This window comes from Onychomys torridus, chromosome 23 (assembly GCF_903995425.1).
Source record: "Onychomys torridus chromosome 23, mOncTor1.1, whole genome shotgun sequence".
In the NCBI taxonomy this organism is placed as follows: Eukaryota; Metazoa; Chordata; class Mammalia; order Rodentia; family Cricetidae; genus Onychomys; species Onychomys torridus.
In genome coordinates, this window is record NC_050465.1 from 8,541,601 (window position 1) to 8,682,052 (window position 140,452).

Below are 140,452 nucleotides of genomic sequence, written 5' to 3' on the forward strand. Positions count from 1 at the left end.
CTGAGACCCCATGTGAAACCCCAGATGTCATCCTGACCTAACAGTCATGAGACTGCCTTCTCCCAGACACACAGAGAAAAAAAAAAAAAAAAAAAAAACCAGAAACACTGCAGTGCTCTGGGCAGCAAAAGGGAGTGGAGGCAGCTCTCCTGGCTATGCAGAGCCACTCAGAATCCTGCTTCCTTCAGGCAGGGACTCGGATGCCATTTGCCGAAATATCTCTAGGGAGGTGGCTGTCTGGATCCCCTGAGCTGCACCATGCTGCCAGCCACTCCTGGAGGCCACTTTTCTCCCACCAGCATCTCTCTTACAGCATCTGCTTCTTTCCTCGGGGTGCTACCCAGGGTAGAGTCCCTACAGAGATCTGGGCACCCTAGGTTTTCCATATTTCCCAGGCACCACGCCACCTCCTAAGAGGCCAAAGTGCCATCACCTGTCACTTGAGCTTAGTCCCTGCCTCTGACCCCTGCTGCCGGTCGGCACCACTTTGCACCTGTTAACAGATGGTGGCTTTGACGACTGTCTCTTTGGAAGTTGCTTTTGGAGCCCACTGAAAGATGCTCACGAAGCCAAAGAGAACATGAAACATGGTGGTTGCACAGGCTGGGGGAGGTAGGACCCAAATCACGGGAAGGGGGTGGGGCGGGCAGTAGACTTGCTGGGAACCAGCACACCTCCAGCCTGCCCCCATGTCCCTCTGAGCAGCAGGGCTCAACACCCCACCCACCACCCCCAGATCCCTTCAGGACTCTTACAGAAGCTGGGAGCTTGGGACCAAGCACTCTCTCCTCAGCTCCACATTATGTGACAATAGACATATAGGCCCTAGCGTCATCTGGCTTGGAGGAATGCAGTTTCTCTTTCTGATTTGTTTTCTACCCATTCACTTCTACATTCTCTCTCACATCCATACTTTGGGTAGGCAAGGACCCGAAGGCATCCATCCCTGTGTGCTCTACAAACAATGGCCCCAGCACCCATCCGTCCAAAATCTCTCATTGGAACCCCATCCCCAAGCGCCACAGGAGGTAGGCCCAACCAAGTTAAAGCCTGTATTTGGCATCCAATGCCCTAGGGGAACTTGGGCCACGCTATGCCATGGCCTAGCTGAGAGACGGCTAACTTGTTGCCTGTGTTGCCTCGTCTGTGACTCCATCTCCGCAGCCAGGAGCCCAGGGGCAGGTAAGGCAGGGTCTGGTGGGTGTAGCTCTCATCTCAGAAATAATGCAGTTCCGGCAGCCAGGGCTGGGGGATGCAACACCTCTCCCAGAACCACTACTCTAAACTATAACAACTCTTCCTCTTCCTCCTCCTCTCCTCCTCCTCCTCCTCCTCCTCCTCCTCCTCCGTAGGTTGGGGGCAGCATGGGTGAGGACAGCTGAGCAGAGGAGGCACTGAGCAAGGTGGGGTGGAGGGCGGGCAGCATCTTTCTGTTCCTCCCAAGGCCTTGTCCCTTTGACTGCAGCTGGGCAACATCAGCAGAGTCCCCTCTGCCATGAGGTCCCTCAGCTCCTGCTGCCCGGACAACTACTCCCTGCTCAGCCTCCTTGTTCTTTTTCACCAAGGCTCCCGCCTACCTAGAGCTGAGAGGACTAGATTGCCTATGTCCCGCCTTGCCGCTTGGCTTAAAGTCTGTCCTGGACATGGGCTGAGACAGTGGCAGGCCCTCGCAGTATATCCCAGAAAGGACCAAGGTCCACCGTGAACTCTAAAGATGGCACCCGGCGATGGGGCAGCTTGCTTCCTGCACCTTCAGTATATCCCAAATGTCGTGGTAAGAACCCCTTCCACCTCCAGAGGAGAGGGGTGCTATGCTGTGAGCTGGGTCTATTCAAGCAGCTGGTGAGTAGTGGGTCCCAGGTCTGTTTCCTTTTATCCAAGGCTGAGGCAAGCAAGTTAGCTCAGGTGCCCCCTAACTAGGTAGTGGGACTAGAAACTTCACCTTGGTGTAGCAGACCCATCCAAGGGCCCCTCCCTGGGGGCAACAAGGCCACTGCCGTTCCTGGTACCCTACCCTGAAAGGGAGGGGAGGCTGCTGGGGACCTGCCCGCTCTTACATGCTGCCCCCTCGCTCCCTCAGTCAGTTCCACAGCAGGCCCTGAGCTGTTCACATACCAGGTCCCTCAAGGTTACCGAGAATCCAGTGTGGTTGAGGAGCATCCCTCTGAAGGAAGGTCTTGGCTGCCAGTACTGTGACCTAAGGGAAGGTGCTATGCTGTACTTCTGAAGGTAGAGTGACAAGGATGTCCCTAGGAGACAGGGCATCACCTGAGCTAGCACCATAGAAAGGGTCACCATATTCTAGAGATCTGCCATTTGGGACCCAGAAATGGCTCAGACACTAAACCTGCCCTGAGGAACTATCTAGTCACAAAAAGGCATGCAATGGTGATGGTGATGAGTCACACATGGGCCCTCAGCCAGGTTGAACCCTGAGTCAATTCCCAGGCCACCAAGGAGGTTACTCCCTAATCCCCAGGCATATGGTGGGAAGCCAGGCCACATGGAACGCACATAAAGTAAGCAGGAGGCTGGGCCAGGTACAAGTGCCCTATTGAAGGTAGTAGAGGGCCAAAGCTGGCCTGACCAGGAGGAGCAGGCCTCAGCATGCAGTGCACAGGGGTTGGTGAGTCAGGAAAAAGTGTCATGGTGCAGGGGTTTGAGGAGATCTGCTCTCTTGGACTGGGTCTCCATTGCTGCTCTCATGCAATAACTGTATGCACCGGGCAACTTCAATGGGAGTTAGGGCAGGAAAGGCAGCCTCCAGAGAGCAACAGTCCAACCGTATAGGAACCCTCATGGGAGGGGCATCCTGAGGCATGGGTGACTAGTTAGGGGTGTTGTCACAAACCCATAGGTCCTGACCCAGCTGAACCAAGAGCCCTGCACTCCTTTGTCACATTGGGGTTATCTTACTGCTGCCAAGCAAGCGGGCCACTTCCGTTTGCTTTCTTCCCACTTCCAGATTAGGTATCTGGGTCCACAGTCTGACCTCAGCTACGATGACCTCTACCCACAGGGTAGGGAGAAGAGAAGGAGGGCAGTGCCACCAGCAGCAGCCAAGCAAGAAACTCCGAACCCAGCACCACCAGTGCTCAGGTGTGGTGCCAGGCACCCTCCCCTCCTTCCCCCCATCATCCCTGAAGCTCTGCTTGGCAGCTGATGGTCCGCCACAACGTGTCTGGGGTTGAGCTGCCCTGAATAGTCTCCTTACTCATACACTGCTCTTTTCAGAGGTCACCTGCCACCCTGCATCCAAACCCACAGACCTGCCTCTGCCCCATTGCTTTGGTCGCCAGAGCTCCTAAGGAGTCACGAAGAGGGGACCGAAACACCCGCTGACAATCTGCAACAATTAAGTCATCCGAGCTGGTGAAGGCTAGTTTTTTGGCCAGTTTCCCCGCGTTCAGCCCCCTCACCCTCCTCCAAAACACGTCAGATGAGAACTGGAGCCCTGCAGAAGCGGCTAGAAAGGGCGTAGGGAAGTAGGAGCTGTTGTGGGGGTGCAGGTGAGCAGAGAAGCGAGGGACCAAGACAGAGCGGTGGAAGCGCAGAGAGAGAAAGCCGGGTACAGTGAAGGATGGAGAGGAGCAAAGGGGTGCCGAATTCAGCAGGGGGCGGGGAAGTCCATGATTGGCCAGGCGAGGATGTGATGTCACGTCCGGCGAGGGAAGCCCTGCCTCAGCTGCCCCCCCCCCGGCCCGCCCCCGCCCCCACAGGTGGTGCCTCCGCCCTGAGTACTGGGTTTGGGGGCGGGGGGGGGGGGGGGTGCCTTCGGGGACCCTGGACTCAACTTGGCGTTCCAGGCTCCCCCTCCTCCCCTAGCAACTGAGCACATCACGTGGACTGGAAGGGCCTCCCCCCCACACACACTCCCAGGAGTGAAGGAGGGCCCGGTGCGCCCCGATCGTGCCCCCAGCCGCGCCCCGCCCCGCCCCTCCCCGCCCCTCCCCGCCCGGGCGCTCCCCTCTTCCCGCCCGCGCTCCCCGCCCCTCCCTGCCCATCTCCGCGGCCGCCTTGGGGCCGGGCGGGCGGCGGGGGAGGCGCCGAGCCGGGACTGCGCGTTCGCCCGCCGCGCTCTGGGCGGCCCGACTGAGCGGCTGGACCTCGCGCCTCGCGCCTCGCGCCCCGCGCCGCAGTCGCAGCCGGCTTTTGTTGTCTCCGCCTCCTCGGCCGCCGCCGCCGCCGCCGCCGCCTCTGGACCACGAGCCGCGCGCGCCGGGACCTTGGCTCTGCCCTTCGCAGACTAGGCTGAGCGGGCCGGCCGGGAGCGAGGGAGGCGCGCTCGGGCGGCCAGGGAGCCGCGGGGGGCCCCCCGCCATGGAGCTCCGGGCCCAAGGCTGGTGGCTTCTGTGCGCGACCGCGGCGCTGGTCGCCTGCGCCCGCGGGGACCCCGCCAGCAAGAGCCGGAGCTGCAGCGAAGTCCGCCAGATCTACGGGGACAAGGGCTTTAGCCTGAGCGACGTGCCCCAGGCAGAGATATCGGGTGAGTAAGGGTGCAGCGTCCCGGGGTTCCAGACCCCAGCACTTAGGAGGAGGTCTGCTCTGGGCCCCTGACCCGTGCGCCGCAGCTCGCCCCGGGCGCCAGAACCCGCCACCTAGACTTGGAGTGGCCTCCTGCGCCTCAACTGCTCTGTACCCCGCGGCCCTCGCCTCTAAGCTCCGATCCGCTCTGTTGCTTCCTAGTTCCCGGTCACTACGCGCTGGAATCCCTTCCCCATAGCGCTAACTGGCCCCGCTAGGGGACGAGGGGACGCCAGCGCCGTGCACTCCCTTTGGGTCAGGGTTGGAGCTGGGCGTCTTCAGCCCCTGGCTTGGCCCAGAGTGCCGCCAGGGCGACAATCCCAGCTCCGGGGCAGCGTGCCTGCCGCCCTTGTGGTATGGATCAAGCGGTAGCTGTGGGGCGGTCTGTTGGGGCACCGGGCTAGGAACTTCTCTGTGCGGACCTCTCCCAGAGGCGTCAAGGTTCTACTTAGGAGTTCCCGCGGGTCCACGGCAGGAGCAGCCTAAGTGGGATTTATGGGAGGAGATCCTATCCTTCAAGCCTGGATTCCAAAGAAATGTGAGCCTGATGTGGGGCTTCAGGCGACCCCCGGGTTCGCGGGGATTCCTACCCTGGAACTTGTGCCCGCCAGTGCCCCGGTCCTAGCACACTCGTGGTCGGGCCAAGCACTTGGGGCCGCCTGGAGCTCCGAGCCCAGCTGCAGGTGGTCGGCGTCTTGGATCCCGCCCAGGGGCCTTGTCATCTCTTTGTAAGAAGAGCGGCCCTCCTGGCGGCGGCCTCGGCCCTGCAGCTGCTGAGAGCAGCCCTTCCCTTCCCTTCCCTTCCCCTCCCTTCCCTTCCCTGCTGCCTCAGGAGCTCTGGGAACCGAATCTTTATGAGCTTGGAGCGTCCATGCAACGCCCTAAGGACCTCCCCAGCCCCAGGCTTCACCCTTAAATGTGTGCGGAGCTTCCAGGGATAAGTCCAACACCAAGGCCTTGGTGAGCAGGGAATTCCTGAGGGGGCTTGCAGGCTGGAGGCCAAACTCAAGTGGTACACTGTAGGCATTCTGAATGAGGACAACCACAGGGGCCTTATCTTGCTTAGGAGTGGCAATAAATAGCCAGGCCCTAGGGAAAAACAGAACCACAGACACCTTGCTTGGCCTGAATCCCTTGGCTAGCTCCCCCTCAAGTACCCCCAGTACGGGCCTTTCTATGCCTCTCTCTGAAAACAGCCCCGCCATGTCAAGGCCACACCTCCTGCACTTCTCTGGGCACTGTCCACCCGGGTGTGTGGCAGCAGAAGGGACCAGTATAGTTTGGTTGGTGCTCTGCTCCCTTTCTCCCCTCCTCCAAACACACATAAATAGGAACTTATACCGGGCATCCTTGCCTACCTCTGATCCCTGCCAGACTCCAGCTCCCCGCACACACCAGTCTGACACCTTCCAGCCTACAGCTCCCCATGGCATGTCCAGGCCCACCCATCTTAATGCCTTCTTGGGGACTTTCTTAAGCTTGTACCCACCCACAGCTACTGTGCCCATGCAGGCAGGAACTGGCAGTGTGGGCCGTGACAAGGACATGGAGCAGGCAAAATAAAGAGGCAAAGGTGTGGCCCTTCCAGAGAGCCTGGGTCTTACTGCCCTGGGCTTGGGAAATGTGGGAAATTAGGAGCTTAAGACAAGCAGAATGCATTGATGTCTGTGTAGGCTGTGGGTACTGTCCATGCAGCTGGGGTGTGTGGGTACCCTGCAGAATTACAGCAGTCATACCAGTTGGGGCCCAGTGTTTGTTCAGGGTCACCCCACTTACTGACATGCAAGGCTGGGGACTGTGTCCTTCCGCCGTCCCTACTGGTGCTCCTCAGAACTGGTACCACACTTCCCTGGGACCCCTTGGGCTGCGCCTCACAGCCCCCAGAGTGGGAGAGAGAATACCTACAAGCCCCAGGACCCTGAAGAGAGTATTAATTAGCACATGGACTGAGAGAGAAGCAGGGTGGCCCCCAAGATAGCTGGAGCCCAAGGGGCAGCCAAGCTCAGGGTCCTGTCTGGTTCAGTGCCACCGGACCTGGACTCCAAGGACCAGGCGCCCTCTGGTGGCCGCTGGTGGCGCAGTCCTCCCTAGAGCTCCTGTGTGAACTCTTTCCTGCACTCACCAGTCTAGACTTCCAAAGGGCGCTCTCCTCTGAGGACCATGGGAATCCCCCAGGGACTAGATACCTGCTGAGGTTCTACTGGGGTCAGCGGGTGGTTGGGAGAGAGAGGAAGGGTGGCCCATGGGCACAGGGGTGTCCTTTCCTGCCCCTGTCTTGGGGACCAGAAATAGCAGGGAGACTTGCCTCTTATCAAACAGCACTGTCAGAGGGGCTGGTTCCCCACTTAAGGAGCTGTTTAGTTTTCTGGGTGGCCTGGCCAGGTAGCCGTGACAGCAGCCACCCCATGCCATTAAGATGAGACGCAGCCAGGGGAGGCAGCCACTCTGGTGGTGTCCTCCCTCTGTGCCAGGGCCCTGCAGGGGAGCAAGGTCTGGGGAAAGTTGCTAGGAGCCCACTGATGAATCACAGCCCTGGTCAAGCAAGTCTCTCTTGGCTGTCAGGACTATTCTGGGTCATGAGTGTTTCTAAGTTTGCCCATATGGCCAGTACTGTACCAGGGTGTCCGCTTTGGCCTCTAGGGTCAGGAACCACCCCTACCGGGCCTCTGTTGTCACCACAAAGCCTATCCAGTCCACTGGCCCCAAGTAGGTTCTTAGTGAACGGCTGCAGACACTTGTTTCTCCTGCTTCACGGCAGCTGTACTGCAGCATGGGGATAGAGGATGGGTAAGGCCTCAATGGAGTACATGCAGCCCTCCTTAGGGTCTCCAGCCCGGGCAGAATCAAAAGAACTTAGAACTGCCGAGCTCTTCCTGTGCCCCAAAGTCACAGTGTGCCTGCCTGCCTGCCAGCGAGGGTGGGCATCTCACTCTAGATACTCCCAACAAGACTCTTCGTTCTCTCTGTGGGCTGGCCTTCTGTACAGTAGTAGTTGAGACTCTGAAGTCCTTGGGCCTGCGGGCCCCTCCCACCTCTTAGAGTTGTCTGGCTTTCTCCAGAATCTCTCCCTCACTTGAGGCCTGGCTCTCAGAAGTTACTGGCACATTCCCCACTCTGGACCAAAAGTTTCTGTGCGCGCTATTCCGCCCAAGCAGAGACACCCCCTTGGTGGCTCAGCATGAAACCCAAGGTGGTCCAAATCCCCTGATGTGCTTCTAGGAGCTTGACTTTCATCATCCCCAACACAACGCTGGGCTTCTGTGTGCCCAAGGGAGCCATGATCCGGCAGGGCCATGTGCGTGATGCAATGGCCTGGGTCCTTGCTGGAGCCCCAAGGCTCCTGTGCTGGACAGGCCATCCTGCTTCTCCATGGAAACACCCTCTCTCGGTCTCCAGGGGACTTGCGTAGAGTCAGCACACACTTCACAGGTAATGGTGTCCATCAGCTGGGGTGTTCATTGTGAACTGGGCTCCAAAGACACATTTTTCACAACTTCCTGAAAGGGCTGATGTGAACCACTGGACCTCGAGGCCAGAGAGGCCACATACCTTTCTTAGGGCGCTGTCTAGCTGATCCCAAAGCCTGTGCTGGCAGCTGTGCCTCAGTGAAGACCTCCTTTACCCAGGCTCTGTGTTCTGGAAGTCTCATGCTCTCTCAGCTTAGAGACCTGAAGTAGGATTTTGCAGCGCAAGGCTGGTGGGCCTGCCAGCTGCTTTCCTGTACTCTGGTTCTCTGCCTTTAGCTCCTTCTTAGGGTCTAGAAATCCTTTTAACTACACAGACCACAATGGCTTCCCAGGCTCAAGGCATGTGACACAGGTAGCTTTGGAATAAGCATAGAGTTCCCCTGGCTGGGCTTCTTGTCAGCCAAGGACAGACCCCGAGCTTGTCAACCACTGGGAGAGGCAAGCTGGGACTAAGTCCCCAAATATTAGTAAACAGGCAGATGCCCTGTTCACAGGGCAAGCCAAGGAGTATGGGGTAGGTCTGCCAATGATAGTGGTCCCAGACAACTGCTAGGGCAGGCCTGCCCGTGGCCTTGGAAGACCCCCACCCACCCACCCTCGAAGCACTAGGGATATACTGGTATGCATGCCAAGCAGCAGGGCTGAGCTTAGACCCGGGTAGGTTCAGTCAGTGTGGGAACACCCTTTCTCGAATACCGTGGTTCCTGCAACACAGCTATCACCTGTGAAGTAAGAGATGGGGAGGGAAAGGCGGACTCTTCCTTAAGCCAGACTCTCCTTTTCAGGCTGGGTCTAGAGTGATTTGGGGGTCTTTCCTATGTCAGAACCTAAGCTGAGGGGCTCCTGGGTTAGAGTCCAGCCCTGACCTAACCTGGCCATGGTCACGGTCACCTGGTGTGGGATGCTGCTCACCTTCAGTGCCTCCTACTCCAAGCCCAAGCACCTTGCTGATGTCCTGCTGTTAGCCTTTCTTGGTAGTATTTGAGAGAAGGCCTGGGCAGGCACCTATACTGTTTGAAGTCTCCTATGTGGCAGTGTTGGAGCACAGTCCCCTGGGTTGGTGTGGTACTCCCTTGGTCCTCTGGTCCTCAGCTCTACTCATCCCCACCTCACAAAGAGGCTGCTGTTCTGGGTGAGAGCACAGGGCAGCCAGGGGTGAGCTGAGGGTGCCTAGACCTCTTAGTTATTCTCCGTCATCGCCTACATGTCAGGGAAACTCTTGAGTGTGAGAGGAACACAGTGCCACCTCATTGATGACTCCTTAGGGACCAACCAGCCTTACGGCCTCCCCTGCCTATGCCCTCAGCATTATCTCCCACTGGCTGCTCATTCCCCTGGCACATGACTCCTTTGCCCACCTAGGGGCACTTCTGCCGCTGTTGGCTCCCGATTCCCTGACAGGCACGTACACTCCTGATTAGAATCTCACCTGAGCAGGTCTTAGGTCCGTCCATGTGGTGAATACTCCAAATTCTCCCTGTGTGCCAAGCAGAGAACAGGCCCTGGAAACTGTCAGTATTTCCATTTCCCAGAGCCACAGTACCAAACAAATGTAACCGCAGATGTTTTGTTTATTGCCTCATGGTTTGGGATACTGGGAACCCAAGACCCAGGCACCAGGCAGGGTCTTCCCTTTCTGGAGCTGTGGGAAAATATGCATCCAGCCTCTCCCAGCATCCTGACATTTCCTGGTGCCCCTGGCTTATAAACCCACATCTTCATCTTTACATAGCTTTTCCCATATATATCTTATTGGTGAAATTATTAGGGCAAATCCACGTGGTTAAAGGGGAGGTTTATTTCGTGGGGTAACTTACAAGTGAAGGGATAGGTAACAGGGTCTGGGAAAGGTGTAGCGCAGTCTGGCGGTGTTGTTTGGAGAACTCTGCTCAGTCTACCTCCAGCGTCCAGGTCCAGGAACCAAGAGAGCTGGCGCATCCGGATCCCGGGTCTTCAGGGTCCTCTCCCGGCCCCTGCCTTGTAGGTGTGACAGTTACTGAAGCCTCAGTGGGGGTTGGAACTTCCAGATCAAAGCTGGAATGGCTACCCACTACAATATCTATCACCAGGTATTTGTTCTTTTCAAAACACCAGTCATCTTGGGTTAGGGCCTGCTCATATGCTCTTCATAGTTAACATCTGCAGAGACCTCATGCCCAAAATAAAATTACCTTCTTGAGTTTGGGTGGGGGAGTCACACTTCCACATACAGGTTTTGGGGACTCGGTTCAGCAAAGAATGACACCATGATGCCCTATAACTCACTCTCAGCACTTGTTGGACATTTCCATCTGGCTGCAGAGATCCTGGGCTCCCTGTCTTGGAATTGTACCTCTCCCCACCTGCTCCATGCCCTGCCTACCTGAAGCCTTGTCAGCAGAGCTTCCTGTCCCCATGGCTGCCCCTGGCTCCCCAAAGGGCCTTCCTTCCATGTCAGGTGGCAGGCCAGGATTCTCTGATGTTCTAGATCTGACGGTGCTCTCTCAGTGGCCAGGGCTGTGTTAACCCAGTGACACATCTCTGTGGTACGTCACAGAACCTGGGTGGGTGGGTAACGAGGTTGTGGCCTGAAGGCCCCCAGCTGGCTGGCACTCAGTGGTGCTGGTAGCTCGGACAGGCCACCTGTGAGCAGAAGAGTCAAGCCAGATGGGAGGTTCAACTCTTGGGCAGCTTCTCAGAGGACAACAGAGGAGCAAGGGGCGGGACAGACTGGGTTTGGTGGAGAGCCCCACAGCATGCCAAGCAGGCCGCCTCCCCCGGGGCAAGGGCCAGCCAAACAGGCTGCTGCTCATTTGTGCAGAATGCTCCCTAGATTCTGAGGACTTGGCCAGGTGACAGGGCAGCCCCTGGGGGCTCCGTCAATCTTGCTCCCTGGCCATCTGCCCAACCTCCCCCCACCCTGGGAAGCCAGGGCCATGACAGAGAGGAAAACAGAGAGAGCCCAAGGCCTCTGTGAACTGAACCTAGAGACCAGTGCCAAAAGGTCAGCCTGTTGTGTCTTCGTGTAGGCACTGCAGGTGGATGAAGCAAGCTGTTAACCCTGGCCGACGCAATGGCCTGTGACTAGGTTAGCTCAGAAAGGAACCCCTGCCAGATGCCTAGGGGATAGATGCTCCCAAGCTCCTGGTGGACTGAGCACTGCTTAGCATGCACACGGGAAACTGAGTCCCAGAGATGGAGCCCAGGGCAGAGCCTCACCAGAGGTCTCCTGCACTAATCAGCTCCCGTTCTGAGTAAGTCACTGTCCCAGCCCAGACTTGGCAAGTGCCTGTGTGGGTACCAGCTGGTGGTGCTAACCTGGGCACTTACACTGTGAATGAAGCACAGGAAACCTTCAGGTGGGCCCGTCTCAGGTGCTGAGGGCAGTGTCCAAGCTGCAAAGTTGAGATCTGGTTCTCAAGACACAGACTCCCTCAGGTACAAGATGGGACAGAGGACTAAGGCATCAGAAGCCAGCACTGGGAGGATCTAGTTCGGAGGGTATAGATCCTCAGGGGTCATGTGGGGACACATCATCTTGGCGAGCTGGCTGAGAGGACAGAGGCGTAAGCTCGGCCCATCCTCAGCTGGCCACACCCAGGTAAATCTCTTAAGGTCAGAGCTGGCCCTTTCACTGGTCACAGATGCCTGAGCCAAACTGGCCTGCCTCCTCCTGAGGGACAGTGGAAAGCTGGCCAGGCTGGAAGGCGCAAGACTTTTTTTTTTTCCCACTTCAGTCTCTGACTCAACACATTTAAGTTCTAGAGAGAAATTTAGTTGGGGCTTCCAGGACCTTCCAAATTCAGTGATCCCCAGACTACAGCACTGTGGTCCTGAGTTGCAACACTGCCAAATGTGAGACTGGAGGGTACTGGTGAGGCCTTGAGCAGCCGGCCCCCTCCCTATAAGCTGTCCTGGCTCACTGTGGCCTTAGAAACACCTTGAAAGGTGTTCCTGACCACCAGGGACAGCTGTGGATCACATCCCAGGCTGTGATCTGTGAGTGGCCATCATTCCTGCTGTGTCTGGGGCGTCTTCATTGTCTGGGGCTGTCTGTGGCCCTCTGAGTCCATCCGCATGGTAAACGGTGGTGACGTCTGAGTGTTTCCTCAAGCGTCTTGGCCACAAGTGCCCACCAGAGGCTGGAGGGCTGCAGGGACTACATCCCGCCCACCTGTGACCATCTGCCAGTCTCTGGGGAGAAAGCTGATGCCACTTGCTGCCAGGGTTGGCTCAGGCGTTTACACGTCTGCAGTTGTCATGGAGCTCGGGACACACTGGACCACACAGCTCTCTAAAAGGATGAGGCTCTTAGTAACTCACTGTAATTCTTCATAAGTTACCAAAATTCCTAGCAATGCTCCATTTCTAACCTGTGCCTTCTCCTACTCTCATTGGATCAGTACCCAGGACTCTGTACATCCTGGTATCTTAGGACTCCAGGTTGGCACATCTCATCCAATATGTATGCATATAGGGCTCTGGGCCAGTGGCCATAGGTCAGATGCTCTGGGCACACCACTCCATGAGCGAGGTGATATTCCTAACCAGGATCCACTTGTGGAACGTTGGCAGTACACTGTTCTTAGCAGTTAGTGGGTGCTGTTTTTAGCGGGCTTCCCCCAGGAGTTGGTAGCGTCTTCCGCAAACATCATCAGCACCTGGAGAAGCACTTGAGTGGGAGCTGTAGGCCCCCAAATCAGGGGAAGCTTTGGACGGGGACAGGAAATGGAGTTGAATCCAGAAGGGTGACAACTAGGTAGTAAACAGGGTAGTGCAGGCCAGGAGTCCTTACAGGAACACAAATGGAACTCAAGAGTTCAGGAATGTGGCTAAGGAGACTGGCTCCCAACCAGGCCGCAGCATGTCCTTGCTAGGAACAATAGGGTCAGCACTTGGCCAGTGCAGAAACCACCAATAATGGCAGGTCTCTTCACATTTGTAGCAGATAGCTTGGAAGGTGGCACCACAAGTTGAAACTCCGATGGACGTTAAACCTGCTGCCAGGTCTCCCAGCACGGTGTATTCATGGGGAATTCACAGTGCACCACTGTGTTCTGGAATATTCTGATAAATGCTTAACTGAATTTTATAAGAAATAGAGGCTAGCTCCTTGGGGCAAAGAGAAGCCCCAAATGGCCTCCATAGTCCTCTCATTTCATGCTTCAAAACTAAACTCAGTCCTGAGGAGTTGACATCCTCCACCAGATGGCACCAGGGCCCAGAAGAGAGCCCAAGTCCAGCTGTGTGACCAGCCTGGTGGGGCAGGGCCAGTCTGTGACCAGGAGAGCCTGTCACTGCGAAAGCTGGGCTGAGCAGTGAGCATGATGACCAGTCTGGACAGTGATGAGGTGTGGGAGGTTCACAAGGCCCTCTGAAACCTCAGTGCTGCTGCTGGAGCACCTACTGTGTGCTGGGTGCTGTTCTTGGTGCTGACACATGGCAGCAGACAGAGCACCCTCGGGCTGTGTGTCTGATAGGGTCAGCAAAGACAAGCAGGTGTCAATTAAAATGATTAAAAGTACATGGTTGTGGGGTGCCGGGAGACCACCATGATGGCTCGGCAGGAAAAAAGATTTGCTGCACCAGCCTGAAGACCTGGTGGATCCCCAGAAGCGAGAACTGAGTGCACCAAGTTGTCCTCTGACCTCCCCATGGAGCACCATGACACACACCCTACTTGTATATGTTACATGGACACATACACATACACAGTAATAATAACTATGGGGTGGGGTGGGATACAAGCGTGGCTCAGTAGTGGAGCTCTGGCCTAGAACATGCAAGACCCTGGGTTCTGTCCGTAGTATGAGAAAGAAAGAAAAAAAATGCTGGAAAATGAGGTTTCCTCATCAGATTGTCAGCGTTGAGGCTGACAGCCACACACCTACCTGAGTGACCCAACCCTAGGCTGCACAGGATAGGCCCAGGGCTCCCAGACCACTGTCCTGCTGTGCAGCCCCTGGCTTTCTCCTGACATATCATCAAGGTGGCTTAAGAAGTCCTAGCCTTGGGGCTGGAGAGATGGCTCAGTGGTTAAGAGCACTGGCTGCTCTTCCAGAGGTCCTGAGTTCAATTCCCAGCAACCACATGGTGGCTCACAACCATCTGTAATGAAATCTGGTGCCCTCTTCTGGTGGGCAGGCATGCATGCAGACAGAACACTGTATACATAATAAATAAATAAATCTTTAAAAGTGGGGGGGGGGGGCTGGAGAGATGGCTCAGAGGTTAAGAGCACTGACTTCTCTTCCAGAGGTCCTGAGTTCAATTCCCAGCAACCACATGGTGGCTCACAACCATCTGTGATGAGATCTGGTGCCCTCTTCTGGCCTATAGACATATATGCAGACAGAAGAAGTCCTGTCCAGTCAGCGTATGAAGGTCACAGCCTTCTGTGTTAGCTTGTGGAACTCTTGCCTTTGGCTGGGCACTTAGAGCTTTGCGTTGACCTGAGGAGCCAGCCTCTGTTTCCCGCAAGTCACCAGGCTTACTCGGCCTCATTGCTTATAGCTCAGGGTGGCACCACCCACAACGGTCTGGATGCTCCCTCATCAATCACTGATTAAGAAAATGCCCGCCATTCCTATGGAGATATTTTCTCAACTGAGGTTCCCTTTTCCCAAATGACTCTGTCTTGTGTCAAGTTGGCATAAAGCTCTCCAGGACAGGATCCAACCCTTGTGTATGCTAGGCAAGTGTTCTGCCGAGTAATCACATCCCCAGCCCTCTTTTTCCTTTTTCTTCAGGCTAAGACCACAGCCCAAGAGATGGTACTGCCCATATGTCGGATGGGTCTTCCACTTAACCCAGTCTATAAACTTCAAGACATACCCAGAAGTTTATCTTCTAGATGGTTCTAAGTCCTGTCAAATCGATATACTAGCCATCACAAGGGTGGTGGTTACACCCACGGCTGAGAGTGTAGGGCCTGTCTCTAAAGCAGGGCAGGGCTGGAAACCAGCTCTGTGGATCCAGTGTGGGTGCCTTAACCTCTGCCTCCGTCCTGGAGTAGAGCTCCCTGAACTGCCCTGGAAGACAGGGTCCATTCTCAGTGTCAGGATGTACCCATGTTCTGTACCCAGACCCCCAGAGCTTCTGTTTGGCACAGTGGAAAGTCTGGTGGCATTGTGGTGGCATCTGAGCCATGCAGAATGGAGACAGGAAGGCATGCAGATGGATACTCTTAGGCAGTCTGTGCTGTGTGCAATGGTACAGTGACACTCTGAAGGAATGTTGGCTGGGCTGTCGGGGAAAGCCACACCCTTGGTGGAGAACCACCTCTTAAGGACAGTGACCTTTCAGTGGCCATTATCCTAGCACAGAATCCAATCCTGGTCTGTTGGACCTAGCTAGTCTATCTATGCTCAAGAGTAGCTCTATGCTGACTTGGCTATGTGACTTTGGACTGACTGCTATACCTCTGTGTGTGTGTTCTGTGCCCCTCTTGGGGAACAGGGGGGTCCATTCCTCCCCAGTGCTGCTTTCTCCAGGCAGGCTGTAAATGGGGGAACCTCAATAGAGAGAGAAGGCCAGCATCTAGGGAGGCTGAGGAGCCATGGGGGCACGGAGGTCCTGGCTGCAGGGAGAGATCCTAGCCAGCATCCCACAGTGCTCCTTCCTGAAGCCCTGTCAGCCATTCAGCTGCTTCTCACTGGTCCCATCATGGGAAGCCAGGAATCGCAAGGAGAGCAGTGTCCCTGGGATTCAGCAGCAGAGGAGACAGGGCTGTGTGGATGGCAGGCCAGCAATCACTCTCAGGGCCAGTGTTGAAAAGTAGAAGCTGACTTGTAGGAAGGAAGCCGAGGAGGGGCCGCTGGGAACATCAGTCCCAGGAAAGGCAGAAGGGAACAGGAGAGTGTCAAGGGACCAGCCAGCAGGGAGGGCTTCTCTGTACTGGATCCCATGGCTCTGACACAGTCCTGATGCTCCCTCGGGGACCACTGACTCTTTCTTTCAGCTACCTCCAGGGATCCAAGCTCCCTCCCTGAGCTTCACTCCTACAGAGCAGTGCCACTGGATCTCTGTGTCCCTCTGCCTGCCAGTAATCACTGGCAAGAGCCTGAGCATGGGGGGGGGGGGGGGGCTGGGGACAGGACACCACTCAGAAAACAGCTGTGTGAGCATCTCTGAGAATCATTTGAGGAGGCAGAGTGGTCCCAGGATGCCACTTGCTCCTTAGAACCCAGAGGGTGAGTCTGACCTTTGGAGAGTAGGGACTATGCAAATGACCAAGACAAGACTCTGCTGTGTAGGAGTCCCAGGAGTGCTTGGTGGAGCTGGGAGGGGCCTTTCTGGAGTGGGTTGTAAGACTGTCACCAGTAGCAGGATAGGTGGCCCTCCCAACAGGGTCTTGTAGGCACTCGATGGCAGCCTGAGGCCTCATTCTCAGAATGCTTGGTCAGGACCAGACAGGAACTGTGTGGGCCAGTGCACTGGCCACATCTGGCTCCAGGCAAGGCCCTTTGGGCCCTGGTTCATCTGCATCCCTAGGACTGCTGCTGGGCTAAATGAGATCCCCAGAGGTCTCTCATACCAGTCAAAGCCTGGGCGAGGGGAAAGCACAGCATTGGCCCCAGAGTCTGATGTGGGTGAGTCACTTCACAGCTGGGAACCTCGGTCACCCCCTCTGAATTGTGTGCTTGTGGGTGTATATCCACTAGTGACAGTGACTTCAGTTAGGTCACACCTCGTGTCTTAGTCAGGGTTTCTATTGCTGTGATAAAACACCATGACCAAAAAGCAAGTTGGGGAGGACAGGGTTTATTCTGCTTACATTTCTGCATCACTGTTCATCTGAAATCAGGACAGGAACTCAAGCAGGGCAGGAACCTGGTGGCAGGAACTGATACAGAGGCTGTGAAGGGGTGCTTGCTTACTGGTTTGCTCAGCCTGCTTTCTTATAGAACCCAGGACCACCGGCCCAGGGGTGGCTCCACCCACAATGGGCCCTTCCCCATTGATCACTGATTAAGAAAACGCTTTACCGCTGGATCTTATGGAGACACTTTCTCAGTTGAGGCTTCCTCCTCTCTAATGACTAGCTTGTATCAAGTTCACGAAAAACTAACCTGTTGTTGGTTGCTTTACTCTTTGCCCTTTGTGGAGCCCACCACCCAGCTCCCAGATAAATCACACATGGAGGCTTATTCTTTCTTATAATGCCTGGCCTTAGTTTGGCTTGTTTCTAGCCAGCTTTTCTCAAATTATCCCGTCTACCTTTTGCCTCTTCCTCTTACTTCTGTATATCTTACTTTCACCCTTACTCCATGGCTGGCTGCGTGGCTGCGTGGCTGTGTGGCTGGCCCCTAGCATCCTCCTCTTCTTGTTCTTATTTCTTCCCCTTCTTCTTCTCCATCCTCCATCTTCTGACTTCTCCCATTTATTCTCTCTGCCTGCCAGCCCCACCCAGCCTTTCTCTCTGCCCAGTTGTCAGCTGTTCAGCTCTTTGTTAGACCAATCAGGTGTTTTAGACAGGCACAGGATCACAGCTTCACAGAGTTAAACAAATGCAACATAAAAGAATGCAACACTTCTGTACATCACTAAAACTAATGTTTCACAGCCTAAACAAATGTAACACATCTTAATATTCCACAACACTAACCAGTACACCCCACAAAGGACTGCAAGACGCAGGCAGCCATGAAAAGGCAGATCACCCCACTGGGTAGCTAGTGACTGGCTTCCCGGCGTGGTGTGTCATTACCAACTGAACCTCTGTCCCCGTTACACACTAATCCCCTGTTCTGGCTTTATTTCATTGCTATGGTAAAAACACTCTGACCAAAAGTAACTTAGGGAATGAAAGGGGGTTGTTTGACTTACATTTCCAGGATGTAGACCTTGGTTGCAGGGAAATCAGAAGCAAGAACTTGAGACATCTAGACACATCACATCCACAGGAAAGAGCAGAGAGAAGCAAATACATCTTTGCTGTCAGCTAGCTTGCTTTCACTCTTACACAGGTTGGGGCCCAGCTTAGGGGATGGTGCCGCCCACAGTGGACCGGATACCGTAGACATGCCCACAGGAGAACATGATCTAGATAATACCTCACTATGGCTCTCTTCCCAGATGATTCTAGATTGTATTAAGTTGAAAGTCAAAACTCACAAACTCTCTATTCCTCTCCCCTGCTTCTATTGTGCAATTTCACTCTGTCTCTTGTGATTTTGACAGCCCTAGGGACCTCACTTGGCTCTTTTCATTGAGCATGATATCCATCTTATTGTATGTCAGAATTCCCTTCCTGAGACAGAACAACACTCCATTTTATAGTTATAGTTTGTTTATCCATTCAGACGTCTGTTTTTACCTTTTGACTCTGTAACTGCTGTGTCTGTTTGATACACACACACACACACACACACATTCAATTCTTTTGAGCCAATTTCTATATGGAAAATGAATGCATTGTTTACCTGAGACTCACGTGTGACTGGTGGGTGGGTGAGATGGCTCAGAGTAAAGGGTGCTGACCACCAAGCCTGATGACTTGAGCTTGAGCCACAGAACCCACAGAGTGGAAGGAGGGAAGCAACTCCTGCAAGTTGTCCTCCGACCACAAGTGCCCTATGACACATGTGTACACACACAGGCACATACACACTTATAAATGCATGTAAAATATAAATAAAATGTAACTGACATCCTACACACACACACACAGGCACATACACACTTATAAATGCATGTAAAATATAAATAAAATGTAACTGACATCCTACACACACACTCATGCACAGGTACATACACACTTATAAATGCATGTAAAATATAAATAAAATGTAACTGACGTCCTACACACACACTCATGCACAGGTACATACACACTTATAAATGCATGTAAAATATAAATAAAATGTAACTGACATCCTACACATACACACAGACGCACAGGCACATACATACTTATAAATGCATGTAAAAAATAAAGTGTAACTGACATCCTGGTTCCCTTCCACCCTGCTCTGATTGTGCCTGCAGGGCAGGGTGGGGGCACAGCTGGAAGCCACATGCATGCCCTCATTGGGCAAACACAGGTGCCGTCTGGACAGCCCAGCCCAGGGAAGCTGCCTCTCAACAGAGCATGTTGACTCCTGCCACAGTCTTTACCTTCCGCTCAGGAATTCCCCTGGGATGGGAATCTGGGCAGACCAGCCCTGCTCACATGGCCATTCCCAGCCACCGACCTCGGGTGTGTTGATTTGGCTCTCTGTACGCCACCATGTCAGTGGGAGACAAGTTTTGTTGATAAAGTGATTCTAACCCCGAACCCTAGTTTGTGTGACACTGACCAGGTGCTAGGAGGCGCAGCCCTTATGGATGAGAACTCATCTCCCAGGTTCCCTATGGTGGTTGGAAAGAAAATGGCCCCCAAAGGGAGGGGCACAGTTAGGAGGTGTGGCTTTGTTGGAGTAGGTGTGGCCTTGTTGAAGGATATGTGTCACTGTGGAGGCAGGCTTTGAGGTCTCATATGCTCAAGCCACGCCTAGTTTCTCAGACCACTTCCTGTTACCTGCAAGATGTAGGACTCCTTCTCCAGCACCATGTCTGCCTACACACTACTGTGTAGCACCATAATAATGGACCGAACCTCTAAAACTGTCAGTGAACCACCCCAAGTCAGTGTTTTCCATTATAAGAGTTGCTGTGGTCATGGTGTCTTTGCACAGCAACAGAAACCCTAACTAAGACGTTCCCCCCTACACCACAAGCTTCTGGCTGTCCTGCCTCTTGTTCTACTTGGAGGAAGAAGTTCTGAGTTGGTTATAGCAGTAGCCTTATTCCAGAAGTGCCCACACCGGGCAAAGGTGCCCCTACCCATTGTATTTATAGGTGTTTTAACGTGAGAGCTGACATGGCTGCCAGGTAGAGGTGAGAAAATGTAAGTGGAGCTTCCTGGGGAAGGAGAGGTGAGCAGCCTTTGCAGGGAGGTAGGGATATGCCCAGGAAGGTGGCTACCAGGCCAGTAGGAACAGCTGGGGTGGCAGCCAGTGGCTCCTTGCTTTTGCCCTGAGCTCCATCCTGGCTGGGTTGTAATATCTCTTTACCACCTCTGCCAATTTGGTATTTACAGGACTGAGGAGGAGCCTGGATTGCATCCCTTTATCCCATGTAGACACATCTGAGGACTAGTCTGTCCCGGAGACCTCCTCCATTGTCCTGTGGCCCAGAAGTAGACTGGTGGATCAGCTAGATGAGAAAACAGGGCAGAGTCTGGGACAACAGGCATGGACCCTCCCTTTCACATACATCCTGCCTGAGTCCCCACCCTGAACCACTCAGGGATTGACTATGAACAAGAAAGCAAGGCTGAGGTTTGCTGAGTTGGTGGAGCAGCACCTTGAGCTCTGCCCTGCAGCCAAGTCACAAGGACGTGGTCTTGGTAGACATAAACACAGGGTCCTCTTCATTTCCAGCATGTTCCATGGGCATAGCATGAGCCATGGATACTGGGGCAAGACCTTTTGCCTCAGTGGGACCTTTTGCCATGCTGAGGCACCTCTATTGGTGAAATTATTAAGGCCACTCCACATAGTTAAAAGGGAGGTTCATTTTGTGGGGTAACTTACAAGTGAAGGGAAAGGGAGGTTGCAGGGTCTGGGAAAGGTGTGGCGCAGTCCAGCAGTGTTCTCTGGAGAACTCTGCTGGGGGGGGGGGGGTCTACCCCCAGCGTTCTTGGCCCTCTCTCGGCCCCGCCTTATAGGTGTGACAGTTACCGGAGCCTCAATGGGGGTTGGAATTTCCAGATCAAAGCTGGAATGGCTACCCACTACACACCTCCTACCTGGCATTCACTGCTTGGGTGGCCTGAGCTGGGAGTAGGTAGCTTAGGGGGCAGCCTTTAGGGTTTTGGGGTAGAGCCTTTTCTTTGAGGGAATCTTCAGGGTCCAAAGCCCGTTGGTCAAACAGCTGCTCACCCAGCAGATTCCTGTGTCCCCAGCAATGAGACTAGGAAAGTTGAGGGGACCTATACATTTCAGGGAGGAGGTGTGAGTAGGTGGCTTTCCCCAACTGGAATCAAAGATTGGAAAGGGGAAGTGATCAACAGAATGGGAGAGCTGCCATTGTCCCAGGAGGGCCAGGGCCATAGATGGAGAGTGGTCTGGGAGGAGTTTGGTTCCAGGTTGACTGCTAAGGCAGAGAGAAGCATCAGGGAGCTGGAGGTAGGCCCTAATGGGGATGGATCCTCAGGGCAGGGGATATTAGGAAGGACTGGGAGACTATGGTGATCTTTGAGTGCACAGACAGCAGTGGAGATCTGGTGTTCTGCTGGAGAGAGACCCCCCCCCCCCCTCCATGCAGCCAGCTAACACTTTCCAGGGAAGAAATTTGACTATCCATGGACTCCCTTCCTAGCTAGCCCTAATTTCCCGGCTAGTCTGTCCTGCTGAGGCCAAGAAGCCAGAGCACCCGCTGCACCCCACCCCTACCCCTGGCCTAGGGCTGGAGGAAGAGGCCTGATCCACAAGTCCTCAGAAATGCGGGGCATCACCGCGCGGGGGGGGGGGGGGGGGGGGGGGGGGGGCGCTCCGCAAACGCCTACTGTTTCCAGGGAGACGGGGGGCGGCCCTGACGCGCCAGTGAAGGCTGCGGGAGGAGGCGCGTCCCGGGGAGCCGCCTTCAGCTGTGTGCGCCAGTGAAGACTGCCGCTGCCCTGGGCTGCAGAGTCCACCATGCCGCCCGCGCCCCTAGCCTCATCCCGGCCTTTTCCTGCTGAGTCCTGCCGCTGGGCATTTGCGGGGCCCCTGCACTGACACGCGGAATCGTGCTTGCCATCCGGAGTGCGTCCACAGCTGAGGACACGGCTGGAGCGGCTGTCCGGGAAGTGGGGGCGGGGGTCCTAAGGCCAGGAGGGTGCCTGCTAAGCTGGTGCCAGGCTGAGTCTGCTAGCCGCCATCTCCATCACCATGCCTGTCTGCATTTCCCCCTCCCCCACGCTTTCACCTCTCATCTCCAGCTCCACCAGCCTGTGTCTCATCCCCTTCCCATCAAGACCCCTGTCGCCTGCCCTGATTTCCACTCATGTCTCTCCAGCTCCCCGCCTTGTCCCATCCCCATCTCCCTGAAGTTGTCCTGCACCATCCTGGCTACCCCTCCCCTAAGCCATCCCTCCCTCTGCACCCCCACTGGCTGCCGCAGCCCCCTTCCTACAGCAAGCCCCCCTTCCTCTGCTGAGCCCATCCCCACCCCCAGCCTCAGCACACCCCTTTCCTCCTCCCTTGTCTGCCTCGCCCACTGCGGCAAGCCCCTTCCCCGCCAATCACATTGCCCTCCCCACCCCCCCACTCCAAGTGCCCCCTCCGCCTGCCGCAGCGCTCAGCTCTCCCGCGCTAGCCTCACCCACTGCACCAGCGCCCCCTCCTCACTGCACCGCCAGCACGGGGCGCGGCGCCGCGCCGGCATCTGCAGATCCTGCATGCCGGTTCCAGCTGTGCAGAAGCATCCCTGTCGTGGCAGAGGTGGGAGCTGCAGGTGTCGCCTAGGCTTTGTTCGCCTGGGCCTGGCCTGATGCTGGAGAGGCAACTGACCGGAGCCCTTGCCTGCCCGGAGATGACCCCTCCTACGAGCCCACACAAGTGCCAGCAGTCCGATGCTCCCCAGTTAGGGGGTCCCCGTTCGTGATGGAGGCTCTTCTTGGTGATGTTGTCATTTGGGTGAAACTGAGGCAGGGGCTTGGGGGTCATGAAGGCATCCAGGAAGGCGGGGGGGGGGGGGGGGGGGGGGGAGTATTGGAAGTGAAGGGAGAGGATTGTACTTGATGCTTGTCCAACTTCGGAGATGGGGTTGAAATACCCTCCTTCAGGTGTGACCCTCGGGGACTAGGCAGGTCCAGGTTTGTTGGGGAACAGGAGCAGGCAGTCTTCAGACCCCCTGGATCCTGAGAGGCGGGTAGTCCCTCAGAAAGGGGGGCCATTTGCTCCTGGTTCTCTGCTACCACCGGCTGTCACATGCTGGAGACCCTCAGCCTCCGGGGCTGGAAAGAACTGGGGTGGGGAGTGGGGGTGCTGATTTACTTTTCCTGCCCTGTCAGTCAACAGAAAGGCCTGGTCTAGGAGCCTGGGTAGGGGGTATCCTGTGCTCTCCCTTGGCAGTGGCAGCCGTAGGGCTGAGAGCTATCCTCTTGTGTGTTCCTACACTGCCCTAAGCCATGCAGGCTGATTGTCCACGTTGAAATGGGAGTATTTTAGGGGTGTGAGGGAAGCTTCTGGAGGAATGGGCTTGAGGAGGTGGCATGACTCTCCAGTCTCTTGAGGAGGGCGGAGGGTTTCAGGGCATTGGGTCCCTGAGGTGTCAGGAGCGGTCAGGTCAGAGGTCTATGGACAGCATCGGAAACGCCCTCAGGACACTGGGATCGGCTGAAGCCCTGGGGTGACTGCTGATGTCCGAGAGGTGCTGCCTGTCGGGAGGAGCAGGAGCTACAGCTATCAGCAGGTGGCAGGAGGGTGTGACCCTGAAAAGTAGGAAGCCACAGGCTCTTGTCTGCTGTTGAGAACAGTGGGGGTGGAGGGGATAGAGGCTGCCAGAACCTGGGAGGAGGCAAACAGGTTACTACTGCCTGTGGGTTTGCTGCAGTGGGGTGCCATGCTGGGTGTCACAAGGAGCCAGGGGCCTTGGAATTGAAGGGCTTTGGGTTTGGGGGCAAGGGTGAGGAAAACCTGCTATGAACAAATAAAACCTGAGAGCACCAGGGGAGGGGAGTGTCCCAACAACCAAGGAGGGAAAGATCTGGAAGAATGAAATCAACTCTGACTGATAAAGATGGGTGGAATGGGGCAGGGGGGGTGCACAATACTGCAACCCCCCACACACCTTCGGGGCTGGGAAGGAGAAAGCGCTGGTGGGCTTATCCCCTTCGAGTAGAAAATTACCTTTCCCCGGAGATTGGGCAAGCACTTGCCATGTACTGTGGTGCTTTTCTGGAAGCCTGCCTTCGCTGTTCTAATGTGGAGTGCCTGTCACCTGTGGCCCCAGTCTCTAAGGAGCTGGGGCTCAGCAGGCAGTCGGAAAGCCTCCTGTCTTTGACCCTCCCATCCCATCCCCCCCACCCCCCAGCAAGCAGCTCTGCCTTGCATGGGCTTCTGGGCAGCCTGGCCCAGCCTGCCCGGGGCCCCTCAGGCCGCTGCCCGGGCTCTGGCTCCGTGTCTTCACTCCCGTGTTTGTCCGAGGAGGGAGGGAGGGACGGGGGCAGTGCTGGGGCAACTGGAACAACGCAGGTCACCGGGCTGGCTGGGCGCGGTGGCCAGGCAGAGCCAGGGGGCTGCAGGGGAGACCACTGGATGGAAAGTGTCCATAGTGGCTGGCCAAGGGTCTCATGAATCCCAGCCGCCCAGACCCTGCAGTGGAGTGGGGGGTGGGGAGGGGGCAAGTGTGGACCCTTATTTACTTTCTTCCTTTTTCAGCCTGTTCTCCCATCTGCGTGGTGAGGGGTGGTGACTGGGTCCACCAAGATGGTGGAAGATGTCAGGAGAGAGGGAACAGTGGGAGGGGCCAGCAAGGATGTGCCCACCTCTATCCTGCTAATGCCCCCCTGTGCAGCCTGGTCCTCGAAGTTTCCACCTGCACATATGCCTTTGCCTCGGGTGCCCCTGTCACAGCTGAGCCCAAGATGTCCTCTGAACCCCACACTGACACCTGCAGCCTTTATCCCCAGGGCTGGTTCCCCAGCTCACTGCTGGAGTCAGGGATGGATCTTTCTCAGGCATAAGTGACCCCAGCATGTAGCCTTAAAGCTCTCCTCTACCAGAGAGAGAGAGAGAGAGAGAGAGAGAGAGAGAGAGAGAGAGAGAGAGAGAGAGAGAGAGATGGGCTGTACCACGTTAGCACAGCAGGTCATGGCCTGGAGGAGAGCAAGAAGGTCCTGCTCAGTCCTGCCCCTTGTGGGGAGGCAGCCTGCTCACTGGTGGCTAACCTTCTGCCCCACCCTCCCTACTCTAGAAGGAAGGGATTAGAACAGATGTAGGGGGTCCATGGGGAGGGCACCATCTCTGCCAGGCTTGTGGCTCCCCGCTGTCTGGGCCCCACACCAGCCCTTTCTTGAGGTTGGTGCTTGGTAACATTGTTTCCAGGATCTTCAGCCCCTGTACGGGGCAGGTACCCTGGGCAGCCGGAGGGGTGGGGTGGGGGAGCACAGGCAGGGAAGTGGTGAGAGGGCCAGAGGTGTGTGCCTCCCATCCCTGGCTCCCTTTTTTCTTGATCCCCCAAGTACAATTCCGTCTTTTCTTCTACCGGTATCAGCCGCTGCCCTGTCTGTGGGCCTCTGGGGTCCCTGAGTCCAGATGGGATGCCTCACCTTGTGAGGCAGACAGTCCCCACAGGGTTCTGGGATGAGGCAAGGCTCCCATACCTCAGTGAGCAGGAGGAGGGGCCTCTGTGCTCCACCCCCAACACACAGTGATCACCTCCTGAAGTAGCAGATTCCTGCTCACACACACTTCTTGCTGTCCACTTCTCTCTGACTCACCTCAGAGTCCTCCACCCCCTGATGGCATTTAACAACGTCATATCCTAGAGTCCTCAGCACCTTACCTTCCCATTCCTCTCCTACCTTCCCACTAAAGCCTTCACAAGGATATGGCAAGGCAGGCTTTGGCACCCAGGGGCCAGCACCAGCACCAGCTGTACGTTCTGGAAGCTCTGCATCTCACCGGCTTTCTGGTCACAGCCCTACAGCTGTAGCATCATGGTCAGCGGGCCTGGCTGAGGGAAGCTTCTGGGGTCCCTGCTGACCCCTCCCTCTTCCCAGATCCTCCACCTAAGCCAGCCCCTTTGCAGGGTGTAGGGCTTTCTCTAGCTCAAAGACCTATGAGGAAGGAATGGGACAGACTGGCGTCAGGCAGGCCTGGTGGGTCTTGAACAACTCAGACCCCGCAGTGGGACAAAACCTAGTCTCCAAGCCTCAGATTCCCTGTAAAAGGTGTCGCTGCAGCCTTAACATAGGGGTTAACGCATCCCATTGAGGATTTCTTCTGATGCCAGGATACTCTCTTGGGTATGAAGCTACCTAGCATGTGCTGTAAGGGCCTTAGGCCAGGATTGGGTAGCCTCTGGGACCAAGCGCCTGCACAGAGCACAGTCTTCACCCCAGATTGGTACCCAGGGTCTGGCAGGGTGTTGCCACTGGCCCTACAGAACCATCTTCACCAGACATTCTACTGTCTGTCAATCAGATGTGGAGCTAGGTGGCCTCAGACTGGGAAGGGCCAAGAAGAGGCTGGTTTCCTCCTTCCTCCCTTGGACCAAGGCTTCTGCCAGGCTTGAAAGTCTCTGCAAGGTTTCCAATCTTAGTCAGGCAGCCTCTCCCTCTCCATGCAAGGTCCAAGCTGGCTCTTTGCTTGGGAGCCCTGAAAAGGCTCTCCATGTGTGCCTGCGATGCTGAGATATGCCGCACAGTACTCCTAGTCCGAGGCTCAGCCCTCTGATAATTCAAGAACACCTGTGGTACCCTATCCCCGAGTCTTATCTGGGGCCCTGAGAGGTCAGAGCCACAGGAGCCCAGCCTCGCCCTCCTCTGTCCCTGTCTCTGCCTCCACAAAGGACTCCTAACCTGAGCTGAGCCCTGTCTTGGGCAAAATCCTGGGCCACTTCTCCCTGACACGCCATCCTTTCCTATCCCACAGGTGAACATCTGCGGATCTGCCCCCAGGGCTATACCTGCTGCACCAGCGAGATGGAGGAGAACCTAGCCAACCGTAGCCGTATGGAGCTAGAGATGGCGCTCCATGACAGCAGCCGTGCCCTGCAGGCCACACTGGCCACCCAGCTGCATGGCATCGATGGTGAGGAGGGGCTGGAGGGTGGGGACTTCTGGGTGTGGGGCAGAACTCCAAGGCCAGGATTTGGTGGTTAATGTCAGCAGAAGGATTTCACTCTTCTTGCAGAACTTGAATGGAACAATGAACCCAAGTTGTTATCAGGGACCTGGGGAGAATGGGCCTGCCCCTCACATGGGGTACTGCTCTTGGGGTGCCTCTGTGTCCCAAGCAGAGTTCCTTTGAGGACCTACAGAGGGCTGGTCTGCATCTCACCTTTTGGGGTCCTTGTGGTAGGCCACTCTCCCAGCTACCATCCCCTGGTCAGAGAGCTCAGGCTGAGGGCTGAAAGAACCCAGGGCCTGCCCTGAGGTGGCTCCCTCTTAGCCAGGGGCAGAAAGACTCCTGTATGCTTCAAGAGGCCAGGTCAGCTACCTTTTAGCATCATCTGTTTATTAAACCCTCCTGTGACCTCACTGTATATGGGCAGAGAACAGTGGCCCAAACAGTGATGGCATCATCAACAGGGATTATATGGTGCCGTGGGGTCAGAAGAGCCCCCTAGAAAGATAAGCCATGAGGTTCATTTCACTGTCTTCAGAAGGGATACAGGGCCCAGGCAAAGATGGGGTCCCTGCCGTGGGGTAGAGCTGGGAAAATGGGAACTATGAAGCTGTAGAGGAAAAGCATGGATGCCCTGAGTCTACCCACAACTGGGGTGTAGCTTTCAGGGTTTGGAAATTCCAGGAAATATCAGAGAGCCCCCTAACCGTTTGCAGACTCTGACACTTGCTGCTAAATCTTCCTTTGCTGCTTGGTGTGGAGGGGAGGGGCTGAGGAGTCACAGACCTTAAGTCTCCCTTCCGGAGGAGATGCCATCACAGAGATGTGGAGTGCAGTGCCGTCTCTCTGAACCTTAGAATCTGATAAACATATTCACACCTCACCAGAAAGTACCCATCTGAGGCGCTGGTTTGTAGGAAAGTCTGCGAACTGAGGCTCCTGAAACCTGAAGCTTAGGGACGGGGTTTGCTGGAGAGCAAGAGAACTGCTTAGAGCAACTGAGAGCATGGGGGTGGGGGGTGGGGGGAGACAGGGCAGGTGGCAGGTAAGCAAAGGTCACTCTGGATCCCCCCACTCACCCCCACTACAGCCCCTCCCAGAATCACTGAATCTCAGCATCTATTGGTTCCTAAAGCCCAACTCAAAAATGGCCCCTGGAGCCTCAGCTAGAGGCCTAAGACCCTAGAGAGGACAGTCCTGACTTCTGCACCACTAGTGAGGAGAGAAGTCCCCAAGAGCCTGAGGAACCCTCTGCCATGTGGTGCCCAACTTTCATTGACTGTATAAGCAGATTCTATAAAGCAGGGGGTATTCTAGCCCACGGGTGGATTGGCAGAGCCCCCCTCAAGGGCTTATGCCTCTCCTCTGTGCACAGACCATTTCCAGCGTCTGCTGAATGACTCGGAGCGCACACTGCAGGATGCCTTCCCTGGGGCCTTTGGGGACCTGTACACGCAGAACACTCGGGCCTTCCGGGACCTGTATGCCGAGCTGCGCCTCTACTACCGCGGCGCCAACCTGCACCTGGAGGAGACCCTGGCCGAGTTCTGGACCCGGCTGCTGGAACGTCTCTTCAAGCAGCTGCACCCCCAGCTGCTGCTGCCTGATGACTACCTGGACTGCCTGGGCAAGCAGGCAGAGGCCTTATGGCCTTTTGGGGACGCCCCACGGGAATTGCGCCTGAGGGCCACCCGTGCTTTTGTGGGAGCACGCTCCTTTGTGCAGGGCCTGGGTGTGGCCAGTGACGTAGTCCGGAAGGTGGCCCAGGTACACGTACTGCCCAAGGCTCTGAGCAGGCCCTTGGGAGTCCCTCATGCTATGCCTAGGTGCTTGGTATCCCCTACTCTCAGTGCTGTTCCCCTGAGCCTTCCGGCCCTCAGCCTCACACCTGCAGCCCATTATCAGTTGATCCACTCTAAGCCTGTCCATCTGCTGTCCAGTCCTGTGTCCTTAGTCAAATGAAGCTGTGAGCAGAATGGAGAGGGCCATTGGGCTGCTGGGTTCAGGAAACAGGAAACAAAAAAAATGATGGAGTTGGGCCTCAAACAAGTTGAGGCCTTGCAGGCCAGCATGGTAGCTTACAGCATGGGGCAGCACATGACAGACCCCCCCCCCCCCGGGGAAGGAGATGGGGAGGGTACCAGCTTTAAACTGCACTGCCCCATCTCTGCTCGGTCCTTGGTTTCCTTATCTGCAGTGGAGCCTAGTGACAGCAGTGTGCCATGGTGTCCTGGCACTGTGTGGACCTGAGCTAGGTGAAATCCCACGGCCAGTTCGAGCTGCACTCAGATGTTCTAGCTTGAATGTCAAGCCCTTCACATTGGTGCTCCTTCACGGGTAGCTGGTGACCGGGTGCACAAGGGCTACAGGGGGGCTCAGGCTGCCTCTGTTCTCCAGGTACCTCTGGCCCCAGAATGTTCTCGGGCCATCATGAAGTTGGTGTACTGTGCTCACTGCCGGGGAGTTCCTGGTGCCCGGCCCTGCCCTGACTATTGCCGAAATGTGCTTAAAGGCTGCCTTGCCAATCAGGCCGACCTGGATGCTGAGTGGAGGAACCTCCTGGGTGAGCCCCACCCCCAGGCTGCCTGGCCTGCCCTTAGGAGCACCATACAGGGGTCCTGGGAGACAGTAGTCCCTGGTTTGGGCCAAATGAAAGGTTTGAGGGCCTGATATAGGTGGGTGGGTGGAATCAAGGGACAGATTCTTTTATTGGTCCCAAGGGGTGTGGTCAAATAGCTTCTCAACCTCATATACACCAACACATAGGTGATGTGTGACAGTGTGTGTACATACACTGACAATGCAAGCTGGCACATATGTATGCTGCACACAGTAGGCTAGTCTGTGTGGTGTGCACAGGGTCTCCCTGCCAATCACAGGTGTGCCTACATGTTACATGTACTGGCATAAGGCGAGTTGACATAAAACAATACATATGAATCCCTGTGTACATCTGTTGCTATAGGGCAAGTTAGCATGCATACATGTCAGCACTGGTACAAAGTTAGTATGAGCTGGTTAGTATGCTGATCATCATCCATCTGGCAGATGTGTTGGCACCATAGGCCAGTGTGCACATATGATTACATCCATGCTGTATGAAAGCTGGCACATGCAGATACGCAATTCATGTGTACAGGAGCTGGATGGTATGCAGCGCATCTACATGCATACACACCAGCTTATGTGGGCACGTGGTAGGCCAGAAGTTATTCATGCATATTCAACACCTGCATGAGCTAACATGGACATGTATAGACATGAACTAGGCCAGCAAGATTACCGGATGTCCTGTGTGTTCATGGAAACCTATGTTTGTGGGTATCCACTATTTAATGCTCTGAGCTGCACGAGTGTATGCTGGCCCAGTCTGAATGTGAGCTCATGTGACCCTCTGCTGACCAGAACCTCTGACTGGTACTGTCGAGACTGTGTGTTAGTAGTGTGCACATTTGATGTATGTGCGTCCATATGAACACCTCTTCCAGACTCCATGGTGCTCATCACCGACAAGTTCTGGGGCCCGTCGGGTGCGGAGAATGTCATTGGCAGTATACACATGTGGCTGGCGGAGGCCATCAACAACCTGCAGGACAACAAGGACACACTCACAGCCAAGGTGTGTGAGGGCTGGGAGGCACTGTGAGCATGGGAGGGTCTGTCCAGATCTGGGCTGGAGAAACACTGCGACCCCTCCTGACCCATTTGGTATCTCCCCAGGTCATCCAGGGCTGCGGAAACCCGAAGGTCAATCCCCACGGCTCTGGGCCTGAGGAGAAGCGTCGCCGAGGCAAACTAGCGATGCAAGAGAAGGCCCCCACAGGTGCTCTGGAGAAGCTGGTAAGTGCAACCGTCTCAGTGGCTATGGCCCTATATATGTGAGAGGCGACCCAGGCAATCTGTCCCCCGGCTTTTCGCTGGTCTGACTGCCATCCAACAGGTCTCTGAGGCCAAGGCCCAGCTCCGAGACATTCAGGACTTCTGGATCAGCCTCCCAGGAACACTGTGCAGTGAGAAGATGGCCATGAGCCCTGCCAGTGATGACCGCTGCTGGAACGGAATATCCAAGGGCCGGTAGGTGTCCACCACTGGCCACATTCCTCAGAAATGCCCAGAGCATGAGAAGCTGGGCTAGAGGATCACACACCTTCGCCAGCTCCCAGCAGTGAGCACATATCCCCTACCATGGGGCCTGCGTGCGTTGCCGATAGATTGGAAGGGTCACTGGCCCTCGGGGTTGTGGTAAGGGTGTGATACACACCATGGTTTGGCTCCTTTGCAAAAGCGGATGTAATGAGTCATGGCTCCGACCACCCTGCTCTAGGTACCTGCCTGAGGTGATGGGTGATGGACTGGCCAACCAGATCAATAACCCTGAGGTGGAAGTGGACATCACCAAGCCTGACATGACCATCCGGCAGCAGATCATGCAGCTCAAGATCATGACCAACCGTTTACGTGGCGCCTACGGTGGCAATGACGTGGACTTCCAGGATGCTAGTGAGGCCCGCCAGGGGTAGGGTGGGTTGGGGAGGGAATCTTCCCTGCTCATAAGAGGAAAGGTATAAGGCCTCTCCAGACCCCTCAGCCCTTCACCCTCATGGCTGCTGTAAAGGCCCCGTGTCCTTGCAGCACAGTGGAAGCCCAGCCAGGATGTCCGTCTGGCTATCATGGAGCAGGTGGGGACAGCAGGAGGCGGACCTAGGGACTGGGTCCTCGGGTGTGGCAGGGACTCCCAGTGTCACACCGCCCCGGGTCCCTGGTGGAAGAGCTTGCTGCAGCCTCCTGTCCTCCCCCAGGTGATGACGGCAGTGGCTCGGGCAGTGGTGGCGGCTGCCCAGATGATACCTGTGGCCGGAGGGTCGGCAAGAAGAGCTCCAGTTCCAGGACCCCCTTGACCCATGCCCTCCCCGGCCTGTCAGAGCAGGAAGGACAGAAGACCTCAGCCTCCAGCTGCCCAGAGCCCCACGGCTTCTTCCTGCTCTTCCTCGTCACCTTGGTCCTTGCAGCAGCCAGGCCCAGGTGGCGGTAACTGCCCCCGAGCCCCAAGGACTGTCTTGGCCAAAACATGCAACAGACAATATTTAATTCCCTTGGCCTTCGAGGCCCAGGGCAGGATGAGGAGACAGTAGCTCTGAGTACTGGGGCAGGGTGCATGGGGTGCTGGCCTCCTGGGTCTGACCGCGCCTGTCACCCTAGCTTTTAATTTCGTATCAGGTCAGCTGCAAGCCAGTGTCCCCAAAAGCCATGTATTTCAGGGACCTCAGGGGCACCTCTGGCTGCACACTCTCCCTTACCCTCTTGCACCACTCCAGAAGCTCGTGAGGCCAACCAGAAGGGCGGCTGTTAGCTACAGCCCATGGGAGACCTCAAGTGAGCCTGTGCCTTCCTTTCCCGCCTCTTCCCACTGGGGACTCCCCACCAGACCCCAAGGGCCACAGATGTCAGAAACTGAGGCCCATCCCGCAGCTCCCCAGGAAGCCTGCAAGGGCTACCTGTATGTTGCTGTCCAGGCTCTGGCAGGGCCTTCAAGTTTATGCATGATACCTTCAACTCAGAAGAAACTCTGCAGCCAGGATCCCCACTCATACCAGGCCAGGACCCTGTGCCACTGTGGAGCCCAGTGAATGTGGTCCTCCGAGAAGATCCTCTGTGGGGTTCCTTGAGTGTGGTGTAGGTGAGGGGGCAGCTGGGCATGGCTGCACTAGGCTCAGCTCTGCCACACTGCTTGAGGGTGTGTTCTGTCCCCTCACATGGGTTCACAAAGTCTGGCCTTGGAGGGGTCCACACGAGGAACCTCCCCTCCACTTCAGGGGAACAGCCAGCCACATCAGGCCTCAATCCCACTTCTAAAGGTTCCCTGGCCACAGGGATGCTGCGTGGCTGGTGAAACTTCAGCTCAGGGTCAATGGGACCTGGTACAGCAAGTCAGGAGGATGCCTGGGCCCCTTCCTGACCCAGGCAGCTCTGTAGGAGCTAGGGGAGCATCAACAGTGAAGGGCTTTTGCAGACATGCACATTCAGACTCCCAGTGCCCTTGTCCACTGAGCGCTACATCTCAGTCTTCCTGGACAGCACTGGAGAGGCTCAGGGCACCATTTGGAACCTGGTATCCTCCTGTGGCCTTGAGACCCGGGGGGCACCTGGCGTTCTGAGGTCTTGGGGATGCTGAGCTGCTATAGCCAGGAGACAGTAGTCCTGACATGCAGAAGGCCTGGAAAAGGCTGCTTACCAATCTCTTCCCCCCCCCCTTTTTTTTTCTTTTTTTTTTTTTTTTTTTTTTTTTTTTTTTTTTTGGCCACTGGGTTAAGGAGGCTATTGCTAGCACAGTGAACCAAGGTCTGCCTGGTAGTCAGGTCCCCTGGCCCAGGATGGGTATTCTCTGCAGTGGGTCTGTGGATTTGTTGGGTCCTTTCCCTGAGCACACCCATCCTGCCACAGTTCTGCTAGTACCACTCAGGTAGGGGTGGCAGGAGCCAGATCTGGGCTCTGGGATGTGAGTGCCTACATGTCAGGACAGCAGCATCCATGATTTACAGGGCAGCCAGGATAGTGGCCAAGCTACTGTGTCCTTCCTCCATGAGGCTCCCTGACACTCAGTGCCAGTGGGTAACGTGTGTTCTTTGAGTCCTTGAATGAATTAAAGGCTGGAGACCTACAGTGGACGTGACCTCATGTAACTCTGGTGAGACTGCATTTGTGTACATGTGAGCGTGGCATGCACAACAGCAGGGCACAGATCAGGGCTTGTTGGAAGGGGTTTGAGCATGGGTTGCACCTGTAGAAAGGTCCTAGGGTTTCTATGGGGTGGTGACCATTGAACATCTCCAATTCCTGCCTGGGAGGATGCCCGCCTATGCCAACTGAACATGCCAAAGTTCATGGGAGGAAGGAGCCAGAATACCAGGGCAAGGATACCAGCTTGCACTGGCCCCACCTACCTTGCACCTCTCCAACCCCCCTCAATGCACGTCATTGTCTTATCCATAGAAAGGTTCTCATTCCTGCCAGGTACTCTGAGGTCCCCAGGAGAACAGTGTCCGGACCAGGGATGTCCTGCCACTCCAGGCTCTTCTGAGGTATCCCTACAGCTGCAGACAGACCCTAAACACTAAGGCATTTAGGGCTGGCTCATCCTCACTTCAAGGAGCTGACCTGTGCCTTTGTGAGCACACAGTGCCAGCCTCCATGGCTAGGATGCTTGCTCAGTAGCAGGACTCAGAGAAGCCCTGCTCAGCCAGGTGTGGCATGTCTGCTTTATCTGGGAGCTGTGGCTCACATTGCTGCCCGAGTACATTTACAGTGTCACTATTCAAGCACAAGAGAACAGAACAGAGCTCTACCCCACAAATGCTGCTTGGCCACATATCCTAAGGAGACCTCCAAACGCTCCTCCAAAGGGCAAGCTCCTGCTGGGTATTAGATCCTACCCACGGATACCTGCAGAGCCCAGGCCCAGGTTGGCAGCTGCATCCTCACTTTCTGCATCTTTGCAAGTCCTGGGAAGCCCTGGTGCCAGGTGGCCCAGATTCCTCCCTGGGAGAGGGAGGGAGTGCAGTCCTGTCCCCTCATGTGGCCAGGATAGACAGCCTTGGAGTAAGGTAAAGACTCAGTAGAGCCCTGTGGAGAGAATTTGGCAATCAGGTGCTCACTGGTGAGTTCAGATGGAACATTGTGTCAAGCAGTCCAGTAGGTTGTCCGCTTTGTGTACGCCTGGTTCGGCTTCGAGATCTCTCATTGGACACCTTGTTCTGCTTTAGGTTCTTTTTGAACTGGACACTGGTAGATGCCTTGTGTGTCTGCTCTTGGTCCATTATCAGCGGGATGGTCACCCTCCCTGTCAGGAACAGGAAAATACATATGAGACCAGTACCCAACACAGGAGTCAGCAGCCAGGCCCAAGCCAGGACTAGCTCAGTGACTCCCTCGGCCTTGCCCTTTGAGTACCAGACAAATGCCAGGTCAGCACCTTGCATCTAAGTGCTGCCACAGTGCTGCCAACAAGGCTAGCTAAAGAGTAGTCCCTTCTCTGCCATCACTGGGCATCCTGTATGGCTTTGTAACAGAGCAGCCAGCTCCCCCATGAGCATCCCACATGCCTGTAGGCAATCCTGCAGACCAGTGTGGTGCTTTTAGCCCCTACATATGCCCTCACCCATGCTCATCCATACCTTTGCCCATACATTCCAAGCCATTAAAGGAGGAGGTTAGAGAGCCATCAAGGTGACACTGGGTGGGTGGGGGAGAGGGTGGGGCGCTAGGAATCGTAGCAGCCAAGCTTTACAGTTTGCCAGCTGCCTTGCTGAAACACCATGACTGTGTGATAAGGAACAGGGGCAGCCATTGCCCAGCAGGCTTTCCCTATGTGCAAGGAATTCCTCTCAGATGAGGACAACCCCATGTACATACAACTTGGGGACAAATGAGTGGCCCTTAAAAGCAAGACTTCAGTAACTAAACACTTTCCTTTGATACATCCCAAAAGGATGAGAAGGACCACTCGCTTTCAGCACAAACCCACCCACGTCTAAGCTCAATCTGAAATGAGGCAGCCAAAAGTGTTAAGTCCTCAGAATGTGGAAGCACTGGTCCAGGCAAGCAGCCCCACCACCCTGTCATGATGGGGTGTTGTGAAGTATAGATTTGAACAGGTTACAGGAACACAGTAGACTGAAGGAGGAACCCCTTTCCTCACAAACATCAAAATATAGGGGAGGTGTGAATGTTTCACAGTCAACAACCCATATGAGATTTCAGATAAACCCTGGGGTCGGGGGACACTGAGAGTCTACAGTAAACAGGCAGATTAGTGTGTCAGATTCAGACCTAACCCTGTGGTGGAAGCCAGAACTGAGTCCCCAAGAGACAGACCATGGAGCCACAAGGCCCTGCTTCTCAAGAGAGACCAAGAAAGCATATGCTGGTCTTCAGGGCCCACCACAAAGAGTCAGTGGCTGATGAGTGTGTGTATAATGAGCAAACACGGAAAGACTTGGGGTCACCTACAGAGAAGCAGCAAGATGCTCACAGAGAAAGAAAAGTAAAAAACAGGTAAGTTGAGATTTGTAAAATCACAACATAGAAAAAAACAAAAACAAAAACAAAAAAACAGTTTACCACCAGATCCAGCCCCCTGAGAACCACATCATAGGCAAACTGAAATTGTAAGCACTATCAGAGAGAAAGGTGGGAAATGGAAGCTATAAGGTTAGGACAAGCCTTTGTGGGTGCTCACAAAAAAAAGAACTAGAGAAGCCCCGGAAGAAGAGGGAATGAGTCCGAAAGCTTAACGACATAAGAGCTGAGAATTGTGCAAATCTTAGCAGGTTATCTAGAGTTGTGAAGCGGAAAGGATTCCAAGCAAGATCAACCTGAAGATGGATGCCTGAGACATAAGCAAACTAAAAGCCGGAGATGAGGACGTGTCAAGGCAGTGGGAGATCCGTCACATACAAGGAACCCCTTTCTTCTCTCTCTCTCTCTCTCTCTCTCTCTCTCTCTCTCTCTCTCTCTCTCTCTCTCTCTCTCCAGAAGGAAATGAGATGGTGAAACCAACGTTCTGAAAGAATAACTTCTAGCCAAGAACATTCCTAGAAAAGCTGCAACCTAGAAATGAGTGCAAAGTAAAGCTATTCCCAGGTATCATGCCTATACCTACCTAATGAGACATGCCCATGTGAACTCTTCACATTGACATGATACCAACTGGCAACGTGAAAGCACAGAGCTTTGCCGTTCTCCGTTGAAGGAAGTGCACTGAGCTCAAACCATTGACGACGCTGGTGTTTCAAGAGTGAAAACAAACAAATGTCTTATTTTGTGTGTCTGCAAGGGTTTGTTAATGGATATGCAATATAAAAAGACTAGCATAAATGGGGTGGGGAATAACAATATAATTTTTGCAACTAAAAAGTTACTTCCAATTTAAAATAGAATTTAAGGCTCAGGGAACATTGTAGAACAGAGAGCAGAAAGATTTTTAAGAGCCAGAGGGCCCAGACATGTGCTGTAAGAAAGTGCCTTCTAGACACACCAGGGAAGCTACACCCATGAACTCTCAAAATTATAGTCACTGAAGCAAGACCTGCACAATGACAACACCAGTTGACATGCTAACATGGATGGTGGGAATCTTACAAGGCCCCACCCCTAGATTAAAAACTACAGACAATCAATGGCCTCTGAGAAAGGGATAGATTATCTAACCCAATGTGGTCAGCCCAAAATGCATATATGTATGAGCATGCTAAATGGACTCAGTAGGTTATATATACATGTTATATATATATATATATACATGTATATATGTCTGTAGAACAATAATAATTAATAATTAAAGAAGAGGTCATTAAATTGGGAGGGGTGGAAGGATGTGAAAGGTGTTAGAAGAGGGAAAAGGTGGGATGGAAATGATGTAAATGCAGTACTCAGGTATGAACCACAAAATAATTACATAAAAATTTTAACTATACTTGGGACTTGGGAGGCAAAGGCAGGAGGACCAGGAGTTCTGAAGCCAGCATAGGGAACACAGCAAGGTCTATGAGGTTGTTGGGCCAGAGGGATCCAACTATACATTGTATATGAAATTCATTTCACCATTGTAATTGCTTGAAGGAGAATGGCATCTATAGATTCATATGTTGGATGTGTTGGTCCCTAGCTGGTAGAACTGTTTGGGAAGGATTAGGAGGTGTGGCCTTGTTAGCAGAGGCGTGTCACTGGGGCCTTTGAGGTTTGGCTCTTTTCTCTGCCTGATGCTTATAGATCAGATGTAAGCTCTCAGCTACTGCGCTAGCACCATGCCTGCCTGCCTGCAGCCGTGCTCCCCAACATCATGGTCACGGACTCACACTCTGAAACTACAAGCCCCCATAAATTTTTTTTTTCTACAAGTTGCTTTGGTCATGGTGTTTTGTTGTGATATTAAAGAGGTAACTAGGACAACCAATGGGCTAAATGAGAAGGGGTTTAGAAAGATATCCCATGCGAACAGTAACTGAAAGACAACAGAAAGTCTCTGTCAACCAGACAAAACGGATTTCCAGTCCAAAGCACAAGGTCACCATATGCTCATAAAGAAGGCAGTTCATCAAGCAGATAGAACAATTGTAGATAAATGTGTGCTAAATATACAAACCAGACACCGTCAGATTGGAGGGGAATGGAAACAGTAACTTCAGCATCCCACATGTGGTGATGATTTATAATCCAGACAGAAAAACAACAAGGAAACAGCAGACTTGAAAAATTCTAAAGATCAAGTGGCTAACATGCATACAGGTGATTCCATCCACAGCAGAGTGCATGTGTGTCTCAGGAACATGGACATCCCCAGGACAGATCACATGATTAAAATCTTATCATTGTCTTTCTTAACCACAGTATTATGAAACAATATCTACACTCTGAGGAACTTAAAAAAATTCCCACAATTATGTGGGAATAAACATACTCCTCCATAACCAGCAGGTCAAAAAAGAAATTAAAAAGGAAATTAAAAACTATCTTGAGACAAATGGAAAAATTAAAACACACCAAAACTTATGGAGTGCACCAAAAGCAGTTCTAAGAGAAGTATCTACAGTGACAAATGTCTGTAGTAGGAAAAAAGAACCCAGCCATGCTAACATCAATCAAGGAACAAAAAAAGGACAAAGTATAAATAAAACAGAAATAGTGAAGATCAGAGCAGAAATCAATGAAACAGAAACTAGAAAGACAAAAGACTAATGAAACTTGGTTTTCTCAAGTGAGAAAACTGCCAAACCTTTAGTTAGACAAAATGATCTCAAAATTACTCACCAAGAGGAGCCCTTACAACAAATGCTATGTAGGAATAGAAAGGATCATAAAAGATTGCTGTATTAACTTTATACCTACACCTTGGAAAACCTGGAAGAAATGGAGAATGTCCTAGAAATATACAACTTCTGTAGACTAAATCATGAAGAAACAGAGTTTGAACAAATCTCTAACAACTGAAGATACTGAATCAGCAGTGGCAGACAACCCCACGTGAAAGCCTGGGAGGACAAGAAGACTGTGGGTGAATTCTACAAAGCATTTAAAGGAGGATTAAACCCCTCCAAAAGCCACAGAAGGTGGTAGGAAGTCTTACAGACTCATCTTATAAGGCAATCATCTCCCTCATGCCAAATTTAGAAAGGGGTCCATAAGAAAACCACAGGTCCTTGTGAACTCATCACAGTCAGTGTCATTAAAGGAATTATGGAATGCGACCAAGGGACTACCTCCCTGGGCTGCAGAGATGTTCAGCATACACAAATCTATGTGATACATTATACAGTCACAGAATAAAGGATTGAAAAGCACACAGTATTCACAATAGAGGTAAAAAAAGTAACTTCTGACAAAACAAAATATTTTCACAATTAAAGAACAGAATTAGGCTATTAGGAGGGATCGCATTATATATATATACTAAATGTGGATATATCAAAGGCACTTTTCTCTAAAATCAGGAACAAGATGAGGATCCTGTTTCACCACTTCCACTTAACTTATTTCTTGGAACTCCTAGACAGAACCAAAGGCAAAAAAAAAAAAAAAAAAAGAAAAGAAAAGAAATAAAGAAATCCAGTTCTGAAAGGGAAAAGTTGCATTATCCTCCCTCCCTGCAGGCGACATGTGTCTTTCCCTACAGACTTACTCAAAACTCTGAGAGCTAACAAGCAACCCCAGCCGAGCACTAAGAGGCAAAACTGACAAAAGTCAATTGACTTTCTATGTGAAAAAATGAACCATCTGAAAAGAAACTAAAAGGCCAGAGGTGGTAGAGCACACTTTCAATCCCAGCACTCAGGAGCTGAGGCAGGAGGATAACGTTCAAGGCCAGACTAGGCTATATAGCAAGGCTTTGTCTAGGGATAGAGTGTAGAAGTAGAGCGCTGGTCTCACATATGCAAAGCTCTGGGTTTGATTCTCAGAGCCAAGAAGGAAAGCAGGGTGGGTGGGACAAGGGAAAGCAGGGGGGGAGGAGGAGGAGGAGGAGGAGGAGGAGGAGGAGGAGGAGGAGCTAAGGATACAATCACATCTGTAATAACATGAAAATTAAAATACTTAGAAATAAATATAACCAAGGAGGTGAGAAACACTAGAAACTAGAAAACATTGACAAACAAGTTTAAAAAGCCATAAGTAAATAAAGTAAATATATCATGATCTGGATTGGGGAAATTAATACTGCCAAAATGTTGATACCATCCAAAACAATCTACAGATTCAGTGTAATCCCCATCAAAATCCCAATAATATCTTTCATAGGACAATCCTAAAATTCACATGGAAGTACAAAAGACCCTGAGAGCCAAAGCTGTGTCTAAGAACAAAGACTGCTGAGGTGTAGAGGTGTCCCATTTTCTATTTAAAACTATTGCAAACTAGAGCCATGAAGACAGTAGCCATAGCCAGGTAAGAACCGACATGGGTAAGAACACAGGAGAGCCCAGGAATTAGCGAAAGCATACACATCCAGCTACTCAACAAGGCCAGGAGAACACAGTGGGCAAATTATGCCCTCCCATAAGCAGTAGGGCCAGAAATGGTCTCCTGGCTTCACAGTCTTGAGGAGCCAGGACCTGCAGGAAAACAGAGGGAACCGGATGTCCTTCCCAGGCTTCAAAGGGAATGAGCAAGCAAGGGAAGCCACAGCCCTGGCCTCAGCTGCATCGCCTGTAGCACAGACCCTAGCTACCCACTTCACCCTCTCCAGAGAACACAGAGGTCCCCAAACTTCCACAGGGAACCCTGACACCCATGTTTTAGGCTTCCATCTCCATCACGACCCAAGCTACCCTCTCTGTTGCTATCTGAGACCCTCTCAGGTCCATCCACAGCTCTTTTGCCTCTCCTCCCAAACTATGGATGGTCACCTGGCCATGGACTCTGGCATCAGCCCACTCTCCCAAAAGGCCGGATGTAGGAGGGTGCTGAAAAGAGGTACCCATCCTTGCTGGTCTTCAGCTAGACTCTAGCCCCATCTCCCAGACCCTGCCCTCTCTCTCTATTCCCTATTGACTTCCTAGTCTATGTGGAGCCAAAAAAATCCCTTTGTGTCCATAGCCTGCCAGGTCTTGCCTCCTTCAGAGCCCTTCAGACACCACTTGTCTGTATCCCGCTTACTGGCCAGGGCCATTACATACATCACTTCCTGGCTCTTCACCCTAAAACCCTCTGTCCGCATTCCCACACTGAGTCTGTGTGTTCTCTAAAGGCACTGTCTGCTCATTTGCCATACCCCACATCTCACCATCCTGCCTCGTAACCTTAGCCTCATTCTCTGTGGGCCTCTGAGGGCTCAGGTGGGCGGCAAGGCACCTTTACCCAGACACAAAGGATGGCGCAGCTGAGTCTAGCCCAAAAGAGAACCCAAAAATTCCAGGTGAGCACTGAGAAGGGAATTCTAGGGGGACAGGGGTGGAGATACTGGGTCCCACAGACATTGCCACCTCCAGGATGGCCTAAGAACCCCCCTGGGAGGGTGGGCCTCCAGAGAAAGGGCTCCCCCTCTCTCCCAAGGTGCCTCTGCCTCATCAAGTCTATCAGTCTCTCCCCTTTGTCCTCCTCATCTCAGCAGCTGGTCCCCGAATCTTCAGGAACAAGAGCACATGGGCTGCAGCAGAGTGGGGAGCACTGTGTCCTTACACATTCAAGTTCCTAGCAGCAGCTGGAAACCATCGGGACAACTTAGAGCCCAGAGAGTCGGCTCCACTCTGCTCATGAGAATCCTCAGCACCTTCCCTGACTTTGGGGTACCTGATGGAGGCACATGTACTCTATAAGCAAGCTGGGCCCTCAACTGAATCCTGAGCCCATGCTGCCTCAGCCCACTGGGGTCCCCCCAGGAAGTACAGGTCCAGGGGAGCTGTGACTACCCTAGGTCTGCCTGCCTGAATGGGTTACCTTTCTGGGGGCGGGGAGGGGGCCAGCCCTAGAACAAGAGAAGAAACACACCCCCAGCAGGGATGGAATTTAGTCTCAAGGTGAAGGCTTGGCAGCTGAGTAGCCAGGGCACAGGCAGCTAGAGAGCACCAGAGACAGAACAGAGCATCTGTTGGGGTCTGCGGCATCTCTTTCCCCTGCTGTCCTGCCCCTTGGGACAGCACAGACGGCTCATCCAATGGTCTCAGTACTATGCAGGAGGCCCCTAAGGTAGAAAAAGTGCCGGTGGCCGGAGCCACAGGATGGATTCCGAGATGCTGGGACAAGCGCTTGGCCTTCCCTTAGAGAGGGCTGGGCTGGGCTGGGGTTCCAGTAGACGACAGCAGGTATCTGGTAGAGAAGGCCCACCGACTCATCCACGTATGAGCTCCTGTCCTACATGTTCCAAGCGACCCACAGCTCTTACAGACCACCTGCCCCAGAATAACCACTTGGATCACAAACAGCCCAACAGCCCTGGAGCCAGCAGCCCTGCCGAGGGTGAGGAGGAAGGAGGCTCTGCTATAAACACCAGCTTTGGGTGCCACCTCTCACCTCTGCAGGCCGGAGAGGCAGCAGCCTGGGACATGGCCACTTTAGAATGTCCTCCCTTTTTCTCTGTTCCCTGGCGTGGTAGCTCAGGCCTCCAATTGCTCTGGAGTACAAGCTACCTAGTCCCATGAGAAAGTTAACAGTTCTGAAGGGATTGCCAAGGCCCTGAGAGGATAGGGAGGAGCCGCTCCTGGAAAGAGCTTAAGTACAAGACCCTCCTGGGTTTCCAGCCCCATCCCTCGCCTAGTATCTCATCTCTGCTTCCTAGAGACAACTTTCCCAGCTAAGAGGGGCTTTTTTAGAATATATGCCCAAGGCCAGGAGGCCTCTCCTTGCTCTAATGAGCAACCCCATCCATGTATGCACTGCCCCGCCCTACCCCTTTCACCCTCAATCCTTATCTCCACCAACACACAGCAAATGTAACTGGGTGTACTGGAATATGGGTCCCTGAGGCCCAGGGACCAGGCCACCACGGCCTATGACCCAAAGGGTGTGGGCTCACAACAGAGTTGATCCAGAAGAGAACATACATCTCTGAGTCTGTGGCTAGCAGAAAAGGCCACAGACAGGGGACCCAGTGAAAGCCACTCCACGGAGGTGGGCAGTACAAGGAGCCACAAGGGCCAGCATGTCTGGGTGGGCATGTGCTAGAATGGCAGAGAGGCCACAAGGCCCCAGAGCAGTAAGGCCAGGAGGGTTTGTCCAAGGCGTGGACAGAGAAGCCAGGAACATTGGTGTAGGAAGGGAGGAGAGGGACGGGGCTCCACTGGGCTTTGCTTTTGAAGGCAGAGATAAGCCGACTTCCACAGGTAAGATGTGATGTGGAAGCCAGAGAGGAGCATCAGCGAATCCCATGTGCAGAAAATGACAGAAGGGTAGCCTCACATCAAACCTGGGGGGCTCAGAACTTCCAGGTTCCCCCACTGTCTCTCCCCAAACTAGTCAGCTGCAGAGTCCCAACAAGAGACAGAGTCCCAACAGGGAGAGACATGAAAACCAGCCACCACTGACCATCTTAGGGAAGACTCGGGACCTTTCAGTGCTAGGCAGATGCTGAAATCATGAGTCGATCACACAGTGACATACTCAAATAGCTCTAGACAGCTGGGTCAAGTCACCCCTGCTTGCGGTCTCATCAGGAGACCGCTCCCTCGGCCTGTCAGGATCTGACAGAGTAATAGAAGCTTGATGTGGTACAGGTCAGGCTGCAAGAAGCTGCTTTCCAGGTGAGCCAGAAAGAAGAGTCATGGTGCCACAGAATTCTCCGTGTCAGAGGGTGTAAGAAAGGTTAAAGAACACAAACATCACACCAACATGGACAGATGCCACACAAGACCACTCTGTGTCCCCCACCTCTGCTAGACCACCATAACCTCTGAGACCACACTTCGGAACACAGGGAATGCTTCCTGGAAGCCAACGGTAGTGTTAAAAGCCCAGTGAGTGTGTGCATGTGTGTGTGAGACCCTTTGTAGGCTGAAGGACAAAATGGCCTGAGTTACAGTCTGGCACTCCAGCCAACCTCCAAGACTGATTTTGAAATTATGGGACCAGCACATTAGAAAACAAGCTTTAGGTGATGTTTACTGTTGTGTGTATGCATGCATGGTTGTATTCTTTGTGCATCCACAGATTAAATATCTTCTCCAAAATGTTTGGAATGGACACTGAGATTAAGATGGTTGTCACTATTATCTCCTTTTAAACAAAGCATCTGGGGTGACTAGAAAACTGGCTCAGCAGTTAAGAGTCAATTTTCTGCTCTTCCAGAAGACCCAGGTTCAATACCCAGCAGTCACACGGCAGCTCACAACCATCTGCAATTCCAATTCCAGGAGATCAGGTGCCCTCTTCTGGCCTCCACAGTTATCAGCCAAGCATGTGGTGTGTGTGTGTGTGTGTGTGTGTGTGTGTGTGTGTGTGTGTGTGTGTGTGTGTGTATGCATAAATATGTGTTGTGTGTGTGTGTGTGTGTGTGTGTGTGTGTGTAAATTCATGTAGGCAAAACATTCATACAAGATAAAAGAACAATTAGCACATATTTTAGACAGTAAAACATGGTAGGGTTTTCACTTGGAGGAAATGTTGTAGAAAAACACAAACATAGGTGCCTACAGCCTTGTTTGGAACAGCGGAATGCCCTTACTTGTGTATATGCATGTGTGTGCATGTCTGGCTAGTCCCTACATGTCTGGAGAAGTGTGGGCACACAAGGGAGGACCTTGGCCTTTTCTGGTGTCAGGGTAACTGTCACTTGCATTTGCTTTACATAGGAAGTGTAGAAGCTTCTTCCTTGCTAATGGAGTAGAGGTGGGATGTTCTTGCACACCCAGCTGCTGACATGGGCACCAGCACCCCAACCCGTAAGGCCCACCAATATTAGCACTCTGGAACAAGGAGCTAGCTCACCAATGGTGACAACTGACCAGTGCTAGGGGACAAAGCTCCAGACAGGAGCCCCCTCCCGCCCCCCCCCCCAACCCCGTGGAAAGCCACCTGTGGCTGAGTTCCATGAAGGAACAGCTCGTTCCTCTATGGTCATCCTCACCTTCATACATACACCTCTATGAAGCTCCACCTTGGAGTAGAAATCAAAACCCAGGCCGCAGTATTGCTGTGTTGCTGCCAGGAGAAAGGCTGGCCAGCTGTGGTCTTCCCTAATCCTCCTGGGCTCTGCAGCCCCTTCCCCACCTCTTCCCCAGTCCTGCGCTTGCTTAGTCTGCTCTCCGCTCCACTCCCTCCCCCAGACACCCCTAGGCCTGTCTCCCCTCAGGCAAGTGGCCATGCTGCAGCCCTCGCTGCCTGCCTGCCTTCTCCCTGACCCTGGAAGCGGGTCTGATTCTCAGGGGCGGACTTGCCACCCCTGGCCACACCACCTTGCTCTAGTCCCGTCCCTTTACCCCCATCAGTCCCTGTGACTTCCACTGTGGCCCCAGCACAAGCCTAGCACATGGCAGACATGCAACTAATGCACTACAGGAGCACCCTGGACCCCGTAGGGGGTTGGAGTCCATGGAAGGAACCTGGACAGCAGAGAATGGCTCTTCCTTGGGACCAGGAGATACCTACAGCTGGGGCAGTCAGTGCCAGCATGAGCCAGGAGCTGCCACTGTCCTGCAGTCAGCTCTCTAGCAGAGTTCTGACCCTTGACCTGCCTGTCTACTAGCCCTTCTCCTTTCCTGAAATACTGAGCACAGTACAGCACAGGCCTTATGAGAGACCAACAAGGTAGGCATAACCAGCTGAGACTCGACCCAGGACACAGACTTGGAAACACACCAAAGGTCACTTTATTGCCAAGTCAGGAGGACAAGACTGCTGTGACATGCAGCTTGTGACATGCAGTTGCAGTAGCACAGACATTTCTTGCATGAGGCCAGCAGAGGGCACAACCCTAGGCTCCTGCCCAGGCTCAGCACCAAGCACTGCCCCCTCACGGGGAGTCTACCTCCCTCCAACTCTCCTCTTCCAAACGGGGCACTGGATGGATAAAAGGAGGTAGAGAGAGGAGTATGGCAGTCCAACTGTTGGGCCTGAGCAAGAGACTCAAGGGGTAGATGAGCTTGACTGTCCCTAGGAGGCCAGGCCCAGGAGCCGTGACCACTAAGCCTTGCTACCTAGACCACAGTGTCTCTCTCCCTGGGCCTCCCCCGCTCTACAGGGGGTGAGGAGATCCCCCAGCTCACTCAGCTAGGGCCTGCAGTCAACTTCTCTGTGTTTGCCCGGTACTGCCTACAGCAAAAGGAAGTGTCGGCTACAGCCACCCTTCAAAGACAACTCCCTCAAGACCTGCAAGGCAAAGGCTGTCACCAGATTCTGGGTAAACCCCACTGAGGAAACCTGTTGCCGGAAGTCCTGATTTTATAGAGGAGTAGCCCAATCACTTGGCAGGTACCAAGCCCGGACAGTGGACAGTGGCCCTAGAATACCAATGCTGCAATATGGAAAGGCCTGTCACCACTGTAGGAGAGCCAGGGAGAAGGATGGAGGGGATGGGCATAGAGTCTGGGGAGGATCAGGGAGGTCATTTATAGAAGCAGACACCTGTGCAGACCCACATGGCTAGAAGTTCTAAGGGGACTGTAGGTGACACTCCAAAGCAGCCCCTATGTTAAGTTCCATCTTGTCCTACGTGTGACTAGCAGATGCCCCAGTGACAGCAACCCCCGCTGGCACTCATGTCTTAGCTCTGCAAGGAAGTTACATGCCCACTTTCCAGGAAGTGGCCATGTATGGTGATGTCACCACAGATGAAGACTCAGGATGTCTCCGTGCTCTATCCTTCCCATTCTACCCCCTCAAGACACACATGCACACACCCACACCACACACACACACACACACACACACACACACACACACACACACACCACCCCCATACATACACCCACCCACACCACACACACACACACACACACACACACACACACACACACACACACACACACACCACCCCCATATATACACCACACACACATACACACACCACCCCCATATATACACCCCACATACACACACACATACACACACATACACACACCACCCCCATATATACACCACACACACACACACTACCCCCATACATAAACCCACCCACACTACACACACACACACACACACACACACACACACACACCACCCCCATACATACACCCCACATACACACACACACACACACACACACACACACACACCACCCCCATATATACACCACACACACACACACACACACACACACACACTACCCCCATACATAAACCCACCCACACTACACACACACACACACACACACACCACCCCCATACATACACCCACCCACACCACACACACACACACACACACCACCCCCATACATACACCCACCCACACCACACACACACACACACACACACACACACACACACACACACACACTACCCATTTAGTCCCGGCTGTAAATTCTGGGAAAGTATCATGAAACTAAAGAGCTTTCAAGGATGATGGTGATTCTCTCCCCCACCCACTCCCCAGGGCTGCATCTTTGTCCTGGGAATCGGTAGTAGGCCCCCTTGCCAGCCCATCCCAACATGGCACCCAACCTACTCATGATCATGATGTCATTGCAGTCCTTCTTATGGAAGTCAGTCCAGGCCTTGGTCTTGCAGTACTTGCTGCAGGTCAGGATCCCATAGCAGCGGGGACAGGGTGTGAGGCGGACCCCAATGGAACGACCGCACTGGTAGCAAAACTTGTAAAAGGCAAGGCTGTAACGGAATCCCAAGGTCAGGTCTGCGCCCACACCTGAGCTCCTAAGACAGTCATGCCGGCACATCCCACCAGGCAGAGCAGCCACCACTGACGTCCTCACCCAAAATGGTCTCCACATGGCAACTGTGAGCAGTTAATACACACTGCCTTTAGGCCCACCACAGACTCTGTAAAGGCTGCTCAAGCAAATGCTATGCATCCAACATGGCGACCAGGGGTGCTTACAAGCTGGGGGAAATGGGTTGTGAGAGGCACTGCTGTGATGAGTCAACTACTTAAGGGTAGACCTCAGAGCTTGTGTCTGGGATGAAACTCAACACCAGCTTCCTCCATTTCCAGAGGAGATGCTCCCCTGCACCCTCTCTATCCCTGCCCTGTCCCTCGGGATTAACGGTGCAGATGTTCCCACAAATATGCACAGGTCCTTCCCAGAGGGTACACAGGTGACTACAGAGACGCCTCTGCCACAGAAACACCCTGAAAGAGGATGGCAGGGACTTCATGGAAAAACAGTGGTTGAGCTGGGTGGGCTGTGCTCTGCCATGGGAGGTGGCCACCCTCCTGAGGATGTGGAGCTCAAGTGTGCCCCTCCCAGACAACCCAGCTCGCTGAGTCCTGAGACCTCATCTGGGAGCCTTGCTTGGCTGGAGCCTGTGTCTGTGTGCTAGGCTGCCTGGCCAAGGCTCTGCTACTGGGGACAGAGAGAGAAGGTGGCCCTGCAGGGGCAGTAGGGCCAGCCTGTAGCACTCACGGCTGCTTTGCTGTGGCCGAGCTCTTCGGCAGGCTGGAGGTCCTCTTCTTCAGCCTGTGGCTAGGGGACAGCTCTACTGCAAAGAGATCGGAGTTAGCACCTTGTGGTCAGGGGGGTGCTGCAGCTCAGGGAGGTGCCCTCACCTGCGGCGATCACCTGCACCTGCATAGAGCTTACCCACCTGCAGCCCCTGCCTAGACCTCACCTTCACCAGCCACTTCTGCTCAGGACTTGCCTTGCTACACCACTAAAGGCTACCAGGCAGCCTCGCCCAGTTCGCGGACTCTCCCAAGGAGTCGCCCTGGTGACCTCCCATTTGTCTCTGAAGCCCTGATTACTTTTCCCTGCTCTTTTCCAGAGGCCAGTTGTCACTTGCTCAGAAACCTAAATCTGTGACGTCAACAGCGGTGGGGAATCTTGTCAGCTTTGGTGATTTAAAAATCACCTAGGAGACAGACCTCTTCTGAGTATGTCAGTGAGGGCGTTTCCAGACAGGTTTAACCGACATGGCTCGACCAACCCCGAATGTAGGTGGCACCACCCTGTGTGATAGGGGCCCAGACTAAATAAAAAGGAAGACATGAGCTGAGTGTCAGCTTTCGTCTCTCTGCTGCTGGACTGAGGCTCTAAGGCGACCTCAGTGTCTGTCAGCACAACTTCCCTCTTGAACTGTAAACCAAAATAAATGCTTTCTCCTTTAAGTGGCATGTGTCAGGTGTTTTGTCGTCGCAACAAGAAAAGCAGCTAACCCAGAAAACTGGTGCCAAGGGGTGAGGCTGTCGCTGTGATAAATCCGGTCATGTGGAGGAACTGGTATGTGGGAGGAATATGGAAGAGTCTGAAGCGGCAGGATAGACAAGTCCTAAACTGCTGCAAACAGAGCTCAGCGGGCCATTCTGGTGGGAGTCTGGAAAACCAGAATGCCTGAAGAAAGGAACACAGACTGTGGCCACTCAGCTCATGAAGTTTCTGAGAAGATCAGGACTCTCTTGAGACTCTCTTGAGAGTCCATTCAGGGTACGTTCCGGCAAAGAATCCAGCTTCCTTCTGCCCATGTCTTCAGAAAGTGGGGGAGGCTGAATTCCTAATGTAGACATTTCTCTGGCAGAAGACAAGCATGGCACTTGGGCTGTGGCATGGTCCCTGTTCGCTGTTCTTATTCAGATCAACAGGGGGAGAGAGCAGAAAGTTCAGTGAGGAAATCAGAGCTGGCACAAGAGAGACTGTGTGTGCGCAGCAGACCTCGACATGGGGCTAGCCAAAGCTTTCAGAGTCTGTATAATTCTCGAAAATCCCCAGATGTTTAGACGTGGGGCTGTAGGTTTAGTGTTTGTCTTGTTGAGATTTGGTCTGCTTTACACCAACCTCCTCTTGCTGTCTGCCTTCATTGCTTTTCTTTTCTTTCTTTTTTTTTTTTTTTTTAAGATTTATTTATTATGTATACAGTGTTCTGTTTGTGTGTCTGAACACCAGAAGAGGGTACCAGATCTCATTACAGATGGTTGTGAGCCACCATGTGGTTGCTGGGAATTGAACTCAGGACCTCTGGAAGAACAGTCAGTGTTCTTAACCTCTGAGCCATCTCTCCAGCCCCTTTGTTGCTTTTCTACTTGCTGTGATAAGACAACATGACCAAGGCAACCCATAGAAGAGTTCATTTGGGGCTCACAGTTCCAGAGGGTTAGATTCGTGGCCATCATGGCAGAGAGCATGGCATCAGGCAGGCAGGCATGGCTGCTGGAGCAGTAGCTGAGAGTTTACATCTTGGTCCACAAAGCCTGAGACAGCTAACTGGGAATGGCATGGACTTTTGAAAACCTCAAAGCCTGCCCCAGCGTCATACCTTCTCCAACAAGGCAACACCCCTTAACCCTTCCCAAATGGTTCAACCATCTGAAGGCCAAGCATTCAAACACATGAGCCTACGGGGGCCATTGTCATCCAAACCACCACACTCTCTTTGGTCCTCCCTTTTAGAATGGGGATGTTCACCCCATGCACTATGAGAGTGAATCTCTAGTGACAGCAAGAACTGACTTCAACCTCTGGAACCCATATGGTCAAAGGGGAGGACTGATTCTTGATTCTTGCAAGCTGCCTTGACTTCCACATGTGTGACACACTTAAACACACACACACACACACACACACACACACACACACGCACACTACCTAAATATAATAAAAAAAACGAATACAACTAAAATAAAGAGTGATGTGTCTAGAGGTCAAGTTGACAATGGGTAGACTCATGATTGTTAGTCTTGACAAGCAAGCAGCAGAGTTTAGAATCACCAAAGAGACAGACAGGTTTAGCTGACACAGGAAGACCCACCCCCGATGTGGGCGGTACCATCCCCTAAGCTGTGGTCCACCAATGAATAAAGAGGAGAAAACAAGTGGAGCATCAACATTAACCTCTCTCTACTTCCTGACTGCAGATGCCATGTGACCAGCTGCTGCACAGGACTCCTGCCACCATGCCTTGCCATCACAGTGGATTATATTCCCCCTTTAAACTATGAATCAGATTAAATCTCTGCCTCCCTGAAGTTGCTCTCACCAGGATTTTGGTCGCAGTGGAAAAGTAACCGCCGCATCTGCTCTCCCCTGCTCCTAGTACTCTGCTGCTCCGTGCAGCCTCAGGGATTCCGTGGTCGCCACAGGGTGGTGGTGGCTTGAGCAGAGCTCTTTCCTGACCACACCTGGCCGTTCAGTTCTTTGCTGGTTGGTTGCCCCCGGTTTCCAACAGTGCTCCCTCCTGGCAGAACTTACTCGAAAGGCTGACAGTCAGGGCTGCGGCAGGGATAGCCCCAGCCCCGTGTTGGCTGTTTGCTTTTCAGCCACTACTCACTCGCTAGCAGCTGGCCACAGCTGTCTCTCCTGTCCCTCCAACAGGGCTGTCACTCTGTTCACAATAGCCCTCCAAACCTCCAGGAGCACGGAGGACCCCATCAGGCCAGTCTCAGTTGCATCCCTGAGAGAGATTTGGGGCTGGCTCTCTGTTAAACGGCTTTTCCTCCAAGTAATTATGAGCTAAGGTCCTGGAGCTGGTGGAGACGGTGGCACACATCTCCCTAGTGACACCCTCACATTAGGAACTGAGTACCCAGCGCCGAGTAATGAGGTCTTCCCAGCTTGCCTCTCCTGGCATGGAATCTGGCCCTACCAACGGGACGAGGTGGTCAGAGTCCCAGGATGCCCATCAACACTGAAATTGAGGCTGTACCTCTCTGTGCCCCACAAGGGAGGCTAGGTGCAACAGTAGAGTCTATCTTCAGGCACATGGAAAGTGCACTCAGTCTAGAGCCCAGCCTTGGAAGCAGGCAGCTAAAGACAGCATGAAGACTGCTGGCATCTGTGATTTCTGGAAGGAAAGACCTCCTGTTGGGGCTTTCTTGGCTATGCCAGCCTGGAGTGAACTTCCTGCTTCCCTGAGTTGGCAACAGGAAAAGCAGGCCCCAGTTTAACATTCAATACTATGGTCTGTTTGCATGGAACTTACTGGATTTTGTTGACTAATCGTTCCCTTACACCTTGTATAATCAATCTTTGAACCACTTGCAGAAACCTTAAATAGTCGGGTGTTGCATTTTCAGGGTGTGTGTGTGTGTGTGTGTGTGTGTGTGTGTGTGTGTGTGTGTGTTGGGTCTGCAGACGATGCCAGGCTGCCATGGCAAAGGTGGACACTAGATCTGTTATTTTATGCGAGCTACATCAATCAGTAAGAGGAGGAACTGCCCTTGTATAACGGCTGCCTTCCTTCTTTCAGAATGTCTCACACTCTTCATTAAGCAGGTCTGCTAACAACTCTTGGCTTCTGTTATCTGGGAATGTTTTTGTTTGTATTGTTTTTTTTTTTATTTAAAGAAAGTTTTGCTAGCTATAAAAAAAAAATCATCTTAGTTAGGAGTAATTTCTGTGGCTCAGTGGTTAGGAGCACTGGCTGCTCTTCAGAGAGCCTGATTCAGTTGCCAGCACATGGCAGTTCCAGGTCCAACGGAGCCATCACCTTCTTCCGGACTCTCTGAGCACCAGGCACACAAGTGGTGCACATATATATTTGCAGACAAAACAGTCACACACATAAAAAATTAATGACAGTTTTAAAACAGAAGAGTAATGTCTGATGAGAAGCCAACTATTGGTACTCCCTTGTAAGTACTAAGCCATCTTTTGCTTGATGCTCTGATTTTCTCCTGGTCTTCAAGGTTCCTGATATTTCTTTCTTTTTGTTTTGTTTTGTTTTTTTTATTATATATACAGTGTAATGTCTGAATGTATCCTTGCAGGCCAGAAGAGCGTACCAGATCTCATTACAGATGGTTGTGAGCCACCATGTGGTTGCTGGAAATTGAACTCAGGACCTCTGGAAGAACAGCCAGTGTACTTAACCTCTGAGCCATCTCTCCAGCCCCTGATATTTCATTATAAAGTGTCTCTGGATTTCTTTGCACTTAGATTTCCTAGGATTGACCTTCTAGCATGCAGTGATCAGCACCTTCAGTGTCCCTGTGACCCTGCAACCTCACACATCTTTGGCTGCTTCTTGCTCCTTTCTCTTCCTCTTCTGGAATCCCATCATACACATGCTGACGAGCTCACGGTACCACCCATCTGCTGGGCTCCGTTCCTTTACCGTGGTACTTTTCTTCTCTCTTCTTCAGACTGAACTCATCCCTATATTGTCTTTTGGCTTGATGGTTTCTGGTTTCTTTTTTTTCTTTCTTTCTTTTTTTTTTTTTTTTTTTGAGCTGAGGATGGAACCCAGGGCCTTGCACTTGCTAGACAAGCGCTCTACCACTGAGCTTAATCCCCAACCCGGTTTCTTTTTCATTTACAGCCAAGACCCTCCAAGTGAATGTTTAACTTGGGGCTGGACTGAATGTGAACACCAGAATTCCCACCTGGTTCTCTTTAAAATAATTTCTACTCTTCATTGATATTCTCTACTAGGTAAGGTGTTGCCAGGGTCCCTTCCTCTACTTCTTTACCATGTGTTTTAGATCTTGGAACGTGTTTTAAATCTGACGTCTGGGCCCTCCCCAGGAGTGTCTGTGGTTCATCCCAGCACATGGGTCAGACTCGTTTCTTTGCATGCATGTCTTGTGTGGGTCCTGGTGTTGTGTAGGTCCTAATCCCACACCCCAGCCCAGGCTTGCTGCTGCTGGTCACTGGCTTGGTGGCTATCTGGATTGTAAGGTGTCCCCATGCCACAGCAGGAAGCTCCTAACACTGCTCCACATGGTGTGCAGCCTAGGGCGTGACCACAGTCACCCTCTCTGTCTCTGTCTGTGACTGCCTAGCTATCAGCTCCACCAGTGCTGGGCTGGTTGTTCCACTGGTTTCAGAGGTGCTCCTGGGACATAAATTACCCCTCAGAGTGAGTCCATCACTCTGCAGCTATTTGAGGGGAAGTCTCTAAGGCCAGTGCTGGAGGCTTGTTCAAACTCTGGACTGCTCCTCTGCTCTCGTTTCTTCTAGTTCTTTCTGGTAGTAAGCCATGCTGTAGTTGAGCCTGTGGTCCCCATGGATCACCTCCCTCACAGGCACCTCTCACCCCCAGGCCTGAACTGGTTCATGTGCTGTTGAAAATGAGTCTGTGTCTTTGTCAAAGCTCCCTGTGCTTTACAGCATGGTGACAAGGCTCTGGAAACAGTGTGTAATGGCAGGCCTCTCCATGGGTGAGAGCTCCACTTCAGGATCTACTCAGTGATGGAAAGGAGAGGTTGTGTGGCCAGATCTTCTCAGCCAGCTTCCCTCTGCCTATGAGCTGTTGTGAGAGATCAGAGGCCCAGCGTTCTCAATGGTATCATAGCAAAGGCAGAGACTGTGTCCCAGGGTAGAGTATGCGTATGAATAGAGGCATCACCTCCCAGTAACACTAGCCAGCACTCAGCCTCCACACTCTTCATCCGTTTCCAAATGAGACAGCAGTTTGAGTCAGGATAAGTTAGTACGCGTGGGCAGGACAAAGGGACAGAAATAGTGGCTGTGCGTGGAGATGTGTATGTGTATGATAATTAGGTTCTGGGCATAAATGTGGAGTGCTAGTAGGTTAATGGGTGGGAATGTGAGTAGTGTGGGGAGGGACACTGGTTGTGTGTATAAGAGAGGGTGATAGTCCAGTGTGTAAATTTGAGTATGTACTTGGCTGTGTGTAACTGTGGGCATGAAGCTGGGAACTATGTGTGGAGAACAGGGGTAGGTGGATATGGGTATGGGAGTTGGGAGCATAAGTATGTGTAGCGGGTTCAGGATATTGGGGTGTGAGTGTGCAGGTGGGTAGACATGCATGTGTGCAGCAGATGTAGCTGTGGGGTAGGTGTGGGTTACTCTGCAAGGGAAAGAGCTGAGTATATTTAACTGTGGCTGGATTTGTGGCTATAAGGAGGGTGTACAGGTTGGTACAGGGGTGAGTGTGGATAAGTGGATGCTACACGTTTTTTGTGGCAGGTATTGGTTCATATGGATGTAGGTATATGGTGGAGGCAGCAGTTCGTGTGTGAGTTTCATGTGGATGGATGGGTGTACACTAGGGACAATGTGAGTGAAGGCATCTGTGGGCATAAAGATATATGTACATGGTGGGTAATTGAGGTGTTGGGGAAGAGCGGTGGACAGGTGGACATGTGTGAGAAAGTTGTAACAGTGAGGATTACAGTTTGATGTGACTTTGAGAGTGAAACCATCAGGGACATCGGTGGGGGAGGGGATGGAAAGGACATGGGTGAGCAGGTATAGGTCTGAAGAGTGAGGGTGTTGGGGTCAGAAGAGAGCTAGGGCACTCACCATGATGAGCCTCACCTACCTCTCTTGCTCAGGTACAAGGCCTTTACGTCCAGCTGACTCTCTTTGCTAAGGACAGCACGCCGTAATTGCAAACCCATATATTCTAGCAGCCTTTTCCGGGCTAAGAATGTCTCCCGCTCTGAGGGCATCAGAGCATGGAAGGGACAGTGGGCAATCTTCCTGTCCTACGACAGAGCACAGGGTCACTATGAGTCCTTGGGGGCTGCCACTTGCCAGCCAGGCACACTCAAGGGTCACCAAGGACTTCAGGCCACCCCCAGCCCAGACTGCAGAGTAACTGAGTGAGCAGGTCTCCATCCTTGGTGATGACTGTGAGGACACAGAGGACACTTGGTCATAAGTGCCCAAAGCACATGTTTACCATCATGAGGTCTTCTGTCCAAGAAGACCAGCCTTGGCTGCAGACTCCTATGTTTACCCAAGAGAAGCCAAGTCTCAGCGGGACCTTGCTTAGAGAACAAAGCCACACCTGGTAGAATTTGAAGTAACCATAGTCCACGGCCGTTCCCACTGCCGTCCTTTCACCTTGCGTAAGCACCACGGGTTTCAGGACATCAGCCCCGTAGCTAATGAGCCGGTCAATCTGCAGAACACAGAATCTGTTAAGCACACAAGCCATCTGCAGTACTGGACTGTGCAGGGCAGTTCCACACGTGACCATGTCAGGATGTGCATGGCTCTCAGGTCCTGTGAACACACTTGCTGGACAGCTGAAAGGCAGCCAAAGGGCACCGCCCAGCAGGAGAGCGTAGCCGCCCAGAAGGGGCTGTTGCACCTGCCTCTTCTGTGGTGGCCATCCCCCATGTGTGTGAGAAAATCAGAGACCAATACAACAGACAGGACTGACCTTCTGGCCTCATCCTAAGATGCCACTCCCTGGATGGGAGCCCTCCCTGACTCCATTCATGGTCACAGTCACATCGTGAATGGACAAAGGGAATGCGGCATGCGCATACAGTGGAGCATCACTTAGCCTTCAAAAGCTACATCCAGCTTACACAAGTCAGAGGCCCCATCAGCACCAGGAAGCACAAGGGCCTCTGTTTCAGTATAGCCTCCCAGAGCCACTGCTTAGCCTGTACATATCATTATGTGAAGTGCAACGTGTGACCTGAGCGTTGCCAAAGGTCACAATGAAGACTGAAATACAATTAAAGAAACTGTGACAGCTGCAGTTGACCGACAAGTGAAATCAGGAGAGTGTGGTGAGCAGCAGCTTGTGGACTAGATGTGGCTGCTACTCAATAAATTCCGGCTGGGGGTGGTGGTGGACAGCTGTAATTCTAGCACTTAGGAGGCTGAGGCAAAAGATTACAAATTTGAAGCTGGTAAGGTTACAGAACAAGTCTCTCTCTCTCTCTCTCTCTCTCTCTCTCTCTCTCTCTCTCTCTCTCACACACACACACACACACACACACACACACACACACACATACATACACACACACATGAAGCTGACAATACACAAGCAGACCTGCCAGGTCCAGACACTGTCAACAGATTAACACCATCTCATTTCCCAAGCACTGTGGGAGGTGGGTGCTGGGTGCTGGATGCTATGTCCTTTAGTCTATTTTAGTCAAGACATGATATCAGGATGGCCCAGCCTATGCCACCCTGAACACAGCCAGGACTCTCCATCCCCCTACCTCATCCCCAGCATCCTCCCATGTTTCCCTCACCAGGGCAATCTTGTTCTCGGTGCTCCTCTGTTGCTCACAGGTCAGGTCGCACACAACACACAGGGCGGTGCCCAAGCCTTTGGTCAGAGGCAAGTTGGGGTCAGCTCCCTGAGACAGGAGTTCCTTCACAACCTGGACGCACAGACAGGCTCCTGAGCAACCATAACCCTGGGCGCTATGCACAGGTTCCACCCACAGGGAACATGATGGGTGGGAAGGAGCGTGGACAAGCCCTTAGGGAGGAGTTGCAGCTCTACCCAGGGCCTGGTTCTGACCCTGTGTGGGCAGGTAGGTGGCTGGATTGGTTAGTAACTGGGAGACTGGGTAGATGAACCAACCAGTAGACGGAGGAGTGGAAAAAGGGCACAGCAAACCCCAGCAGCTGCTTGGAGGAAGGGAGTCAATGGGGGCAGAAATAGCATAGTTGCCTGGTGCACATCTACACAGGATCTGGGTGCATGAGAGCCAAACACACAAGGGCCAGGTGCCCCAAGACAGGCACTGGGTGTACAGGCGCACAGCACTCAGTTCACGGGTGCAGACAGGCTCACCAGGTCGTTCCCACTGGCGATGGACAGGGAGAGCGGGGAGTGGCCGCTCCACAGCACGTTTGGATTCGCTCTGTGTGAGAGAAGGAGCCGGACGATGTCCCTGGCACACTGTGGGAAGAAAGGCAGAAGCACATGGAAGCAGAGGCACCATTCCCAAGGAGCCCCCCCACACACACACACACACAACTGCCACCTTTAAAATCAAGCCGATCACTCAGCTGCCGGATCCTTGCACCAGCACTGCCTGAGCAAAAATTCCAAACAGGGACATGGACAGGTGATATAGATATAATAGGATAAAAGGGTAGATTAAGGAACTTCTAAAGAGCAACAACTTGCTTAAAATGTTTTACATTGGTATAGACTTTAGTCTATCGGTACAAACTTAAAGTTAATTTTGTTATACTGTGTGCATATTTCTACTCATGTTTAAGGTATTATGTTTGTATAGCTCATTTTAAATTGAAATGGATAATTAAAAAGTAGATTAATAATTAGTCATCTATGATAATCATACTCGTAGCCATGTTAGTTAAGTCTTCTAGATATACATAGAGATATTTCAGATAGATAGGTAATCTTCAAATACTTCAAAGACCTACAGAATATGGCATTTAAAATACTTTTAAAATTTAGACTTTCTGGACAGTGAGACATGTCTGCTCCTGGCAGCACCGATTTGCTTCAGAGAGGAAGATGGACATTGAAGACACTTCATATCTTATCTTCACCTTGGCAAAAATAGCCATTTGGACAAGAAACTGTTCTTGCCTGGACTGCTTGATCGACTGGACATGCAGGACCCATAGAAAGGTGACCATTAAACTTTGCTTGACAAAATGGTCCTTCAGGTTCCTGGTTCGAAGAGGAAACTGCCAGACATTCTACAGGACACTGAGAGAAGTGACCGAGAGACTCTAGCCCTGTGGGCTGAAGACAGATGCCCCAACTTTACAAAGGAACATTAAGTGACTGTCCAGGCTGCCAGCTGTCTCTGTCTACTCTTACAAGACTCCCAAAAAAATGCTTGCATCCTTCTCCCGGTTCTCAGGTAATATTATATCCTTCTGAGGTCTTTGATGTGGTTGAAGGCTAGATAGTTATAATTTCCTCAGTTATGATAAAAGATAAGTTAGGTATAAAACCTTAGACTCACAAATATAAGATAGATAGGATATCTTCTTTAATATTGTAATTGTAATTCTTGCTTGATAATTGTTTTGTTATATGTAATTGTACTATCTAAAAGTTAAAACCTTCCTTAAAAAAAAAAAGAAAAGGGGAAGTGCTGTGGATATCACTCTGTGTAAATAAAGTTCTGATTGGCCAGTGGCCAGGCAGGAAGTATAGGCGGGACAAGAGAGAAGAGAATTCTGGGAAGTAGAAGGCTGGGGAGAGACAACGCCAGCTGCCGCCATGACAAGATGTAAGGTACTGATAAGCCACGAGTCATGTGGCAAAGTATAGACTAACAGAAATGGGTTAATTTAAGATAGAAGAAGTAGATAACAAGAAGCCTGCCACGGCCATACAGTTTCTAAACAATGTAAGTTTCTGTGTGTTTACTTGTTTGGTTCTGAGCATCTATGGGCCTGGCGGGTGAGAGAGATTTGTCCTGACTGGGCCAGGCAGAAAAACTCTAACTACAGACAGGGGAGACAGAGAACCCTCAGACAGACTCCAAACACTCATTTACAGGACGAGAACAGGAAAGGCACTGGCAAATAAATTGGCTAGAAGCACTTTTTCAAGGGCCGAAGACAATGAGGGTAACGTGAGCACACCAAAGGCCCTGACCTTTCACAAGGATAGTGGAGGGGAGTACCTTTACCTGGGCTCATTTGTGAACCTCTCCCCAGTACACTTGACTGTCAGTGGTGGTCAGGGGTGGTCAGGGGTGGTCAGTGGTCCCTCTGTTTCCACCACTGAAGGGGCTGCTCTCTAGCTGCCCCTATACACTCTGCCGACACTATTACCCTCAGGATGTAACAAACCCTAGGACCTGGGGACCAATCTCCTTAGCCAGTCTGTTTCCCTGCAGCCTCAGCAACTGGCCGATGAGATGCCAGAAATCTGCAGGGGGCGCTCTTGGGAAAGCTTCTCCATCTTTAGTGGATAATACAGGTGTGCTAGCTGGACCACTGTGGCCTCTATGCCCTCACCCATGACCTCTGACCTCCATGCCCTCACCACTGATGTTTCCCTGACCTAGCGAGAATGCCGCATTGGTACCTCTTATTTTTCCATAACTTCCAAATCTGAAATACACGTGAGCGGAAAAGTGTTGGTTCAAGCCCAAGCCTCACACTGGCCAGAGCCTTGGTCAGCCTGCCTTCCTGTCACATCCCTGCCACTGTTTCTAGAGCTCCCTGCTGCCCTCTGGGGTTCTGGAGAGAATGGTGAGACCCCAAGTCCAGCTCCTTCTCTTCCCCTTAAGTCCAGCTCTGATCTGATGGGCCAGTGGCTGCCTTTCACCTCTCCATCAACCCTCCACTCTCCCCAGCATTACCTAGGAGCCTGCACTCCTATGCCCTAGAACCCCCTTTCCCCCAGCCTCCCGATTCCCTGACCTGCCCCGACCACTCAGTCTTTTCTGAGACGTCCCCATACCAGCCTTGCCCAGATTGAGTCCTAAGGCAGATGGGAGCCAAGTGCCTACAAGGCTAGGGACTCAGGCAGTGGAGGTAAGAGGATGACTGGGGGGTTGGTAGCCCCTGGATCCCAAGCATGTCTGACCCAAGTGCCAGAGTGACTTCACATGGCATCCAAGGCCAAGCAAGATGTGGGTCCATGCACAGCTAGGGAGTTCTTCAGGGCATGGGTACTCATGGACCCTTTTTCGTGTTTTCCATTCACTTTAACCTACACATTGAACTCCATTTGGAAAACACTGGATTTTGATGGTAGTTTGGAAAACCCACCACAGCAGCTTCAGAAGCACTGGCCCAGCCAGACACAGCAGCCAGGACTCTCACATTGAGAAGCCAGCATGGCAAGGGTGTCCACTCACACCAGAGCTGCCCTCTCCCGCCTGAGCCTATCACAGAGACATACATGTGCCCTAATGTAGCCCACAAGCATGCACACACTAATACCTCTGTAGATACACGGACATACACACCCTTAGAGGTGAAAGCTTATACACACACACACACACACACACACACACACACACACACACACGTCACATTTGAACACAGCTCTTGCCTGGCCTAACATCCCTCTAGCAGCCACCGTCAGGACTTGGGGCTCAGCCCCTCCCTACTCCACCTTCATACTCCTCACTCTGACAACACAGTCAAGCGCGGGTCAGGGCCCCATGGCCATTCACCTTCTTGTTGTCCTCCCGCTCACAGGCGACATGCAGAGCTGTGCGTCCGCCCTCCTCTGGGATGAAGGTGCTCTCCGTGTAGTAGCTGCTAGGTGGGCCTGGCTCGTTGTTGAGCTTCAGGCTTGAAGGCAGGAGGTCAGTCTGCGGCAAACACAAGGCTTGAGACAGGTCCTGCATGTCCCAGAGTACCCGCTGACAGATTCTAGGTGTGGTGCATCTTCCCACAGAGCCCTCCACACTGTTTGGAATCCTCCCAGAGCCACTGTGACCCCCCACAGCACGCAACACCCTCTAGAGGGCTGGACTCAGAGGCGTGCACCACCAAGCCTGCTTTTGTTATGGTTGTGGTAGCGGTGGCGGGGTGTTGGTTATGTGGTACCCAAGAATGCTAGGAAACCACCCATTGAGCCCCAGCTCCAGCCCCTCCCCTTTTTTGAGGCAGGGTCTCCCTGTGGAACTTACTATTTAGACTAGACTGCGCCCACCTCTGCCTCCTGAGTACTGGAAATTAAAGGCATGTGCCATCGTGCCTGGCTACCTCAATTCTTTATACCTGGCGTCTCCCAAGTGTGTCAACCCTGCTTCCTCCCATGGCCACTGTTGGGTCCTGATCCACATGGCCTGCCCACACTAGAAGGGGCCATGACAGCAGCAGAATGATCAGAGCTTGCATGCGACTCTCTTTTTTGTCACCCTTCCCCCCCCCCCCCCCCCCCCCCCGCCCCACCCCCTGGTCAGTAGGCACAGTTGCAGATCCAAAGAAAACCACACCTTGCCGGCTTTGTAGACATAGTCCTTGTCGGCTGCCTTGGCATCCACATCAGTCACCGCGTGGAGCAGCAGCTCCGTGATCTTGACGCCCTCCTCCCCGGGAAGTGAGGCTGCAATGTGGAGCGGAGTCAGAGACTGCATCTGCAGAGGAAGTGTGGCAAGGGTGAGACCCAATCTGCAGCCAGGCAGGTGAGGCCCTGGTCAGGGTTATGTCAGGGTCCTTGCTGCTGCCTGAGCAGATGGGAGAATGCATACCTTACTGCAACCATTTCAGGTTCCCAAAACACCATTGCCTTCTCACCAGGCCAATGGGTGCAGGACAAGGAAGCCCAGGAGGGCAGAGGCAGACAAATGCCCACAATCAATGGATGGACTGAGTGCTCTCAACATGCCACGTAACCCACGGGCATCCAGGGTCACAGCTGTGAATGCATGAAAATCAACTGGCTTGATCCCAGTTGGTTTTAGGCTCTCTGTCTGACACTATCTTCTTCTTCTTCTTCTTCTTCTTCTTCTTCTTCTTCTTCTTCTTCTTCTTCTTCTTCTTCTTCTTCTTCTTCTTCTTCTTCTTCTTCGAGACAGGGTTTCTCTGTGTAGCTTTGCGCCTTTCCCGGGACTCACTTGGTAGACCAGGCTGGTCTACGGCCATACCACCCTGAACGCGCCCGATCTCGTCTGACACTATCTTCTAAGAGTACCACTTCATGTCTCTGCCAGGCTCTGGTTCAGATACCACCATCTAACAGCCATATAGCTCCTAATCACCCTTCTGATTCTCCCTATGGTGTTCTGTCTATCACCTTGAAGCATCACCCCAGAGATGCAGCAGGTAACTGCTCCACCTGCCTATGGACCTTGAGCTACATACCCGTAGGCGTAACCTCTCTTGATCCTTGAAACCTGAGATGCACTTAGGACTCCCTCCCTCTTCACTCCTTGGGGGACTTAGATTCAGAACTGATCCAGGCAGCTGGAACAGTGTTCCAGAACCTGTGTCAATTCTGTTCTGTACAATGAATTTTTCCCCTTAATAAATCCTTTGCCCTTTAAAGAGACTCTGTGGATTTCTCACTCTGCCTCTCCCCATTGTCTGAATTGGTCCCTGATGGACTGTCTCTGAGCTCCAGCATGGTTGTGAGGGCCTGGGAGAACCCTGCTCTCAGAGTGAATACCAGCAATTGAGAGATCCCAGCCAGAGCAGACAGGCTATGGCCAGGAAGACATGCCCTACTTGTCCCCAGCCCAGTTCCCCTCAATATGATCTCACTCAAATAGGAAGGTGTCCCTCAATAAAAGCACCTGGAGAACTCCCTGAAAGCAGGGTGTAGTTAGCCTGGAAAGCAGAAAGAACCCACAGTAGGTGGATGTGATGAGGCAGGGGAATAGTCCAATACTGGGAAGGTAGCATCAGCTCTACATGGCATATGACCTGGGACACACCCCTGCAGCTGCTGACTCAGGCATGGGGTCTTAGCAGCCCAACAGCAGCCATTGCTCTGGAATGTTAGTTGAAGGTATGTTACATTTGTTTATGCTGTGGAACATTTGTTTAATGATGCAAAGATGAGTTGCATTCTTTTACAGTGCATTTGTTTAACTCTGTAAAGCTGTGTTATTTTGCCTGTCTAAAATATCTGATTGGTCTAATAAAGAGGTGAACGGCCAATAGCTAGGCAGGAGAGAGAAATAGGTGGTGCTGGCGGGCAGAGAGAATAAATAGAAGAAATCTAGAGAAGAGGATGAGGATCGAGAAAAGGAGAAGGAGAGGAGGATACCAGGGGCCAGCCACCCAGCCAGCCATGGAATAAGAAAGAAAGAAAGATATCTAGAATAAAGAAAGATAAAAAGCCCAAAGGCAAAATGTAGTTAAAGAGAAATAGGATAACTTAAGTTAGAAAAGCTGGCTAGAAATAAGCCAAGCTAAGGCTGGGCATTCATTAGTAAGAATAAGTCTCCATGTATTTCTTTATTTGGCTGTTGGGTAGTGGGCCCCCAAAGAATTAAAAAAAGAAAAAAAAAACTACAACCAGGCCTTACCCCTACAGCCAGTTCCCACAACCAACAGCCAGCAGCCTCAGCACATTGTCAGTGACCACCAACACATAGGAGGGTAGGTGCCATGACCGGCACACATGAGTGAATACAGCAGACAGCACAGTTTCCTGCTGATGTGGATCCCAGGAGATCACATCGACAGCCAACTGAGGTTCTTCAATGTTTCAGACTTAGACACTGAGGCAAGTGACCAAAGAGACACACACAGGTGGAGGGAAGAACAGGAGAGGAGGAGACTGTGTGGTCATCCCAAATAACAGGGGGGAAAAGAAACCAGGCTGTTCCTCTCTCCCCAGTTAGCAACACATGAGAGCCAGTGGGGAGCCCCAGAACAGCAGAGAGATGAGGGCAGAAAGACACGCTCACAAGATGAGCCAAGAAACATCCAGCACCCCAAACAAGAAGACCAGCTGCAGAAGGAGCCAGGCCCTCTCACAGCAATGCACAGCTGGGCCACCCTTCTCACTAGACGACAGAAGTTCTGTGCTGAGATATGCTGAGATGAGATGCCATGCATGCAATGATGGAGACATGGCTCGTGCGACTCCTGCTAGGGACTAAACTCCCACAGTGGTCTTGCTCGCCCTCTGTCTGCAGCTAGGCCTCAGCAAACCCTAATAGGGGTTCCTTCTAAGTTCTTAGGAACTGGTTGGAGATGTAGCTCAGTTAATAGAATGTTAGTCTAGCATACTCAGAGCCCGGGGTTCCATCCTCAGCACCATATAAACTGGGCACGGTGGTGCATGTGCCTGCAGTCACATGACTGGAGAAATAAAAGCAAAAAGATCAAAAAATCGAATTCAGGACCGGAGAGATGGCTCCATCGTTAAGAGCACTTGCTGCTCTTGTAGAGGACCCAGGTTGGGTTCCCAGCACCCATATAGCTGCTCACAACAGTTTGTAACTCCAGTTCCAGTAAATGCGATGCCTTCTTCTGGCTTCCATGAGCACTGCATGTATGTGGTACATACACATGTGGTACACTCTTTGTGGTACATACATGCGGGGAAGCACTCTTACACATAAAATAAATGTGGTTTTTTTTTTTTTCACTACAAAGTCATCCTCAGCTACATAGGGAGTTCCAGGCCAACCTGGGATATATAAAACCCCATCTCAATAGGAAAAAAAGTCCTCAGATAATTCTGAACCCAGAATGCTGTTCAACAAGAGGATGAAGAAAAAGGATTCCCAGGGATACTGAAATTCCTTCCCGCTACTGATGTTCTCTGCTGGAGAACCAGCCAGGATCTGAAGGAATCCAGGGGGACTTAGAGGTACAAAACCCAATGCAGAGCAAACCCCTAACATGTATTATCAGGTGGGGTCATTCTGGTAGCTGATGCCAGGAATGCACCCGTGTGCAGGGGGGCAGGGGGTGGGCAAAATGCAGGATCTGAGGTTCTCCAGCTAGCCTCGATGGGATTTTCTCATCTGCTGTATTTGCTGTCTGTGTAGTGTTAAGGCATTCCATCTCTGGGGACCAAAACTGTTCTCCACTCCAGGTGTCATCCTTGGGAAAGTGTGGCCCTCAGAGAGACTCAATGCTCAGATTACTGATAGCAGTGTTTACACTCAGCGGTTCTTTGGAAGTCTTGACCGTTTGATGGCTCTGTTGCCACTGATGTCCCCATGCCCAGGTCTCCCAGGAGCCTCAGTTGTGTGCTGTGGGATGAGCAGTCAGTCTCTACACCCCTAACAGCAAAATGGGTAGTGTTTGGACACTCCTCCACCGTATAAGGAGGCACGGGTGGCTTTCAATGCGCGAACGCTGTCTTTGAAAGTGGGAGTGACCCCCAGAGGCTCCAGCGTTAAAGAGACTCGGTCCCCTGGGTAGCATACTGGAAGAGGAACCTCTCAGAAATGGAGCCTGGTGGTGGGTCTCAGGGCACCGAGGACATGCCCTGGAAGAGGACAGCCTCAGCCTACCCTCTCTCCATTTTGCTTCCAGGGTTTTGGTGTAAGCAGTTTGCTTCAATATGTACTCCCACCGTGACACACAGCTCTGGCCACGGGCCCCAAGAGATGAAGCTGCAGAATTCTGTGCAGGATATCTAAACCCATGAACCTTTCTGCTTTAAAAGTTAACTGCGCCGGGCGGTGGTGGCGCACGCCTTTAATCCCAGCACTCGGGAGGCAGAGGCAGGCGGATCTTTGTGAGTTCGAGGACAGCCTGGTCTATAGAGCGAGATCCAGGAAAGGCGCAAAGCTACACAGATAAACCCTGTCTCGGAAAGAAAAAAAACAAAGTTAACTGCACTGGAGACTTCATTCTTATCATTGAAAGTTGCTAATACAATGAGCAAATGTTCAGTCTGACCCAAAACGGAAGAAATGCAAAATTAAATCTCAGAGGTGCCACCTTCCACCCATGGAAGTGCAAGGATTGTGAGCATCCAGGCCATGGGAAACAGTGGGCTCTCACCACATGAGACCTAACTGCAGATACACAGTGAGCAAGATCACCGTGGGGAGCTTCATCTTCTGGCAGTAATTGTATGTGCCATGTCTCCATCAGTGTATTCATGGTCCCTCAACTTAGCACATGTTCACAACGATGCTAATGAAGAGCCAGGCATGACGGCTCACCCCTACAACTCTGAAATCAGGGAGGGGCAGGCTGGAGGACCAGGAGTCCAGAGCCTCCTTGGCTACACAGGAAATCTGAGGCTAGTCTAGACTACACGAGACCCTGTCTCAAAACCAGAACAAGACTTAAAGGTCAAAGTTATTTTTCTTTTGCTTTTCCTCCCCATTATTACTTTCTGATTTATTGCTTTATTTTTGATACTCAAATGAAATAAATGGAATAAAATCTTCAGATTTTCCTGTTTGTTTTCTGATGAAGATGTGGAGACAGAGAATCAAGGAGGATGGAGTGTTTGGTAGTGAGCTCTTCAGCTGATTTCGAAACAGGCTTCTTAACTCCAGGTTGGCAATCTGTTCCATGGAAGTCCTTACCTCTTTAGAAATTAATTAATTAATTAATTTTTCTCAGCCTGATTACATTTCTCTCTCTCTCCCTCCTCTCCTACCATCCACTCCTCTTCCTTTCTCTTCAGAAAAGGGCAGGCCTCCCATGTTTATCAGCCAGCCAAGGCATGTCGAGCTGCAGTGAGACTGGGCACCTCCTCTCCTATTAAGGCTGGAGGAGACCACCCAGTAGGAGGAAAGGATCCCAAAAACAAGTAACAGAGTCAGAGGCAGCCCCTGATCCCACTGTTAGGAGCCCCACAAGAAGACCAAGCTACACAACTGTCCCATATGTGCAGATCAAAACCCACAGAATCAACTAACTTGGGTTCACAGGGGTTCACAGAGACCTAACTGCCAACCAGAGAGCTTGCCTGGGAACTGACCTAGGCTCTCTGAAAAGTTATTTTTCAATACAACCTCCTTAGCTGGATGTGCTGGTACATGACTGTGATCACAGCTACCTGGGAGGCTGAGGCAGGAGGATCACGAGGTTAGGGCCAGTTCCACCACACAATCAGTCTGAGGCCAGCTGGGGCTGCGTGATAACTCTGACTCAAATACTAAAGGCAAAATGATAATAATACAGGAAAGTGTATACAGTGTGAAGCCACCCAGAGGGAGGAGGTGGGAGCCAAAGCCTTGTGTCCACCCAGGCACTGTGCTGTGGGCCAGAGTCTTCAGGTTCTCGAGGCAAGAGCTTTGGTTTTTGTTTCTGTTTCTTGTTTTGTGTTTTTCAAGTTTAGGGCTAACTATTCTAACCACATGAGCTAACCTGAGGCTGCTTTTAATTTTTTTCTTCCTCAACTGTGTATGACTGTTCTGTCCTCGGGCAACCAACCCAGGTTCCTCTCTGACTTGCTGAGGTCTGAACCATAGAATTCAGACAAAAGAACGTAATGCAGCTGATACTCTGGGACTACAGTGACAGTCTTTACCCCATCTCATAGAGCAGCCCAACAAGGGACGCTGGGGTCAGATGGGACTGTGCAGGAAGCCTAGCCTCACTTTGACCTGCTTCCTAGGGCACAAAGCCCGGCTGACTTCCAGGGACATCGGAAGTTGAGGTAGTGCAGGTTGTGCTGAGGAAGGTGCTTCCAGAGTTGTGGCTTGGGGAAGGCTGGAAGGACCAGGTAGGGCTGCATGGCTGCCACTGCTCAGGTGGACTAGATATGAGCAACAAAGGGCCCACCAACAAACTCTGTGGCAGCTCCGAGTTCTCATCCCCGGAGTTCCAGCACTGCCCACAGGTTCATGTTTCAAGAGCAATGTACTTGTCAAACGTGTCCCCCAAGAGGTGAGCCCAGTTCAGAACGGGTAGGAGCTGGCACCTGGCAGTACTGTCCAGACCAAGGGCTTCTAGTGTGGGCAGTGGCAGTGCTCAGCCTGCAGGAGGGGCCAGAATAAGCAAGGCAGAAGGGACACAGGACATGGCTAAAGGGAGACACAGAAACAGGTGTGTGGGCAGGAAACCCAGGTTAGTTTTCTGTTAGCTGGATTTGCTGGCCTAAAGAGCTTCAGAGACAGTTTGCTTCAGTCCCTCCTGTCTCTCCATGAAGCTGATGGCACTGTGAAAGAGGGCAGGTCTGGCCCTTGCTTCCCATTACAACCCTCGTCCTACTTTGTTTCAAACACAGGGAAGGGGATGCATTAGAAAACTACACACATCATGGCGCACTGTGAGAAATAACACCCCTTCATAACCATATCTAACAACACCATGAAACTTCAGCGGTAGGCCACCTTCCTCCTGTGATGTCACCAATGCCTCACGGACCAGGTGTTTACAGACAGGATGGACCAGCTCTATGGCTGGCCCTGAGAAGCTGTGGGCTTTTGTGAAGGAGGACCTGGGAGTCTGTGGGGGTCCCACATCCATCGTGCCGCAGAGGCCCCTCTGGCCACTGACACCTACCTGTGGAGGATACTGAATATCAGTCCGGGCCCCACTCTCCAGCAACAGCCTCACCCCATCCACATCCCCAGCCTTCACGGCAAAAAACAGGGCCTGCATGGGTACTTGACACAGGTTGGGATCAGCTCCTCGACGCAGCAGCAGCTTGATGGTCAGCCAGCGGTTTCTACGTCTGGAGGTACCAGAGGACAGTGTCACAAGATGGAGGCAATGTACAGGGTGGTTGTCATACCTATGATCTGGACAGGATCCTCCACACAAGGGATGAGGGGTGCTGTCAACATAGACTTCCTGTGCCCCAGTATCCAGCCTTTCTTGAAAATACCCCAAGGTCAGCCCTTCCAAGGCCCTGGGAGGCTCAGAAACATAGCTAACATCAGACCTCCCTGTGTGGGCTACCTGAGCCAACTTCAGCTGTGGTCCTCCAGGCTTCAGTCCAGCATGGGTCACTTAACCTCACTGAGATTCGTCATGAGATGGGGAATGGCCCCTACCGGGGTGGGTGCAAGACAGTGAGGTGGATGTACACACACACACATACACACAGACACACACACATACCACACAGTGCCCATGTGCTCAAAATGCAGCCCCATCACAGTGCCCTTGCAAGGATGCTGTCCTAGTTAGGGTTTCTTTCAGTGTGCTAAAACACTATGACAAAAAGCAACTTGGAGAGGAAAGGGTTTATTTTATCTTACACTGCCAGCTAACAGTCTGTCATTGAGGGAAGTAAGGGCAGGAATACAAGGTAGGAACCTAGAGGCAGGAGCTGATACAGAGGCCACGAAGGAGTGCTGCTTACTGGCTTGCTCCTCATGACTTGCTCAGCCTGCTTTCTTATACAACCTAGGACTACCAGCTCAGGGATGGCACAGCCCACACTGATCTGGGCCCTTTCACATTAACCGTCAATCAAGAAAACACATCACAGGTTTGCCCACTGTCCAATCTGGTGGGACATTTTCTTAGTTTGAGGTTCCCTCTTCCCAAATGACTCAGCTTGTGTCAAGCTGATATAAAACTAGTCATCACTAGATTCCCAGACAATAGGGCATAGTCTCTAGAAACAGCTCTTAGTGGTGGTGCAGGGCTGTGATGGGTACCCACTGAACACATGCCTTACCCTGGAAACAATCCTCCACCCCTACCACAGAGTATCAGTGACTCACTCAGCCATGGTCTGTGCCATTTTCCTCACAGTCCCTTTGTCCAAATAGGAGGGGATGTTTAGCAATGAACTGTAAGCCTGGGCACTCTTCTCCAGAATGTCCTTCGAGACGTGGATGGAGTAGTTTCGCATGCACACGTTAGACTCGAAGTTTGTATCAATGCTGTACATGGTGCTGGCATCCACATTTTCTGCCGTGCCCTCTGGCTTTTTCTCTATGTCACTGCTGGGACTCTTCACTGAGGGGGTGTCTCGCTTGTGAGCCACATTGCTCCTCCAGATGAAAGACTCTCGAGATTGTACAGGACCCAGGACCAGGGCATCATCCAGGCTGCTTGAGAGGGGTGATGACTTATAGTCCTCTCCAATGGGGGTGAACATGCCAGTATCATAGAAATAATCTATGTTTTGCTCTCCAAACAAGAATGAGATTTTGTGGGTGATCAAGGATTTGGAAGGTTCCTATGGCAAGGACCAAAAAGGTCTCATTAGAGGAAGGAACTAACATGCTTCTTTCCACAGCAGCCCCAGTAAGAACCGGAGTGGTGGCTTGGGACTTCTTCCACAGTCTACACACCCTTGCAGGGACAGGGACGACTCTGAAGTCACTACCCAGAACTAGAAGTAAGCAGCCGCTGCTCAGGGCTCACAACACTCGCTGTGCCTCCTGAGTTGACGAAACATGGCCTGCCTAGAAGCAAGCATCGCTGTGTAAGCCAAGGATAGCTGCTGGCGACACAGCTTACTCTCATTCTTCATATTGACTTCACACAGGGCAGGGCTGGTGCTAGAACTTGATGCTAAATAAAACTACATCGTTACAGTTATTTTCACTACTTTCTCACCACTCAAAAATTCTCATTGTACACAGTGTGTTGCAGCTTAAATTATTTTTCTGCCCAGTGATGTTGCTCCTCATCTCTCTCCTTAGGCACATGAACCCTCAAAGAAAAGTTCCTAGACTGATGACTACCACAGAAATGCAGATTCTCTGGCCCTTCCCTAGCCATGCTGTTAAGAAGGTTCCCCCTTTCCAGCATGTTGCTGGGGGAGGTCTCAGGACCCCAGGCTGCTGTGCACGTGACTCATGGGGAGTACACACCCCTTAGTACATGTGCCTGACTCAGGGTGCCTTTGGAAGTCCCCAGGCTCTCTCTTCTGACGCCTTCCTCACTAGACTTATCTTTCCATTTACCATACATATCTGGGCCTGGTTCACACATCAGGGAGGTGGCTGTGGACATTTAGGGAAATGGGAGGCGTGGTCGATGACGAGGGTGTGGTGGCCAACAGGGGCTGACCTGGGGCAGGGTCCTCTCAGCAACGTTGGGCTGGAAGAATTTGCTGGGGTAATAGTGGAGGAAGCACATGTTGAGGGGTGAGAGGCCCTCATCTGAGAGCTTGTTCACATCAGCCCCATAATCCAGGAGAAGGTTGACAATGTCACAGTGCGAATTGACCTAGAAAGTAACAAGGTCAGACTTGTGAATACAGGGGCTGGGCATGAGGAGGACCGCCTGGCATCCATGCTGCCCTCATAAGGCTGCACCCTAGCAGGACACACGACACTCACACTTGGCCTTGGTGAAGGGTGATGGTGTGTAATGGAGAAACCAATGGACCACTCCCAGACTGCTTCCATTTGGCCTTGAATCTCACACTTGGAGGAGTGGGGGGTTGTTTTGAGCAGTGAGGATGGGCCAGCTCCTGTCAGGCACTCACCGTTAGAGGGGACCACACAAGGGATCCCACAGGCCAGTGTTCCTTACGGGGAAAGTACTTACTGCTGCAGCAGCAAGCACAGTGTAGCCCTTGGAGTCGGCCACATCAGCACAGGCAAGGTTGTCCCTCAGGACTCCAAAAATCCAGTTATAGTCCCCTTCCTCAGCCTTCAGGATCATCTCCCTGGAAATATCCTCCTTAGGGCCAGTGGGCCCAAAGCAGCTGCGGTTTCCCTCCAGGATGGCAGCTATGTTCCAGCTGGTGTGAGCACTCTTGTTCCTGGCAACACAACAGGCTTCCTTGGCATTAGACTGGAATCTGGATCACCCAATACTTTCCACAAGAAAGAGCCCAAGGGGGGCCGCCTCCCTCTACCCCTCATTCTTCTGATCCCTCAGAATTCCCCTTCCTGCCTGGGTGCTCATTCCCTCAGTATCCATCACTCCTTTATCGCCCTGAGCCCTAATGGCTGTACTGCCTGCCAGTGACAATCAGGATGAAGTACCCAGTGAGAGAGACATGTGATCTAGAGGTAAATTGCCCATGCTAAGTACTGCCCCAGCAAGAACTGCATCCCTGTACATCTGGCTTCTTGGAATTACTACAGCTTTACTGGGAAATATGTTTTCAATGCAGGACCGTGAGTGAGCAGAAAGGTGGCATACACATGGCTCCACTGTCAGAGCCTAGCAAACACATCCCACCTTCTGCTCATTTGCTTTCTGCTAGAGTAGAGAATTTCATTGTCCCATGGCCCAGGTCATCACACAACACTGAATCTTCCTGTGTGCACAGAACACAATTCACAATCAAGAACCCATGGATTTTATTCACTCAGTAATTGTCAATGTTTATCAGTTGATGGTTACACAATGGATGGATGGCAAAGATGGATGGATGGATGGATGGATGGATGGATGGATGGATGGATGGATGGATGCAGGGATGCAGGGATGCATGGATGCATGGATGCATGGATAGATGGGTGGATGGGTGGATAGGTGGATAGATGGGTGAATAGATAGATGCGTGTGTGGAAATGGATGGGTGGGTAGGATGGATGGGTGGTGGGTGAGTGGGTGAATGGAGTAAATAGGTACATGTATGGATGAACATAGTAAGTGGATGGATGGATAAGTTCATTGGTGAATGCATGGATGGAATGGGCAGGAAGATGGATATGGGGAAAAAGATGGAGCGGAAAAACAAGTGGATTGAATCAATAGAAGGGCAGATAGGTGGATAGATGTAAGGGTGGTAAAAGGATGGATAGGTCAATGGAGTAGGTGTGTAGGTGGATGGATGGAAGGAAGAATAGATGGATGGGTAGATGGATGGGAAATAGTCATGTGTGCCCATCAAATGCATTCTAAAATGTTCACTGATATCTGAGGGCAATGTTTAAGGATGTAAGAATAGTAGAGGTACTTGAGTATTTTAACATTTAAGGTAAACAGTTTTTCCTAGATGAGTGCTGACTTTTCCCAGGCTGTGGCTATGGGGGGGGGTATCTTCAGAGATGGCAGAGCAGTGCCAGATTTCATGGCTTTCCTTGCAAAGGCCAGAGGTGTAATCAGTTTGCAGCCTCCATTCCTCCCCTGAATCCCACCCTGAGTTCTCTGCCAGACCCTTCACTAACAAATGATAGTAATGACGATGTCTTCTCTTATGTTGGTGCATAGCAACTTCACTCACAAGGCCGCTAATGGCAGACAGGAATCTGGCCTTAAAGTGCCCAAGCTCTGGCTTACAGAAGAGGGAATGTACACAGGTTCAAAAGCCAAGGTTTGCCCTCAGGGTTCTGCTCAGGAGTTTATCATAAGTCACATCCCCTTCAGGGGTCTGCCCCTGCTCTGGACTGCAGCAGCTGCTCACTGATGAGTTATTCCTGGACTCTTCCCCAGAGTGGGCTAATGGAAGCCAGGAGTCCCTGCTCCCCTACACAGTCACAGACGCCTCACAGCTCTATCTGGCTCCCTACCATCAGGGTACCGGTCTAGACTCCCAGCACAGTGGGGGCTGTTTGAATCACTGAAGCAAATGCTGTGCTCACGTTCATCCAACAAGAAATGCTGAGAGGTGCTCAGGTCCTTAGCCGCAGCCCAGCAAAGGGGAACATCAGAACCCGTCCCAAAGGGGACCCCTATTCAATCCCAAAGATGGAAAGAAAGACCAGATTGATCACCTGAACTTGTAAGTTTGCTTCTGGATTTTGACCAACAAAGGAGTCTCATTTGTTATAAGCCAGGGTTCTTCATCCTCAATGAATGGAGGGATCTCATTCATGAAGATGCGGTCATCCAGCTCTCTGCGCAGGGAGCCTGTCATGGGCAGGTGGCTGTTGTCCGTCGAATAGACATGCACCTCTGGAGGCAGCGTTAGGTCATCATTCAGGAGAAACCGTTTATATTCATAGAAGAAAGGGTCCTGCTCCTCAGGAAGACCCGACTCCACCTTCTCCTCATCTGAGAGACTGATTCTCCCCCTTGAGCTTGTGAGGAAGTCTAAGAATTCTGGATAGTTCAGCAAGGAGAAGCTGTTGGGAACCTCTGTCCCCAGCTTGAGGAGGTGCTCACGGAACCACAGTCCAACATCCTGACTGCCATCTGGGTAGGTCTCAATGCCTGGCCCGAACCGTAGGTCCTCTTTATACAGTCCCTACAGGGGAAGCCCACAGGGCCAAGAGAGACACTCAGTTGAGCTTTCTACTTAGTTGCAGTTTCATGAAATCAGCAAAAGAAAATGTACTCCTAAGAAATGTACTCATCCACTACACACACACACACACACACACACACACACACACTGAGGTATGAGGTGTGCTGGGCACTAGGATAGAGCAAGGTCATCATGTTCAGACAGAAGGTAGGTGCATGGAGAGGGTGCTGTGGCCAAGTGGAAGACAAAGGGCCAGGCTAGGAGTGGCCTCTCTGAGGTAAGGACATGACAAAGGGCTACAAGCTGAAGCTGTGATGGAGACATATGGGTATGTTCACTCCCAAGAGACTCCTGCAGGCCTGAAGTTAGCTTCTAGTCAGGCAATGTTATCTACAAGCTTCTATGCTTATGAGGACAGAGAAACTGCTACTTGTGATGTTGCACTCACTGAACATCAAAGTCTTATTATTTATTTACTTTGGTTAAGGTCCTTCAGAGATGCTTATTAGGAGCCAGCCCCACCCCATCTGTCACTCTCATTCACTCCAGAGTAGAGAAGAGGAGAAGGGAGGAAGAGGACAGGAAGAGGAAGAGGAAGAGGACAGGAAGAGGAAGAGGACAGGAAGAGGAACAGGAAGAGGACAGGAAGAGGAAGAGGACAGGAAGAGGAAGAGGAAGAGGACAGGAAGAGGAAGAGGAGAGGGATTGTTCTTTGCTTTCCATGACCCCAAGGGACAGTGCAATTTCTAGGCTGTTCTAAACACTTCCATCACTACCCACCTCTGGTGTGCAGAGAAGAAAGAATCTCAGACAAGAACACAGTGAGCAGTGGGCTGGTGCAGGGGTCAACATAAAGTTCTACCCTCCTACAAGACGGGCCTCTTCTAAAGTAATGTTAAAAGATGTCTGGAGCTCACAGGGAAGTCAAAGGTCAACCAAAGCCATAGGCCTAAAATATGGAAATAATGGCGCCCATGCCCTCATCCACCATAAGACAATCTCATCTCAGCTTCCTGGCTTCAGCCTGAGGTGGGCATAGGTGATGAGTAGGTCTGTAGCCTGACAGAATGGATTGTGAGAAAGAGGAGCGGAGCACAGTGTCTGAGGTAGCTTCACTCTAAAGGGAGTTGCATGGGGCGGGCGGCAGACACATTTCCAGCAGACCCTGTGAGGGGCTGAGGTGGTGGAGTGGGACATGGTGAGGAGCCTGGTGGGGCCTGATGGGCCCAACAGAAAGACAGCGCCCTTATCTGGAAAGCTCAGCTCAGGTAGCAGCTATAAGAGCAAGTGGGTCAGAAGAGACCCAAGGGAGCCAAGCAAGGTAAGGGCCAGAGGGAAAGGGCACTCCAGGGGAAAGAAGCTGCCACATGTGTGCCTGAAGTCCACAGTGCCTGTGCTCAAGACCCAGCAGCTCTCCTGACAGGAAACAACTCAAAAAGATAGTCCAAACACCAGCAGAGCCACACAGGCTGCATCCTCGGGACAAAATGGACTTGTATTCCCAGCTACTCCAGTGTGAGACAAGGGGACTACAAATCCAAGGCCAAGCTGGATTGCAGAGTGAGTTCAAGGTCAGCCTGGATGACTCAATAAAGACCCTCTCTCCTAACAAAAGCTAAAAGGAGGGCTGGGGTAGCTCTCTGGTACAACACTCGCCTAGTATGCACAAATCCCTGGGTTTAATCTTAATTGCACTAAACTTATTCTCCAGAAGACACCCCAGTGCTGAGGGATATGTTTAAATCATATCACTGATAAATACTCATATGGCAGAATTAGCATAAAGAGCACTCTAACTGTAATAACATAAATAACCATATTAATATCACTAACTAAACATGTACAATTGAACAGACAATTCACCCCAAAAGATATACAGACAACTAACAGGAATCAGGATCGCCTGCCATCAATGCGCTCCCAACCAACCACACCACAAGGAGATGTCACAATGTGCCCACAAGAATACTAATGTCAAAAAGATGTTCTGACAATGTGGAGTCACTGAAGCGTCTATTGATGGCTGAAATGGCCTGGCCACTTTGCAAAGCACTTTGGAGGGTTCTTAGAAAAATGATTGCACACTTCCCATTGTAACTGCCATTCTCAGTCTTTGGTGTTTGTCCAAGTGAGAATAAACAAGTGTGTGTCTACATGAAGACCGAGAGGCAACCGTTCTTAGCAATTGCCTCTCTGTTCAAAGTAACCAAAATGCTGAAGAACTCCAAGGAACATCTATTGGTGAATTCAAAAGAAGCAAGCAAGCAAGCAACAGCAGCAACACCTAAACCAAGAGATATCCACACAGTGAGATACTTACCTACAATAAAACTAAACGAAACACAGAAACGCGCGAGTCTCAAAAGAATCATGCCCTAAACAAAAGAAAGCAGGCAGGAAGCACCACATACAGCATGATTCCATTTATAAAAATGGAAAGAGTGGGGCTGGAGAGGTGGCTCAGAGGTTAAGAGCACTTGACTGCTCTTCCAGAGGTTCAATTCCTAGCACCCACATGGTGGCTCACAACTATCTGTAATGAGATCTGGCGCCCTCTTCTATATATATAATAAATAAATAAATTTTTTAAATTTTGTCTTTTTTAAAAATGTAAAGAGTGATATAAAAAAAAGAACAAAAACTAGTATGTGTGTGTATGCCAGACAGTGGTGGTGGTGCATGCCTTTAATCCCAGCACTGGAGAGGCAGAGGCAGGTGGATGGCTGAGTTCAAGGTCAGCCTGGTCTACAAAGCAAGTTCCAGGACAGCCAGGGCTACACAAAGAAACTCTGTCTTGAAAAACCAAAAAACAAACAAATAAACTATACACCTCCTGACATGCTATCCAAAAAAACAGCTGGAGAATATGTGCTTTTTAAAATATATCTAAAAATAGTATATAACTCAAAACAGGAAAATGGAGTTGAAATAATCTAAGCTCATTCTTGCATTTTTCGAACCAAGAACTTATCCTGCAATGTTGGGGTGGGGGTAGAGTCCTAAAAGGATAAGGAGTATAAAACTTCTAAACCAATAGTCTGAAAATAAGATAATGCTTTTGGTTTTAAAAATCTCCTGTCAATCCAAATGAAGGTCAGAAGAGAGGGGGGGGATGCTGGATGGTGGGGTCAACACACCACACACGAGGCAACAGACTTCATCCTGAATGTACTTCTACTGTTGCCAAATGTGCCTGGTCAAAGGCAGGTAAGAAACCATTGGCTAAACACGAGATTCAAAAATTGCCAACAGCATCACAAAAAGTAAAAATCTGAGTCCAGTTCTATTTTTATTTTATTTTGTCAAGACAGGTTCTCATGTATCCCACACCGGTCTTGTGTTAAGTAGCCAGGGATGAACTTAAATTTCCAACCCTCCTGATTCCACCTCCTGGATTGCAGGCATGCACTCCGACATCTAATCACACTTGGAGCTTTGTGAGTGCTAAGAAAGCACTCTGCCAAGTGGGCTGCATCTCCTGTCCTGGGGTGGAATTCATTTTACTCTAGTATTTACATTTAGTTCAACCTTTCCAAAATATCACTTTTAAATATATCTAATGTTGAAAACTTTTCAGACATTTTACTTTTTTTTTTTTTTTTCTTAATAAGTCTTGGTGATCTGGTCTGTAGGTGCTGAGGGTATAGCTCAGTAGAGCACGTTCTCAGGCATGTGTAAGGCCCTGGGCTCCACCCTAGCACTGCCAAAATAAAGAAGTTGGTATGTGTTCCACATTTACAGAACACCTTAGTTTGGAGAGCTGTACCTCAACCATTCAGTAGACACCATCGTGATGGCTTGTGGCCACTGTATGGGACAAGGCAGATCTAACTGTCCAGTCACCATTATTGAACTAAATTTAGATAAGCACACACACATTTTCAAAAAATAAAGAGAAGAAATATCTATAATTATTTAAAATTATGGTGTGAAAATAATGTCCCAAACTTTATATAACTTTATTAACATTAAATTTAAACTTTGGGTCATGAAAAATTGAAGAGGGCTTTTGTTTGGTTTGGTTTTGGTTTTGGCTTTGGTTTTTTGTCTTTTTCATCTGTTTGTTTTTGAGACAGAGTCTCTCTCTTAAGTCCCGGCTGTCTTGGTGTTTGCTATACAAACAGGCCAGCCTCTGATTCATAGATATCCACCTGCCTCTGCCTCCCAAGTGCTAGGACTAACCCTGGCCTGAAGAGATTATTTTTAAAGAGGACATATCTGTCCATTATAAAAAGGGGAGGCATAAGACAAATACCAGGGGCATACAATAAATCTAAAATTTTACCCATTAAATGAGTAATATGGTCTCAAAGAATATAAAGATGAATGTGGCTCTGTAAGGAGTATTTTAAATTTTTTCAGTTGTGGTGAGACATTCTAACTCACTGTGTTCAACACTGACAGAGTCAGTAAAAACACAAAACCAAAAAAAAAAAAAAAACCACTTTATTTTCAACTTAAAGTAACAAAAACAGTGAAAATATGTGACTCAGGAAACATTGTGGTTAACAACTGCTGAAATGCATTTGAAAGATGGCCTTGGACCAAAGAGAGGTTCATCAGGTAGAGAGACTTACTATGCAAACTGAGTGGCCAGAATTCCATTCCCTGAACCCACGTCAAGGCAGAACCAACTCCACAAAGTTGTCCTCTGACCTTCATGTGAACAAACAGATTTAAAAGACAAAAACAAACACTACAGAGTCAGCCATGCTGGGTAGACTCGGTGAAAAAGGCCTGTGTCCCAGCTGTTTAGGAAGCTGGGCAGGATTACTGCAAATTCAAGACCTGCCTGGGTTACAGAGTGAGTTCAAGGCCAATCTCAAAATAAGTAAAAAGAGAGCTAGGAATGCAGCTCAGCATTAGAGCTTTTGCTTTGCATGCACAAGGCCCTAGGTTTGATCGTTAGCAACACAAAAATAAGAACAACAAAACTGACCATGGTCTAGGTCATCACGCAAGTCACAGCTAATTTAAAGAACGGAAATCATGCAGATTAAGCAAGCACACAGGAAATCAGTAGCAAAATGTCAGCAAAAGCCAAAATCTGAACGTGAAAAACAATCCTCATGACAAGGAACCATGGGTCAAAAAGCAATCAGAGCATAATTTAAAATGCACTTTGAACTGGCTGGGAGTGACAGTATGAGGGAATTGACACTGTGGGACACAGAGCCAATGTGTACATCTGACAAAAGCCGGCAACCGGTAAGTGAGAAAAGCTTAGAAGATCACTGACTGGAGGCAGGGGTGAACAGGGAGGGTGGACAGGGAGAAACGGACAGTAAAACAGAGCCAAATGGACAGATGAGCTAGAGCAGAAGCTGATTCTCTGAGGGAAACAAATAGCAAAACTGTGATAGGCTGTCTGGCTCTCTGTTGGGAAGAAGCTAGCCCCACCCACAATGTGGCACATCGCTATGAGCAAGGATCATTAGCCACACTAAGTGTTCACAGGCATGAAGACTGGCATTCCGCAGCCATTGGGGGGCGGGGGGACATCATAGACAGGGAGCATTCAGACACGTGCCCCCCCCCCCCAGGCTACACTTGAAGTTTTCCCAGGGAAATGAAAACCTGCACTTAATGTTGACATGCACACACAAAAGCAAACTAAACATGTGTGTGCCACAGCTTTATTCACAATTGCCCCAGACAGGAAACCGTCTAAAGGACTTTCAGTTAAGCTGTGGTGGCTTCATACCCATGGAGACTTCGGTAACCAAAGAAACAACAGGAACACTGGGAGCCATGGGGCGGAATCTGCCCTGCGGGGCCAAGAGGAAGACACTGCAGGGCTCCACCATGTGGCCCTCTCTTGCAAAAGCACGGTTACAGGCAGAAGGTTACGCACAGGAGCAGCAATGTGAAGGAAGGAAGCCGTTTTGTACCCCAAGCACACAAATCTACGCTTGTTGAAACTTTCAAAACTTTTCTATTAATAATTAAGGGTTGGAAAGTCACGTGTATTTTTTTCCTTCAGGAGGTGAGGGGGTGGAGGAAAGGCAAGTTTTAAATAATATGAATAAGAAAGACCCATTTTATATATTAAAAATAAACATTTATCTTATTTTTAATTCAAAAGATACATATCTTGATAACATCCTTCTGGCAATAGATAGATGCATTTTTTATTTTTTATTTATATCCTTATTATTGGTAGTATTATAGTCACTAAAATAAGAAAGCTACTTCTATTTAAACTTTTCAAGAACCTAAATATCTTTTTCTCCAGTGTTCTAGGATAATAGCTGTATCCACTACTCATCCAAACACACAAAGGCCCCACCTGACATAAACACTCATGGCACTACCCCTCACATGAACACACAGACGCCCACCCCACATGTGTTTTCACACAAGTAGACTTGCCCCTCATGAGCACACCGCAGCCTCTCTCCTCATGAACACTAGCAGCTTCTCATATAAACACACAGTAAACCTGCCCCTCGCATGAACACACAACAGCCTGACCCCTCATAAACATATAGTGATCCCAACTATCACATGATAACAGGATCTCCTCACCTGGAATAACTTGGTTTTCATGAACATGGTGCCATAGCCTTCTCGTTGGCTGAGGTAAAACATGCCTGTGAAGCTGGAGCCATCCGGCCATCTGTAGGTGCCCACACCATGGCAATGGTCCCTGTAAAACTGCCCTCGGTAGGTCTGTGGAGTAGAGAGGCTAGTGAACCTCCCCATCTGGGAGAAGGCACTTCCCTCTGGAACCCCAACCCTGCAGTAACTGCTAAGTCAGGCTACCATACCTGGTTGGCAGAAAATGAGGACCACGGGACTACAATGGCCTTCTTGGGTACCCAAACACAAGGCTTCTTTCAGTCCAGGTGACCAATGTGATAATTGGGGTTGGTCCCTCAAAATACCCAGAGAGGCCTCCAGGCAGTCATCCTTAGGAGTACACCCTCCCTACCTGCCCTCTGCTCTGGTACAGACTTGGGGGGATGGTGTCGGAATCGCATGGAGCTGCTGCCAGGCCAGCATCCACCCTGGGTTTGGCAGAGTCCTTCCCTCTTAGGAGTCCTGGCCCCACCCTCATGTGCTCTCCATCAGATAACAGAGGCCAGGCTGGCTGGAGGATGCTTGTTGGTGGGGACCCTGGGTCTAGTTGAGAACAAGGTAAGGTTGACTTTTGGCGCCTCAAAACTGGGCCATTGTGAGCCTGTGTCCTTGTCCAGAGCCCTTCAGGTGAGAAGCTCAGATGGGTGTTTCAAAGGGCATGGGAGAAGAAAGGAGGGTGTCACCCATCCCCCAGGCACTGTACTTGACTTGTATGCTGTGAGGTGGCATCTCCCTCCTCAGAAAAGGCTGGGCCAGGAGCTCTTAGCTATGGTCTCTCAAGAAGTCATGAACAGTGGGCAAATGAGAAACCAGATGAAGACCTGAGACACAAACACACAGGTCTAACCATCATCGTGTAGCCCCACACTGGCTCCTGACATCCCTGAGTTCTAGGACTGGGCTAGAGGCTCTGCCCACAGCTGCTCCCGTTCAGGGTCTTAGAGGACTCCTACCTTTCTTCCCATCCCAACACCTTTCCCCCACCATTGCTCTCCTCTGGACAAGTGTACCTCTAGGGATTCATGGCCACCCCTACCCCATGTAACGCCCCTGCTCTGAAATGCTCTCACCAGAAAGAGTAGATGGCCATAGCATGGCCTACCTCTGTCCTACCCAGGCCACAGCTCCCTGGGTCAACACAGCCTCCTGACTGGAGCTGGGCTCATGGGACTTTAGAAACAAGGCTGGGAAAGTAATGCCCCTTCTACTGTTTCTTGAACAAATGAGAGGAACTAGATGTGAGAGGAAGAACCGGACCAGGTAACCCCAGCCTTGGGCACCAAGTTAGAGAAGCCCTTGCCAGAGGTAAAGGCACACTTGGAACAAAGGAGCAGAACAGGAGCCCATGACCTCCCAGAAGTCATGAGCAGCACCAGATTGGAAAGGCCCCAGTACCAGGGTCCTTAGACTGCCTGTGGCAGTTTGAATGTAATTGGCCCCCATAACTTCACAGGAAGTGGCACTGTTAGGTGTGACTTTGTTGGAGTAGGTATGGCCTTGTTAGAGGAAGTGTGTCACTGTGGGGGCAGGCTTTGAGGTCTCTTGCTCAAGCTTTGCTCAGTGTGACCCTCAGACCATTTTCTGCCATGCCTGCAAGATGTAGGACTCTCAGCTACTTCTCTAGCACCACGTCAGCCTGCATGCTGTCATGTCCTGCTATGATGATAATGGACTGAACCTCTGAACTGTAAGCCAGCCCCCTAATTACATGTTTTCCTTTATAAGAGTTGCTATGGTCATGGTGTCTCTTCACAGCAACAGAAACCCTAACTCACTGTCCTAGACTTTGTCGAAGCCCTCTACCTGGACACAGATCATAGGAAGACAGAACCTCCAGAAGTCTTCAATAGTACTGCATGCCTGGTGACCCGGCCAGGCTTCCAGACACAGTGAACCCCCAGGTTTGCTGCACACTGGGCTGTTGTACCCAATCAGTGACCCAGGAAGCACAAACAAATTTGGTCATGGGCCCCAGTTTTGGGTCCCTGCTTCCAAGAAAGCTTTACTTAGGCCCTGGGCACAGCCTGGGGGGGGGGGTGTATTTTCATTTTATAGTTAATCCTTTGCCATCATTTTAATCTTAGACAGCAAGCAATTTCAACAAGGTAAAATATGTGAGTTTCTGCAATAATTTGAAACTTTAAAATATTTGCCCACCTTGGGGGAACCTACTACTGTTGCTTTGCCAAACTGATATGCTGTCAAGCTACCTTCTAAATGTTTATATTTATATCCATTGATTAGTGCTGCCCTCAACCTTGGTCAGAGAAGCTTCTTTTTGCAGTGGGCATCAGTCAGTGCAAAGGTTCATAACTGGTCGAAGTGCTAAGAATAAGTGATTCACAAGTGTTCAGCCCTTAATGGGATGTCTGTAACTATCTCCCACCCTCAAGGCTCAGGGGATGTTGTCGAAGAAGTGGGGAGAGAATTGCTAGGGTGGAGAGCTGTAAAGTATTGGTTTCTGGACATGACATTGCTATGACACTCATGAACTCACAGCATCTCTGGCTACTCACGGGGCCCTACCTTTAGCTGAGGAGCTATTTGTTGGCAGTTAATGGCTGCTGAGGATGAGAAAGTCAGTTTTCTCTGGGGGTGTGGCTGCTGGTAGGTTGCCCGTGTACCAGTGGAGGACCCCACACCCATGCCAATGTGAGAAACACTAATTGAACCCAGTAAACTATTTTAAAAAGAGAGAGAGGACATTAAGATGGGAAGGGGACACTGGGTGGGTTGGAGGGAGTGGAGAGTGGGGTGAATATGCTCCAGATAAATTCTATACACGTATGAAACTGTCAAAGAATAAATAAAATATTTTAGATAATAAAACATTCACTCAGAATAAGAAATTATCTTCTTCAGCCACAGCTTCCCAAACCCCATGCATGACCCCAGGAAACCATGACATGAAGCAGAAATGTGCAGAGAACTCCTCTAGAATTCCCTTGTAGAAAGCCTTAACCCTATGCTGTGGGTCGCTTCAAAGGTTCACAACACCTGCTCTCGGGAGAAGGACCCCTGCTGAAGCCACCTACCTCGCCTGTGGGCCAAGAGAACTCGCCATATCCAAGCTTCATGTTGAGTCCGAACTCCCCTCTGTAGACACAGCCATCCTGCCACTCCTGCACCCCTTGAACGAGCTGGATGTAGGCCTCCTTCAGGTCCTGCTCTCTCAGGGGGCTTTCAGAATCCTCCTCATCCTCCTTGGGGTCCACTGAAGTGTTCCTAGGAAGACAGAGAACTAAAGAAAGAGCAACTAGGAACATTGTAAGAGTGACCGTGTGTGGAGCACCACCCCTTCCATCTCATGGCACTCTCCAGATAACCCCAAGGCTCCAGATTTCCCCCAACTGGGGCATAGAAGATGCAGTGATTGTGGAGTGGCACAGGAAATGGCCTGTGCAGGAACTGACAACAGTAAACGTGTCCACCCCTGAGATTGGACCAGTCAGTCCCTCTAGCTATTTCCAGACAGATTGCCCACAGCACAGTCCTCCCTCTTGAGCTGCATACAATATCAGCCCCAGGATGGGCAAGAAACAGGCACGCAGACACACAATAGACCCAGGAAAGGTATGAGAGCAGTTGGAGGGCCAGCAAACTGATGGACAAATGGACAGATGCAGGATGCATGAACCACAGTAGGGAGAGGTGTGTCCAAGGCAGGTTTGCCCTCCTCTCACCCTTGTGTTCTGAAGGGATGCGTTGGGACTTAGACAAGGATCTCAGCCTAAGTCCATGACACCCCCCCTCTCAGCTCTCTCAGGATGCTGCCTGCTGATGCCTCTGCTCTGGAGACCAATCCCAATGTCTGGCAGGTGGCTAGATTGGCAGCACACAGGGATCCCTCAGACCCTGGGAAGATTAACCTCAGCTGTCAAATTGACTTCATCTGAAATCAACTAAGACCCAAGCAGTTGGGCATGCCTGTGAAGGATTTCTTTGATTGGATTGTTTGAGGAGAGATGGTTCATGCTAAATCTGGGCCACCCTATCTGGTAGCAGCCAGGACATGGGAGGAGGAAGCTTTTGTGTCTGCTTGTTTGCTCTCCCTCGTGCTGGCAAGCTCATCTATCCTGCTTGCTGGGGCATTTCTTTGCTGTTATCAGAACCTATGTCTTTAGTGTTACAACAAATACCAAAGATCAGCTAAAACATCCAGCCTTGTGGCCTTAACAGCTACAAGATTCTTGGCCTTTCTTTGAGAAGACAGAAATTGTTGGACTACTCAGACCACAGCCTGTAAGCCACTTCAATAATCATATGTATGCCGGGAGGTGGTACCAGCACTTGGGAGGCAGATCCAGGCAGATCTCTGTGAGTTTGAGGCCAGTATGGTCTACAGAGTGAGATCCAGGACAGGCACCAAAACTACACAGAGAAACCCTATCTAGAAAAAAAAAATTATATGTATATAGTATATGCATTGTACTATCATATATTGCTATGGGATAATCCCATTGTACGCTGTGAAGATTTGTCATGTGGATTAGTTTAATAAAAAGCTGATTGGTCAGTAGGTAGCCAGGCAGGAATTATAGGCAGGACAACCAAACTAGGAGAAGGATAAGTAGAAGGATAGGGTCAGAAGAGATGCCAGCCAATCGCTGAGGAAGCAGGATGTAGAAATCAGGTAGTGGGGGCTGGAGAGATGGCTCAGTGATTAAGAGCACTGCTTGTTCTTCCAAAGGTCCTGAGTTCAATTCCCAGCAACCGCATAGTGGCTCACAACCATCTGTAATGAAGTCTGGTGCCCTCTTCTGGCCTGCAGGGACATGTACAGACAGGGCACTGTATACATAATAAATAAATAAATAGGTAGATAGATAGATAGATAAATAGATAAATAAATAAATAATTTATTTTAAAAAATCAGGTAGCAAGCCATGAGCCATGTGGCAAAGCATAGATAAGAAATACGAGTTAATTCATACATAAGAGTTAGGTAGTAACAAGCTTGAGCTATCAGCCAAGCATTTATAATTTATATTAAGTCTCCTAGTCAGTTATTTGGAAAGTGGCTGCTGGTTATTTGGGAACAGGCGGTCAGGACGGGAAACATCCACCTACAAATGGTGCCCACCGTCCAGTGTAGATCCACATAAGACATGAAAAAGCTTTTAAAAAAATTCTAAACACACAAAAGTGGAGCCAGACACAGCTTCCGAGTCTCACAGTCTCACACCAGCCACAATGCAGAGACTCATCTCCCGACAGCTGCCTGCAAGATGGAGCTGGCTGCCAACCACCATGAGCCAATCAGCCTTGCTGGTTCCCGAAGGCTCTCTCATGTGCTGCACTACAAAGAAGCTTCTCCCAGCTGCTGCCTCTAGGCTTGAGAGCTCCACCAGCATGCTACATGGCAGGTTTAGGGCTTTTGCTCATGCAGACAGAAAAGGTTACAGATACACAGTAAAGACAGATTCAGATGGGAAAAAACCTATAAACGGGTTACAGTGTGTTTAAAAATATACATAGACTTGGGAGAGAAGAGAAAAGGGGTTGAGAAAGGCCTTAAAAGAGGAATAAAGTAATGTAAAAGAAAAAGGCCATGTAAAGATAGGAAATACACAGAGAGTGGATCCTGTGTGTATACACATACATACACACATATATTCTGTCAGTTGTTTCTTTAGAGAACCCTGACTAAAACAGCCCTAACCCAATCCACCAACCAGCCCTTGAGTGCCTGTTAAGGGCCACTGAGCCTAAGCTCGGCATCTAACCGCTAAAGAAAGTGTCCCACTTCAAGAAGACAGAACCCACATTTGGTAAATCACATAGACAGAAAGCAGTGAAGAAGGACAGACACCCAAACTATCCTGGTGAGGCTGAAGGCACTGTTGTGGGTGCTTTGAATTCTTTCTTTTCTTTCCTTTTTTCTCTCCAACAGGTCTTCCTGTGGCACAGGCTGGCCTCAGACTTAACATACAGCCGATGATGTTCTTGCACTTCCAATCCTCCTGCCTCCACCTCCCAGGTGTGCAACCACAGGTATGCACTGCCATGACAGGTCGTGCAATGTTGGGAATTGAAGCCAGGACTTTGTGCATGAAGGACAAACAACTGAGCCACATCCCCAGCCCTGAGATGTAAATTCTCATGTTAGAGTCCTAAACACCAGTAGCTCGGAAATGTCCTTACAGAGATAACCAAGGTCATCAGGGTGGGCTCTAGACCAGTATGACTAGTATCTTCATAAGAAGGAAACCTTCATTTGGGCATAGAGACATACACAGGGGAGATGACGTGAACAGACACAGGGAAGAGGAGTCCATACAAGCCAGGAGAGAGGAAGGGCATCAAGTCTGAGGCCCTTTGATCGTGCATATCTGCCTCCAGAACAGTGGGAGGATGGAACCTGTATTGCACCATCTGACCTGAACCCTTTGTTACAGAGATCCTAGCAAAGTGAGACCTGGCCTGCAGTTGCTTCCTTCAAACATGGCTCAGGGGCTACTTGGATAACTTTTGGAAAAGGCTATCATCAGTAAGAGGAAAGAAGGGGAAGTTTTCCTGAAAAAAAAAAAAGAAAGAAAGAAAGAAAGGAAGGAAGGAAGAAAGAAAGAAAGAAAGAAAGAAAGAAAGAAAGAAAGAAAAGAAACTTGGAATCAATCAAGAAAATCAAAACACAACTGTGTGAATATAAGCCCATTGGTGGCGTTAGAGGTGGCCAGCTGGCACAGAAACAGTCACCTGGCTCTGCCACAATTGTTTGTCCTAACTGGGCTCTGGGGTCCCTTCATGATTCAGCTTCTTCATTTGCTACTACTTGCCCATCCTTTTTCCTCTTGGATTGGTATAATTGAGAGTTTTCTCTCTCCAGAGACTCTGCTAGGGAGGGCAAAAGAGGCTTTAAAGATGCAAGAGGAGGAGGAGGAGGACAGGGAGGAAGAGAAGAAGGAGGAGGAGGAGGAGGAGGAGGAGGAGGAGGAGGAGGAGGAGGAGGAGAAGTGTAGTAGTAGTTGGAGTGAGTAGTTCTAGCTGGCCTGGATTGACTTATGTAGGCCAGGCTGGCCTTGAACAGACAGTTCTGCATGCCATCGTCTCCCCAATGATAGGATTAAAGTAGGGTACTACCACACCAGGCTCCCTTTCTTTAAGGCCTGCCCAATATTGAATTTCAGCTGATACATGGCCCTGTGGTGCTGATTGCACCTTCCTGCCAGCGGGTCCCCTGCACCTTCTGGAGAAGAAGGTGTAGCTCCTCACGGAGTCCTGGCTCTCAGTGTCAGGAGACTGACCACTTCGCCCCTCCAGACCTCTGGAGCTGATTGTTTTCGAGCCTTGGGAGTCCAAAGTGACAACGGAACGAACGTCGTCCATGTTTCTCCTCTTTAAACCTAGAAGCAAATCTGTGTTCACAAAGCGCCCTCAGGACCGAGGACAGTGGCAGCTAGGGGACCCACCCACAGTCCCACCCGTCTTGGGTGACCCTCTTCGGAGTCTCCAAGTAGACCCCTCTAGTTTCTGAAGGCTCACTGGCCTTCCTGGGGGGTTTCCTGGCCTTCCCAAAGCAGTCGACACCAAGGGCCGACAGGACCACATGGGAATCTAGCCTTGCCCGCTGACCTCCAGTCACCCTCAGCAGACAAACACCTTGGCCTAGACTGAACCAAGCATCTCAGAGCGCACCAAGCGGTGTAGACCCGCTACGGGAGCGCGTCACGTTGCCCTGGAGACGGCCACGCCCACAGTGTGCTCCCAGCCCCAGCCAATCGGAGCCAGGCTGCGCTGACCCTCCCCCCTCCCTCCGCTCCAGACTCGCCCCTGACAAACCTCGGCCAGTGCACCAACGGAGCTGCGATTTCCACGCCTCCTCCTAGCCACCGCCAATCCTGAGCTGGCCACGCTGGCTCCACCACCGCCATGAAAGCCCTCCTGTGAAAGCTGGCTCAGCCCCACACTGCCGGTTAGCTTTTGGGCCAGAAGCTGCCAGCATTCCTAAAGAGAAAGACCCCCTGGGGCCAAGGCTTGATTAAGGCCGTCTGACTGCAAAGCCCAATTTTATGCAGTGGTGTTAGCAGAGCCCTAGACCGCAATCCGGTCTTGGCAGAGAGAAAGACTTCCAGAAAAGGGACTTCTAGAACAGGGTTGCAGAGAGAATGCACTGGAGTGCCCATCTAGAGCCACATTGAGAGGCTGGGTACCAATGTGGCCTGGGCCGTGAGTGACGGGAAGAGCTGCAGGTGGTGATGCTGGGCCAAAACACATGAGGTGTTGAAATTTTGTTTATATTCATAAATGTATACATGGACACAAAGATCAAGAAGCTATATTTCCACAGTTTGTCATAAACGTCCACCAGGCACAGTGCCACAAGCGCCTCATCACAAGACTCGGGGCTGAGGCAGGAAAATCACTGCAAGTTGGAGGTTAGCCTGGATCACAGAGACCTTGCATCTTCTCAACCCCCAACCCTTCCCAAGTTACTCAAAAAGAATGTTTTCATAATATGCTAACATTCATTAAGAAAACCTAGTTAACATTAGCTTTTTAATTTTTGGTGAATCGGTAAACTTAGCAGATTCCACAGATCTGATGGTTGGAAACTGATCTCAGGCCAATTTGCTTTCAGCAGATTAGCGGCTTGCATTGCCAAAATGGGTATCTGCAAACATGCAGGTGCCCACTGAACCACTGCTGCTGCTGTGGAACTCAGTGAATCACTGGCTGGGAATGAGGCCTTTCCTACTACAACTGTTAAGACTGAGAAGTTAGCAAAGAAAATCACTTGAAATCGCACATTAGACCCAAGTTTGATATTTGGAAGCAATGGCAGGAAAAGTGAGATTCTAAAAGGACTCTCCCTCTGTTGTCTGTAAGGTGATTCTAGAGTCTCACAAAACTGGAAGACAGACAGGACTAGGTGCCACTAATGATGCTTACCCAGCACTTGGCCCTACCTGGCTCAAAACTGTCATCAGAGAAAAGCACATGAACATAAATGGCATGTACTAAGTGAACAATTCCATTGTTTAAGGTGTGGTGTGGTGTGTGTGTGTGTGTGTGTGTGTGTGTGTGTGTGTGTGTGTGTGTTTTCACTTGTTTTAGCTCTTTGACCTTAAATAACTTAAGATTAACTAAATGATGGGTAAAATGACATCAGCACATATGAAGCCATACCAAGGCATGCTTTTTGGGTCCACCCCAGAGTTTCTCATTTCACAGATCTTCAGCAGGCCTAGGAACCAGCACCTGTAGGCAGTTCCCACATGCTTCTGCTGCTGCTGCTGGAATGTGGTCCACACTCAGGACTAGTGAGTGGTATGAAGTGCAGGTGGGGCCTCAAAATCCAGGCTGAAAGGGGAACATCAAAACAGTTCTAAGTGCATGCTGTCTTGTGTGTTCTCTCAGGGGCTTAAACATTTTGCCTCCAGCCTCCAGTAAGAATGTTTAAGACAGCAACACACTATGCCAAGACCCCTTTTATACTATGGAAAAACAAAGTTCAGAAAAGGTTTATAAAGAGTTCATCCACAGAGGAAAGAGATGGCTTAGTGGTTAAGAGCACTGACTGGTGAACCAGGTTCAATTCCCAGGCTGTCCTGTGTCCAATCATGCCAGGATTTAAAAAAAAAGAGAGAGAGAGAGTTCATCCACTACATACATACACCCAATTATTTAGTGGTCTGTAGTCTGTTCTTTTCTCTATTTTTATTGGAAAAAAAATGCTGGTCATGACCTATGAAACTGATTTATCCTCTCACATTAATGTTCAATCAGCACAACTTGCCAGAGTCAGGACTCACCTCCAGAAAAGCCCAGCTTCAAAAAGTATATTCCAGCTACCCAGAGGAGAAACAGCCCAGAGGTAAACAGACTTGGTAAACAACTCATGAGCTCAGTGGAGCTGAGCATGAGATAGCAGGCCAGAGGCCTTGGAACAACGTCTACCTCAAATTCCCTCTCGGGAGGCACAAGAAGCAGTCTCAGGATAGGACTCAAAGTTATGTTTGAGTCAGTGCTTCCAAACTCCACCAGTGGCTCAGTTTCTCCCAGCCCCACAGCCTTTGCCCAAAGCTGTCTTCAGTGCTGGCCACCGGATAGGACAGAAAAAAACCCTCCTCGTTCCCATTTGCCCAATCCCACCCCTGGGGCCATATGTGGTGTGTAGGTGGACTTCCTCTGTCCTGCCAGCCAGCTCCCCAAATAACCAGAGACTTGTTATTAATTATAAATGCTTGGCCAATAAACTTGTTACTAACTAGCTCTTACAACTTAAATTAACCCATATTTCCTATCTACACTCTACCATATGGCAGTACCTTTTTCCAGCATAGCATGTTCATCATCTGCGTCCTCTGCATCTGGCTGGTGACCCTGCCCTTCTTCATCCCCGTGCTCTCTTCTTGGTGCTCTTTTTGTCTGCAAGTCCTGCCTATCCTCTACTTGCCTAGCTATTGGCCATTTAGCCTCTTAGTAAACAGATCAGAAGGCGCTTTGGCAAAGACACGTCTTCATAGTGTACAAAAACATTATTTCATCAGTGCTGGTTTGAATAAGAATGGTCCCTACAGACTCCCGTGGGTGAATGCTTGATCGCCAGTTAATGGAACTGTTTGGAAAGGATAAGGAAGTGTGGCATTGTTGGGGGAGGTGTCACTGGGGATGGGACCTGCTCTTTCAAAAGCCCTCCACACTCCCAGTGAGCTTCCTCCTCCCCACCCCACCCCCCATGATTTTTGTGACCCTCTCTCTGCCCGTGAGTTTTGTCTCAAAACATAAGCTCTCAGCTACTGTTTCAGAGCCGTGTCTGCCTGCCTGCTCCATGCTCTCCTCCGTGATGGCCATGGACTCCTCTATCGTCTGTGACTCTGAGCCCCAAATTAAATGTTTTATTTTGTAAGTTGCCTTGGTCATGGTTTCTTAGCACAGCAATAGAAAAAGAAAAGTAACTAAGCCACCATCACAGGGTGTGAGGCTTCCCTGAAAGAGGGGAGCATCTGGAGCTTACTCATGGAGCTGGGGATAGAGGAATGAATGTACACCTGAGTGAGTGGCTCCTATAAATCGAGGGAGTCGAATCAGTAGAAGAAAAAAAAACTACACTTAGCTGAAGATTACACAAGGCTGATTGGACAATTAGAACACTGAGACTGTGTAGAGAGCTGGAAAGTTACAAATCCAGAGTTAACGATTGTGGGCTCTCTTTAACCCTAACGACCATTCATTGCCCACAGCTGGTTCTCACAATAGCCAGCATTCCTCCAGAACACGTGAAGGCAGTTCTCCTCTACCAAAGAAACCGTTTTCTTAGCACTGTCAGAAGGGACAAATGGCTGTCTGGCTCCTGGTAGTAAACCAAAGCTCATGCTGGCCTCTAGGCTCCCTCAGTATCGATCACAAGTACCTGTTATACATTTTAGACTCCATGCTGGCATCTGGCTCTTCTCATGCTGTCCCTTACCCCAAACTTCTCCAGCTATGGGCTTCCCTCCCCACAGCATCGCATTGTCCTTATAACCCTGCTATTTCAGATATGCTCCCTCTCGTCTTCCTCTCCTGCTCTCCCTTTGTCTCCTCTCAAGTCCAGCCTGCTGGCCATGTTCAGTCTACTACTTTCTCTCTCTGCTCCAGACTCTTCCAGATGTCTCTGGCTGTACTCTCCCTCACATCTACAATAAAAACTTTCTGCTGGGCAGTGGTGGCACACATCTTCAATCCCAGTACTTGGGAAGCACAGGCAGGCAGATCTCTGTGAGTTCAAAGCCAGCCTGGTTTACAGAGCGAGTTCCAGGACAGTCAAGGCTACACAGAGAGACCCTGTCTCAAAAAAACCAAATAAATAAGTAAAAGTAAAAACCTTCTGCTTAATCATACCTTGGAGTCATATCCTCAGTTTACAAACTAACAGTCTGTGACTATTTGGTAAAAACTATTTGGACTGTATTAATAGACTAGCTTCCTCCAACCCCAAAACTAAGAAATGTCATCAGAGAGCTATCTAAAACCTATACCAGATTGCCCCCACTTTGCTGTAACCCACTTACCTGATGTTTCCATCAATGTATTTGAAAAATGTCATTTTGCTCTATAGCTATAAACATTAGTGAAACTTTCTACACTGGAACAAGCTATTCCGGGCAATCTCTCATGGCCACTCATATTTAACTCATTCTCTTTGAGGTTGGAACTGTTTTCTGACCACACATTGTTTTCCTGTCCCTGCAAAGTCGAGTCTGCTTCTTCCTTAGGGGGTCAAAACACTGAGACAGCTGCTGGTAAGGTCTCCTCTGCCTGGACTGGCAGCTAGGCTGAGCTGGCTGCAGTATTTGACTGTTTAGCACCAGAGGAGGTCCAGGGTACAGTCACGGCCTGGGAGTCACCAACACCCAGTAGCAGCGAGAGAGCGGCCCATTTTTATCCTTTTTGTCAAGATTATTAAAGAAATTATTATTACGGAGGTGGGGGTGTTAAGGAGTAACGGAAATCAACTTCTGGTTGAAAATCTTAAACATGGAAATGAAACCAAAAGTCTTCATTATTTTAACAAAATTGAAACTGAAATTAACTGTGTATAGCTGTGAGATGCTGGTGCCTCAAAAGACTACTCCTCTAAAATTCTGGACATCAGAAAAAGTTGACTCTCAGACACTAAGTACCTCTATTTCTAATTTTAAAAAGTATTTTGTGAGCGCTTGTATATACAAGGGCACTCACGTGCAGGGCAGAAGAAAACTTGCAAGAGTCGGTTCTCGCCTTCCAACTATGTGGGTCCCAGGAATAGAACTCAGGCCATCAAGCTTGGCAGCAGGTGCCTTCAGCCACTGCGCCATCTCCATGGCCTCACTAAATAATTCTAAATAAGCTTGGGGAAGTCATTGTTATTGACTCAAACAACTTATTAGTAAGGGAAAAAAAAAAAACATGAACTCATAGTGGTAGTTTTATTGCATATGAACCATGTTTTACAAAGGACACGTCGGGAGTGCCAAGGGGCACTTTACTAGAAAGCATTTAACCAAAGGAAATAAAGCCGCCACTGTGGCCCTCTGGGTTCCCTCCAGACCAACAGTGCAGGCCCCGCCCACTGTCAATTCAGCCAACGCCGAGCCGAGGCTCCGCCCCACGCCCTGGTGAGGTCGCCGCCTAGCGGCCAGAGAGCAAGGACTCCGCAACCCGCGGCCCTCTGCGGACCCCTAGGGTCGTTGGGGCCATGGGCACGTCCGAGGTGGCACCGCCAGCGTTCGCGCGCGTCGCCCCCGCGCTCTTCATCGGGAGTGCGCGAGCCGCCAGTGCGACGGAGCTGCTGGTGCGCGCGGGCATCACTCTGTGCGTCAACGTCTCCCGCCAGCAGCCCGGGCCGCGCGCACCCGGAGTGGCCGAGCTGCGCGTACCCGTGTTCGACGACCCGGCCGAAGACCTGCTGACGCACCTGGAGCCCACCTGTGCCGCCATGGAGGCGGCGGTGCGCGACGGCGGCTCCTGCCTCGTGTACTGCAAGAACGGCCGCAGCCGCTCAGCCGCCGTCTGCACCGCCTACCTCATGCGGCACCGCGGCCACAGCCTGGAGCGCGCATTCCAGGTCCGAGCTTCCAGGGGCGGGCCTTCCGGGGCGGGCCCCCACATAGAGAGCGGCTCTTCCGGGGCGGGCCCCGCCCTTCACCCCGGGGCGGAGCCTCGGCGCTCTGGACTCTCCGTCCGGTCCCTCTCATTGCAGCTCTCTTGGTTACAGGTGGTGAAGACCGCTCGCCCGGTAGCCGAGCCCAATCTGGGTTTCTGGGCTCAGCTGCAGAAGTACGAACAGACCCTCCAAGCCCAGGCCCTTCTGCCCCGGGACCCCGCCGATCCCGAGTAAGCCGCATCGTTCTGCTGCTGGGTCGCCAAGCGTGTACCCTGAAAGAAGGTGTTCCTTCCCTCCTCTTTTCAATCGGCAGCTGGCCTCGGGTGCTGCCCCCTCTTGATGGCAGTCTACTGAGGAGGGACTTCGTTTATTCATCAGGCTTTGGGCAGATCCAAACCAGCGACGTTTTAGGTAGAGAAAATGCGTAAAGGATTTGTAAGAGCCTGGGGAGCCCATGACAGTCGATAGGGAGTGACAGACCAGAGTCCTGGCTTGCTGCCTCCTCCAAGGGAATGGCAGGCAGGCAGAACCTTTTCGTGCCTCCTGGTTTTCTTTCTGGTCCCTTCTGAGACCTGAGCTTAGTCCTGGGCCCGCCATCTTTAGTCTTAACAGCTGCTATGCCACGGGAGGGAGGCATCCGCCCACCACCATCACCTTACTTAACCTGTGTCAATACCGTTATGCCCTGCGCACCATCCTCCCCAGCTGGCAGGCAGGCCCATCGGATGCCATCTTGTGTTGCTCTTCTAGTTCAGACACAGCAACTCTTAGACGTCCTGTTTCTTTCAGAGCCCCGGGAAGTTAGTCACAGTTTAAAGAAATGATGAAGAGCAAAGACAAACCTGGGCTCTGTGTGTGAATTACAGATGTGTGGCCACTGGTCAATTTGCAAGTAAATATGAATTAGTGAATAAAGTCCCAGAGTTGGTATGTATGGCTTCCCTTCTCCACTTCTCCCTGCTCATGGTCTCTGGGGCCAGGGTAGGCCGTCATCAGACTGCTCCTTGCTCCAGCTTCCTCTTGAAGGTCATGGTCCGTCACCACCCGACAGAATAGCCCCGTTCTGCCCCTGAAGAGACTAAAGGGTTTGGTCATATCTGCCTCTATGCAGTGAGACACACTTGGGTCCCCAGGTGGAGGGTTCTCCCTGAGAATGAAGAAGGACGCCTTCTCACTTAACAGAACCCAAAGTTGGGGGGCCATGAGGCACACGGTCCATGATCACGGCACTGGGGCGCTAGTAAGCGCCACCCTCCCCAGCTGCCCCCGCACTTCAAGCCCTTCAGTGGTCACTGACTCGAAATGCTCACTTCACGTTGTGGGGAACACCTAGCCCTACAGGTGTGGTCAAACTGGCATTGTCCATCCCAGGCCCGCTGCACCAGCTGGCCAATCTGACCGCTGGGCTTCCTGCACCAGGTCCCTTCTGTTCCCCTCAACCACTGAGGCTGCAGTGGCTTGCAGAGGTCAGGGCTCCGGGCCCAGGTGCCCCCACCCCCCCCCCCCCCCCCAGCGTGTGCAGCCCATCCCTGTTCACAACACATTCCAAGAGGCCGCTGCCCTCCCGTTAGGGCAGGGCATACCGCCTGACCTGCTGACTGGGCTAGAGTCAAGTCACCAAAGATGCCAGGGACATATGCCCAGGTCAGGTTGAAGGGTATCTGTGGAGTGTATCGGGTACTTTTTACCCCACCCGCTCAGTTCTGGGAGCTGGTCAACTGCAGCTTTGGCCTGGTCCAGCTCTCAAACCTCTGCCCTGGGGACTACAGGACCCTCCTCCACACACTTTTCTCCTGGGGCCGGGGATGTAACACTGACTGTAACCACAAGGGGGCACTTGAGTAGCTTATCAGTGTTAGGGGGACAGGTTCTTTGGCTCCACCCTGCAAAATGTCCTGTTGGTCTCGAAAGAACTGTTAGGTCCTTATGTAAATATGTGGTGGAGGCACACCCACCACACTTGTAGAATAGCTGGATCAAGGCTGCCCCACATCGCCCCCTTCTGTTTGCAAAAGGGAGTATCACCAGAACAGGACAGGTACAACCCCAACTTCTGGGGGTACAATTTGAGAGACAGGGATGGGAGAACCCTACAATCTACATCAAGAAGGACAAAAGGAACCCAGGCCTACAGGACAGTGCAATTGAATTGAGAATGCCTTCTTAGACAATCTGGTGGACGGGCCACTGGACACCAGAAAGCGGCAAAAAGACTCCAGGTCTCTTCATTCATTTTATTTTTATTTTTTAAGACAGGATCTCAGTAACAGCAAGTTGGCCTCACATAGTCCACATACAGCCAAGGATGACTGTGAACTGATGCTTTTGTTTCCCAACTGCTGGAATGCCAAGTGCTTTCCAAGCCCGGTCTTCCTCCCTCCCTCTAATCCTTGCCTCTGGATGATGGCATGAGCCTTGGAGTTCTTCCAGAGTCTGAAATGGGGAGGGATCCCGCGTACTGCCAGCTAAGAGATCACATGAAACCTGAGAGCTAAAAAGGAAACCATGTTTCAGTGTTTGGGCTGCAACAGTGGCCTGTTCTCCACTTAATTATGACTCTCACTTGTGGGAGGAAGGCAAGACCGCTTGACTTGGGTTTGGGGAGAGTGGATCCAGACAGCTGAGCACTCCCCAGAAGTGATACCGCAGTCACACCATCATCAAAGCAGGAGACAGAAGTGTGTCTCTCCTGAATATTCCCCCAGCCCTAAACGCCCCTCTCCCTCAGAATCTGTCTGTGCCTGCCTCCTGCTGATGAAGAGCAGGGACACCCTGTGTTGATCCTCCTACTGGACAGCTCAACCTTGCAGCAGCCTCGCTGCGCTAGCCTAAAATGCGCCTGCGGCCCTTACCTGTGTTCAACAGCTTATCTCCACATCGCTCACACCTGGACAACAAAAAGGCCGACCCTAAAACACGGCCAGTGCAACAGACAGCTTCTCATTATGCCTAATTTGAATCTAAATAGCCACACCTGTCTGGGCTAAGTACCTGACAGCCTTGCGTCTCCCCGAGCCGCTTTGCACCTACACGGTCACCGCCCGGGCCAACTGGAGGACTCCCGGGGGAATCGCGTCTGGGGAACCACAAGAATCATTCTCGGAGTAAGAGAACCCACAGCCGAGGTGCCGCCGGCGTCCCTGGGAAAGCGACGGTCCCGCCTCCAAGGCCGTCCTCCGAGCCGTAACGAGTGCAGAGCGCTGGCTGAGGACGCGCAGCCTCCCCGGGTGTCCGGCCTCGCGCTCCGCTCCGGCGCACAGGCCCGGGGCCGTACACAGCGCCCCCGGCGGCGGCCGAGCCCAGCCCGAGCGGGGCGGCGCACGGCGCGGGGCCGGGCCGGGCGGCTCCCGGCGCGACTTCCTGTTGTGCCCGCGCCCCGCCGCCGCCGCCGCCGCCGCCGCCGCCGCCACCACCACCACCGCCACCACCACCACCGCCGCCGCCGCCGCCCGGGGTCCGTCGCCCACTACCCGCGGCCTGCAGCGGCCGCCGCCCATGGATTTCACTTAGCGCCGGTGGCCATGGCGGCACAGTGCTGCTGCCGCAAGGCGCCCGGTGCCGAAGCCGCGCCCGCTCGCCCGCCGCCCGAGCCGCCGCCCGCCCTGGACGTGGCCTCGGCCTCCAGCGCGCAGCTCTTCCGCCTCCGCCACCTGCAGCTGGGCCTGGAGCTGCGGCCTGAGGCGCGCGAGCTGGCCGGCTGCCTGGTGCTGGAGCTGTGCGCGCTGCGGCCCGCGCCCCGCGCGCTCGTGCTCGACGCGCACCCGGCCCTGCGCCTGCACTCGGTCTCGTTCCGCCGCGCCCCTGCCGCCTCCGAGTCGCCCTGCACCTTCGCCTTCCCTGTCCCCGGCTTGGGGCCCCCGCTGCCCGCCTTCTCCGATGCGCCTGGCGCCGAGTCCGCCGGCTGCCCTCTGGCCTTCAGGTTGGACCCGTTCACCGACTATGGCTCCTCGCTGACCGTCACACTGCCTCCCGAGCTGCAGGCGCACCAGCCCTTCCAGGTCATCCTGCGCTACACCTCGACCGATGCCCCCGCAGTGAGTCCCGCCCGGGTGGGCGCCAGGTCTGTGGGTGGTCAGGGGGCTCTGCGGGCTTTACTGCTGGGTCAGGTGATGTTAATCTGGGACATCTACAGAGAGCGAGGAGGAGCCTGGCCCAAGAGTCCTCCCCAGGTGCCCACGGTAATACCCAGATGTTGCCTGCCAAGTTCTTGGGACCTTTGAGTGGAGCCCCAGGCCCAGGCCTGGTGGACAGTGGAGATACTCAATAGCATGTTTCTTATCTGGGGGAGACTTCCCGTCAGAGGTTATGCCCCTATCTGGGTACAAGAGCAGCTTCTGGTGCCCCCACCCCCACCCCCTGCTAAGCCAGCTGTGAGAGTCCAGCACTGAGGGATGTTCTGGGAGTGCCTGATACAGAAGGGCCAACCTATGACCTGGGTCTTCAAATGGCTTGAGAACACCCGGGTCTGTTCTCGGGAGGTGGAATGAGAGGCAGTGGGTGGCAGAGAGGCCTTCCTTGTAGCCTGTGATGCCTGGGCTTTGGGCTCCCTGAGCTGGATTGTGACATGCTGGGGCAGGTGTGCCCCACCTCCCAGTAGACACACAGGGCTCTGCCAAGGCTTTCTATACAGGCGCCCACCATCCCACAGGCCCTGATGGAAAGGGCTAGCGCTGTGGCAGCACAGCCCAATGGGTTTGCAGAACGGAGCAGGACCTTTGACTCCAGCAGTGTGATGCCTCCCTCCAGCTCCCCAGGTGGTAGAGTGCTCATGTGACATCTACCATGGATACATAGCACACAGACAACTCTGCAGGGCCCTCGGAAAGGCCATCTGCCACTGCCTGGGGATCCACAAAGGAGCAAGGTGACTTCTGGGCAGGAAAGGACCAGATGGGATTTACATCTGTGGGCTTCCTGCACCCTCCTCGGGAGTCTTGATTGGGGCTTGCTGCCTCTTCCCAGAGTCCCTGCTATGTGCTGGCAAATTGTCTACAGGCCTCAGCCCTCTGCCTGCTGGGCAGAGCCTCTGCAGGTATTAGATCTGCTTCCCAGCATGCCAGGTGAAAACTGAGGGACGAGCCTTCTGCCGGCTTCTACCAGTGAATATGCACTGTGTGTGCTTGTTCTGCCCATTGACAGCCGAGTGGTGGGAATAGAGTCCTCACTGGGCTGCAAGAGACAAGGCCAGTGGACAGGGGTGGCCTCATGTATGCGGCTGTTGTGGCTCCAGACAGGGAAGAGCTGCATGGTCCTCATGGACTGGATGGCTCCAGAGCGACAAAGTTGGCTCACACCCGTGGAAGCAGATTGGTCCCTAACCTCAGGCACCTACTGTTGGTTGCACTGCAGCACAGGCTTACATCCCTGCCTGCCCTGTGCCTAGTGAGGATGCAGCAGGAGCCATCTAGGTTCCCCAGGAAGCCCTGACAGCAGACCTCAACTCCAGGGGCGGCGGATGGGAGGTGCTGCGGATTCTAGGGCTCCTCTGCTCCCCAGCCTTTCATCCCTACCCCAGCAAGAACTGCTTTTTTCCTGCCCTATAGTATCTGAAGTTGGTTGGCCCATTCCTTATCTATTATCAGCTGCTGTGCCCTGGAGGCTCCAACCTCTGGGGTGGGGCCCAATCCAGCTCATCCCTCTTAGGTAGTACCTATCCTTGCTGTCTGAAAAAGGCAGCCTACCCACTGGAGCCAAGACACGGGTGTGGAACCATAGGGTAGGAGGTAGGCAGAGCCTGGGGGTTCAATGGATGAGGAGGGGGAAGTGCTGCCCCTGAAGCATAGCTGGTGTAAGAGAAGGTAGATACTGAAGAGCATGTGGAAGTCTGTCCTCCAAAAGTGGATCAGGAACCCACTGGCAACAGGACCCACTGCAGGGACAATCTCCTATTCAGGTCCCTGGGTCCCAGGCCTCTGGAGGCTACATTTTAGAACAAGCTCCCCAGCAGAAAAGAAAGACACATCCGCAGACTTGCTGTGGGGAGAAGACAGTGATGGGCCAGTCAAAAAGACTTTGGAAAGAGGCCTAACCAGGTCCACAGGGCAAGCAGCCCCCTCAAATCTGTGACCTATTGGCAGGCAGCTCCTGGGTGTGGAGTATGTGGGGCGGGCATCTGTCTCTAGATCTGTGGGGGCAGGAATCTCTTCCAGGTCTGGGGTCTGTGAATTAGGCATACCCCAGGTCTGTGGAGCAAGGCATTACTCCCCAGGTCTTGGGACTTTGGGAAAGGCACATCTAGGGTCTATATGAAGACAGCACCCCAGATCCTAGGGTCTAGAGCATAGTTTCCACTGCCCCCAGTCTGGGGTCTGTGGGCAAGCATATACCTCCTTCCCCAGCTCTGGAGCCCGTAGGCAGGCAGTGCTCCAGTTGTGGGGTCTCTGGACACAGGCATTCACACACAGCTCTGGGCTCTGAAAGCAGGCATTTCTCTCTGGGTCTGGGATCTCTTGGATGGATGGCGCGCGCGCGTGCGCGCGCACACACACACACACACACACACACAAGGTCTGGGGTCTGTGGAGCAGGCAAGATCTGTGGACGAAGCAGCCTCACCACCATCCCTCACCTGGGGTCTGGGAGGTGTCGGCCCTGCTGACTCTGGACTCTGTTCCCCATGATGACAGTCAGTCTTGACAGCACACTTGTCCACTCATAGAGAAGTGTTGAGGGTGTTTCCTATCTATGATTCCTGAGAGGACCCATATGCCCTTGATCACCAAAATGAAAAATTCACTTTGTTTCAACATTCCTGTTGTCCTAGCAGAGGGTAGCGTGGGGGCAGACATTGCTTTGTAGCTGGAGCTCCTTAGTGGGGGCGGGAACCTGGTCTGGACATCTGAAGATTTAGACTGTCTCAACAGTCATGGCTGGGAAGGAGGTTGACTAGGCCAGCGACCTTGGCCCTGAGAGGGCAGGCAGAGGGGACAGCAGTTACTGGGATTGCTCTTGGCTGCGGCACCTCCCTCTAGGCACTGGCCTCGGAGACCCTCCCTTTAACTGTTCCATCATCCCAGAGCTGCACATCTAGCCTCCACTCTAGCCCTACAGGTTGGCCAGCACTGGGGCCAACTCCCTCTGTGCCAATGTAAGGAAGAACTCATTTCCCATGCTTCCCTGTTCCTACGATCAGATTAGCTATCAGCCTATGGGAGTTTGAACCCATGTGTTCTGACCATCCCTCAGTTTCCCTTTGGAAGTTCAGCTAATACCACGGTGGGAGTTTTCCTCTTTTCCCCGGGGCAGTGCTGGGAGATGTCGTGGGCCAGCTCCAGACATGTGGCCTCCTGTCTGGAACAAGGACGGTTGGTGTCTGGCATGCACAAACTGGATTGACAGTTCCTGCCGGGGGAGGGGAGCGAGTGTACCAGGTGTGCAGGCTGAAGACTGCAGGGGCAGCCGCGGGCCTGTAACAAAAACAGCGAGGGCCCTTCCCAGCTCCCTTTGACTCCAGGCCCCAGACCTAGAGCTCTGGACCGGGTGACAGCGTCTGCTTACGTTTCATCTTGCCCACAGATCTGGTGGCTGGACCCAGAGCTGACCTATGGCAATGCCAAGCCTTTCGTCTTTACCCAGGGCCATTCTGTGTGCAACCGCTCCTTCTTCCCATGCTTCGACACGCCCGCCGTCAAGAGCACCTACTCAGCCGTCGTCAAGGTCAGGGTCATGGCGGGGGCTGTTTCTGCCCCCTTTGGGTACTGTAAGAGGCCAGTGCATACAGCAAGCAGATGAGTTCCTGCCCACCTCCTTGGACTCTTCCTGCCTGCCTAGACTAGGTTCCCAGCTGCTAAAGGTCATTGTCTTAGTGGGACAGTCATGCAGAGAAGCCAAAGACAGGCCTCAGGGAGGCCGGGAGCAGGGACCAGGGTGCAGCACCACCGATGAGGACACACTTGACAGTTGGGTTCCAGGACCTCTAAATCCACAGGAACCTGATGGGGTTTCTTGAGTTATAGCCAAAGCATAGTTTGCAGCCTCCAACTGGAGCAGATTTGGGGTTCCAGTGTGTGGTCCTCTGAAGAGGACATAGTTCCTTGACCCAACCTGTGAGGCTATCTGATAAGGATTTGAGGGCTTCCTCATGGACATGGAGTTCCCCAACCTGGGTTGTGGTGGTCCGTCCTGGGGGTATGGAGGGCTCCCTGATAGGGCCGTAAGGTTCCCTGTCCCAGATAAGGGGTCCTCTGACCTGAGTTGTGGAGTCTCCTATTGGGGATGTGTTACCCCTCAGAAGTCTGGTTCCCTTTCCTGGGAGGTGTCCTGTAGGCTCCCAATCCTCAGCCTAGCCCATTGCAGGCCCCATTAGGGGTACAGGTGCTAATGAGTGCGACGCGGAGCGTGTACATGGAGGAGGAGGGCGTCTACCACTTCCACATGGAGCACCCTGTACCTGCCTACCTCGTGGCCCTTGTGGCCGGAGACCTCAAGCCAGCAGACATTGGGCCCAGGTATGGCACCCTCTGCACCCTGCTGTACTGTTCTAGGCAGCTGGGACTCTGGAAGAGCCCAGAGCCCATGCACATGACTACCATGCCCCTTCCTTCACCCGCTGCTTCCAAACATACAACTAACGGATCCATCCAGTGCCTTGCCTAGCAGTCTGTCGTCACCCCCAGGGCTACCACACAACCAGCTGTACCCTCCCGTCCTTACCTGTTCCTTCAGTTCATTGACAAAAGGATCTGAATAGACCTTGGGTTTATTATGCAGTTCCCTCCCTGTTATGGGAAGGGCCACATCCAGGGACCAGGGCTAGACAAGGCATAGGGGGATCCAGTGGGGTAGGTAAGGTCCAGGCTTTTCAGCCTCAGCCCACCTTCTCTGCCTTGTGACAGGAGCCGTGTGTGGGCTGAGCCATGCCTCCTGCCCACAGCTACCAGCAAGTTGTCGGGCGTTGTGGAACAGTGGCTGAGTGCCGCAGAGCGATTATACGGGCCGTACATGTGGGGCAGGTATGTCCTGTCCCCTGGTTTTCCTGCTGGCTTCACTTTTTCCCCTTAGAGAAGGAAGTCGGGCTAGACTGGGAGCTCTGTGTCTGAGCCTGGGCTCCCCGTCCTCTGTCTCCTGGGAAGGAAGTGCTACTGCGGGGCCATCCCAGGCGGAAAGTTTAGTTGTGGGCTTGGTGAGTCTTGGTCAGAGCCCTTCCATTCCTCACCCTGCACCCATGGGCACAGATATGACATCGTTTTCCTGCCGCCCTCCTTCCCCATCGTGGCCATGGAGAATCCGTGCCTCACCTTTATCATCTCCTCCATCCTCGAGAGTGATGAGTTCCTGGTGATTGATGTCATCCACGAGGTGGCCCACAGCTGGTTCGGCAATGCTGTCACCAACGCCACTTGGGAGGAGATGTGGCTGAGTGAGGGCCTGGCTACCTATGCACAGCGCCGCATCACCACAGAGACCTATGGTATTGTCTGGGGCAGCCATGGCAAGGGTGGAGTAGCCTTGGGCCTGCTTAGGCACCAATTACAAGGGGCGCAGAGCCCTGCCTAGCCTCCGGCTTGACAGTGTCTATCAGTCTCTGGGGTGGGCGGTGGGTAGAGAGCGAAAACCCTGCTGTAGATGCTCCAGCTCCCCTGACTTCCACCTTTTCTCTGCTCTGGCTTCACTCAGGGGCTGCCTTCACCTGCCTAGAGACAGCCTTCCGCCTGGACGCCCTGCATAGGCAGATGCGGCTTCTTGGGGAGGATAGTCCAGTTAGCAAGTTGCAGGTCAAGCTAGAACCAGGTACTCTCTACTCCAGGCTCACTCCTGGGAACCCATGCATACCATCCCCAGGCCCTCCTTTCCTGCTCTTCACTTGCCCTGCTGGGGCTCCTCTACCTCACCATGCCGAAATTCCTTCCAAGGCCAGCCTGGGTGTCCTTAGCCCCAGGGAAAACTTCTCAGGTGCCCTTGGCTTGCCACAACCCTGTAGGGTCTGAGCACTGGTTGCCATGGGGCAGAGCAAGCTCCATCACTGTATACCCAGGGTATTGGTACTTGTATGAGGGACTGTGTGTGCACGTAACCACTCCTCAGTTCTAGACTACTGCCCCAGCCCCACCCTGCAGAACACAGGTGTCAGGTGGCATCCCAGACAAGGTATGTTTCTCTGCAGGAGTGAATCCCAGCCACCTGATGAACCTGTTCACCTATGAGAAGGGCTACTGCTTCGTATACTACCTGTCCCAGCTCTGTGGAGATCCCCAGCACTTTGACGACTTTCTTCGGGTAAGCACATAGGCCCTACCACCTCCTGTCCAAAACTTCTGCCAGCCGGCAGACTTGGCCCTTCTCTGGGAAGAAGGGGCATGGGGACTGGATTGGGACCTGGCCTTCTGAGGCACTGTCCCCACCTTCTCCTACCCTTTCAGCAGGGCCTGTGGGCCACCTGGACTGTGATGCACATCTTTAGAAGATGTCCCAGTGTGCCAGCCCTGCTCTGCCAGAGCTAAACACCCCCAGCCTTCCATACCTGCTAAGGCCATGCCCCCCATCTCACAGGCCTACGTGGAGAAATACAAATTCACCAGTGTGGTGGCCCAGGACCTGCTGGATTCCTTCTTGAGCTTCTTTCCCGAACTGAAGGAGCAGAGCGTGGACTGCCGGGCAGGTGAGGCCAACTACCCTTCTGCAGGCCTAAGGGCCAGGAACAAGATGGCAGCCATGACTGGAGGAAAGCATGTCAACCCCTACCACACAGTGTAGGCTCTAGCTCGGGATGCCCCGAGAGTAAAGAGGAGTCTGTACCTCCTAGTCTAAAGGACCATGGCAAGGAGAAGGGGACAGAGACATCCTGGAAGAGGTGACCCCTAGGCTAAGCAGGCCAAGCTAAGCAAGCCAGTAGGAGAAGGCCATGGAAAGAGAATGCCAAGTTCCTAGAGGAAGATCAGCAAGGTGGTGGGATTGGCCCTGGGACTAGCTGACCCTGCTAAGGCATAGTAGGGGTCTCCTAGGGACCTGATAGCTTGAGGACCAAGGGAGACACTGGAGGAGCTGGGTATCCAAAAAGTTTGTTAGAGGATTTCAAGGTTTAGGAATGGTGAATCTAAGTTTGGAAGGTATATAAGTACACTGTGGGATTGGGTAAGGGTCCTCAGAGTCCATGTGCTACTGAACAGTACAGTGCAGAGCCTGCTTGGCCTCAGTGCTGGGTACAGCCATGTAGCAGGTAGAAATCCTCCGGTGACCAAGCCCAGCTTCCCAGCCTCCTGTGTCCTTCTTAGGAGCCCCCTCCAGTGGCTCCGAGGGGAAGGCACAAACTTTGGAGAACTCTCATATTCTTTGAGGGCTTTGGGTCCTAGAAGAAACCGCCTGCCCAGGGACGCCCTCTGGAGTCTCCCCGGCAGGCTGCTCCAGCGGCCCATCCTAGCCCAGGCAGGGACCCCAGGCCTGGTCTTCCCGCAGGACTGGAGTTCGAGCGTTGGCTCAATGCCACAGGCCCACCACTGGCTGAACCAGACCTGTCTCAGGGGTCCAGCCTAACCCGGCCTGTAGAGACCCTCTTCCAGCTGTGGACTGCAGAACCCCTGGAGCAAGCAGCAGCTTCAGCCAGTGCCATTGACATCTCCAAGTGGAGGACCTTCCAGACAGCGCTCTTCCTGGACCGGCTGCTAGATGGATCCCCGTTGCCCCAGGGTGGGTCCCACAGTCAATAGGGTAGCCTGGGAAAGGGATGTGTGGCTCCACCCTAGCCCTGACCTGCCCACTGCCCCACAGAGGTGGTGATGAGCCTGTCCAAATGCTACTCATCCCTGCTGGACTCCATGAATGCTGAGATCCGCATCCGCTGGCTGCAGATCGTCGTCCGCAATGACTACTATCCTGATCTCCACAGGGTCCGCCGCTTCCTGGAGAGCCAGGTGCAGCTGCATGCCTGGGGCATGAAGCGGGGAGGGGGGCAGCCTCTCCTCAGGGCCCCATTGCACCCCATCAGATCTCCACTCGGGCAGGCCAGGCATGTTCTGGAGAGGGGACTGGAAGCCATCACCCAAAGTGAGAGTAGACAGAGAGGTCACAACAGAGGTGAGGTACGAGAGGAATGCAAAACTAGTTCAGAGCGGCCTGAACTCCACCACAGGGAAAAGTTGGGTCCCAGAGTCCAGGGCTCTCCACTGGCATCAGCCTTGAACTAGCTGGACTTGAGGCCTGCAGGTATCCCCTTCCATGTCTGGGTGCAGGGGCCATCCAAGCTTCTCAGGCAGATGCCAACATCCCCGTTCCTTGCCCAGCCCTTCCAGCCCCAAACTCTCGGAGACAGCCTAGAGGGAGAGATGAGGGTGAGGCGAGACTGGTGAGGGCGTTGTAGCGTGTGAGTCCAGGCCGAGTCCTCCTGAGCAGCTGGGGCACATCTGGATCTGGATCTGGGTGGTGGAAGGCGCACAGGGAGCCTGCCAGTGTGACCAGGTGCTTTCCACAGATGTCGCGCATGTACACCATCCCACTGTATGAGGACCTCTGCACCGGTGCCCTCAAGTCCTTCGCATTAGAGGTCTTCTACCAGACGCAGGGCCGGCTGCACCCCAACTTGCGCAGGACCATCCAGCAGATCCTGTCCCAGGGGCTAGGCCCCAGTGCTGAGACCAGTGCAGAGACCAGCGCAGAGCTGGGCAGTGCTGAGGCAGACACGAACCCAGACTCGCCAGCCCTGCTGCTCGGGGACGAGGCCCCCAGTAGCACCATCTCTCTCAGGGACGTCAATGTGTCTGCCTAGCCTTGGTGACTGACCCTCGACCTCTCAGACACCACGATTGTGCCTTTTGTGGTCTGGGCCGCCATGACTGCGCCTTGGCTCTGGCCACGAGCTCTGCCCAGGACCATAAGCCCCTCCCATTGGCTCCAAGCCAGGGGCATGGGGAAAGGATCTTGTGTCCATTGAGGCCTATGGACCAGGGCCCACCCTGTCCCTGCTCTCTTGCACTGCAGGCCTCAGGGCTGGCCCATACCCACCATGCCTCCTGTCCCAACACTGACAGCCATGCCTCGCCCTGGAAGCCAGCATCTGCTAAACACTGCCCTGGGGACAGTGACCCCAGCAGTCCCACAGCAACAACCACAATGTGCCTTACACACGCCAGAGGCCCAGGATACGTGGTCCTGGAAGTGTGCTTTCCTGCAGAGCCTGTGTCTGGCCCCTGGGCTAGACTTGTTTGAGGGACAGGACAGAGGGACAAGGACACAGGCATTCTTCCATCAGTGTAGGGGCAGGGGACAGAAGGAGAGGATAGACCTCTCAAGCAGGCCTCAGTCTCTGCACCTGGAGTCCAGGCCACAGAGGTACAGGGAGTGGCCTGTCCTTGTGGCTACCTGGGTACCATTGGTGCTCTCCGTGCCCGCCTGCTGGGAGAGGCACTAGGCTGTGGGCTTCAGCCTGGGACCACTGCAGCGGGAATCATGGTGACTGTCCCATTAAATCTCCACTCTGCAGACCTGACCTCCCTTCCTGTTTATCACTACCCTGCCCTTTGCACCTACCCAGCTCCCAGGGGTAGGGCTTGAAGAGATGAGAGCTGGTCATAGCCTGTCCCCATAGACAAACATCAAGAAAGAGGTGGGGACCTACCTTAGAGACCGAGATGGGGAGCAGCAGGTGGCCCCTTGTTCTTCTCAGCTCCTCGCTCAGATCTTGGCTGAGGATGACTTCTTCAGGACCCTAAAGAGGATGTTTGACACCCTCATGCTGGACTTCACCTCTGTGACCCTGACCGTGTACACCTCTGCCTCATAGCATTGGGGCACCCAGACCTCCACAACCAAAGTGCAAGGGAGGTGTGAGTGACGGGGATTAAGTGGGAATGCTGAGACTGAACTCTAGCGCGGCAAGCTGCGGCGTTAGAGATCTACTGACAAAGGGCAGCTCCGTGTTCACAGGGTGTCAAGTGGAGTCACTCATGGCTTCTCAAAGACAAGCTGGTGACCGGGCCACAGCTGGAGACTCTGGCAGTGTGCTGTGGCATGTCTTTTGTCCCAGCCCACTGCCAGACCCCGTCACAGCCAACTCCATACATGGTCCCAGGAAAAGATGAAATTAATGATAGTGCCTCCACCCACTATCCAGTGACCCCCAGTCACAAAATGTCCCATTCACCTTCCTTCCTTTTCAGGGATCCCCTTAGCAGAGGCAGGCAGCGTCCTCTAGTCATACACCCCAAATGAGTCCAGGAGTTAGGGCCGCCTCTCCTTTGGCAGTTCGTGTGCACGGTGCCTGCCACGGCACTGCCTGACTCTCTCCGTCACAACCAGCAGGGGGCGCAGGGGACAACCGCAGTGATGTGCCTCCTCACAGAAGAGGTGTTAACTGTTCTCCCTGCGGAAACAAAGAACAATTTGCTGTGGCTCTTGGTTTCAGGCCTTAGTGGCCGGGAAGGCATGGTGGCAGGAGAAGCTTGTCAGTGGCAGCAGGGGCTTGTTGAGATTCCTCAGTACGACATAGCAAATCGAACTGGAAGGCCAGCCCCTGGGGACCTATTTCCACCAGCCAAGCCCTAGCTCCTCAAGGTTCCAGAGCCTCCGAAATAGCGCTATAAACTGATGGCCAGGGGTTCCAGAGCTGAGCCTGGACTGGCGGGCAGGGGGCACTTTCAGATTTAAAACATAATGGGGGGGGGTGCAGGGGCTGTCCTCTGATCTTAAGCCCCATCAGGTAGCATAGCCAAGAGTCCTGGGCACCCCACTCAGCTTTGCTCTCTCTGGCCCAGGTGCCACCATCCGGAGGGGGCACGCCTGAAGGTGTTCACACAGCCCTCTTTAATGGCAGAATTGCTTTCAACTTGTTCCCGCTAAGACTGCCTTCAAGTCTGTCACCACAGACCCAGCTAGGCTTCTCATTTCTAGGATTCCAGCTCTAGGTGCCCTGCTCCCCCCCCCCCCCCCCCCCACCCCGGTATTTCCACAAGTGTCCTCCAGACACTCCTTCGATCTGTACAAATCAGAAATGGCTCCCCACAGTTACAACCATGGAAGGGTGCCCACCTAGAATGCCATCCTCGATGTCAATCTGCCATGGCTCTGTATGCCATTAGAGGTACAGAGGAGCATGCTTTCAACCACTTCCTCGAATTCCTGGTCTTCATCTGTGCCCTTTCTCCAGCTGGCGAAGCTGGACTGCCTTAGAGTGTCTTCCCTGGAATATCTTGCTGGGCAGCCTGCAGCTGTCACTCACAGCCAGTGTTTCCAGCTTCCTCCACTGTGCCCACCTCACTCTTCACACACTAGCTGCCTTGTGAGTCATCCCATGGCAAACAACATTTCAATCCCAATGTTTGCACCCATCCACAGCCTACCCCAGTCAATACCACATGCCCCATGTCCTGTTAGCCAGCATCCCTCCTCCAAGAGGGCTTCTTCATAAAAGACTAACTTATGGCCCGGCGATGGTGGTGCACGCCTGTAATCCCAGCACTCGGAAGGCAGAGGCAGGTGGATCTTTGTGAGTTCGAGGCCAGCCTGGGCTACAGAGCTAGTCCAGGACAGGCTCCAAAAGCAACAGAGAAACCCTGTCTCAAAAAACAAAAAAACAAACAAACAAAAAAAAAACAACTTATACCCCAACCACAGATAATGGTAAGAGCTACACAGGGATGGTGGGGGTATGTTGTCTCTTTCTCCCTCTGGGGCTACCCAGGGACCTGTGCTGATGGAGATTTTATGTGTTTCCAGGCAATGTGCCAGGGATTAAAAGCCATAGAAGGGGTGATGTCTCATTTGTACTCCCATAGCCCACCCTGGCCTATGCATTATTTAGCAGGTAGTACCATTTAAGGAGCTGGGGTTGAAAGGTTGGGATATCTACATTTCAAGAGTGTGGTGTCAATGAAGCTGTGGGTAAGGATTTAAAAAAAAAAAAAAAAAATGGACCAGGGCCTGGAGAAATGGCTTAGTGGTTAAGAGCACAGACTTGTTTTTCCTGAGGACCCAGGTTCCATTCCCAACACTCAACATAGCTACTTGCAACTGTAATTCCAGTTCTGTGAGCTCCGACACCCTCTTCTGACCGCTCTGGGTACCAGGCTCACATATGGTGCACAGATGTTTATGTAAATCAAACACCCATACACGTAAAATAAATTTTAAAAACATTTTAGAGGCCAGGCTTCTGATGGAAGTGACTGGAATCCACAGAGACCTGAAGCCTGCCTGAGGCAGTGGTATGAGGAGATGGTGGGTCTTCATGTAGTCCCTGTGTTACCTAGAGCCTTTACTCGGGTCCTTTGGGCCCAGATAAAGTTTTCTGAGACCCTTTTTCAGGCCATGTCCTGTGCAGTCTGGAACGTCCATGAGCGCTCTCCTTCACAGAGACTTGGAAAGTTTTCTGGGGAACTTCTGGCATAGAGACAAGGAACAACTGAGGTCACCCAATGGTTAGTGCCAACAGTGCACAGGACAACATGGAACAAATCAAGTTTGCACTTGAGACACAGCTGGGGAACCCTGGCAGAGAACTTCAGAACACACGGCTCAGATACAAACAGGAGAGGATGTGAAATAGACTACACAGATAGGAATAAGCCCTGGGAAACAGCGACAGTGCTAACAGATGCCAGAGGCCTTGGGAAACACTGGGGTGGTGATGGTGTTTTCATAGTGTATATATTGTACTCACTTAGTACTTTCTCATGCCCCACTTCACCACTAAACAAATTTCCTCCAATCCCCTTCTTCACCCACTCCCTCCTTCCTTCCTTTCTTTATTCTACATATTAGAGAAAACAAGTTTTCTGAGTCTGGCTTCTTTTTATTCTATGCATGTGAGTGTTTGCCTCTGTGTACACAGGTCATCTGCAAGAGTAGCCAGTGTTCTTAACCATTGAACCATCTCTCCAGCAAACCCCAGCTTTTTTCTGTTAACATGATAATCTCTAGTTTTAGCAAATTCTCTGCCAAGGACATAGTTTTCATTCTTCCCTGTGGCTGAATAATACTGCACTCTACTTACTTTCCACGTTTCCTTTATCCATTCATCTGTTGATGGACATCTCAACTAATACCATATCTTGACTGTAGTGAACAATGCTACAATAAAAATAGATGCAGAGGTAACTCTGTTGTAGGCTGACTTATATTCCTTCAGATACAAACCCGAGTGGTTTAGCTTGATGGTTATAGTTTTAATTTTTTTTAATTAATTAATTTATTTATTATGTATAGTGTCCTGTTTGTACATGTCCCTGCAGACCACTAGAGGGCACCAGACTTCATTACAGATGGTTGTGAGCCACCATGTGGTTGCTGGGAATTGAACTCAAGACCTTTGGAAGAACAAGCAGTGCTCTTAACCACTGAGCCATCTCTCCAGCCCCAGTTTTAATTTTTTTTTTAAAGAATTTCCATATTGATTTCTATGGTAGCTGCACTAGTTTACATTACCTCTAGCAATTTTTTGTTTGTTTTGTTGATTATATTAATTATTCTGGCTGATAAAATCTCAATGTATTTGTGTGTGTGTGTGTGTGTGTGTGTGTGTGTGTGTGTGTTTTAGATAGCTACATATGTCAATATAGTTTTAAATTTGAATTTCCCTGATGGCTAAGGTGTTGAGATTTTTCATGTATTTATTGGTCATTTGCATTTTTTATTATATGTATTCATTTGTTGTGTGTGCGGATTCACTCGTGGCATTGGTGTGCATGTGGAGGTCAGAATAATCTATGGGAATAAGCTCCCTCCTCCTTCTGTCTGGGTTCCACAGATGGAACTCCTTTTTCAGAATAGATGGAAAGCACCTTTACCTGCCAAGCCATCTCCCCGGCTCTTGTATTTACCCCTCTGAGAACTGCCTGTTGAATTCACTTGCTCATTTAGTGATTGATTTGTGTGGGGTGGGGTTTTTGGTGTCTATTTCATTGGGTTCTTTATAGATGTTAGATATTAGTCTCCTGTCAGATGTACAAGTGAGCAAAGGTTTTTTCTGCTCTAGGCTGTCTCTTTACTTTCTTTTGCTACACAGGAGCTTTTTAATTTTGTGCAATCCATCTTTCATTCTTGTCATTTCATGGGCTATTGGAGTCTTCCAGAAAGTTTTTGCCTGTGCCTAGATTTTGAAGGATTTTCTCCAGCAGTATGAAACTTTCAGACTTTGTATTATGGTCTTTGATCCATCTTGAGCTGATTTTTGTTGAAGACAAGACAGTGATCTAATTTCATTTTCTTACACGTGTATGTCCCCTTCCCAGCACATTTGTTAAAGAGGCTGTCTTTTCTAGCATGTGTTTTGAGCACCTTTGTCAAAAATCAGATGTCTGAGCAGGCAAGATGGTTCTGCAGGTCAAAGCGCTTGCCATACAAGCCAGGCAACCTAGGTCCAATCCCTAGAACCCTTCTACATGTAGGAGAGAACCAACTTCACAAAGTTGTCTTCTGACCTTCATATGTATATTTCATGGCATGCATGCACACACACACACACACACACACACACACACACACACACACACACACACACAGAGAGAGAGAGAGAGAGAGAGAGAGAGAGAGAGAGAGAGAGAGAGAGAAACTAAATGGGTTTATTTCTGGGTCCTCCATTCTTTTCTACTGGTCTATGAGTCTGATTTTGTTTTTGCTATGGCTCTGTAGTCCAATTTAAAATCAGTAATACCAATAGCTTTGCTGTTTCTGCTCAGGATCTTTTATGATATCATATGAATTTTAGGATATATTTTCTCTATTTTGTAAAGAATGTCCTTGGAATTTTGATGGAAATTACATTAAATCTTTCAGCCATTTTGGCTATTGGGCCATATAGAAATTTTTTAACTAAAAATTTGTTAGAATATTCACAGTGACGAGACTCATGAGCCAGACTAGCAAGACTAGCATTCCTCAGTGGTGTCTGCTTTGATTCTTATTCCAGTTTCCTGTGCTTGCGTTCCTGTCCTGAATTCTGTGATAGGTAGTATACCAATTGGTTTTTGTCAACTTTGACACAGACCTAGACATATCTGGGAATGACGGAATCTTAATTAAGAATAACCCCTCCATATGATGGGCCTGAAGGCAAGTATGTCGGGTATTGTCTTGATTAAAGATTCATGTCCATATCACTGTGTGAAGTGCCACCCTGGGCAGATGGTCCTAGGCTGTATAAGAAAGCAGACTGAGCAAGCCCTGGGGAGCAAGCCAGTTAGCAGTACTCCTCCATTGCCTCTGCATTAGGTCTTTAGGTTCCTGCCTTCAGTTCCTGCCCTGACTTCCTTCAATGATAAGCTATGATGTGGAAGTGTAAGCAAAGTAAATTCTTTCCTCCCCAAGTTTCTTTTATGGCCATGGTGTTTTGACACAGCAATAGAAACCCTAACTAAGACAGAAATTGGTACCAGAAGTGGGGTATTTCTGTGACAGGTCTGACCATGTGTTTTTGAAAGGCGTGTGGTAGCATTTGAAGTTTGGGCTGGAAAGCCATAGGGAGCAAGCCAGTAGGCAGTACTCTTCCATGGCCTCATTGGAGTGCTCAGAGCTTAATGGCTTTCTGTGGGATCTTGGAAGATAATATTAAGAGTAGTGCAGATGACAGGACCTGGCTTATGGCTTTTCAGAGGGAAGTAAAGACTACCAGGGCAGTTTGAGTAAGTGATGCTTGAATTAAAAATGTGTGTTTCTGGTCAGCTCATGCTAAAGAATTGGCTGTGATTAGCAAGGAACCAGAATGACTAAAAGGAAAACTTTGCTTTTCTGGGGCAATTGGTGCTGGTTAGCTAGAGCTGGGAAATTAACGGTGACTAAGAAGAGACCAGTATCATTGAGGTGAAATCTTGTGAGAGTATTTCCTCAGCACACAGAAGTATGGTCCAGAGGAGGCTGAGGCTGTTGTCTCATGCTGGAAGCTGAACTTGGTAATATGTATAGTCACCCAGGTGATGCTTGTTCTGAAGGCATGAAGGGGTCATGGAAAGCAGCTGAGGCTTGGCATTGTGTGGTAGGGTCAGAGTCCCAGAAGAGAGCCCAGGAGAGGCTATTGGTGAGGGTGCAGCCTAGTTACAGTGACCTCAGCATATTGAAGATACCCAGATACCCGTATCATGGGATGACCACCAGGGACAGCAGCAGCTGTAGAGTGGAGCTGGCTTGAGTCTATGAGACATGCTATATGTGCTATGGATGGCAGAGCCAGAGTGGTGGAGCCCTCAAGTCCTTTAAAGCTCAGAAGCTTATGCCAGAAGTCAGACCCTGAGATTTACACTTTGGTTTTGCTATGATTTGTAACTGTGACCTGGTTCTTCCCCGTGAGAGCAAAAAAAAAAGTTTGCTTTCATTTTTTGATACTTATGGGATCCCCAGTTATGAGACATTGGGTATTTTAGAGAAACTTTGAAATTTTAGGGAGACTATGAATGTTTTAAAGAGATGTTGAATGGAAAGTTTTAAAGCCTATGGAACTTTTAAAGTTATTTGTGTTGTGTATGGTGCTATTAATATTAATACAAGATCTTGGGGATGAACAGAAAAGGGAAGGTTACATCTGACTAGTAATGTGTTTGTGGGCCAAGTTGACAAGGGTCCATTGTCCCGGTTGATTTTTTTTCTTCAGCTTGATTCAAGCTACAGTCATCTTAGAAGAGGGAATCTTAATTAAGAAAAAGCAACTACAGGAGCATAGGAGAGTCCATAGGGGTATTTTCTTGATTGATTGATTGATTGATTGTTGGAAAGCCCAGCTCACTAGGCATGTGGGCCTTTGTTGTATACTTAGCAAGTTGAGGAAGCTAGCGAGAAGCACCCCTGTGGTTTCTGCCTCTGTCCCTGCTCTGCTGGAGTTCCTGCCCTAACTTCCCTCAGGGATAGAAATAGGGTAACCAGATTGTATTCATTTTAAGGATGTGAAGACTTGTTCAGAGAGGTGATGTCCCTTGCCTGAGGGATGACCAGTTGCCTGGATGTGTAAAATGAAGTAAAACATTTCCTCTTTAAGTTGCTTTTGGTCGTGGTGTTTTATCATAGCAATAGAAAACCTAACTAAGACAGCTGGCTGGTTTGCTGCCCTCCCCAAAGCTGCCACTCCCAAGTCATCAACTGCTTTGTCTGAAGTGCAGGTTCTTCATTCATAAAATGGGGGGAAAACTGCATCTGGGGCTCATATGGATCAGAATTTCAACATGTCGACATGGTTTGACCCTTGAAGCCTTAGGATCTGCCCAGGTGGGTCTCTCTTCATTCTCCCCAGGGAAGGTTGTAGGAAAGACAGATAGTGTCTCTGCTCCAATACTGACCAGAGGATGACTCAAGCTGGAAACTGTCTGCCGAGGAAGGGGAGAAGCCCCAAGCTTCCAAGACCTTAGCCCCACTGAATCCTAAATGAGACGGTTCCAGAGAAGAACAATTCATATTTGGCTGCCAGTCACCCTCCACTACTACTCAAGACCCAAGAACCTCACCTCACTACCTATACCCTGAAACAAGCTGGGGGATCTGGGACTCCAGGGTGCTTCTCTAGGCACACTTCAGGTCCACTGAAGAGGGTGCTATGCTCCCATCACCTCTTATAGTTAGAGGGCTCTAGGAAGTACATGGTGGTAGCTGGACCTGTGGCTCAGGACCTGATAACATGGGGAACCCACAAAATCCACACCAGCCTACTACTACTAAGTCTCTTATGGGGCCCAGAGGTCAGGCCTTTCCCAGAGACAGGGCACCAGGCCTGCTCCTCAGCAGATGACCCACATGGGATGCTGGGTGTGAACTGCCAATCCTTCACACGCCTAAAGCATTTCAGATCTACACAAGTAACTGTGTGTGTGCCTAAACCAAGTTCACATTACAATACTTTTACACTGTTCTGTTTCACAAGCTTCCTGAACTGATGGTGTGTTTGTCTTCCAATCCTGCAGGACCTGGCAGGTTCTCTCTGTTGACACCCCAACCTCTAACATTTGCTGGCCTGAGCTTGTGGTGTCCAGGCCAGTCTGGATTTGTGATCCTTTTGATTTCTCCTCAGTGCTGCTCCACCACACCCAGCTACAACTTTGCCCTTTGTGAAGACTCAGCATGCTCCTTCTAGGAAACAGGTCTCTCCTACACTGAAGCTTCGGATATTGGAAAGAGCTCGTCTCTGATCCCAATGGCAAGTGTGATATGTAATTTTTAAATGACAACTATAGTCCTGATTCTCTTTGTGATGACAGACCTTGCCATCTGAGGTGGGTCACAAAACACAGTGGCTTGCACTTCTTCCTTCTCTTGAAATTTCCTCTGGCAAAAAACTGCCTTGGGGTAATCAGCAAAGATGAATCATGGTGGCTACACAGTGAGGAAGTAAGGCTTCACTTTAGTCTAGAGTGATCCTTCAGCCCCAGGCAAGCCTGCAGACATGTTCAGCCCTGGTCTCACATCTTGATCTTATGTTCTGAGAGATCCTAAATCAGAACCACAAATGACTTTCTCCCCATTCTCAGCCTGAGGAAGCTGTTAGTTGTTAGGTAGATGATGCAAACAAAATTCTTGCATGTCTTGCCACAAAGACCACAAAGTTTTCAACAGTACAGTTATGTCTAAAGTAACCACATGCTCAATGAGCTCCAAACTGGGGTGACTTTGTCAACAGGAGAACTTAGCAGTATTGCTGTTTGCACCATGTTCTCAGTACCTTGGTCGTTGTCTTCTGGCATGTCACCATGTGATTACAAGCTGACTTCAGTGGTTGGAAGCACTCCAGCTGCACATGTTGGCACTTGAAGGCTGGAATAGGATACCTGTCTTTGTATCTTCTGCACACCACAATAGGTAAGACCTCAGCAGGCATCAGACTACATCGTGTGTGTGCCCAGCTGCTTTCTTACCTACAACTTCATTGTAGTACCTAAGAGGCAGTTTTGAGGATTGAGATATGGGGTGCAAAGCAGGTGATTGGCCCTGGGCTCTGTGTGTGGGCAGTTAGATGAAAGGCTTTATAAAGGGAATAGGTTAAGACGCCATGCACCTTGTTTGAGATCTAATCTCTCTCTGGGACCTGAGCTTTGTTGGATTAGGCTAGGTTGCACTAGCATCAAGCACAGGGTTCTCAATCTGTGTTTCTCCAGCACGGGGATGATAAGAACATGCAATCATGTTCAGCTTTCTATGTGGGTGCTAGAGATGGAACTCAGATTCTCATGCATCTCCAACAAGCACTTACCTCGGAAGCAATCTATCCCAAACTACTATCTGTCTAGAGCTGAGGTACATATCCTTTTATTTATGACCTCAGAGCTTGGAAGAGGTCAGACTCCATATATGACTAGCTACCAGAAGACAAAGAACTGAAACCAGGGTTATTTAAGAGGATAGACGCTGTATGGTGGGTCCCCAGTAAACAATAAACATGGCAGTCTTCCCAAGACTATATACCCTTGGCTCAGTAGTCACTGTCTTCTCTGGCAGTTATTTGTACCTTCACTGAGGACACCTTAACTGTCCCCTCTCCAAGATGGAGTTTGCCTCTTGTTCCCCACCACTACCCTCAGTCAAACCTGGGTAATCTGCAAGCTAACCCTGATTTTTTAATCTCTATATTTCCATGGAAATGCAATGACCAGCATAGAAGTGTTCAGCTGTTACCACTCAACAGTGGACGTTTCAGGGTTTAGAAGAGGATCTCCTGAGCAAGTCGGGGAATACTCCTTTGAAAAAACCAGAGTAGGCAGAAAGAAGGGTTCAGAAAGAAAGCAGCAACAAGGGTTAAGATTTCAAAGGGCCCCAAGACATCCATGGACTTGCAGAGAAAGTGCTTTGTATGTTTCACTCCTCCCATTGGAAGTTGGAGTGACCGTGAACATCAGTATAGTGGGGACTCCCACATGATGTTGTGACATGAGCTGCCAGTCCCTTGCATGAAGAACCTTTGGCTGATGGGTTTTTGAGATTTTGAGACAATCCTCTCGACTCTGCCTCTTGAGTGTTAGGATTGTAGGTGTCCCACCACAGCCAGTTTGGGTGTAGACTTTAAGTCCCTCAGTTGTAGGGACTTATGCCAAGAGCCAGCTGCCTCCACACTCCTCTTCATCTGTCCACCCAGACTACTTCTTTCTAGTCTTTCTTGGTACCCTAGGATCCAAGCCCAGGAATGGAGATGGGCCAGGAGGGAAAAGAAAGCCCTCTCCAAATTGGCTGAGGGAGCATGGCTACACACTGGGGAGCCAACGGACCACAGGGCTCTAGAATAGAACAAGTCAATGCATAAGCTGCCCTAACACCATCTCGGACTAAAGTACAAGCATCTGCAGGCCTAGGCTACTGCCTAACTGGCACCAGTTGACTGACTTACTGTCTATGTTGGCTAGTTTTATGTCAACTTGACACAAGCTAGAGTCATAAGAAAATGCCTCCATAAGATCTAGCTGTAAAGCATTTTCTTAATTAGCGATCAATGTGGGAGGGCGCAGCCCATTGTAGGTAGTGCCATCCCTGGGTTGGTGGTTCCAGGTTCTATAAGCAGGCTGAGCAAGCCAGAGAGCAAGCCAGTAAACAGCACACTTCCATGGCCTCTGCATCAGCTCCTGCCTCCAGGTTCCTGCTCTCACTGCTTCTGATGATGAACTTATATGCAATTGTGGGCGAAATAAACTCTTTCCTCCCCAAGTTGCTTTGGTCATGGTGTTTCATCACAGTATTAGTAACCCTAAGATACTGTTCCTTCCAGGTTCTGGGTATGACCAAGCCCTGGACTTGGGTGTGGCCTCAGGAAGCTGTTTGTTCCCCTGAGCTAACCGAACCACTGCAGTTATGCTAACCACAAGAGACTTCTGGGGTGAACCAGTTGTACAGGACTCCCAGTTGGGGATAATTTATCTCAATCATTCAAGACTTCCTGATAAAACAGAACCCAGACCCTTAATGATTCCTTTCAACTAGGCTGCGGCTTTCAGCTGGTCAGAGGCAGAATCACCTGGGTTAACACCATGAGTACAAAGTAAAAAGCACTTCAAAGATGTGCTGGACTATGTGGCTACTCCTTTTTTTTTTTTTCTTTTTTGACAACCTCAGCAAAGAGATGAGTGTCCTGTCTCAAATCATAGGTGCTGAGGCCTAGTGGAGTTGAGTAGCAGTGTCACGCCCCAGCAATTGCTGCTAATGCAGGAGCTACACAGCCTTTCACTGGAAGAAGGGGCACCTGTCTAGGCTCTAAAACGTCAGGCTAAGGACAGAAGAGGCTGTTCCTCTTCCAGCAGTGGATACTTGTCCTACCTAACTGCACAAAATGGATTTCAACCGGACTACCCTTTATCCAATGCTGAGTTAAAGGGGCCCCTCCGGAGGCAAAAATCAGGGCAGCCCTAACGGGTGGCAGACAGCTATCACACGAAGGTGTGAGGCGGCTTCTCCTCTCCCTTACTTAACGCTCTAGCCTCGACGAAGCACAGTTGGAGAAGCAACAGAGAATGATATCCTCTGGCAGGTTTATGTCCTTCCAGGGAACTGAAAGGCCAGTCCCTGCAGTAGAGTGGATTCTCGAGCAGATCAAAAGGTCACCGTCCTCATCTCCTCGCGGCACCGGGAATGGAGCCGCAAATCCAGGTAGTCACCATCCATCAAAACCGTATGTCCGGCCACTTAAGGGTTCAAGGAATGTCCCAGCCGCATCCCGCGGCCCTCTTTAGGATACACAGCGTCCGATATCAAATTGTTCGGAGACGAAAGCCCAAGCCGGGTAAGTCTCAACCCCAGTGGCACCTCTGTCTTCCCAGGACAACACAACCACCACGGCACAGACACTGGGTCGGGGCCACAACGGACCTTCCCGAGCCACTTCCCCACTGGAACTGTCAGAACAGGAAACTAGCGGCACGCCAAGTTCCGGGCTGACACCGGAAGGAGCAACGCATGCTGGGAAGCAGACGGCTCCTGTGATCAGCGAAGTATGCTGGGAACGGCGCTGCATGCTGGGATAGGTAGTTGGCAAAGCGACCTAAACCAAAGCTTCCTGTGGTCCCCTAGACGTCGCGCTCACACGACTACAGCTGCGCCGTCCTGAGAATAAAGCACACAGATTCGCCAGGTTAGCGCCGGCGGGGAAGAAACAGAGGCTTCGAACTCTCGCGAGAGCAGAACCTGAGCGTCCGGCCCTGGGACTCGGAGCTGAAGCGCGTGCGCGACTCGGCAGCTATGTCACTTGACCTGGGAGCAGCGCCTGGTTGGCTGCTGACGGGTTACCGGGACAACGGAGCATGCGGCGGCGGGCGGGTCAGCAGCAGTAGGTCTCGTGGGCTGAGCTGACCAGGTTTGCAGCCACGGTCACGCACTCGCTCCCGGGCGGCGGCCGAGTCCACAAGCAGCAGATGGGAGCCCAGGGCGCCGAAGATGCAGGCGGTCCGGGCCGAGACGCCGGCGCGGGAGCTCTTCCGGGACGCCGCATTCCCCGCCTCGGACTCCTCGCTCTTTTTCAACTTGTCCACGCCTCTGGCCCAGTTTCGGGAGGACATCACTTGGAGGCGGCCCCAGGTGCAGCCGGGTCTCTCGCCTGGGCGGGTGTTGCGGATAAGTTTCCCACAGACGTGGGCTCTGGGGTTAGCAGGACCCGCCGCCCACTCCAGTAGTTTCTCAAGCCCATTCAGAAAGGTACTAGCTAACCCTGAGGATTGAGGTGAGGTAGCTCCTCCAGTTCAGGAGTTTGGAAGCAACTAGACGGTTTGTCTTTTAGATGCTGTCTTGGAGTATTTGTACTAAAATGTACTACGACCCAAAGTGTTCTACTCTGAAAATTAGAAGCAGTAATTCCAGGTCCCACCACCTAAGTTTGGTCAGGTGTAATTTAGCATACTTTGACAAACCTTTCTTCAGTATGCGTTTCTTTTTTTATTTTTTATTTTTTATTTTTTCGAGACAGGGTTTCTCCGTGTAATTTTGGTGCCTGTCCTGGATCTCGCTCTGTAGACCAGGCTGGCTCTGCCTCCCGAGTGCTGGAATTAAAGGCGTGCATCGCTGCCGCCCTGCTTATTTTTTCCTAATATGCATTGGTGTTTTGCCTGCTTTCATGTCTGTATGAGGGTGTCAGATCCCCTGGATCTGCAGTTATAGACAGTTGTGAGCTGCCACGTGAGTGCTGGGAATTGAACCCGGGTTCTCTAGGAAGAGCAGCCAGTGCTCTTAACCACTGACCCACCTCTTCAGCCCCGACATATCTTTCTTGGCTTTATACGTTGCTTACATTTATTTTAGTAGCTCTTGGCGTTGGGATATGAACACCAAGAGATGGCACAGAACAGAGAGATCTTTGTGGTTAACCAGTGCATATTGGGAAAATGTAAGGGCCTGCTGCTGTTGGCTTCTCAGGACTCCCTTAAATGCTACAGGCAGGTGGGACTACGTATTGTAAAAAAGACAGGAAAGTTCTGGTCACCAACCAGCAGTTTCTGGATCGACTGGTCAATTTATTACAGATGTATTCAATTGAACTTGCAGGAGCAAATCTATTTGATTGACCCAGAAGCTGAAGGTGGAGTCTCGTAAGAACTGGTAGACCACCTGGTCATTATAACAGCACAGCCCCACTTCCTTGCCTCTCTCCAGCCTCTATCAGTCTTGGTCATTTGCAGTGTCCGCAGATCTTCTTCTTGCAGCTGAAATGGATGCCCAGGCCTAGTACTTTTGTTGGTGTTTGTTTGTTTTTGATGTGGCTTATCTGCTAACCAAGACTGCCCAGGGAACAGCCTGCCCCGCATGGATCTAGTGCTGCTATATCCATGACAACTGGATGGATGTCTGCCCCCGTGGAGGCTGCACTGCTTGGCTCAATGGTGTTGATAAGAATCCTTGATTTTCTTGGGCAACACTGAGAGTTTTGAGGGGTTTTTTGTTGTTGTTTTTTACTTTAAAGAAGAAAAAGTGAGTGTTACATGGTGGCTCATAACCATTTATAATCCCGTCCCAGGGAATCCAACAGTCCCTTCTGACCTCTGAAGGCAGTATATGCATATGGGTCCACAGACACAGATTCAAGCAAAACACTCATACGCATAAAATAAATGTTAGTAAATGGATTTCAGGTGCCATGAGAGACCTGTAAAGGGTTTTCAGTTAAGGGGTGAGTATGTTGGGATGTTTTAAGACACTTGCTCTCTGGTGACTAGGACACAGGAATAATATCTTTTTGTATTTTATATTTTAGCCATGTGAGTTGTAGCCTCTTTATAATTGTACCAACAGTAGTAAACAGGACAGAAAAAGAACAGTGGGAAAGAAACTCACTCGCAAAGGTGAAATGGAGGCATTTGTGGGGGCATGGTTGACTGAGGAGCAGACTTTGATGAGAGGGACAATAGGCTCAGCAGCTTCTCTGAGAAGTTGTCATTGAAAGGAGCCTAGGAAGAGGGTCCAGTACTACAGATACTAAAACTGGGAGAGCTCTGTCCTGGTAGCATGCTGGTGTGGTGTGCCCCAGGAGTGGCATGTCTGAACATGTAGAAAGGAGGGGGTGTAACAGGACGAGTCCTGCTCCAGGGTAGCAGAAGGTGCATGCCCAGTGGCTTCTCTGCAGCAGGAGGACAGATTGGTGGCTCAGGTGTGCAGGCAAAGGGGATAAGAATGTTTTGAGAAGAGAGATAAAGGGAAAGGCATGAGGTTGCCTGGGGATGTGGGAAAATGAACCGTGGAGAGGGACAGTAGACTCTAGCGTGCAAAGGACCCATTTGATATCTGTCACCATGAATTTATAAAGTAGAGCTGATTGCTAAACTTAGCTGTTTCAAAAAGGATCATCCAGAATTGAGGGCTTGCCAATAAGGAAAGTGTGTATCGATGTTCCATGGGAAAACTGTAACCAAGGAGATGCTGAAGGGTAGGGATGACGAAGGAGTAGCGCTCTCTTCCATTTTGGGCCAGAAGCTCAGATAATCAGAAAATGCCTCCATAGTCTGCTCTGGATTCATGTGTTCTTAGCTTAAAGAATAACCACAGGTGTGAGGTAACTCTGGACAACTTGATTTCAGGAAATTTGTGCCACACCTCAGCTGTTTCCAGATAACCCATGGGAAGGACAGGTGAAGCAAGGGCTGCTGGGGGATTGCTGGTTCCTGTGTGCCTGCGCTGCCCTGCAGAAGAGTCAACACCTCCTGGACCAGGTACAAACTGCCTTGGGCTTCTCCACTCAATTCCTTCTACCTGCATAGTACAGGAAGTTACTCCAAAAGCAGGGCCTGCTGCAGCACATCTGTGGCTGCACAGCATGGGTGCTGGGAAAAGGTCAGGGCACCAAGACTGACCTAAGTGTGTCCTGTCTGCCAGACCAGAGCCACCTACACATTTAGGACACAAAAACAGGCCAAGCTAGCAAGTAGAACAAGGTCAACAGAGGAATCTTATGTCTCTGGTTTGAAATTTGCTTTCTTTACTGGATTGATGTCTTTCTTTTTTCATATGTAGGTTTTAAATACCAATAGGAAAAACGTTGTTGGAACTGTCTTCTGATATAGAGAGACTCCATAGAAAGGCCTTGTGGGTTTCCTTCCTCACAGTGCTGCTTGTTTCAGATTGGCTCTTAGCTCAGGGTTTTCAGTTAAGGCAGCAGCATTGAGGGGTAACCCGTGTATGGCCTCTCTGTGTCCTGGGCCCTGGGCTAAGCTCATCGCTGTTGTCACCTCTCCTTACAGCCTGTTGACATCTAACCTTTCTCTAAAAGAGGATGCTGATGCCATTATAGTTCCTCAGTTCTGAGTGTTGAAGCCAGCACCACACTAAGTCTCCCTGGGTGCAGAGCCTGCTTTGCCTGCTAACAGAAGCGAGCAGTGGACCTAGTTGGGCCAGAGATTGGCCAGTTTGGGGCACTTGGCTTTGAGAAGCAGGAAGGGCTGCTAGGCCTGTGTTACAGCCAGGTCTGTTGAGAATTGAGAATTGGATTACAGAAGTGGGGTGTGGTGGTGCATGCCTTTAATCTCAGCACCCAGGAGGCAGACAGGTGGATCATTTGAGTTTGAAGCTAACCTGGTCTACAAAGCAAGTTCCAGGGCTACACAGAGAAACCCCGTCTCGAAAAACCAAAAAAAAAAAAAAAAAAAAAAAAAAAAAAAAAGAATTGAGTTACTCCTGCCTGCCAAAGCTTTGGATTCAGGTCAAATGCTTATCTGGGGCAGTAAATGTAGTTGGCTGTAAGCTTTGGGGACATGAGTTCTTTATGTGAAAATCTGGATTTTGTGTTCACTGGTTGAGTTTGCTGTGACTTGGCTATATAGATCTGGCATCCAACAGAGTAGAGCCCTTTATACTCTTAGCAGGTGCTCATAGAGGGGGCGCTGAGGAGCAGAGGTGACCCCTCGGGTATCTGCAGGGCTTCTGTGAGGCCACACTGTTGGGACGCTGAGGAGCAGAGGTAACCCCTTGGGTATCTGCAGGGCTTCTGTGAGGCCACACTGTTGGGGCGCTGAGGAGCAGAGGTGACCCCTTGGGTATCTGCAGGGCTTCTGTGAGGCCACACTGTTGGGGGCGCTGAGGAGCAGAGGTGACCCCTTGGGTATCTGCAGGGCTCCTGTGAAGCCACACTGTTGGGGCGCTGAGGAGCAGAGGTGACCCCTCGGGTATCTGCAGGGCTTCTGTGAGGCCACACTGTTGGGACGCTGAGGAGCTCACTAATGCTGATGTCATACTGTCTGTTTGGCCTCTCCTTGTACATATTAGGTCTTCCCTCCAGGACAGCCAAGCTGGTCTGACCAGAAGTACCAAGGTTTCTTCACCTGTCGAATCTGGCAGTTTGGACACTGGGAGGAGGTGACCATAGATGACCGCCTGCCTTGCCTTGCTGGGAGACTCTGCTTCTCCCGGTGCCAGAGAGAAGATGTGTTCTGGCTTCCCTTACTGGAAAAGGCCTATGCTAAGTACGTATGGGATAGAGGTGGCAGGGCCAGCCAGGCTGGGTGGCTTTAGTACCTGGACTGTCCCCAGAGGCCCATCTTTGCCCTGGGCTGCAGAGCCCTGTGCGGTCCTCAGGGTCTGACAGCCAGTCCTGTGGGTCCTGGTGTGGACACTGCTTTTAGGACAGTGTTTGCCCTCCTGCCTCCCTTTCCCTTCCCTGTTTCCCAGCACTCTACTGAGAGGCCCTCCTCACTCCTCAGTCTCAGCACGAAGATGCCCCCATGTATGTTTCTGAACATTCAGTCAAGACAAGCGGCTTGCTGCCTGTGGCAGGGAGCGGGGAGCAGCACCTGTTTGCAGGGAGCGGGGAGCAGCACCTGTTTGCAGGGAGCGGGGAGCAGCACCTGTTTGCAGGGAGCGGGGAGCAGCACCTGTTTGCAGGGAGCGGGGAGCAGCACCTGTTTGCAGGGAGCGGGGAGCAGCACCTGTTTGCAGGGAGCGGGGAGCAGCACCTGTTTGCAGGGAGCGGGGAGCAGCACCTGTTTGCAGGGAGCGGGGAGCAGCACTTGCTCACCACGGTCCTGCTCACTGCAGTCCCTAGGGGAAAGTTGTCCCCCCCACATGTGGTGTTGGGCATCTTGCTGAAGGAGGCTGGCTAATGGGCAGGTATCCGAGCACAGGGACTCAGAAGGCTAGCAGAATATTGATACTTGGGACGGTGGGGTTTGAGCTTCAGAGGTGGAGCCTCTATGCCCCTTTGTCTTGTCCTTTGCTGCCCACACTAGAGAAGAATGGGTCTGAGCCTGGGCAGAGAACAGCAGGGCCGTAGCAGATTTTGACATTACAGATGAGTGAAGATGTGATGCGAAGCAGAGGAGCGATCCAGGTGCAGTGAAAGGTGGCTTAGAAGGTGCTTTGGGGTGTGGTGGATTGTGGGACTCGGAGAGGCAGGAAGCCCCAGTAGCAAGGCTTATACTTCCTGTGCTTGTGTTCCCCAGGGTCCATGGATCCTATGAGCACCTGTGGGCAGGGCAGGTGGCAGATGCCTTGGTGGATCTCACTGGAAGCCTGGCAGAAAGGTGGAGCCTGAAAGACATAGTGGGAGCCAGTGGCCAGCAGGACAGACCCAGTGGCGGGGAGCAAAGGACTTGTCGGCAGCTACTCCGCCTGAAGGACCAATGTGTGTTCAGCTGCTCTGTGCTCAGCCCCAGAGAAGGTACAGCCTGGTGCTACAACCCCTTCTACCATTACCTTGTTATGGAGAAGGAAGTCTGTCCCCGAGAAGGCTGTCTTGTTTGGTTTGTATGGTTCTGTTATCTCTCCTCCAGAGAGAGGTGACCCTGTTCTAGACCACTCCTTTCAGCTAGAGCAAGGCAGAATCCACATTGTGTCTCTGTTGTTGGTAGACAGCTTAGAAGCAATAGCAGATACAGTGTCTAAGCTGACCACGCCCTCTTCCCTGCCCAGCTGGTGGCCAACCAAAGTCCAAAGCCATTTTCTGTCTTACTGACACAGTAAGGTTCATGAAGGAAAGTTTGTGTACAAAAATAAGAAAGAAAAGCTCACCCAGATAAAGTTCTGTAAGCCACTTACAACTTTACAGTGCGCTCTTTGAGCTTTCTCCTGTCTCTAGCCTTTTCTGTTTTTGTTGTATACCATTTTCTGTGTTATTGCGTAAACTGTGGAATGCCTTCCTCCATTGCTGGACCTGCTGTGGTTTTCTTGATCCTTCCAGGAATGTTGGATCATTCAGATCTTTTCCGTTTTTGTCATTGTTGCTGTTTTGTTTTGGGGGTTTCAGGCTTGCTTAGAAATGAGGTAGTAGTCCTGCCTCTGGCTTGTGAGTGTTGAGACCACCGGCAGTATTACATGCCTGACTAGATCTTTCTAATAACAACACTGTAGGGAACACCTTTATAATTTTCTGTTCACATTTGAGTATTTTCTTAGAACTTTGGTTCAAAATTAGGAATATCAGGTATTAGGGAGACAGCTCAGTCAGTAAGGTTATTGGCTGCATAGCCTGAGGGATCTGAGTTAGATATTCAGCACCCAGGTAAAAGGTGAGGCCTGGTGATGTGCACTTGTAATTCCAGCTCTGAGGAGGTAGAGACGGGAGGATACCTGGGGCTTGCTGGCCTGCCAGCCTAGTCAAATCATTGAGTGCTAGGTTCCAGTAAGAGATCCTGTCTCAAAAATAAGGCGTGTTGCTCCTGAGGAATAACACCAGGACTGTCTTTTGGCCTGTACACACATATGTACATGCACACACACACCCACATACACATATGTGAACACATAAATAAAATATGACTATCAAAATAACCCAAGACTTAGGGATTTTGCTCAGTGATAGAGCGCTTGCCTAGCAAGCGTAAGGCCCTGGGTTCGATCTTCAGCTCCAAAAAAGAGAAAGAAAAAAGAAAAACCAAGACTTGTTGGTAGTCCAGCACTGAGAGTTGGCAAAGCTGTGGTCTGGGATCTCCTCAGGCAGATCCTAGGGTTGAGGGGAAGAGCAGAGTGTGTGTTCACCACTGCTCATGCTGGCTCCACTAAACCTTCCTCCTTCACCGTCAGCTTCTTAGAGCTGTTGATATTGGGTAGCCCAAGAGTGTAGGGGGGCTGGCTCTTGACACTTCTAGTTTTGGAGAACCCCTCTTCCTGGCAGAGCTGCAGGGGCTACTGAAGCCTCAAGGGCTGGAGTGGAGAGGGACACCGAGAACGGTAGCTGCCAGCAGAGCCTTTGGGAATCGAACTGTGCTCACACGGGCGCTCCTGCCCTCTTTCTGGCTTCCACCCTCCCTGAAATAGCACTTCTTCTCTTTCCTGTAAGGGCCCTTTGTCCTGTGGTCTCTGGCAGGTAGAATTCCTCTTGACCTCAAGTCCTCAACCTTGACTTGTGGTTCAAGTGTTCCTCCTCCGTCTGGCTTTGCCTAGAGGAGGGCCCTTTTAGCTATTGATGGTTTGGGGTATGTCAGTGACAGGAATAGTGGTTTCATACCTGATTGCTGGCCCTGTACTGACACACATGGTGTAAACTGAGGCCCAGAGAAAGGAATATTAGTGCAGCACCAGTCCTTGGTGGCAGTGAGCCAGGGCCCAGCTGTGGGCCTTTCCTGGCACAGAATGCCAGTGAACACTGCAGGCAGCTGGCCTAGGTTTAGGAACAGAGCTCCTAAACTCTATGGAGACCCCGGGGCGACTTCTCTAGGCAGGAAAGTAGGAATGTGTCCTATCCAGTCTGGGGACATGGTGATGTTGGTCCTGCACATGACTGAGCTGTTCCCACAGGTGCCAGGGAACTCGGGGAGTTCCATGCCTTCATCATCTCAGATCTTCGGGAGCTGTGGAGTCGGACTGGCCAGGGTATCCTCCTGCTGCGGATTCACAACCCTTGGGGCCGACGTTGTTGGCAGGGCCTCTGGAGAGAGGGGTAAGTACCAGGAGGGGCAGCATGTGGGAGAAGGGGTTGGTACCCTGAGGGCATGTCACGATGCCCATCTGGCCTGGCATGTGCTCATGTCCAGCTGCTGGAATAGTGCTTGCTTTTCTGTGGCAGAGGTCACTCAGCACCTGTTTGCACACCTCCTGAGCTTCATGTAGGTCTTAGAAGACCTGGGATCATACACGTTTGTTTTTGTTTTTGTTTTTGTTTTTTAAATGGGGCTTTATCTTGGGTACCCATAGGATAGTAAATGCCTGGCCAGGCTTTTGGATAAGTAGGGGTTTGATGGTGGCCTGCAGCTAAAATCCTCATCTCAGTTTTAAGACCTGACTAAGCCAAGATCCCCTTGAGGCTTGGGGGCTCTGAGGCTCTTGGACCCCAACTACCGTCTGTACCCCGCCTGGGTCTGGTGCTGCCACTAAGTAGAGCAGTGCTCTGCTCACCATGACCGCTCCTTCAGAGACTAGAGGGTCCTGGCTCTGGTGTGATGGCCTTAAGAAGGCAAGTTCTTAGGCATGGGGTCCCCCTGGGAAGGAGGGGTTCTGATGGACAGCCAGACCACAGTAGGTCACTTAGCAAGGGACTGTGCTGTGCAGCTGGCCATCCAGAGTTTGGCAGCAACTTGGGGCTCTCCACCCCCGTTTGCCTCTTGACGACCCACCGTGAACTTGTACTGAAATGAGATTTCCTGCAGGGGTGAAGGGTGGAACCAGGTAGAGCCAGCTGAGGAGTCTGAGCTGCTAGCACAACTCCAGGAAGGAGAGTTCTGGGTGGAAGAAGAAGAGTTTCTCAGGGAATTTGATGAGGTCACCATTGGCTACCCAGTCACAGAGGCTGGCCACCTACAGAGTCTCTACACAGGTAGGACCACCAGCAGGAGTGCACTCTCCTCTGGGAAGTCAGGAGCCTTCACAGGTGCTGGCACACCAGTGACTGGGTACAGCCCTTTCTGACTGATAGACTGAGAACCTGGAGAAGGGAAATGGGTGGGATTCTGGGAGGGTGGGCTGACTGCCACTTGTGGGTAAGGCAGAGCCAGCAAGCTCCTCTCAGAGCTGACTCCTGTGCTCTCCCACTAGAGAAGGTGCTGTGTCACACACGGGCACTGCCTGGCGCCTGGGTCATAGGGCAGTCAGCTGGAGGCTGCCGGAACAACAGTTGCTTTCCCTGCAACCCCAAGTTCTGGTTACGGCTCTTGGAACCCAGTGAGGTGTGTGTGGCTGTCCTTCAGAGACCCCGGAGGTGCTTAGTGGGCCAGACCCGGGCACTGGTGGGTGCCAGTCCTGCACCACATCTCCCAGGCAAGGACTACCAGGCTGTGGGCCTGCACATCTGGAAGGTAACTCCATCTGCTGGCCCCATGGTGGAAAGGTAGGCAGATGTATCGGAGGCCTGGGTCCCAGGAACACTCACCCTTTGACCATTGATTCCTTTTCCCATGTCCTCTGGCCACAGGCACCTGATATACCGCAGATGCAGCCCATTCAGAGCCCACCCATCCCACCCCAGAGGTGAAGGCTAGCCTGCTCCCTATAGTTCCCATCTCCCCCAAGGGAAGTGTCCCATTACACCAGGGCTTCTGCTTGCCTTGTGTACCCCACCTAGCTGTCTTCCTCTGGCTCCTCCCTTCCAACCTCTAAGTGTGTAGGGTTATTTATTGTCAGTCTCAGACACCTGTCAGTTTTATGAACTATATCTATTTCCTAGAACAGATCTGAGGAGCCGCTACTTGCTTACTCAGTGGCTGCATTTTAATCTTATGTACCTTGATATAGAGTGTGACAACTCACACCACTGTTCATTGTTCCTTTGTGAGTGTGGCCTACCTCATGGTCCTTTTGTAATAAAGTTGTTGGGAAGTACCTTCTCCAGCATTCCCCAGGCTGCACTGGTCGTTGGCTTTTTAAAGTACATAGTTCTAGATTTGTCTGTTATGCACCTTTGAGGGAAGCCCTGAGTCTTTGGCACCTCCACCTGGCTGAAAAGGATGGGTGCCATGGCTGTCTCCTGAGAGCTTTGCCTAAGCTGTTGACGAGCAGGGAGGCAGAGGCCCAGTGTGTTGGTGTGACTCCTGAGAGCCTCCTGTGTCCATTCATGCAGGTAGAGAAGCGGAAGGTCAGCCTGCCCAGAGTCCTGTCTTCACCACCTGTGGCTGGCACTGCGTGCCATGCGTATGACCGTGAGGTCCACTTGCGCTGTGAGCTCTCCCCGGGCTACTACCTGGCCGTCCCTAGCACCTTCTTGAAGGATGTGCCAGGGCAGTTCTTACTCCGGGTCTTCTCCACAGGGAAGCTCTCCCTCAGGTGAGGAGCCAGTGCTTGCTGGCTTCCCTTCAACTGGGGAGGGGCAGGGGTGCACTCTGTGAGGGTCGGACTCGGGCAGGTTCCTCTGCACCGGGCTGCCAGCGCCTCTGTATCTGTCCTCCTGACAGCGCTGTCAGGCCAGCCACCAAGGGTCCGTCACCTGGAACAGCCCTGCCTGCAGGCGAGTGGGAGACTGTGCAGCTGCGGGGCTGCTGGAAAGCTGGCCAGACAGCTGGGGGCAGCAGGAACTTTGCCTCTTACCCCTGCAATCCCTGCCTCCCCTTCTCCGTTCCTGAGGGTGCTGGTCCCCGCTACATCCGCATCACCCTGCACCAACACTGCCGACTCGGTGACAGCCAGCTCCACCCCATTGGTTTCCATATCTTTCAGGTGAGCTAGGTTCGAGGAGAGGTCAGCTGCTGTGACACAGGCTAGATTCTGTCATTTGGGCCTGTTGGTCCAGCTGGCTGGCCTCAGACTCTCTTGCAGCTTTCGCAAAGTGTGTGTTCACTGGGGTTATCTGGGGCGCTCACCTGGCTCCGAACACCACTGTCTCAGGTCATTCATCCAGTGCGTGCCTCCTGTCTCTGACCCTGGGCTTGGGGGCTTCTTCACAAGTTCTGAGGCAGAGCCCAGCCTCACCTTGAGGTGGATGTGGTCCAAGGCAGTTACTGTAGCGAGGCCTCACTCACACCAGACAGTGGTCACACACCCGTGGCAGTACCAGGTTCCAAGGTCTGTCCTTCCTGTGTCACTCAGTGCTCTGGGCGGGGCTGGCAAGAGCTGCTCTATGGCAGGACAGGTAGATCAGGACAGAAGTCTGGGCTTCTGCCGGAAAGGCTCACAGCGTGCAGAAGAACAGCAAGGGAGAGAGACCTGCCAGCCAGCCCAGAAGACTACAGATAGGTTCCAGCATGGTTGAGGCAGTCAGCCCAGAGTAGCCATAGGTAATGGAGGAGAGGCCACACCAAAGGGCCTCAACATGGGGACTGTGATGGCCCAGGAGCTCTGCTTACAAAACCAATGTCTCTGCCCACTGTTGAGGCTAGGGGAAGGCTCAGTGAGCCTCAAACCTCCCCAGGGTTGCTTCTTTTTTCTCTGTTCTACCTCTTAGCCACCAACAGGCCAGGCAACACTCTGAGCAAAATTCTAATTGGAGAAATGCTCAAGATCAGGGTCATAGGCTACAGATTCCATGATGACAACAGTTATGCTTCCCATTTCATCAGGCTTTGTTTATTCTGGGGCCTCACATTGGCTGAGTGTGTGTTGGGCTGCATCAGGATTCATTGTGGTGGGTGGAAACATGTGTACTTGGAATGCAGGTGACGTGGGGAGAGAACAGGAATGTCTCAAGAAAAAGATTCTGTTGAGGGGTGTCAATGCATCCCAGAAAGCTGGACTCCTGGGGTCTTGAGTCATGCCACCTGCAGCTCTGACAGGGCCTTTGGCAAGAGTGGCATGGATCCTAGGCTTTTGTCCTTGGCAGAGGGGTTTGATAGCTCAAGGACTGAGAGCATCAGATATCCCAGCTGACCCTGGGCATTATGCCCTTAGCTGGTGCTGTTCAGAGGGAGAGCAAAGCATGCCATCCTGAGTAGGCGTCCCCGTGCTGATTCTGCTGTTGCCCCAGGTTCCAGTAGACGGTGAGACCCAGAGTGCATGTTCCCTGCTGCTCCGGGAGCCACTGCTAAGCTGCGTACCACATCGCTATGCCCAGGAAGTGAGCCGCCTCTGCCTCCTGTCAGTGGGGTCCTACAGGGTTGTGCCCTCCACCTACCTGCCAGACACAGAGGGCACTTTCACGGTGACCATAGCAACCAGAATAGACAGGTAGGGCTATGGCCTTGGAGGCCAGGAGGGTCAGGGTTGTCAGCACTTTAACACTTTGTTCTCTTGTTTGGCCCACATGCCCAAGCTCCTGCCTTTCTGGCAGAGCCAAGAGGTGGACCTGTGGGCTTTGGGACTCCTTGCCAGGCTAAGCCTGGGAGTAGGGCCTGGGTCTGGTGGGAGGTGTGTAAGGAGGTTTAGGGGATGACCTGACATTCTTTCCATAGGCAGTCCATTCACAGCCAGGAGATGCTGGGCCAGCTACTCCAAGAGGTTTGTATGTGCTGCCCTTGCCTAGCTTGGCTCACCTACCTACATCTCCTTGGTGGTCTGAGGTCTTAATTCCATCACCCTCCTGCCAAGAGCAAGTGGCCTCTGTCTGAGATATAAAGTGCTGTGACCCCTCATAAAAGAGTCACAAGACAGAGCCTGGGGGAGGGGGGTGTTGGGAGCTGGGGCTGAGTCTCATTCCCAGGTGTTTGGAAGGACAGTGGGGAGCAGAGGGCAGGCCCAAAGCCCTCCTTCCCTCCCTGCAGGTCTCCTTCATGGCCGTGATGAAAGCCTGACTGAGCAGCCATGTTCTTTCTGTGGCCTGGCGCAGGCGCCACTCCCCGCGCTCAGCATCCGGGCACATCTCCAGCTGGTCGTGAGCCTAGGCTTCTCAGCAGCTCTGAGGACTGGCTGTGGATCTGCAGGTGAAAGTAGGGTGCTTTGTCCTGGACATCTTGAGGTCCAGTGGGTGCTGCAGGGTGCAGCTAGACTCCCAAGTGACACCTTCATTCCCCGGTGAAGACCAGGAGACCAGGAGTTGTGGAAGACTGTGCAGAATCCCATACCCTTCTTGACTTTGGAAGCCTTACACCAGGCAGGCAGATTGTGACCAATGTTGAAAACTATTTATTACTTGAAATATTTTTAGGATATGACTTTCTAAATAAACTGAGTAATTTATGAATTGGTCTTGTTCCACATCCTAGTAGTCAGCCGTACATCCGGGAGGGTGCTGAGGGGGTGGGCAGCATAGGCAAGGAGGTGGGGAAACAAGATTTTGACATAGTTTAGCATTTCACTTGGGCCTTCCTGCACTTCGATCCCTGCCTGGACTATGATATTCAGTCCCAGTGATGTGCCAAGTGGGCACAAAACCAACCAATCCCTGAGCACAAAATCTAGCCAATCTGAGCTTGTCCAAACTCAAGGGGATCGAAATCTGACCACTTCCCTCCCTGAAAATCTCTGGCCCTAAGAGGCCCTATAGCCCCTTTGCCTGTTCAGTTGGCAGCTGTCCTTCTCCACCCTGGCAGAGGCAGACAGTCTTCTGGATTCCTGCTTCCCAAATCTCTTGAAAGAGTTTTGGGTGAAGAACTTTCACCAATTCAGAGCAGTCTGCTGGGAAGCTTCCTTATGGGAGCAGAACAGAAGTAACAACTTTTTGCTGGAGCCAGAGCAGACTGCTACACTTTTGCAGGGGTTTCTCCTTAAGAGTGAAGCAGAAGAAATAACTCAAGCGGAGCAAGAAGAAACAGCTACCTCTGCTGGGAAACTCCCTTGGGAGCAGAGCAGAGCTCAGCTCTAACAGTGCTCTCTCAGAGAGGAGCAAGATTACGATATCTTTGAGGAGACCATCCCCCTCTGGACCCCAGCTTCAGGGATAGCCTGACTTCCCGACAAGTCAGGAAACCTTTCTCCTCATGGCTGTAGGTATCCAGGATACCTCCCTTCACAGCTGGAGGTAGAGCCTGATTTCCCGACAAGTCAGGAAACCTTTCCCTCCAGAGCTGTGACACTTGCATCTGTCCTGATTGGTTGGTCAAATGTCTGGCTGGTGGCCCTCTCCATCAGCCCTGTTGATAAACCACAACACCCTTGGCAGCTCTTTCCTGCACCACTCTTAGTGACAGGGGCCATCATCTGACTTGTCGTCTTTGGAATTGGATCCCACCACCCTTGGAATTCACCAAACCCCTTAACGGCAGTTTCCACCATCACCTGGCCTGCAGGACTAGCTTAACTAGGGTGGGAGAAGGCCTGAGGGCTTGGCAGGATGTGACCTGGTCTTTCCTTTGAAAACACTTGAGGACTTTGATAGAGCTGGGCAGCAGCCACCTGCCTGTCTTCCCAGGGACCCGTCTTTCGTCCCTGCACCTAGGCGGTGTGCTGAGTCAACCGTCACATCCCCTTCCCAAGTACACCTTATCCAACAGCGGCAAACAGCAATTGGATTAGACAGGACAGTCACTGTTCAGGGCCTGCGGTCTCCCCATTACCCAGGACAAGCCCTTCTTCAAGGGTAGTGGGTAATCTAGTTCCACAGCCTAGATTGTCAGCTTTTTCAGACTGGAACCCTTTTTCTAGAAGTACACAGCAGAACAGGATTTGGGGCAACTTGTTTAGTTAGGAACAGTACTCTCCCTAAGACACTTGGGCAGCCCCAACCTGGAATTTAGGGTCTTTAGAAGGATGGAGGCCTGACTGCACGTTCCCTGTGGGGCTGAAACGCCTGGGCAATTCTGTCACCTGGGCAAGGCTGCCTCCAAGGTAAGGTAAACCCTAAAGATCTGCTGTACACAGCAGCCCTTCCCAGGGGTTCCCCTCCAACTGCCCCCTGAGCCAGCATGTTTATTATTTGCTGTCCCTTTACCCCTCAACAGTGTCTGTTTTGGTAGTAGCCTCAGGGACATCTTAGGACTCTTGAGGGATAGCCCTCTACCTGACAGCTTACAGGAAAGGCCCTGGAGTGCCTGTCCCCTCAGGCTGCCCCAAGTTACATCCCCAAGCCTCTACCCAGTGGGCTTTTCCCAGCTACTAGAGTTATCAGATACCCGCCTAGGGGTTGGAGGCATCTGGCTCCCCACACCCTTGCCCAGAGTTCCATGGTTACTGTGCCTCTCACAACCAGCCAGTTTGCCATGGCTCTTTATGGAGGCCTTTTGGGGACTGCCATAGTACCAGGCTGATGCTCCTCAGTGAGTTTAACTCCAATGACCTCCAGGAGGCGCACTTAAGCTGTGGCCTGCACTTCAGGATCATGGAGCCATTTCAGCTACATACTGCCTGCCTGCCATGCTCTGAGGAGTTCCAGGTGTCTAGCTCAGGCAGGGGCTAGAGGAACAGCCACCAGGCTGTTACTTCTCAGGACAGCCCTGGTTTAGAAGGGTGAACATAGGCCACTGTGGACTCAGGGAGGTGTGGGGTGGGGGCAAAGGCCAGGTGGGGAGTGGCACTCCAAGGCTATGGGGGCACCACCGGGATCTGAAAGTCTGCCCTCCTTTAGTTGGCACCTTGGAAAGGTGATTCGGACACAGGTAGAGACTACTAATGTTTATGATGGTTAGGTCAGGATCCCACCACCCTGAGTGTGCCACGCTCTGTAGTGGCAGTTCCCACAGTTGCCTGGCCTGTAGGACTAGCTTAACCAGGGTGGAAGCAGGCCTGAGGGCTTGGCACGGTCTTGGTTGTCAGTCTGGCAGGATTTAGACTCCCCCAGGAACGGCATGAGCTTGTCTGTTTTCAGAAGATTAACTGAAGTGAGCAGACCCAACGTGCATGTAGGAGCATCATCCCGTCAGCTGGAGGCCCAGCTGAACAAAAGCAGACTGTCAGAATCTCTCTGCTTCAGACTACAGATGCAGTGTGACCAGCTCGCTGCCTCATGGCCATACACTCCCATTGTCACACCTTCCCACCGTGAGCCAAAATAAACCTTATTATAAAAGGGACCTTAGAGAACCTCTTACCTCTCCACCATACAAGGTTGCAGCAAGATGACCAGCCATGAGCCAACCACTGTGTCTCCAAGACCTTGCTTTTGGACTGGCAACCTCCAGAAGTGTTAGATAAATGCCATTTGGTATGTCAAGCAACCCTGCTGGAAGCAACAAGTTGCAGAGAGAGCTGAGGCATCTCAGCAGAGCTTTCTTCCATGGTGTCCAGGGCCACACGGTGCCACCTGTGCAGACTGTACCTCTGGTGGCAGGAAGGGATGAGGGTGGGCCTGGCAGATCCAGAAGGGCGGGTTGGGTGTGTTCGTGTGAGAATGTCTCCTTCCTGGAAGACTTTGGCCATTCTGCCAGCCCAGCTCCTTCCCAGTACTTCCTGCTCCAGAGCAGTGGGGGAACTCCTCCCAAGGCTGTGTGCTGCTCCTCCGTCCCTTCTCACCCCTCCTTCCACCCAGGCTCTGTCAACCTTGAGGGTCCAGAGCCTCCAAGGTGAGTATGGAGTCCTGGTCCTGAGGGCAGGTGGTCATGGAGGGGCAGCATGGGTTAGGAGACTCATGGGTTGGGGTGGGCCGGTCAGAGCCTTGGGCATCATATAGGCCAGCCAGTAGATGCCATGCTCTGTCACTGCACTCTGGTGAGTCCCCTCTCCTTCCTCCCTCCCTCCCTCTCCCTAGCTCCTCTTCTTCCCCCTCACCTCTTCCCATTCATGAACATGCCTCTCTTGGTTTTTCCTATCTTTTTTTTAATCCTCTTGATATTAGCCAGATTTAAGCCAGGCTTGCCTCCCTATGAAACGAATAGGAGAATCATTTTGTTCTTGGAAACACACTGCAGCCTCTGGACCCACCACAAAGCTCTGGGCGGAGCTGCTCTGGCAGAGGGTTTTTTCCCCCTGCTTTGGTAGGGCAAGCTGACTGGCCTTGCCGGCCGAGATCACGTTCTATATATCCCCCATGGTGCTTAAACCACACCTGCAGCTTTGAGTCACCCACTTGGCGCTGAACTCCCCTGGCCTTTCCTCGGTCCTCTGAGAGCACCCACATAGACAGTGAAGTCGCAGGTCTGGGCTGGGGACTCATGGCTTGTTGGCCCTCATCTCAGGGGACACAGGTGTGAGGCTCAGTCAAGGGCGTGTGCAGGCACCACCACCCCCAGACCAGAGCTCAGGCTAGGCTCCTGGGATACTTGCTGGCCAGGAGTCCACCTACCAAGAAAGTGTGCCTAGCTTTGGGGGCTGCTAGGCCAGGGCTTTGTGGGTGCCCAGGGCCTGGGTAGGTGTCATGTGAGGACACTGTGGTATTTGAACCTATAACTCTGCATCCTAGCTGATCTGTGCTTGTCTCTCATCCTCCAGGCCCAGCAGGGATGCTGAGCAGGAGGGCCACTCACTTCACACCACATCTTCATCTCCCAACCTCACTTCATCCCAAAGACACCAGAGTGTATATGTTGGATGGCAGGCACACTGCCCGTCCCAGTGTCTTAGATGTGGCCGAGGTGTCCAGCACCCCCACCTTGGAGCCCATGATCCTTTAGGGGGAACCATCTACACACAGGTAGCCTTGGCATCTAGAAAATGAGATGACAGATGAGCATACAGTGTGGCAGTGGATCAGTTGGGGGCAGAGCGTGAGCTAGGCACCCTCAGGGATGGGCCTGCAATGTGGAGAGAGGACTTGGGAGACAGCATTCAGATCAGGCTCGAAAGTCAGACAAAGGCCTTATGGGACTTAAGAACTTGAATCTTGGGGTTGGGGATTTAGCTCAGTGGTAGAGCGCCGCAAGGCCCTGGGTTCAGTCAGCTAAAAAAAAAAAAAAAGGACTTGAATCTTAACCACATGGGCAATAGGGATTTCCATAGGGCTGTGTGAGTTCTCTCTGGCTGAAGTCTTGTGGGCCTCTAGAAGGCGGTGTAGCCATGTGGGTGGTGCCTGGGTTGAGTGGGAGCCATGGAGTCAAAAGAGGCCATGATCCAGTGTGGCCAGGAAACCAGTGAGATGTGCTGTCTGCTCCTGCACTAGGACCATCCATCCCTGGGTTCACCCAAGGAGAAGCGGTGTCTTCCTCTCCTGCCTGTCTAGGGTTGTCTTAATTTCTCTCAGCAATATATTTTACAGCTTTGAAAACACAGGCTTCACACTGATCCCTTAATGTTTCAGTGTCCACGAGTAGTACTGTAGCTTTAGCTTCTAATTGTTTATTACTATATAGAGAAACATTGTTTTGACCTGTTAATAGAGAGCGCTGTAATTTTCTAATTGACTTAGTAGTTTTAAGTCTCTGCGTCTTTTTCCCTGGGAAATACTTGCAGCTTCTGCATGCACGTTTCAACCCGAGGTAATGATACCGTTATTCTTCTCGGCATCCCCTCCTGCCCTGTGCTCTCTGGCTGGAGCCTCCAGTGCTAACCTGAAACAGTGGCCAGAGCAGCTGTTTCTGAGTATAGAGGAAGATTTTAGCCCCGCCTTGTCTCATGTGGTTTCCTGTTGGCTGTCTGTGGGGTCCTTTATCATGCACGGGGAGCATTCTTCCAGTCCTAGAGTGCTAAGGGTTTTATCTGTCAGGAGTAGGGAATTTTGTCAGATATATTTTCTACATTTATTGAGAGGATTCTATACATTTCATTTTTTCCTGTTCATACTTTTCCAGTGGTGAATTCCACTGACAGATGTACTGGCTTTAAAACTAGCCTTACCCCTCTAGGGTACTGGTTGATGGTGTGTGATCAGTTTACATATTGTTGGGTTTAATTTGCTGGGGTTTAGGGGAGGATTTCCATGTCCACGTTCATGTACGACACTGGTCTGTCGTAGAGGATGCTCCTCGGACTGTTCCTCCAAGATACTCTGAAAGCAGTTACGATTCAATTCATTTTATCTTTCAAGGACACTATCAAGCTGAGGTGGTTTTTTTGTAGAAAGGTTTTAAATTATGAACTCAAGAACTTTAATGAATATAGGCTATTCTATTATGTATTTCTGATACTAACTTTGACAAAGGGGTAACTTTTAATAATTTCATCCATTTTATCCAAGTTGTCCAATGTATTTGGCTAAAGTTATTAATACTCCTTTTTAGCCCCCTAATGTTGGAAGAGTCTCAAGTCTTCTTTCTCATATTAATGATTTGTACCTATTTTTGCCTTGACAAATCTAGCCAGAAGATTGCCAGTTTAATTTACCTTTACAGATATATTTTTTTTTTTTTTTTTTGAGACAAAGTCTCACTAAGTTGTATAGGATGCCGTTGAAATCACTGTAGACCAGACAGGCCATGAACTCAGGACCTTCTTCCTTAGCCCCTAGATGAGCTGGGGTTACAGGCCCAAACCACTATGCCCAGCTTATAACCAGCTTTTAAAAACGTATTTTCTAAGCTGGGCAGCAGTGGCACACACCGTTAATTTGGGAGGCAGAGTCAGGCAGATCTCTGTGAGTTTGAGGCCAGCCTGGTCTACAGAGTGAGATCCAGGACAGGCACCAAAACTACATAGGGAAAGCCTGTCTCAACCCCCCCCCCGCCCAAAAAAATTATTTTCTAAGCTGGGTGATGGTGGCACACACATTTAATCCCAGAATTTGAGAGGCAGAGGAAGGTGGATTTCTATGCATTTGAGGCCAGCCTGGTCTAAAGAGCGGACAGCCTGAGCTACACCGAGACAGTCTCAACAAATTTTGTTCGTCTGTTTTTGTTCTAACACATTAAATTCCTATTTCTTTCTTCTACTTGTTTGGGTTATTTGTTCTTGTCCCAGGCTCTTTTTTAATGATTTATTTATTTATTTTGTATGCTCTGTTCTGCCTGCATGCCAGAAGAGGGCACCAGATCTCATTACAGATGGTTGTGAGCCACCATGTGGTTACTGGGAATTGAACTCAGGACCTCTGGAAGAATAGCCAGTGCTCTTAACCGCTGAGCCATCTCTGCAGCCCTCAGAGTATTTTCAATGTTCTTTCAGTTATCACTGCTCTTTGAATTGTTTCTAAATGTGTTGTTTGGGGAGCATTTCAAGTTAAAATTTAAAAAAGAGTAATGTTTTGGTTTTCTGAGACAGGGTCTCACTATGTAGCCCAGGCTAGTCTTGGAATTATAGCCATCCCCCTGCCTCAGCCTCACATGTACCATCACACCCAGCTTTTTGAGGCTTTCTTTAGATGTTAAACCCCTTGTTACTGATTTATTGTTAAGTTTTATTATATTTAAGGAACATACACTGTGTAACTTAAAGCTTTTTTAAAAAGACTGTGTGTGCGCACATGTATGTGTATGCATGCATGCATGTGTATATGTATGTGTATGAATGTATGGGTTTGGGTTCCCATGGAGGCCAGAACTTCAGATTCCCCTG

At 51.6% G+C, this 140,452-nt stretch overlaps 5 protein-coding genes across 7 annotated transcripts; 4 read left to right on the plus strand and 1 right to left on the minus strand.

Annotated features, from left to right (window-relative positions):
* Nucleotides 1–4,015: 4,015 nt before the first annotated feature.
* Gpc1 (glypican 1) lies at nt 4,016–33,471 on the plus strand. The gene is made up of 9 exons (XM_036173065.1): nt 4,016–4,486; nt 26,597–26,755; nt 28,167–28,558; nt 29,189–29,354; nt 30,280–30,410; nt 30,512–30,631; nt 30,732–30,865; nt 31,116–31,291; nt 31,591–33,471. The coding sequence occupies exons 1-9, from the start codon at nt 4,321–4,323 to the stop codon at nt 31,821–31,823; spliced, it is 1,677 nt and encodes a 558-aa protein (XP_036028958.1). The 5' UTR covers nt 4,016–4,320; the 3' UTR covers nt 31,824–33,471.
* Nucleotides 33,472–34,177: 706 nt separating this feature from the next.
* Ankmy1 (ankyrin repeat and MYND domain containing 1) lies at nt 34,178–87,837 on the minus strand. The gene is made up of 17 exons (XM_036173064.1): nt 87,670–87,837; nt 83,547–83,714; nt 80,458–80,601; nt 73,457–73,929; nt 71,334–71,550; nt 70,851–71,009; nt 69,551–70,011; nt 68,379–68,550; nt 61,436–61,576; nt 60,665–60,805; nt 57,334–57,441; nt 56,783–56,914; nt 55,570–55,683; nt 55,099–55,264; nt 48,288–48,363; nt 47,372–47,532; nt 34,178–34,628 (listed from the first exon to the last, which is right to left on the minus strand). The coding sequence occupies exons 1-17, from the start codon at nt 87,835–87,837 to the stop codon at nt 34,432–34,434; spliced, it is 3,198 nt and encodes a 1,065-aa protein (XP_036028957.1). The 3' UTR covers nt 34,178–34,431.
* A 5,731-nt stretch (nt 87,838–93,568) lies between these two features.
* Nucleotides 93,569–95,008, plus strand: Dusp28 (dual specificity phosphatase 28). Its single transcript, XM_036173067.1, has 2 exons — nt 93,569–94,039; nt 94,190–95,008. Exons 1-2 carry the CDS (start codon nt 93,671–93,673, stop codon nt 94,310–94,312), a joined length of 492 nt encoding a protein of 163 aa, XP_036028960.1. The 5' UTR covers nt 93,569–93,670; the 3' UTR covers nt 94,313–95,008.
* A 2,249-nt stretch (nt 95,009–97,257) lies between these two features.
* Rnpepl1 (arginyl aminopeptidase like 1) lies at nt 97,258–107,500 on the plus strand. Of its 3 annotated transcripts, none has more exons than XM_036173315.1 (11): nt 97,258–98,112; nt 101,594–101,734; nt 102,374–102,525; nt 102,913–103,029; nt 103,252–103,487; nt 103,694–103,807; nt 104,181–104,293; nt 104,567–104,675; nt 105,470–105,700; nt 105,782–105,924; nt 106,482–107,500. In XM_036173315.1, exons 1-11 carry the CDS (start codon nt 97,600–97,602, stop codon nt 106,773–106,775), a joined length of 2,163 nt encoding a protein of 720 aa, XP_036029208.1. In that variant the 5' UTR covers nt 97,258–97,599; the 3' UTR covers nt 106,776–107,500. The 3 variants fall into 3 exon arrangements, with proteins under 3 accessions (XP_036029208.1, XP_036029209.1, XP_036029210.1); XM_036173316.1 differs by having other exon boundaries at nt 97,506–98,112; nt 101,654–101,734; nt 106,482–107,495; XM_036173317.1 differs by lacking the exon at nt 103,694–103,807 and having other exon boundaries at nt 97,506–98,112; nt 106,482–107,495.
* Nucleotides 107,501–119,869: 12,369 nt separating this feature from the next.
* On the plus strand, nt 119,870–133,323 carry Capn10 (calpain 10). Its single transcript, XM_036173574.1, has 12 exons — nt 119,870–120,466; nt 122,953–123,084; nt 124,634–124,830; nt 125,806–126,023; nt 128,099–128,240; nt 128,947–129,113; nt 129,332–129,591; nt 130,353–130,555; nt 130,684–130,945; nt 132,189–132,388; nt 132,613–132,658; nt 132,922–133,323. Exons 1-12 carry the CDS (start codon nt 120,326–120,328, stop codon nt 132,949–132,951), a joined length of 1,998 nt encoding a protein of 665 aa, XP_036029467.1. The 5' UTR covers nt 119,870–120,325; the 3' UTR covers nt 132,952–133,323.
* Nucleotides 133,324–140,452: the final 7,129 nt, after the last annotated feature.

Excerpts from the sequence above, each read along its gene's own strand:
- Rnpepl1 (XM_036173315.1), top strand. The coding sequence starts at position 97,600 with ATGGCGGCACAGTGCTGCTGCCGCAAGGCGCCCGGTGCCGAAGCCGCG. Across the intron at positions 98,113-101,593 it reads CCTCGACCGATGCCCCCGCA|ATCTGGTGGCTGGACCCAGA; the intron begins GTGAGTCCCGCC and ends TCTTGCCCACAG. Across the intron at positions 105,701-105,781 it reads TGGATCCCCGTTGCCCCAGG|AGGTGGTGATGAGCCTGTCC; the intron begins GTGGGTCCCACA and ends ACTGCCCCACAG.
- Dusp28 (XM_036173067.1), top strand. The coding sequence starts at position 93,671 with ATGGGCACGTCCGAGGTGGCACCGCCAGCGTTCGCGCGCGTCGCCCCC. Across the intron at positions 94,040-94,189 it reads GCCTGGAGCGCGCATTCCAG|GTGGTGAAGACCGCTCGCCC; the intron begins GTCCGAGCTTCC and ends TCTTGGTTACAG.
- Capn10 (XM_036173574.1), top strand. The coding sequence starts at position 120,326 with ATGCAGGCGGTCCGGGCCGAGACGCCGGCGCGGGAGCTCTTCCGGGAC. Across the intron at positions 128,241-128,946 it reads CAGGGCCTCTGGAGAGAGGG|GGGTGAAGGGTGGAACCAGG; the intron begins GTAAGTACCAGG and ends GATTTCCTGCAG. Across the intron at positions 132,389-132,612 it reads ATAGCAACCAGAATAGACAG|GCAGTCCATTCACAGCCAGG; the intron begins GTAGGGCTATGG and ends TTCTTTCCATAG.
- Gpc1 (XM_036173065.1), top strand. The coding sequence starts at position 4,321 with ATGGAGCTCCGGGCCCAAGGCTGGTGGCTTCTGTGCGCGACCGCGGCG. Across the intron at positions 4,487-26,596 it reads GCCCCAGGCAGAGATATCGG|GTGAACATCTGCGGATCTGC; the intron begins GTGAGTAAGGGT and ends CCTATCCCACAG. Across the intron at positions 28,559-29,188 it reads TAGTCCGGAAGGTGGCCCAG|GTACCTCTGGCCCCAGAATG; the intron begins GTACACGTACTG and ends TCTGTTCTCCAG.
- Ankmy1 (XM_036173064.1), bottom strand. The coding sequence starts at position 87,837 with ATGGACGACGTTCGTTCCGTTGTCACTTTGGACTCCCAAGGCTCGAAA. Across the intron at positions 61,577-68,378 it reads ATATTCAGTATCCTCCACAG|ATGCAGTCTCTGACTCCGCT; the intron begins GTAGGTGTCAGT and ends CTTCCTCTGCAG. Across the intron at positions 60,806-61,435 it reads ATGTCTACAAAGCCGGCAAG|ACTGACCTCCTGCCTTCAAG; the intron begins GTGTGGTTTTCT and ends TGTTTGCCGCAG.